The sequence below is a fragment of the Kogia breviceps genome, chromosome 14, assembly GCF_026419965.1.
Source record: "Kogia breviceps isolate mKogBre1 chromosome 14, mKogBre1 haplotype 1, whole genome shotgun sequence".
Taxonomy (NCBI): Eukaryota; Metazoa; Chordata; class Mammalia; order Artiodactyla; family Physeteridae; genus Kogia; species Kogia breviceps.
Window position 1 is genome coordinate 55,269,118 of NC_081323.1, and position 118,978 is coordinate 55,388,095.

The 118,978-nt window shown below is 52.7% G+C and overlaps 4 protein-coding genes and 11 non-coding genes across 29 annotated transcripts; 12 read left to right on the top strand and 3 right to left on the bottom strand.

Moving 5' to 3' along the window:
* The first annotated feature begins 1,942 nt into the window (after positions 1-1,942).
* MMP25 (matrix metallopeptidase 25) lies at positions 1,943-13,023 on the top strand. Its single transcript, XM_059037100.2, has 10 exons — positions 1,943-2,310; positions 2,725-2,857; positions 4,323-4,458; positions 4,565-4,857; positions 9,442-9,618; positions 9,702-9,786; positions 9,953-10,035; positions 10,333-10,485; positions 10,559-10,816; positions 10,969-13,023. Exons 1-10 carry the CDS (start codon positions 2,221-2,223, stop codon positions 11,217-11,219), a joined length of 1,659 nt encoding a protein of 552 aa, XP_058893083.1. The 5' UTR covers positions 1,943-2,220; the 3' UTR covers positions 11,220-13,023.
* Positions 13,024-16,023: 3,000 nt separating this feature from the next.
* IL32 (interleukin 32) lies at positions 16,024-19,975 on the top strand. The gene is made up of 7 exons (XM_067013700.1): positions 16,024-16,034; positions 16,418-16,571; positions 16,696-16,737; positions 18,029-18,067; positions 18,211-18,270; positions 18,847-18,906; positions 19,919-19,975. The coding sequence occupies exons 1-7, from the start codon at positions 16,024-16,026 to the stop codon at positions 19,922-19,924; spliced, it is 372 nt and encodes a 123-aa protein (XP_066869801.1). The 3' UTR covers positions 19,925-19,975.
* A 1,792-nt stretch (positions 19,976-21,767) lies between these two features.
* On the bottom strand, positions 21,768-26,573 carry ZSCAN10 (zinc finger and SCAN domain containing 10). The gene is made up of 5 exons (XM_059037914.2): positions 26,178-26,573; positions 25,550-25,817; positions 25,260-25,324; positions 24,687-24,744; positions 21,768-23,335 (listed from the first exon to the last, which is right to left on the bottom strand). The coding sequence occupies exons 1-5, from the start codon at positions 26,571-26,573 to the stop codon at positions 21,768-21,770; spliced, it is 2,355 nt and encodes a 784-aa protein (XP_058893897.2).
* Positions 26,574-37,741: 11,168 nt separating this feature from the next.
* LOC131741728 (transcriptional repressor RHIT) lies at positions 37,742-59,426 on the top strand. 15 transcript variants are annotated; one of them, XM_067013986.1, is made up of 9 exons: positions 38,021-38,086; positions 38,818-38,909; positions 40,991-41,281; positions 42,515-42,641; positions 45,199-45,412; positions 45,676-45,767; positions 46,126-46,246; positions 47,808-47,912; positions 48,169-49,434. In XM_067013986.1, the coding sequence occupies exons 4-9, from the start codon at positions 42,585-42,587 to the stop codon at positions 49,233-49,235; spliced, it is 1,656 nt and encodes a 551-aa protein (XP_066870087.1). In that variant the 5' UTR covers positions 38,021-38,086; positions 38,818-38,909; positions 40,991-41,281; positions 42,515-42,584; the 3' UTR covers positions 49,236-49,434. The 15 variants fall into 15 exon arrangements, with proteins under 15 accessions (XP_066870092.1, XP_066870089.1, XP_066870087.1 ...); XM_067013994.1 differs by having other exon boundaries at positions 38,023-38,086; positions 47,811-47,912; XM_067013993.1 differs by lacking the exon at positions 38,021-38,086 and adding an exon at positions 38,182-38,356 and having other exon boundaries at positions 47,811-47,912.
* A 7,451-nt stretch (positions 59,427-66,877) lies between these two features.
* Positions 66,878-66,950, top strand: TRNAR-CCG (transfer RNA arginine (anticodon CCG)). The gene has a single exon. It is a non-coding gene; the product is annotated as a tRNA-Arg (tRNA).
* Positions 66,951-69,017: 2,067 nt separating this feature from the next.
* Positions 69,018-69,090, top strand: TRNAR-CCU (transfer RNA arginine (anticodon CCU)). The gene has a single exon. It is a non-coding gene; the product is annotated as a tRNA-Arg (tRNA).
* A 10,529-nt stretch (positions 69,091-79,619) lies between these two features.
* Positions 79,620-79,691, top strand: TRNAP-AGG (transfer RNA proline (anticodon AGG)). Its single transcript has one exon. It is a non-coding gene; the product is annotated as a tRNA-Pro (tRNA).
* Positions 79,692-84,536: 4,845 nt separating this feature from the next.
* On the bottom strand, positions 84,537-84,608 carry TRNAP-AGG (transfer RNA proline (anticodon AGG)). The gene has a single exon. It is a non-coding gene; the product is annotated as a tRNA-Pro (tRNA).
* A 2,348-nt stretch (positions 84,609-86,956) lies between these two features.
* TRNAK-CUU (transfer RNA lysine (anticodon CUU)) lies at positions 86,957-87,029 on the top strand. The gene has a single exon. It is a non-coding gene; the product is annotated as a tRNA-Lys (tRNA).
* A 1,090-nt stretch (positions 87,030-88,119) lies between these two features.
* TRNAP-CGG (transfer RNA proline (anticodon CGG)) lies at positions 88,120-88,192 on the top strand. Its single transcript has one exon. It is a non-coding gene; the product is annotated as a tRNA-Pro (tRNA).
* A 3,280-nt stretch (positions 88,193-91,472) lies between these two features.
* On the bottom strand, positions 91,473-91,545 carry TRNAR-CCU (transfer RNA arginine (anticodon CCU)). Its single transcript has one exon. It is a non-coding gene; the product is annotated as a tRNA-Arg (tRNA).
* A 1,115-nt stretch (positions 91,546-92,660) lies between these two features.
* Positions 92,661-92,733, top strand: TRNAK-UUU (transfer RNA lysine (anticodon UUU)). The gene has a single exon. It is a non-coding gene; the product is annotated as a tRNA-Lys (tRNA).
* Positions 92,734-95,700: 2,967 nt separating this feature from the next.
* TRNAK-CUU (transfer RNA lysine (anticodon CUU)) lies at positions 95,701-95,773 on the top strand. Its single transcript has one exon. It is a non-coding gene; the product is annotated as a tRNA-Lys (tRNA).
* Positions 95,774-101,712: 5,939 nt separating this feature from the next.
* On the top strand, positions 101,713-101,785 carry TRNAK-CUU (transfer RNA lysine (anticodon CUU)). The gene has a single exon. It is a non-coding gene; the product is annotated as a tRNA-Lys (tRNA).
* A 959-nt stretch (positions 101,786-102,744) lies between these two features.
* TRNAP-AGG (transfer RNA proline (anticodon AGG)) lies at positions 102,745-102,816 on the top strand. Its single transcript has one exon. It is a non-coding gene; the product is annotated as a tRNA-Pro (tRNA).
* The last annotated feature ends 16,162 nt before the right edge of the window (positions 102,817-118,978 follow it).

Genomic DNA, 118,978 nt, shown 5'->3' on the forward strand with positions numbered 1-118,978 from the left:
AATATTCCATCAGACTTTCTGTGAAGTGCCTCTTTTACCTGAGTGCAATTCCAAGGATTGACACTGTATCTGACTGGGGAATGTTTCCCTAACTAGTACTGTGAAACAGAAGGTGTGCAAATCCTCCCTTCAAGCAAGGTTACTTGGACCTGCTAAACAGGAACCAGTAAGATTGCCCGAGTCTACACAGCGTTGAATAGAAGACGGGGTGCTGGCAGGGACAGAGTCTCTGTGCGGTAGCCCTATGTGGAGTCTACGTAGACTGGGGTTTAAGGCAAAAGCCTGTGAGCACCCCCCAGCGATGACTACTGGGACTTTCAACTGGAGAGTTTCCAGGGTTATTTACTACCTTGTTTTCAGACATTAATTGAAGCTACCCCATGACTGAAGGACATAAAATTATCTTAAAACCTGAAATACCCATTACATCTAGGATGATGTCAGAGAAATGCTCTAATGGGGATGGCAGAACCCAGAAGAGTTCCATCATAAGATGGAAATAGTTTTTACTAGATGGTGCTGCCTGGGGAGACCGTCACAAGGAGGGAGCCTCTCTTCTCTGAGGACTGAATCCGGATCTGTGTGAGCAGCTCTGGATTCCGCCACTTGGACAGTGGCGGAACGTGGAACGCGGCACGTGGGATCCTCCCAGACCGGGGCACGAACCGGAGTCCCCTGCACTGGCAGGCAGACCCTCAACCACTGCGCCACCAGGGAAAACCGTGACTGGTGTCTTTATGAGAAAAGGGGATATGGACCACAAAAAGACACCAGGGCTGCGTGGGCACAGAGGAAAGACCACGTGAGGACACAGGGACAAAACAGCCACCTGCAAGGTGAGGAGAGAAGCCTGGAAAAATCGACGTTGCCTGCACCTTGATCTTGGACTTCCGGCCTCCAGAACTGTCAGGAAATAAATTTCCCACGTTGTTCAGGCCACCTGGTCTGTGGTAGTTTTTGTTATGGCAGCCCCAGCGGATCAGCACAGGATCTCAGTGTTTTAGTTTGCATCTCTAGCTTGCTAATCCTGCTCACTATTTATTTTGTTTAAAACACACATGGGGTCCTGTGGCTGCCCTGCTTGCGCCACAGACTGAACTCTTTCACTCACCCGCCCTCGCCAGGAAGTCCACCCCCACCTTCCTCTTCATCCTTCTCCAGCTGCTCGGCCTCCTAGCACCCGGCTCCCCGGGGGGCGTGAGGGGCGGCTGTGCCTCCGGGATCTCCTCCTATTCACCCCCTCCTCCGACCTGCGCTCCCGGGCCGGGGCCGGCGCTCCAGCACCTGCGAGGATATTACTGGATTTTTAAATGCTTAGTACCTGCCCCGAAGTAGCCCCCGGGTCTGAGATCTAGAGTTGCTAGGACCACCGCGTAGGAAGCAGAGACCCGCGCAGCCCACGTGTTTGGGGGAATGAATTCGGTGACCACAGGCCGCCGCACGCGCGCACACGGGGGCCGCGGGCGGAGATGGGCTGGGGGCGTGCCAGGGCACCGCGGAGGGGGAAGCGGCCCAGCCTCCCGCCGCCCGGAAATCCCCCCTGCGCTTGGCCGGCGGAGCGTCTTGGGGTCTCCGGGAAGGGCAGCTGGGGGAAGGGGAGGACCCCAAGCCGCCCCTCCCCCGGGCCCGGCTTCGCGGATCTGAGAAAGCAGAAGCGACCGGCGCTCTGGGGAGTCCCACCGGAGCCGGGATCTGGGAAGAGAAACTTGCGGCCGGGGCTGGGGCCGCGCCCCGCGCTCTCTGAAGCGCTCGGAGGAGAGGTCCTGGGTCCGGGAGGGGTCCTGCGACACCACCCGGCCCGCCTCGTCTCGCTGGAAGACTGAAGATCCGGCCCTTTCCCCTGCTGCGCCGTCTTCGCCTAGTGGGCAGCGCCTGACCCTACCCTCCCCGCTCCGCCCGCCGCTCCAGTCCGGAGGAGGGGCCGTCGGCGCGGACAGGACCAGCCCGCATCCCCGAGAGGCGGCCGTCGCGGACCCGGAGCCCGAACTTCCGCCCCCTTCCCACACCCTCTCAACTTTCCCGGCCCTCCGCTGGACGCCCCTGTGCCCCCTCCATCGTGCCTCCCAGGTTGCCGGATCTCCGAGCGGCCCCCCATCCCCTCGCCCACTCCTCGTATCCCGTGCCGGGTCCCCTGAGCCTCTGATCTCCTTCCCCGGATCCCCAGGGCGGCGCGGGTCAGGTCCCCTCGAGCTCCGCCGGCTGTCAGGGCAAGACCGCGCCATGCTGCGGCTCCTGGCGCTGTTGCTCCCGCTGCTGCCGCCGCCCGCGCGCGCCCGGGAGCCCTCCGCGCAGGACGTGAGCCTGGGCGTGGTGAGTGCCGGGGTTCGCGGACTCCTGGACCTGCAGGGAGGCTGGGAGAGGGAAGCCGGGGCCTGGACTCTCGGGTTCAGAGGAAGCTGGGGGCGGTTCAAATGTCCAAAGAGTGACCGGGGATGGAGATAGGGGACCCGAATTATTGGATCCGTCAGGAAGTTCGGGGCCCGAATTTGGAAATCTGGAAAGGGGCTAGGGTGGGGAGGTGGGGACTCTTGGGAACAGATGAACAAGGGCCAACCCAGGGCTGGAGGGCCTGTACCTTGAGATGGGGATCAGGCCAGTACCCGGGGCTGAGGACTCTGGACTATCCATGTCTGGTGAGAGGTGGGGCTTCCAGGATGGTGGAGAGAAGGGAAAGTCCCATTTCTTCGACCTTTCTTGCTTCCCCTGTTCCCTCCTCTGGTCTAGGACTGGCTGACCCGCTATGGCTATCTGCCGCCACCTCACCCTGCCCAGGCCCAGCTGCAGAGCCCTGCAAAGCTGCGGGATGCGATCAAGGTCATGCAGAGGTTTGCGGGTCTGCCGGAGACAGGCGTCCTGGGTATGTGGCCCCCACCCCCTGCCCCAGCCCAGCCTCCGCACCCAGCCTGACCATTGTTGCCCACCCAACCAACCGCAGTTTCTAAACCTCCCGTGTATCTGAATCACAGGCGCTATGGAATGCTGACCTCAGGTCCCAACTCGGAGGTTCTAAGATATTTCTCGTTCAGTAAATATTTATCAGGAATCTCTTCTTGATAAATAACATGTGAGGTCATTTCAGGCTCCGCTGGTATAGTGGTGAACAAGGTAGATGAGGTCCCTGCTCTCACAGACCTAACATTCTAGAGGGAGACACACACAGAGCAAGAACAGAAATATGCAAACTAATTTCAGATAGTGGTGAGCGTTCTGATGAAAATAAAATGCTAATGGTATTCAGGGAGCTGGTCTGGGCAGGGCACGCCCCTCTGAAAGATGTCATATGAGTTGGGAGGAGCTCATATGACTTGAAGAATTCGTAGGACACAAAGAGGAGGAAACAGCCATGGGAAGATGTGGGAAAAGAGTGTCCCAGGCAAGTGCAAAGGCCCTGTGGCAGACACTGGCTTGCATGCCTGTAATGAAAGGAGAACTGATGAACTAAACAAGAGCCTGATCAGGGGCCGTGCAAGGTGTTTCGGTTTGATTTCAAGTGTGATAAGAAACCCTGAGCAGGTTTGAGGGAGAGAGGCAACTTGATGTGATTAGCAATTTTAAGCTTCCTCTGCTTACTGCTGGAGAATGGAGGGTGGGGAGCACCCAGACCAGGAAGGAGGCACGTAGTGTTCAGGCAACGATGTGATGAGATGCAGCTGAATCCACGGTGTATATTTTGGAGGTAGAGCTGAGAGGCTCGTCTGTTGGGTTAAATGAAAGGAAGAGAGAGGTGGAGGGGTCCTGTCCAGCTACGAGGGGAGGTAGGACCCTTTTGGCAACAGGATGTGCTCAATTGCTCTTTTTCACCTCAACCTTCACTTGGAGTGAGGGGATGGTTGGGGATGGAGCCAAGCTGGTAAAGGGGATTTCAGGAGATCTGACCTAGGAGGGGCTTGCCACAGGAGACCAGAGACCCAGCTGGCCTGGGGACTTTCAACTTTATCTGGATGTGATGGGGACTTGGGAGCTAGTGTGTGAGGTATGGGCAACCTCCCAGGGGATTCCAGCCTCCAAGAGAGGAGTTCTCACTGCACCCCCAGGGTTCCTTTCTCTAGAGGCCAGTGGCCAGGGCTCAGGGAAGCAGGATGCCCAGATCCTGGCCTGAGAGTCTGAGTCCATGCAGGACCATGCAGAGGGTGATACTACCCAGAAGGGCAGTGTCATAGTCTGGTATGAGCTGGCTTCCAGAATTAGATGGCCTGGGTTCCAATCGAAGATGTGGGGCCTTCTTGGGCAAGTGTTTTAAGTGCTATGAGACTCAATTTCCCCATGGAGAAAGTGCGCTGGTGCCTACTGGTGACCCCCCTCTGCCACAACCTCTCCCCCAGACCCTGTGACAGTGGCCACCATGCATAAGCCCCGCTGCTCCCTGCCTGATGTGCTGGGGGCGGCGGGGCTGGTCAGGCGGCGCCGCCGGTATGCTCTGAGTGGCGGTGTGTGGAAGAAGCGAACCCTGACGTGGAGGTAGGTCCTGGCGCCCTCTCCCACCCTGGGCCTGCCTGACCCAGCTTCGAGTGAGTGGCTGCCTTCTCTGTCCTTGGCCCCCCTCACTCACCCCTCCTCTTTCCAGGGTAAACTCCTTCCCCCAGGGCTCAGTGCTGAGCCAGGAGACAGTGCGGACCCTCATGCACCATGCCTTGACCACCTGGGGTGTTGAGTCAGGCCTCGAATTCCAGGAAGTGGGTTCTCAGGGCCCGACGGAGCCTGATATCCTCATCGACTTTGCCCGGGCCTATCACCAGGACAGTTACCCCTTCGACGGGCAGGGGGGCACCCTCGCCCATGCCTTCTTCCCTGGGGAGCACTCCATCTCTGGGGACACTCACTTTGATGATGAGGAGACCTGGACTTTTGGGTCAAAAGGTACAATCTCCCCTCTTCTGAGAGATCCTCTTCCCAGATCTGTCTGTCCTTAAGAATTAAGTTTAAATTACCTTTATTTATGGAGGCTGTATCAGTTGTGCTTCTCCAGAGAAATAGAACCAGTCAGATGTGTGTGTGTGTGTGTGTGTGTGTGTAGAAAGTGATTTATTTTAAGGAATTGGCTCACAGGATTGCAGAGGCTGGTAAGCCCAAAATCTGAAGGGCAGGCCTGCAGGCTAGAAATTCAGGTGACTTGATGGTGCACTTTTGAGTCTGGTATTTGCAGAACAAGCCAGCTGGAAACCCAGGCAGGATTTATATGTTGCAGTCTTTGAGGCAGAATTCCTTCTTCTCCAGGAAACCTGAGTTTTCGTTCTTAATACCTTCAACTGATTAGACGAGGCCCACCCACGCTATGGAGGGTGATCTGCTGTACTTACTGTCAATTGAATATAGACGTTATCCATGTCTGTAGAATAACCTCCACAACAATACCTAGACTGGTGTTTGATCAAGCATCGGGGCACTGTAGTCTGGCCAAGTTAACACAGAAAATTGCCCATCACAGAGTCCTGTTAGATGCTCAGCTCCAAGGTGGGGCTGAGGACTTAAAGGGGCAAAAACACAACTCTGCCAGCAGTTAAGTCAGAAGAGTAACTGGCAATTGCTACACATGGTGACACAACCACGGGGAATCACAACAGAGGATGTCCTCAAGCCTGGAGGTGCTCAAAGGAAGGCTGATCCAAAGCTCTTGAGTGCCAGGGACTTCCTGGAAGTGGTGACTTTGTTTGTTCCACACATATATACTGAGTGCCAGCTAGTGCCTGAGGTCCCACTCTCCCGGCGTATGCAGGGCTGGGGGGTGGGGAGAGGGGACACATAAAAAAGCACAAGCCAGTGAGCTCTCTGAGGCCAGGGGAGTCAGGGGTGGGAGCACTAGGGGGAGAAACAGCCTGGGACATTCGGGGCTGGAAGGCAAAAATATGGTGTTGGGAGGGGACTGCAGAGGCTGGAGGGCAGGTCTCACAGCACGAGGGGTCTTGGACAGCACATGGTGGGGTCTGGGTGATAGGATTCTGAAGGCAGTGGGAACTGTGGAAGGTTTTGCATTCTAGAAATACCACTGGCTGCCGTGGGGGGCAAGATAGGGACAGGGAGGCAGAAAGCTATCTTGGGGTCCAGGTGAGAGATGGTGGAGGGGATGGGAGTGGGGGCAGAGGGTAGTGGGCAGCTCTGAGGGGTGTCTAGTCAGGATGGGCAAAGATTGGGATCTGACTGGGTTCTGGGGGCAAAGGGGGGTGAGGATGGTTGGGTACCAGCCAGGTTTCTGGCTCAAGGCCCCTGGAGGATGGTGTCCTGTTAATGCAGGTGGGAAGTGGGGGAGGAGTAGGAGCAGACTCGGGAAGGCAGGGGTGAGTTCAGGTTGGGACGTGTGCCTGCAGTGCTGGTTGGCTGGTCAGTGCAGGTGGTGCGTTAGTGGTTGGGTATCTTGCACTAGAATTTGGATTCCTCCAACTTAGGTCAGGTTCCCTAGAACTGGAGCTTGAGAGGAAAATTCTTGTGCAAGCAGTTTTTAGGGGCATGTTCTCAGGGGAAAGGGAAGCAGGAGAGGACTGGGGAAAGAAGCTAAGCAAGGATGTGGTCTCAGCTGGACAGGAGCCTGACCCCACAGGGAACACTGGAGCATAAATAATGCCACAGGGTTGGTTTTGCCTGGAGGAAGGGGGCCCAGCTCTTCCAGCCTCCCGCCCCCCACATCGATCAGTCACTGGCTGCAGACTGCTCAGGGAAGGGGAGGCTGGGCCAGGAGGGAGAGCCATTTCCTGGGGAAGGGGACAGCCGGAGGATGGGTACACAGGCTTTGTAGAGGATTTGGGTGAGGTGCAGATCGCATAGATAGACAAATCCACCATAGGGAGGCTGTGTGATGCAGCATTTAAGATCTCTGGGTTGAAGTGGAACTCGAGCCAGGGTTCCTTTGCCTGCTGCGTGTATCAGTTACTTGACCTCAATGTGCTCAGTTTCCTCATCTGAGAAATGGGGATAATAATAGTATGTGCTGGTGCCACGGGCTTGCAGATTAGACGAATAATTCACCTACAGCTCTCAGCACAGGGCAGTCTGTTCACTGCCAGCTGCTATGAGCTGGGTCTAGTGGCAGATTTGAGAGTTGGCAATACTTGGGGGTAAGGTTCCAGGAGAATGTAGAAAGTGAATATCAAGTTCAGAGCTGTGGCGTGTCCCACAATTAAGAGGAGGGTGGCAGGGAAGGAGGAATGAAAGGAAATGGAGAAAAACCAGGCTGAAAGGTGACCAAGAACAAAAGCAAAGGAGGAAGTGGACAGGAGTGAGCAGGGCAGCAAATCATCCAGTAAGTTATTTATGCCTGGATCTGGCCCTCTGGGGACAAAGTGACCTTAGTGCCCACAGGCTTGGTGGGTGGCGGGAGAATCTAGACCACAGAGGCGTGAGAGGAGCTGAGGAACTGAAGGCTGAGTTCAGACCACTGACCAGAGAACTTGTTGGGGAGGGAGAAGGGATATGGATGGGGGCAGACAGGTCCAGGGGGTGTCTTAGGATGAGGGAGTCTTGAGCACTCAGGGACAGTGGATGAGCCAATAGAAAGAAAGGGGTGGGGATGGGTGCATGGATCGTGGATTAATGGATGGATAAATGGATGGATGAACGGACACACGGATGGATGGATGGACAGCTGGATGCATGCATGCATGAATGCAGTGATGAATGGATGGGTGAGGCATTGTCCTTGTCCTGGAAGAGGTGAGCGAGGCAAGGACCTCCGCCCAGGGCATGGCAAGAGGTAGGAGGTGAGCTGGGGAGATGAAGCTCGTGCCCGATGCACAGGAAGTTACAGATTACATCAGCGGCCTGTCTTGATGAAAAAGGAAATGCATTTGTCAGCATTTCTCATCTAAGAGTTGGGAGCTGGGGCTGGGGCTGGGTAGCAGCTGAAGGGGCTATGAGTCTGGAATTGAAGCTGAGTGGAGAGAGCAAAGGAGCTGCCTGCTGAGGCTGTGGGCAAGGATGAGAGGAGGTGCTGAGGACCCCCAGAGATGGGCACCGCGAGTCTCATGTGGCTGGATCTGCATGGTTGTGTAATTTCCCCAGCTGAACAGCGTGAGAAGGGTGCAAGAAAGGGGTGTGACCAAAGGAGAGGCAAGGCGGGGTGGGGGGGAGTGGTGAGATATGAAAAAGATCTGTCCAGTTAAGACGCCAAATGTCCTGTCCTCCAATTTCTTAGAAAAAGCACTCAGTGCAATGAGAAAATCCACAGTCAACATGGGAATTCATTACTTATGAGTTTGACCAAGACATCTGAAATCACTGCTGAGCTGCAGGACAGCACAGCCAGGGTACCAGTTCTGTCATTTAACTTGACCTCTCTGTGCCTCAGTTTCCTCACTTGTAAAATGGGGATAGGAGGTAGAGGTTTGTGAAAAGTAAACGCAGACAAGTGTTTGCTACTCTGCTTATGACTCACTCATTTCATCCTTAGATTCTCGCCTAGTGGCCTTGAGGAGTGGAGAGAAATTTGCTTTTCAGTTCACCAGGTTACTTCCAATAAACCCACGTGCAACACTGCTCACTCTAGTTAGAAATTTCCATGAAGTAGATCAACATCTGGGGAAATCCGTACCTCCAGGCGGGGCTGCTTGCCTCTCTTGCTGTCTCTGTCCTTCCTTGGCCTCTCACTGGCTCAGGAATCGATGAGGCGCTGGGGTTTGACCAGCAGCTGGGAGTGTGGAGAGGCTGGGTCCTGGTGTCTGGGCTGTGTCCCCAAGGAAGAGGCTTCTGTGGTCAGAGAGGCTGGGCGCCAGGGCTAGCAGGCTGTGGTTGGAGAGTGCCTACTGGAGCTTCGTGTTCTGAGAGGGATGAAGTCTGCAGTGGTGGGGAGGGAAGGCGAGGACCCCTTCGGGTGGGGGTGGGGGCGGAGGCTGTGGGAGAGGGAGATGGGGGAGGGGAAATAGAGGACTGAGGGGTTGTGGGCACTGGGGGGAGGGATGGACCCGGGGCAGCGGACCATGGGGCGGGAGTGGGGCCATGGAGTCTGACCAACATTCCCCATGGGTGGGAGTGGGAAGGGTGAGGAGGGGTGGGGGGCCTCTGCCAACAGACTGGAGCTGTAAGAAGGGTACTCCAAGGGCTGGGGCTCCCTTAAGAGAACTGCACACACCCTGAGGCTCCTGATTCCCCCAGAATATTTCTGTATGTTGCCTTCTTGGGGAAAAGGGCTTCATCAGTGCAAAGCTGCTCCTTCCTCTATCCACACTGTTTCCTCTTGCTCTTCCCCCAACCTGCTCTGTGGGTCTTTTCAGACCGGCACCCCAGTATCTAGTACTGCCAAACAAGGCTACTCAAGAACATTTACCAAATAAGTGAACGCAGAGAGGAAGGATAAAATGGCTGGGGGTGTGGGGGTGTCTGGGTAGAGGAGGCCATGGCCACCTCTGAGGGTCTCCTGGCTGTTTCTACCCAGCAGAAGGCCCCATTCCCCGGGGCCTGGGGTTGCTAGGGGTGGGGGTGGGGCACAGCTCCAGCCCATTCTCCCTCCCTCCCCAGATGGCGAGGGGACGGACCTGTTTGCTGTGGCTGTTCATGAGTTTGGCCACGCCTTGGGCCTAGGCCACTCCTCAGCGCCCGACTCCATCATGAGGCCCTTTTACCAGGGTCCGGTGGGCAACCCCACCGAGTACCACCTGTCCCAGGACGACCTCGAAGGCCTGCAACAGCTCTACGGTACAAGGAGCGATGGGGCGCTCGCCGGGTAGCCTCTGCAGCAGGGTCAGGGGACTCAGCGCTCTCTAACCGTTTCTCTACAGGGAAAGCACCCCAAACCCCACTTGACAAGCCCACAAGGAAACCCCTGGCTCCTCCTCCCCCGCCCCCTGCCCTGCCTCCAGACAGGTGAGTATCTCTCCTGCTGTGAGGCCTTGGGTGAGCTCCCTAACCTCAGGGTCCTCCTCCACGAGATGGGCAGGTAAGAGTCCCTGCCTTGTAGGATGCCGTCCAGGTTAAGTAAAGGGAAAGGGGCCCCCCAACCCTCTCTGTTCACCTCTCTTTTCCTTCCCAGCCCCTCCAAACCCGTTCCTGATCGGTGTGATGGCCATTTTGACGCCATCGCCAACATCCGAGGCGAAACTTTCTTCTTCAAAGGTAAGTGACTTCGGACCTCCCCGACCCCATATAGTTGGCTTCCTACCCACTTAGAGTGACCCGCCGGGGCTGTGAGGTTCGCAGGGATGCGGGACTTTCAGTGCTAAAAAGGGGAAAGCCCTGGACCAGCCGGTCACCCTAGAGCCACTGCAGCCTTGATTTTCAGATGGACCTGCCCACCCTGCGGTGGGAGGGGAAACCTAGCGCAGTGTTCGAGCCACACACTGGGGGGGTGGGGGAGGAGACCTCCTGCCGTCTCATGTCACGCCCACATGCCCACCCCTTCTTCCCCCGTAGGCCCGTGGTTCTGGCGCCTCCAGCCCTCGGGACAGCTGGTGTCCCCCCGACCCGCCCGGCTCCACCGCTTCTGGGAGGGGCTGCCGGCCCAGATGAAGGTCATCCAGGCCGCCTACGCCCGGCATCCGGACGGCCGGATCCTTCTCTTCAGCGGTGAGTGGGGCTCTAGGCGTGGCTCCGGGCATGCGCAGCGCCGCTCACCTGCCCCTCCCTCCCACCCACTCAGGTCCGCAGTTCTGGGTGTTCCAGGACCGGCAGCTGGAGGGCGCCGCGCGGCCGCTCACGGAGCTGGGGCTGCCCCCGGGGGAGGAGGTGGATGCCGTGTTTTCTTGGCCGCTGAACGGGAAGACCTACCTGATCCGGGACAGGCGGTACTGGCGGTACGACGAGGCGGCAGCGCGCCCGGACCCAGGCTACCCGCGCGACCTGAGCCTCTGGGAGGGGGCACCGCACGCCCCCGACGACGTCACCGTCAGCAACACAGGTGGGAGAGAGAGCCCGCGGGGAGAGGCCGAGGGATGAAGAGCTAGAGGATGTCCCGGGGATTTGGAGAGCCCTGGGGAGAGAAGCCGCACGGGGGGAGGGGGGAGGGGCAGGTCTGGACCAGCCCCTGAAGCATCTGCTCCCTCCCCGCAGGTGACACCTACTTCTTCAAGGGCGCCCACTACTGGCGCTTCCCCAAGGGCAGCGTCAAAGCCGAGCAGGACTCCCCCCAACCAATGGGCCCTAAGTTTCTGGACTGCCCCGCCCCCAGATCCCCCAAAGCGACCCTTAAGCCAGGAGCCTGCGACTGTCAGTGCGAGATCAGTTACGCGGCAGGGCGGCCGTCCTTGCCCCCGCTGCTGTCCCTTCTGCCCCTGCTGGTGGGGGGTTTCGCCTCCCGCTGAGGGGGGACCGCCCGCCACACGGAAGGGATCGGATCTCCCACCGCGGGCCCTCTGTCCCCGGGGGTGGAGCTCAGCGAGGATGCACCTGGACGGATGCAGGTGGAGTTAAGCCCTGGGAAGGCCAAGGGGTGGACTAGCCCTGGCACTGAATGCCCCACGTATTTGGCCTCCTAGTTGTCTCCTCCCCCTCCCCTGGCAACCCGGAATCTGGCCTGGCTTCGACCCCGCAGGACTCTTCTTTTCCCGGAATACCTAGCCTTTCCCTGAGCTCAGCAGGCTGACTCCCTGCAGCCCTGCACCCGCCTGTCAACAGCAGCTGTCCCAAGCTGTTCAGGTCTTTACAGGACAGGCCTGCCTGGGACCCTGAACCCCAGGCCGGCTCTCCACCCGCTGCTCTGACGTTTCTCACCCTGTCCTGCTTCCATGAAGTCCTAGTCAAGCCATATTGGTGGGGACCCCAAACTCAGCCCTGAGACCACCCCTGAGCAGCAGTGTCCCAAGTTCTGGGTGACATCAGTGGCCACATGGATGATACTCCAGAATCCCACCCCAGTGGACCTTCTTTCTGGTCCCCACGCTGGTACCAGAAATGCCTGCATTCAATAGGACACCATCCTGTCCCTAAAACACCTCTCCCCACCTTCCCACCTGAGCCTCTGCCACCTCCTTCTGAACTGCTTGGCTCCATCAGCTCAATGCTGGTGGAAAGACAGTGGACTGGTCCCCTCTCAGTCCAGGGTCACTGGCTCCTCAGCTTTCCTGGGTGATGAGTGGGTAGAACCTGGACCACCTCATTGACCCCACTGCAACCTCCCCCCCTACCCACTCTCCACAGAATTCAGGATCTAAATCAGTGCCTCTGAAACTATGTTTTGGAATATTCCACAACAGAATGACCCACTAAACTTAAAAATGCAGATTCAATGCCCTAGCTCTGAATGCTCACTCTGGGGCTGGGGCCATGAATCTACATTTGAACAAGCTGGGGTGGGGGTGGGGGTGGCCCCTCTGGGCAAGGGAGCTGGGCCAGCAGCTGTCATTTCTGTGTCTCTGCCTTGTGGCTTTTCTGTGTCTCTGCCATGTTCTCTCTCCCAGGGGCCAACCCCTTCCTGTTGTCTACAAAACCCAGCTGATGGCCTTGGTTGAGGGAGGTCCACCCCCCATGTGTGGAGTGACTTAGCGGCCACTTCTTTGGTTGGTACCCAGCTTCAGCTGCCCCACAGTGCTGCCCAGAGCTGAGGCCAGTGAGGATGTTGCCCACCTTGGTCACGAGCAGCAGACCAGTAGGAGGGTGACAGCCAGGTGTCTTCAACCAGCGTGGGACCTGAGAATTCAAGGCCACCAGAAAGCCATCTGGGCCTCTGTTAGGATCCTTGTGAAGTATGAGGAGGAAACTTGTATTTGAAGAGCTTGTCAGCCCCACCAGGAGGACCATAAAAATGATGGGAGAGAAAACCCTTTGTTTCTTCTGAGTACTGATGGAGCTGGGGTGAAATTTGGTGGCAGGAACTTGACAGACCCAAATCACTGTGATTTGCAAAGAGGTTGGAATCCAGCGTTGATGGGAGACAGGATGGATGAGAATGAATGGGAGGAGGAACCCAAAAGTTGGTTGAAGGGAGCCCAGAGGAGGGATGTCCCATGTGAAATTTGAGGCTGCTTTCACTGCTACAATGGAAACTTCTTCTCCAGCCTGTAAGACTTCATTAAGTCTGCTACACAAAAATGCCACATTAAATTGAATTATATTATCTAAAGAACAGTACAGTCCCATAATAAAAATGTAAAACTTTTGTGTTTCAAAGGAGACCATCAGAAAAGTGAAAAGTCACTCCAGACACCCTTGTCTCTTGTACACCCCCTTCTTCATACACTCTCTCCCTAAATGCAGATTCTTTAGGTGCAAACAGGCAGAGCTTCAGACTGCAAGTCAGCTGTTCCAAAATGACCCTGCGGCAAACACTGCAGGATTCCACCCAATGGGGGCTCTGGAGTCAACAACTCAGGGACCGAGGTGGATGTTGGTGCCAGGGGCAGTGGGAGGGGATGGGGAGTGAGAATTTCATGGTTGCGGAATTTTGGTTTTACAAGATGAAAAGTTATTGGGATGGTGGTGATGGCTCCACGAGAAGGTGAATATATCTGATGCCTCAGAAACGTGCACTTAAAATGGTGATGATGGTAAAGGGTATGCGATATGTGTTTTATTTCACGTACAATACATTCTTAAAATAATTTAAAAAAGAAAAGTGAAAAGAATAGGGAAAATTTTTTTGCAAATGATGTATCTGATAAGGGACTTTTATCCAACATATATACACTACCCTGACAACTTAACAATAAAAAGACAACTCAATTTAAAAATGGGCAAAGGGACTTCCCTGGTGGTCCAGTGGCTAAGACTCCACACTCCCAATGCAAGAGGCCCTGGTTCATTCCCTAGTCAGGGAACTAGATCCCACAAGCATGCCTCAACTAGAGATTCCGCATGCTGCAACAAAGATCCCTCATGCCGCAAGACCCACAGCAGCCAAGTAAATAAATATTTAATTTAAAAAACCCTACTATTTAAAAAATCATTAAATAAAATAAATAAAAACGGGCAAAGGATCAGTGTATACATTTCTCCAAGGAAGACGTACAAATGGCCCATAAGCACATGAAAAGATGCTCAACATCCTTAATCATAAGGGAAATGAAAATAAAAATCAGAGTGAGATACCACTTCACACCCACTAGGATGCCTAGAATTAAGAAGACATAATAGTAAGTGTTGATAGGATGTGTGGAAGTTTGATACATTACTGCTGGGAATGTTGAATGATTTGTCATTTTGGAAAATAGTCTGGTGGTACCTCAAAAAGTTAAAAACATAGTTACTGTATGACCCAGCCATTCTACTCCTAGGTGGAATTCATGAGAAAAAGCATGTCCACACAGAAACTTGTACATGAATGTACATAGCAACATTATTCATAATAGCCAGAAGGTGGAAACAACCCAAAAGTCCATCAGTGGATGAATGGAGAAACAAAATGTGGTCCATCCTTACTGTGGAATGTTGTGCAGCCTTAAAAAGGAATGAAGTCCTGGTACATGCTGCCACATGGAGGAACTGAAAACACTATACAAAGTGAAAGAAGCCAGACGCAAATGGTCACATACTGTATGAGTCCGTTTATATGAACTGTCGAGAATAGGCAAATCTATAGAGACAGAAAGTAGATTAGTGGTTGCCTGGTAGCGGGCACTGGAAGATGATGGCTTAGGGGTGCAGAATGGCTTTTTTTTTTTTTTTCTAGCTGAGCAGCGTGGCATGAGGGGATCCGACTAGGGATGGAACCCATGCCCCTGCAGTGGAAGCATGGAGTCCTAACCACTGGACCGCCAGGATAGACCCCCAGAATGGCTTTTTGAGGTGATGAAAATGCTCTGAAATTGATTGTGGTAGTGATGGTTGAACAGTTCTGTGCATTGAATTGGGCACTTTCCTGGGTGAATTGTATGGTATGTGAATTATATCTCACTAAAGGTCTAAAGAAAATGGCTCAGGGGCTTCCCTGGTGGTGCAGTGGTTGAGAGTCCGCCTGCCGATGCAGGGGACATGGGTTTGTGCCCGGGTCCAGGAAGATCCCACATGCCGCAGAGCGGCTGGGCCCGTGAGCCATGGCCTCTGAGCCTGCGCGTCCGGAGCCTGTGCTCCGCAGCGGGAGAGGCCACAACAGTGAGAGGCCCGCATACCGCAAAAAAAAAAAAAGAAAGAAAAAGAAAATGGCTCAGTCCACGATGAAACACAAAATGCCTTCAGATGGTGGCCTTCGTGAGACAGACATGGAGGGGCTGCGTGTCACGTCTCAGGGAGCCAGGTTTCCAGAGATGAAACCAGAAATACAACTTGCAGCTGAAGTGGGAGCTGCTCGCTTCTCTCCCTCCCGCCCTGGAATTCAAAGATGGCTCAGTGAAGATCTGGACTTCCTGGGTGGGGAAAGTGGTTTTCAGACAATTGAATGGGCTCCTAAGGGGCAGGGGATGTTAGCTGGGGTCCAGTGAACCCAAGTGAGGCTTTCACCAAGGAATGGGACTTGTGGGTCTGTCCCTCTTGGGCTCACACAAGTGGCCCCTAAGGAACCCTTTTCTTCTTCAAGGATATTACAGGTTGAAGTGTGTTTCCCCAAATTCATATGGTGAAGTTCTAACCGCCACTACCTCAGAATGCAACCTTATCTGGAGATGGGTCATTACAGAGGGAATTAAGTTAAAATGAAGTCCTTAGTGTATGCCCTAATCCAGTATGACTGGTGACCTTATAAAAATAGGGAATTAGGAGACAGATACATGTCTACGGAGGATGCCATGTAAACATGGAGATGGCCATCTACACGCCTAGGAGAGAGGTCTGGAACACATCCTTCCCTCAGGGCTCTCAGAGGAACCAAGCCTGCAGACACCTTGATTTCAACTTCTAGGCTCCACCAGGAGAGAATAAATTTGTGCTGTTTAGACACTGGTCTGTGGCAGTTTGTTATGGCAGCTCTGGGTCACTAATACAGTCAGCAAGGCCATGGCCGTGCTGGGCTGTAAGAGGCTGTGGCTGCAGCTGGGAGGCAGGCCAGGCTGTGAGAGATAGGGCCAAGGAGAGCCCTGCCGTGGTGGCTCTGGACTGGGGGGCTGCCAGAGGGCTCAGGGGCATCCCCCATATCTTAACCCACAGCTGGGTGACGTCCTTCTCCAGAGCTCCAGAAGATTCCTCAGCCTGCTGTCTCAAGTCTGGACTTTCCCTCTGCCTGTCCCCTCTCTTGAGCTGATGGGTCAGGGGTGAGGCCCGTGCTGGGCTCAGAGAGTCCCATCCCAGCTCAGGGTGGAGGGGCGACAGCCAGGGACCCTGAGTGTAATGGACATGCCCTCCTCAATCCAGGCCCCTCAGATCTCTGTCGCCTCGTCTTTCCTTCCTTCTGTCTCTTCACCTCTCTGTCTCTGTTTCTGTCACACACAAGCAAACACACACAGCTGACCCTGCATCCTGCCCCAGGGTGACTCCACCCTCCTCCGCCCCTCTCTCTCCTGCTCTTTTTTTTTTTTTTTTTTTTAGTAAGTGGGCCTCTCACTGTTGTGGCCTCTCCCGTTGCAGAGCACAGGCTCCGGATACACAGGCTCAGTGGCCATGGCTCATGGGCCCAGCCTCTCCGCGGCATGTGGGATCTTTCCGGACCAGGACACAAACTCGCGTCCCCTGCATCAGCAGGCAGACTCTCAACCACTGCGCCACCAGGGAAGCCCTCTCCTGCTCTTAAATCAGTGGATCTCAGGGGTCAGCAGACAGCTCAGCTGGGGCTCTGGCTGGAGGAGCTCAAGGTCACTGGCTCAGGGGAAGCAAAAGTTGGGGGAGGGGGCTGATCTGCAGCCAGAGGACTTTCCAGGGTGATGGGACAGGCTGCTTCTCTGAAACCCTTTTCCTCACACCTGTTCCTCCCATCAGGTCACAGCAGCAGAACCCGGAGCCACCATGTGCTTCTCCAAAGTGAGAGAGAGGGAGTGATGGGGGGGAGATTGGGCCCTGGAGTCTCATTTCCCCCATGTCCCCCCTCCACCAGCCCAGCCCCCCCACCTGCTTACTGCTCCACATGCACCTGCCTCTGTCCCACCCTCCCTGGGCCCTGGGGGAGCCACTGGGGAAGCAGAGGGTCAAAGGCATGTGACCTGTGCCATCAACAGGGCCCAGTCTCACAATGACCCTGTTCGAATGCTCTGCTGTCACTGTCCTGAAATTCTGCATAATTGTGGACAAAGGACCCTACAGTTTTCTTTTGATCTGAGCCCTTTCCTTTATGGAGCAGGTCTTGCTGTGGGCTGGTATTCCTGTCTGGGAGGTCAGTTATGGGGGACAGCTCTGTGTGCGTGTCTGTGTGTGCAGGAGCACTGAGGAGTTATGGGACAAGGGTGTCACTTTAGGAATTAGACTGGACATGCTCGTGGGGGAGCTGGAAATGGAGGGTCTGCAGTGTAAGAGGAATCAGCCATCCCCTTGGACCCTGTCTACACCCTGGAAACCCGGGGGTAGAGGCTGGGCGGTGCTTTCTGAGAAACTTAAAAATATTCTTCTCAGGTGCCTGAATTAGCAGCTGAAGCCTGCACTGGCCTCACTGTCTATTCTTTCCCTTTGGGGTGCCTTCCCCCCTTCCCCCACCATACCACTCCCCTCACCTCAATTCTGAGGGTCACCAGACCAGGGAGCTCTGGGCCACGCAACACAGGGATCGGGGAGTGGTCTTTGCGGGATGACCCAGGGCTGAGTGGTCAGGCTTAGTTAGAGGGTCAGGAGATTGTTCCCACTGGCCCCCAAGGTGTTTTTCTGCCCCATTGTGTGTGACACTGGGCTGACAGAGTGGTGCCCCTGCTGACACAAAGTGTGCAGACAGGTGCCTTGCACACACTGTGAGTGGCACTGACCACCCAGGGGCCGGAAGGCAGTGTGGACAGCGCCAGATTGGGACCATAATGTGGAGTCTTGTGAGGGGTCTGTGGGTCACCTCCCACCTCCATGGTGGAGCCAAGTGTCTGGTGGGGAGGGGCTGGGGCCCGGGGGCCTGCAGGGTCAGTGGTCAGATAGAGCCGCAGACAGGAGAGGACAGTGCCAACTCCTCCCTGTTCAGCTCTCACCAGGACCATGGAGTGCTAGGGATCTGGGAACCAGGTTGACCCTTCACACTCAGTGACAATGGTCCTACTTGTGTGTGTGTGTGTGTGTGTGTAACAGGTCTCGGGGAGTTGGCAAGGTCACATAAGCCTGAGTGTCACTGTTACCTCCACAGGGAGTCCCAGATAACATTGCTGCTCTGAGGGTCAAAATGGTAAGAACCTCTTCCCCATGTATGGTTGGGGGATGCAGGAGGCCTGGGTTCTGCTGGGTGAAGCTGAGAATGTCCTGGCCCACCTGAGACACAGGAGGGAGAAGGACCAGGCCTCTTTGTCCCAACTCTGTCTCTCTTCACAGCATGAGTGTGTGGACGACTTCTGTGATGACCTCCAAAGTCAACCCCAAGCAGACACACAGGTGGGTCAGTGTGCCCCTACTCCCCTTGCCTCCCCAGTTTAAGTGTGGTGGGTGGTTTCTGATGATGGTGATGATGAAGGTGAAAGCTCAGCACCCAGTCCTTACACTGGACAAAATTCCTACCTGTGTGGCAGGTGAGTGCACGGCATACAGTGCACAGGATACAGAGGCCCAGGGATGCTGAGGGAGGTGTCCAAGTCAGAGGGCAATTGATGGCAGGGCAGGGATGCCAGATGCTTGGTCCCCAGGCATGTGGGCTGAACCCTCACCTTGTGGTGAGGGGGGCACAGATGAGAACCAAGCTGGGGCTTGGGGTTTGAGACTGAAAGTGAGAGAGGGTGGGGGGATTTTAGACGGAGAGTTGTTTTCCCAGCAGGTCGAGTCAGTCCTAGAAAAGCTGAAGGTGAGTTTGGGTCTTGCCCCTCCCCCAAAGAGTAGCACCCAGGGTTGGATCAGCCAGGTTATCTGGGTTGCTGTCTCCCTTTGGACTCACCTGGATGCATGGGAGGCCACAGTGGGGACCACAGACCTCAGCAGCAGGGGCAGGTGTGCAGCCTCCACACTTCCTCTCCCCAGGACCAACTCAGTGAGAACCTGCTTGAAGCTGTGGATTCTGAAGTTCACAACAATGTACTGGTGAGTATGAGCCACTGTCACAGCCCCTTGCTTCCCCTCCACCTTGCTCTCTCTTGCCGTTGGCACTGCCATGTGTGCACATAGCTCCCCTGAGTGGGGGTTGGAGGGATGGCCCCTGAGAGCTCAGGAGGTGCAGCCTTGCTGGCACCAGCCTCCCCACCCAGCACACAGTGGCCAGAGCCCTGCCCTGAATTCACGATGATGAGCCCCGTGGGCCTGGTGCTGGGCTCAGAGGCCAGTACGCCAACAGGCAGGTACACCTCACCATGGTGGTTTACGCCTCGAGAGGAATTGAGGGGCCAGGCCCAGCCTCTGGTAAAAGTCCTGGTGTCTATGGAGCTGTTGGCAGGAAAGCAGGCAGTTTCCATTTGTGGGCTTCTGTGTCCCAGACTCTCATAAAGGCTTGGAGGCCTCAGCCAGGGTCAGGACCTGGGGCTACATTCCCCCTAGGGGGGTCCCTGAACAGCCTCGCATCCCTGCAGGAGTTCACCCCCATGCTTGGTGAAGTGCAGCAGGAATTCCGTTGTAGAATCCAGAGGCCCTCTGGTACTGACAATCCAGGAGACCCTCTGGCTCTGACAATTCAGGGGACCAGAAGCTGGGGAAGAGCTTTTGGGACAGAGCGCTGAGGCAGTTCTGAGAGTGGCTGCAGGAGCTGAAGCGGAAGTTTTTTGTTGTGCTTGCCTGCCTGTGGCAGAAGGTGGCTGCCGGCCTACAGGCCTTGCGCAGTGCGGTTGAGGCCATCTGGGGAGAGTTGAAGCGTTTCTTCTCCTCTGTGGGGCAGGTCTTCAAGAGCCTTATCTAGGTCTAGGGAGCCCCACGGGGTCTGGGAGGAGATTGGCTTCATGTAGAAGCTAATTTGATTTTCCCCTTCTCAGTAAGAATCTTCTGAAGCGACCTTTGCCCTCCTGCTCACCCTTGACCCATCCTTGCAACCTCCCTCACCTCCTGTCCTTCAGGGAGGATACCACCCTGCCCATCAAGCTCTCCCCACACGTGTTTCCTTCTTCAGGTCTGACCTGCCTGTCGCTGTAGTGCTGACATCCCAATAAAAGGTAATTGAACCAAATGAAGTGCCTGTGGGGATGGAGGCTGGGGGCCCAGTGGTAATAGGCAGAGTTCGTGGGTCAGATGGACCCAGGTGGGGGTCCTGGTTCTGGGTGAACAAGGACAAGCCACCCGCCTCTCCAATCTGTAACTAGGGACATTGGTCAAGGACTGACTCATGGTGAGGAAGGGACCGTCTCAGGCCAGTGCATTGCTTATCGCGGTGCCTGAGGCATAGTAGGTGCTCAGTAATTGCACACTCCTGGGGCACAGGGAGCTCTGGGGAGGAGCTTTGACCCCTCTTTTCTTCTCCTGATCTCCTTCTTTGGGCCTTCACTACTCCAGCTGGGGCCTCGCAGCTCCTTGGTCTTTCTCCAAAGATCAGAGCCCCAGGAGCCAGGGAGGGTGCACCCAATCCTGGGCCAGGAGGAAAGGCAGAGTAGGAGGGGTGGGAGTGGGGTCTCTGGGCCTGTGGCCTCCCTCACCTGGTCCTGCAAATGCAGACTGGGCGATGGGAGCAAGGCCTGAGGGCCAGCCATGCTCACCATCTCTGAGGCCAAATTCCCCTCCCCCCAATCTCTCCAACCTCACTCCACCCAGCCCTGACTTCCTGCCTCAGGCTTGCTCACAGAGTAGCTTTGCCTTTGGGGATTCTCTGTAACCAACTCTTCCTCCCAACCCCTGAATGGCTGGACCTTCCCTAGGCTCAGAGCTTTCCCTCCCAACTGTGCCTGAGAACCACCTCTACTTTCCGCAGATTTGGGGCTGGTTCTCCTTCAGTCCCTTGAGCTTTGGTTGATGAGTTCACTTCCTTTCCACAAGCATTTGCTAAGAAGCAGTCTTGTGTCAGGTTGGTGGAGGGGCAGTAATTAAAATACAATATTTTTTTGAGTGAAAAGTGACAGACAAAAGCAGGAGGTGTATGTGTGCTCTGGAGCTGGGGTGGGCAGCTTTTCTCTCCTGTATTTTTACCAGAAGTCACATGATTTAAAATCTGTCCACCAGAGGGAGAGGCAAACCAAGTCAGCCTGATGGGCAGGAAGAAGGTGGGGCAAACCTGCAAGGCAGCTTTGGGTTTAGAGGAGTATGATGGTTAGGGATCCCCAACTGTCAACCTGACTTGGCTGTGGGCAGGTTAGTTTTTCCTTTTAGCATTTTCAGTTAGAATTAGTTACCAATGTTACAGAAGAAGAGGTTTCCCGTATTAACCCAGAATCTGGGATTTTAAGTTTTATTCATTTTAATTAATTTAAACAGCCACATATGGCTGGAGGATACTGTATTGGACACGGAGGGTTAGTGGTAGATTCCAGAGGAGAAAAAATTCCGGGGTGAGATTGGTTGGCCTTACCAAGAGCTGCCTGTGACAGAAACCCTCCCCCCAACTCCCAACGTGCGCGCACGCACACGCGCGCACACACACACACACACACGCACACAAACAGTCTGAGCCTTTTCAGGTGGGAGGAACTCCCCCTGGACCTGCTCCCATCCAGCCTGCTTTTGAAGGGGTTGGGGAAGGAGAAATGCATCACCGTGATACAGTGGGGAGGGTAAAAGGTGGCATTTTGGTGCACTTAAAAAAGACATAAAGAGGAACCACTTTCAAGAAGGCTGTTTTACTTTGGGTATTTTAAAATACATTCCTGAGGCCTGGAAGAGTTCCCTGTGGGGACGGGAAGAACTACTGTGCAGGGTCGGTGGAGCCAGAGAGAGGCGGCTGGGGTGTGAGGGCAGCGCCATCCACTGCAGCCTTGGAGGCCAGGCACACCAGGGAGATGCACGTGGGACAGACCTGACAGAACCAGGCGAAGCTAGTACAGGGTCTCCCGGGCGTGGGTTCTCAGGTGGCGCAGCAGGTGGGAGTTGCGGCTGAAGCTGCGGCCACACTGTGTGCAGGAGTAGGGCCTGGCCCCCGTGTGCACCAGCATGTGCCGCAGTAGGTTGCAGCTGCGACTGAAGATCTTGCCACACTCCAGGCACTCCTGGGGGGGCTCGGCCTGCCCAGATGCGCCCTCATCCCCCGCCCCGGCATGGGTGGCCAGGTGGCGCTGCAGGTGGGCGTTGCGCCGGAAGCTCCGGCCGCACTTCTGGCAGCTGTAGGGCCGCTCGCCTGTGTGGCTGCGGCGGTGGCGGGCCAGGTTGGAGCTGTTGCGGAAGCGGTGGCCACACGTGTCACAGACGTGAGGCTTCTCCCCGGTGTGGATGCGCTGGTGGCGCGCCAGGTGGGCGCTCTGGCTAAAGCCCTCGCCGCACTCGCTGCAGCGGCAGGGCTTCTCCCCTGTGTGGCTGCGCCGGTGGCGGGCGAGGTCCTGCGTCTGGCTGAAGCTCTTGCCGCACTGGGCGCAGTGGTGGGGCCTCGGGCCGCCGTGGGTCAGGAGGTGGCGGGCGAGGCCGGCCCTTCTCATGAAGCGCTTCCCGCAGTGCGGGCAGCTGTAGGGCTTCTCGCCCGTGTGCACCCGCTGGTGGCAGACCAGCTGGGAGCTCTGACTGAAGCTGCGGCCGCAGACCTGGCAGGAGAAGGGCCGCTCGCCTGTGTGCACACGCCGGTGTGCCCCCAGGTGCTCGCTGCGCCGGAAAGCCTTGCCGCAGTCGCCGCACACGTAGGGCCTGAGCTCGGGCCCGGGACGCAGGCTGCCCGCGCACTCGGAGCACTGGTGGCCCTGGTCCTTGGCGTGGATCCGCAGATGGCGCTTGAGGCTGGAGCGGCGCTGGAAGGTTTGGCCGCAGTGGGAGCACAGGACGATGGCCAGCTCGGGTGGCGCTGGGGTCTTGGTCTCCGGGGCGCCTGGGGGCTTTTGGTCCTGGGCGTGAGCCAGCAGGTGCTGCATGAGGCGGGCCCGGCGCTGGAAGCCCTGGCCACACTCGGCGCACAGGAAGGCGGGCTCGGAGGAGTGTGTCTGCAGGTGTTTGCTCAGGTGCGAGCTCTGGCGGAAGCGGTGGCCGCAGAGGTGGCAGGTGTGCGGCCGCTCATCCGTGTGCGTGCGCATGTGCAGCTTGAGGATGGAGCTGCGGCCGAAGCTCTTCCCGCAGCACAAGCACAGGAAGGACCGCGCGCCCGGGTGAGACCGCAGCTGGTGTGTCTCCAGGCGGGCCAGCTGTGGGAAGCTCACCCCGCAGTCCGTGCAGATGAACTTTACCTCAGGCTCCGACTTGGGGGCGCCCCCAGCCACTTTGACCTCGAGAACTTCACTCCTGTCGGGAGGGGACATTTCTCCACCGGGGCCGCCCACCTCAGGGCCCAGGCCCAGCGACTGAGTGTGGGGCTCTTCCGCAACCCTGGGACTCTCTGCCTGAGACTTTGCTGAGGTGGCAGCAGGCCAGGACACCCCTTTCGGTTCCTCTTCTTTAAACGCCTCGTCTGGAGTTCTGCCTCCAAATCCTGGGAAAGAATCAGAAAACAGAATGGGTCAGGCCTTTTCGGAGGCGCTTCTGGGAATCGCTAGAACCTCAGTGCCTGGAAGCAGAAAGAATCCCAGAATCCTGCAAAGCTGGTAGGTGGGCAGAGGATGGGTAAATACCAAATAACAAGGGCTTCCCTGGTGGCGCAGTGGTTGAGAGTCCGCCTGCCGATGCAGGGGACACGGGTTCGTGCCCCAGTCTGGGAAGATCCCACATGCCGCGGAGCGGCTGGGCCCGTGAGCCATAGCCGCTGAGCCTGCGCATCCGGAGCCTGTGCTCCGCAACAGGAGAAGCCACCCAGTGAGAGGCCCGGGTACCGCAAAAAAACAAAAAAACAAAACAAAAAACCCACCAAATAACATAGTTTACCGTTTTAAGGTGTATAATTCTGGTCCATTAAAAATGTGCAACCATCACCACTATATCTATGTCATTCTCCCAAATGGAGACCCATAGGCATTAGCAAGCCCTTCCATGACCACCTATTTTATTTTATTTTATTTTAGCTGTTGTAATTAATTTTACTGAAGTATAGTTGATTTATAATATTGTATTAATTTCTGCTGCACAAAAAATGGATTCGGTTACAGATATATTCTTTTCCATTATGTTTTATTAGAGGATATTGAATATAGTTCCCTGTGCTGTACTGTAGGACCTTGCTGTTTATCCAGTCTATATATAATAGTTTGCATGTGCTAATCCCAAACTCCCAATGCATCCCTCCCTCCCATTCCCTTCCCCTTGGCAACCACAAGTCTGTTCTCTATGGCTGTGAGTCTGTTTCATAGATCAGTTGATTTGTGTCATATTTTAGATTCCACATATAAATGATATCATATGGTATTTACCATGACCACCTTATTTATTTATTTATTGGCCATGCTGCACAGCTTGCGGGATCTTAGTTCCCTGACCAGGAATTGAACCTGGGCCCACGGCAATGAAAGCCCAGAGTCCTAACTGCTGGATGGCCAGGGAATTCCCGACCACCTATTTTATTTTATTTTATTTTATTTTATTTTTTTTTTTTTTTATTTTTTTTTTTTTTCCGACCACCTATTTTAAAAGCTCAAAGTTTTGGGGGTTGATGATTAGACCCAATGAGCCTTAAAATAGCCCTGTATAGATACAGACATAGCAATATATATCTATATCTATATAGATATATATATCAATATATATCTATATAGATGTATATATCAGTATATATTACCTCATCAAAATAGTACATTTTTTGCCAAAGAGGTCAAAAAGTCAGGTAGGGACCACCCCTGACAGGCAAAGAAAAACCCTTCAGTGGTCATAAACCTTGGAAAAAGTCCTCTTACCCAGAGAATGCACAGGCCAAGCCTTCTTTGCTGGGACATCTTCAAAGGTTAGGGACTCCTGTGACCAAAGGAAGGGCAGAGATTGTCATTGAGTGAAGAATGGGGCTCTAGGACCTGAGGGGGATGAAGAACTTTCAAGGTTTAAATTAAGAAAAACATGGGGGCTTCCCTGGTGGCGCAGTGGTTGAGAATCTGCCTGCCAATGCAGGGGACATGGGTTCGTGCCCTGGTCTGGGAAGATGCCGCGGAGCAGCTAGGCCCGTGAGCCACAACTACTGAGCCTGAGCGTCTGGAGCCTGTGCCCCGCAACAAGAGAGGCCGTGATAGTGAAAGGCCCACGCACGGCGATGAAGAGTGGCCCCCGCACTGTGATGAAGAGTGGCTCCTGCTTGCCGCAACTAGACAAAGCCCTCACATGAAACGAAGACCCAACACAGCCAAAAATAAGTAAACAAATAATCCTTTAAAAAAAAGAAAAAAGAAAAGAAAAACAGGGATTTGCTAAAACTTCAGAGGCAGAGAACATTCCAGGGTGTCAGATCGACCTGGAGTGAGGGGACCAGTCCAGCTCACCAGCACAGCTGCTAACTCCTGATCTCCAGAGTTCTCCTCTGGCCACAGCTCAGGGCCCTGGGGGGCTGACAGCACTGGGGGAGAAAGAAAGAGCTATTAGAATCCAGTCTACCACCATGTGGCTCCGAGGACGTACACCCATCGTCAGGGCCCCGTGACAGGGATCTTGGCTCTCCCCCATTCCTGTCAACTAGGGAGGCTGCCCCCTTCCTTCCCCACCCTCACCCACCTGGCCCCTCAGCTCCCACTGCACACCAGGCCTCCACCTTCCTTAGGCCCCAGCTCCTCACCACTCTCTTGTGGGGCCTGAAATGGTCTCTTGGGACCTGGGCTCAGTGGCTGCTTTGAACTTGGGGGACATCTCCAGGCCCCCATCTCAGCAGGCTTGGAGGGCAGTGGCTGGGACGGTGAGAGTTCCTGCGATGGCTCCAGGGCTGGAGGCCCTTCTGAGGGTACTTCCTTCTTGGGGCTGTAGCTGGAGACTTGGGAAGAGCCCCCCTGTTCCTCCAAGGTGACCTCTGCACGGGGACAATTCTTGCCAGCATTAAAACTAAAATCCTGTTCAGAACACATCCATGTTAGGTGACGGACAGGACGGTAATCCAAGTCCTACTAACTCCCTAGGGCCATGGGACTGAGGAAAGGTGAGGGTCAGACAGGGAGGAAGTTAGGAGGTCAAGAAGGAGCCGGCAGAGGAAGGAAAGTGGGGTTTAGTGACTTCTTTTTTTTTGCCTCACTCCGCGGTGTGCAGGACCTTAGTTCCCCGACCAGGGATCAAACCCACACCCCCTGCAGTGGAAGCATGGAGTCTTAATCACTGGACCGCCAGGGAAGTCCCAGCTCAGTGATTTCTTAATGGGGTGATAAAGTCCCTGTCTTTCCACCTGCTGTCCAGCCCACCTGGCTGCCCCCTCTTACCAGCGGCCCCACATTGCTGGACTCCCTCTGGACACCCTCCAGCAGCAACACCACCTCTTCGCCATCCCTGAGCTGCTGGCCCTGGAGCCGGGCCAGGAGGTGTGGGGGCAGCACGCTCAGGAACTGCTCCAGCACCAGCAGCTCCAGGATCTGCTTCTTGGTGTGCAAAGCTGGCCGCAGCCAGTGGCTACAGAGCTCCCGGAGGCGGCTCAGGGATGCCCTCGGCCCCATGTCCTCCTGATACTGGAAGCACCTGAAGAGCTGGTGAGCCACCTCGGGCCGGGGCCTGGCCTCTGGCCGCCTGGGGTCCTCCTGGCCGGCAGCCTCCTCCTCCTCCAGTTTGACTGCTCCAAGCTGCTCTGGCTCCCGTGCAGCCGGGCCTGGTTCTGCAAGCATCCTTCACCTTGGGACGCCTCACAGTGGTTGCTCCAACTCTCGTGTCTCTCTCCCTCTCGGCTCCCACACCTGGGGTGTTAAGGGATGCCTACAGATGTGGCCTCCAGAGGAATCGTTTCTCGAACTGGTCACGAGTAGTGGCTCAGCCTGACCAATGCACCAAAAGGCAGAGAAAACGGATTGTTCAATATTCTCATTCCCTCCTGCAGCATTTAGAAGTTCACCTCACTTTACCCCAGTGATCAAAGTTGGCATTCCTGAGACAGGACAGTCTGGCTTTCCCTGCCTCTTGATATGGTGCCATGGGGAGTACCTGGCACCACCAAAGATGGATCCTTGCCAAAAATGTTCCATCGCGACCCAATCCAGACTTTAGACCCAACTTCCAGGTTAAAGGGCATTGCAGGGAATAAAAACAAGTTGGCAGAGAGGCTAATAGTGATGGTGTTTAAAGGTACAAACTTGTAACAAGTAATAAATAAGCCATAGAGATCTAATGCACAGTATAACAAATGCAGACAATAATATTGTACTATAATATAATTATGTAATATGATACATATTACATTACAATCATATTATAACATATAAATGCTGTATATCTTAAACTTGCTTAAGGTTATATGTCAAATTTATAAAAACAACAACAACAAGCAAACAAGTCAAATATCCCTTGAGGAAAGACCAAACAAATCCCAAAGACAGGACATTACGTGTTACAAGTGGCCCAGGTTCTTCTGAGTCTGTTATGAAAAATAAGTGCCTGTAGGGGACACATTGCTCTAGAGGAGACTAACAGCTGATATAACCAAATGCAGGAACCTTGATTGGATCCTAATTTAAAACAGAAAACAAAAGGCTCTAAAAGCTATTCTGGGGTCAGTTGGGGAAATCTGAATATGGATGGAGCACTGGGTGATAATGGAGATGACTACCAACTTCTGAGATGAGATTCCAGTGTTGTGGTATGTAGGATATTTCTTTATTCTTAGAAAATGTTGAAGGGTTTGGAAGTGATGGGGCATGAGGATTCAGCCACATTTATGGATCGACAAGGCAAATGTGGCAAAATTATAGCAATTGTTGAATCTGGGAGATTGGTGTATGGATTCACCAATTCATTGCATTGCTCTTTCAACTTCTCTGGAAGTTTGAGAATTTTAAAGATAAAAGGTTGGCAGGAGGGGGGAGTAGTTCATGCATGTGATCACTCCTTGACCAGACTTCCTGACCCTCACTTTCTGGCTCAGGAGGTGGTTCTCAGCAGTCAAGGCCAAGGCCACCCAGCTTACCAGTGCAGGGCTGAGCTCCCACCTGGTGTTTCAATCTCCTTCCCTCCCTGGGTTCCATCCCTAGAGACAGGCTGGGATGAGCCAGGGAGCTGGGATGGGTGGGTGGGTCTCCACATGGGACTGAAGCTTACTGCTTGCAGAAGTCTGTGACAGATGTGTTCCCAAGGCAGGCCAAAGCAGTCTCACTCACTTCAGAGGCCTCTAGTGTGTGCACCCTTGGGAGCTGGGTGATGGCAGGAGAGGCAGTCATTTCCCTTTCTTTCCTAATTTTTTTTTTTTTTTTTTTTAGTTCTGGATTCTTCCTTGGTCTACCCCTCTGGGAGGTATCCATACGAACCCTGTGAGTCTGGCTAGCATTAAAAAAAAAGTGCTTCTAACTGACCAACAGGGGGCACTGGTTCTATAGGACTATTCCTTCCTTTTGGGGTAGCCAAGACCTACCTAGGGGCGCTGACCCAAGTTCAGCATGCACAGGGGACTCAGTTCAGTCATTCAGCACAACCCAGAAAGCTTATTCTTCGGATATGGAGGATATGGAAACCCAATTTCCTAGGTGTCTCTGCCCTCCCTGCTCTCCAGCTTCAGGACTGCAAATGAGCTTCTCCCAAACCTGTCCCCCACCCCCATCAGGAACATTCCAGGCAGAGAATGGGAAGAAACCCTCTTGCATCACTTCCTACCACGTAAGGGGAGTGGAGCAGTGCCCGACACCTGCTAGAGAGTTGACGTCGGGTATGCCTAATGAGAACACCTTACTGTTCTCATTACTGAGAGATAACCACAGGTAACAACCACAGGTAACAGCTAGTCCTATCACTGACTCATTTTACAGCCCAGGACACCCAGACTCAGAGGTACAGACATTTCCCCAAGACAGCCCAGCCTTGACAATGGAGCCAGGGAGAAGTCAGCCTGGTCAAGAGCTTTGGATAGTTTAAGTCCCCTTGATTCAGGGCTGGGGGATCTCTGAACCTCCTTTGCAGGTGGGGTGAGTGGGGTATGATGTGGTAAAAGAACAAAGGAAACGCGTGTGTTTTAAGTCTGGGCCTAGCACTTCCTGCACAGGGGAGAGGGTAGTGATGCTAAAACAGACCCAGGCCTACGTGCTGGCCACCTGACCAGCCCCCGACCCCTAGCCTCCCTCCACCTCCCTCCAGCATCTTCCCAGCTTCCCTCCCTCTCCCCCACCTACCCACTCCCTCCGGCCTGTCTGCAGTCTCCCCCCACCACTCCAGAATCTCCCCAGCTTTCCCCTACCTCCATTCTATCCCCCATAGCCTTGTCCAACGTTCGTTCCTTCCTGTACTTTGGTATATGGGGCTCCTTCCACCCACTGATACCTCTCTTCTGGGACTCCACACACACCACCCACCTGGCTACCTTGCAGTTTTAATTATTGAGGAGTGCATGCAAAAATGTCTGGTGCAGAAAAGGTCTTTACTAAATGTTCAGGAAAATGGGTTTTTGTTTTATTGTGTTTTGGTAGCATGAGCAAAATAATTAGAGAACCAATCATGTGTGATCAGGAACCCTGTATTAACAGCTGGCATGTACTGAGTGCTTATCTGTATGGGCTCTGCTTAGGGTCACTTCATCCCACTCCAGCCCACGCAGTAAGTTATAAATTCTCCATTTGATAGGTACAAAGACCAAGCTCTGAGAGGATGGGTGACTTGCTCAAGGTCACACCAGGGAGAGCCAAGATTTTCTTTAAGGGGAGAACGCTGATTTTATGGTGCGAAAGCTCAGAAACAGAAAAGGACCCAATTCCCCTCCCACCCTGTGCAATTTGCCTAGTCTTAACCAGAATATTACAGCATAAATCAGAAAAAACAAGGGCATTCCGATTTCCAGCCCTCAGGCCTAGGCATGTGGGGCGCCGGAACCTTCAGGGGAGGTCTCTCCAAAAGGTTTGAAAGAGGTGGAATTCAAGGGACGAAGGCCCTGGAGAGTCTCTCCCTGCCCCCAAGTCTCCAGGACAAAAGCTTTGTTAATATGCGCATCTGTGGGGGTGGGCTGGGTTGCAGGGGGAGCTCTTCAGCCATCCTCCGATATTTGACCAGCTTAATTTGGAACCTCGAGAGGCGGAGAGGCTTAGGCTAGACCAGCCTGGGGTGGAGGTGCTGCCACCAGACCCACCCAGACAATGGGAGCACCCAGAGCTGGGGTCCTCGGCCAGGAGCTCTCCCTTTCTCCCTGGATCGCTCGTCTTTGTTGCCCGGGCTCCCCTCCAGTGCTGGGTTGAGTCGATGAGTCCGGTCCACCTGGGGGACCGTGGAGCCTGCCTTCCACTCCCCAGTGGGTACAGCAAGCCCACGACACAGGAAGTCCAGCGACCCTCCCGAATGTCCCCATTGCCATAGGTCCGCCAGTACTCCCCGGCCCTGGTCTCCCGGGCATGGACCAACCACATCCACCCAAGGCTTTCTTCCAGCACCCTAATCCCCCATCCCACCACAGAGGCCTGGAGCCCCCATTCTCTCTACAAGCTACAACGAACCCCTTAAGTCTGTCCTGGCAGCCTGCACCCCAAGCCTCCCTGCAACTCACCACTCGGGGTTCCCACTACAGAGGTGGAGGTGCTGAGGGGTTCTCTGAGGGCCCCCAGGGCCAGAGTCAGCCTCGGCCAACCTGGGAAATGACTCCGGGAAAATGGAACAGGAAGTTCCCTTCCCCAATCCCATCCAGGTGGTGAGGGGGGCTTCCTAGAGTTAACCCTTAACCTCCCAGTTTGGGAGTGGGGTGGGGAGAGGGCGGGGCCAGAGAAATAAAGACAAAGCAGTGGATCCAGATTCCAACCCAGGCCTGTATTTGAGAGTCTAACTATCCCTCCAAGTAACAGCTGCCCCCCTCCTAATCAGGACTGGTCCTGTGCCCCTTGGCGGTGTCAGCCTGTACTTTTTGGGGGACAAGTTGCCATTTACAAATGCTTGCTGGGACTTCCCTGGTTGTGCAGTGGTTAAGACTCTGCGCTTCCACTGCAGGGGGCGCGAGTTCATCCCTGGTCAGGGAAGTTCCACATGGCGCTAGATGTGGCAAAAAAAAAAAACAAAAAACAACTTGCTGTGTGCCGGGCACTGAGGATACTGAGGTAAACGTGAGGGACAGTCCCTGACCTCAGGGGGCTTGCACGCCAGGGCAGAGGAGCAAACCACAGGTGCTAATTAGAAAATGGAACAGGACCATGTGATGGGGAAGAGAGGGCACTGGTCGACACTGCCACCTAAAATCCTCCCAAGAATCTTTAGAGGTGGCTTTTGTCCCAGCTTTACCAATGACCAAGCAGGGGCTCCCAGGAGGGGAAGTGACCTCACCAACAGCCTTGAGTCCAACTCTAACTCCAAAGTCAAGCCTTTCCCTTTGCTCTAAAGGGCATCTTTGCGTCATGCCCTTGGCTCCAGCCAGATGGGCACTTCCCTCTGGGGAGTCCGCGGTGCCTCGCTGAGCGTTCAGGGCTTCAGCCTGCTCAGAGGCTGCCCCGACGGGCGGCCAGACCCTGAGCTTGCTCTGGCTCCTCGGCCGGGTCTTGTCTCCTGCACTTAACAGCACCTGGGCTTCTCCTGTTCCATTATTTTAATTGTCTAGCGTGGATCTCATTGGACCAAAGCTCCCTGCGGACAGTGGTCCGTTTCCCTTGTCAGCTCTGCATCCTCTGCGCCTAGCCTAGCGCCTGGCACACGTGAGGACAGACAAAATGGATGAGGAACCGCCGGGCAGAGTCTACCTTCCTCCGAGGTTTACTGGCACCCCGCACCGGGCACTCCACCGCGCGGACTCCCTCCACCTCAGGGCCAGTCGGGGGCTACTGAGCCCCCCTCTCTGGGGCGGGCCAGGAAACCCACCCAGGGCAGGACTATGAAACCCCACCCCGGATGTGGAAAGGAAACCCCGCCGCTGGGCCTGGCCTGGGGGGCGGGGCGGAAGCGTCTCCTGTACCCCTATACCTAGGCTGGACCATCACGCCCACTCCCCCTGGCACCGCCGCCCCTGCCCCGCCTCCAGGACTGACGCGCGCACCTATGGCTGCCGCCTTCGTGGACGAGGCCGTGTCTGACTCCTGGGAGTCGGGGCAACTCGACCGGGAGCTGCGGGGCCTTGTCTAGACATGATGGGGGAGAACAGCAGGAAGGAACGTGGCCTCTTCGGGTAAGGTGGTCTCGGTGCGTCGGGCCTGGAGCGTCCAGGTGAGAGCCTGTGGGAACTGGCTGGGAGCACAGAGGGAAGGCTCGGTGTTTGCTGTTGACTCTGTCTTCCAGGCCTTCGACTCCGGTGCACACCTTTCCTGGAAATCTGTCAGAAAAGCAGAGACCAAGTTGACCTAACCCCCAGAAATAGCATCCAGGGCTTCCCTGGTGGCGCAGTGGTTGAGAATCCGCCTGCCGATGCAGGGGACACGGGTTCGTGCCCCGGTCCGGGAAGATCCCACATGCCGTGGAGCGGCTGGGCCCGTGAGCCATGGCCGCTGAGCCTGCGCGTCCGGAGCCTGTGCTCCGCAACGGGAGAGGCCACAACAGTGAGAGGCCCGCGTACCACAAAAAAAAAAAAAAAAAAAAAAAAAAAAAAAAAAAAAAAAAGCATCCAGGCAGAAAGGCAAGTGCCTGGAGTGACAAGATCAACACTAGCTTTTGGCCTCCTTCAGTCCTCACTCTCGGCCCAGGTATGGGCTTTGGCTAATACCCGCGCTCCTGGCCCACCACGCGCGCGCACCATTCATTCGGGAAATATTTGCTTCCCCGAGTGTGTCCGTGCATTGGCCCCGACCCCGGGTACCAGTGCTGAATAGAAGGGACAAGTGCTGCCCCCTTGAGGCTTACAGACCAGGCAGGACCAGATCACGAGGGCAAGGTTTATTAACTCAAATTACTTTGCAGAAATAAAGGGCTTAAGGGAATTCCCTAGCGGTCCGGTGGTTAGGACTCGGCGCTTTCGATGTCGGGCCCGGGTTCAATCCCTGGTCCGGGAACTAAGATGCTGCAAGCCGCGTGGAGAAGAAGAAGAAAAAAAAAGAACATTTAAGTCCCTTCAGATTCGCCATTATCTTTGAAAATATCAATACACTCCCCTCTCCCAGAGTCTTAGCCACTGAGAGACGAAAATTCTTGTGAAGTTGCTGGATTGTTACTTTACTCCATTTAGTAAAAATGATAAACGCATCTTCAAAGGACTTTTAATATACATCTACCTGTTTAGGATATATATCAATATCTTCTAAAATTATCTTGAAAATGCACACATAAACTATTTTAGTTGTTACCTTAGATTTTGGCGGGAAGTAACTGGTGTCTAAAAAACAAACAAAAGGGCTTCCCTGGTGGCACAGTGGTTGAGAATCTGCCTGCTAATGCTGGGGACACGGGTTCGAGCCATGGTCTGGGAAGATGCCACATGCCGCGGAGCAACTAGGCCCATGAGCCACAACTACTGAGCCTGCGCGACTGGAGCCTGTGCTCCGCAACAAGAGAGGCTACGATAGTGAGAGGCCTGCGCACCGCAATGAAGAGTGGCCCCCGCTCATCACAACTAGAGAAAGGCCTCGCACAGAAACGAAGACCCAACACAGCCAAAAATAAATAAATAAATAAAATTAAAATAAAAAGCAAACAACAAACCTCAACTTACCATTTATTTATTAAATATGAAAAAAAATTAAGTTTAGTATTATCCAGGTCAGCAAAAGCACCTGAAAATACTGAGTGATAGGGTCTTCTTCTTTCCTCTTATCTCTTCAGAGATTGCAAAAGAGAAACAAATTTCCTTGTATTTTCAGTTTCCTTAGGATTCCTCCATTTAGAATTATTCAGGGCAAAGGGAGAAATCCTTCTCCAGCTCTGGGAAGAATTACTATTAAAAGCACTATGATCCCTTGATTGGCCTTTGGTTCATCCAGTGGCTTAAATGCCTGTCTCTTAACTGCATTAGTAACATCTTTTCCTGCAGCCATAACCCCAGCATTTTCCTCTGGGTAGTTGCAGTCTTGATACAGTAATTGCAGTGTTTATGGCACAGCCAGACCCCTCACTAAGGACCAGCCCTGGTACAGAAGCACTGGGGATTTTGATGAGAACAGGAGTGAGCATTGCACCTGTCCTGGTCTTTCTTCAGTGTCTATAAACTAGCTATCTCCCAGGTGTTTCATCTTGTCTCTTTGGTAGGAGCCAACCATTGGCTCTGCAAGCCCGAGCTGCAGTCTCAGCTTTGCCATTTGCTGCTGTGCAACTTGGGTAGATGGTTTAATTGCATCCCTTCACTCTGCTGCTCAAAGCTCTTCTGTGGCTTCCTATGGCACTTAGAACTAAATCCAGACAGCTCAGCCTGGGGCTCATCCCACAGCCCCTTCCTACCATGGATCTCATCTTCTGTCTTCTTTTCCTTTGCCTTTCACTTCCTGAACATGCCAGTCTGATCCTGCCCTGGCCTGGAATGGATGCTTTCACTCACACTCCCACTTTGCCAGTTCCTCTTCATTCTTTTTTTTTTTTTTTTTTTTTTTTTTAATGAATTGGTTTAATTCCAGGTGCTACAGAATTCAGGACAGAACAAAGACTTAAGAACACACTTTGGCAGGATTCTTGGCTAGGTTTACTCTGATCTCACAGCTAAGGTAGAAATGACTGAGAAGCACTGAAGAGAGGGTGAACCACTGTATGACTTTAAAAAAATTATTTATTTGGCCGCGCCGGGTCTTAGTTGCAGCACGCAGGATCTCTGTTACAGCATGCATATGGGTTCTAGTTCCCTGACCAGGGATCAAACACAGATCCCCTGCATTGGGAGCACGGAGTCTTAACCACTGGACCACCAGGGAAGTCCCTCACCCAGCCACTTAAACACAAGCTCCACAAGGCTGGCTTTGCTGCTGTTCACTGCTGTAACTCCAGTGCCCGGCACATCGTAAACACTCACTAAATGTGGATTGAAGGAATATTCCACATCAGACCTTGTCTTTCCTGGTATTCTCTATTTTGGTAAATGTAGAACAATCCATTCAGTTGCTCAAGCCAGGTACTGGGATTTATCCTTGACCCCCTTGCTTTAACTCATTCCCACATCTCATCAGTCTCCAAGTTCTGTAGGTCTGATAGCCTAAATATTTTTCATATCTGTGTTTCTCTACCTCCACTGCTGCTACCAAGTCCAGGTCACCATCATCTATTGCCTGGATCATAGCAATGGTCTTATGGTTTCTCTTCATTCATTTCCTTTTTTTAAAAAAGTAAACTTTTAGGTGTAATGTACAGAACTTGTGCGCAAACCAAAAATGAAGAGCGTGATGAGTCTCCACCAAGCGAAAACAGCCCTTTAGCCAGCATCCCAATCAAATCAGAATTTACTAGCACTCTCAGGCCTTACTCTGGTGCCCCCTTCTGGTCACTTCCCTTCCGCCATAATCTCTATCCTGACTTCCAACCACAGCAGATTTGTTTGGTCTATCTTTGAACTCCGTGTAAGTGGAGTCACACAATAGGAACTCTCATCTGACCTTACTCCACAGTGAGGGAGTCATCCACGCATTGCTTATTCCCTGAATAGTATTCCCCCATTGTGTTATTTGTTCATTCTACTGTGTCTACATGGGGGTGGTTTTCAGTTTGAGGCCACGCTTAGTAGTTCTTGTAGGTCTCTGGTAACCATATAAGTGCATACTGCAGGACTTGTGCCCAGGAGTGAATCGCTGTGTCACAGGGTATGTGGATGGTCAGGTTCAGAAGATTCTGCCACACTTGTCCAGAGAGCTTGTACCATTTCCCCTCCCGCTGTCTGCAGACTCATCTTGTGCATTTCTTGCTCCAGTCCTAGGATCAGCCGTTTCTCCATGGAACCCTGATTTTTTTTCACATTATAAAGCATTCACAAAAATAGGATTTTTAAAAGGAGGAGGGAAAGTAAAACTAATGGAAGTTCTACATTTTTTTCCACACCCAACTGAGTTAAAAAAAAAATAGAAGAGACACTAGTGAAAGACCACATGCCATGTAGAGGAAGGAGTCTGAGAGCTGAGGGTAGGGGGCAGAGAATGCAGCAAGAGGAAGGGCTGAAAAGGACATCAAGGGTTGGTGCCTGAGTGCCATTGTCATCTGCTCCCATGAGGGGCCTCCAGGAGGGGTCCTCTGAGCTGAGCCAGTCAGAATGCCTCCTGAGTACTCCCATCCCCACCTGCTTCAGTGTCTTTAGCTTTCGTGAGTGAACGTACCTTAAACTCTACCCAAGACTGGGGCACCCTTTAGGTATCAGATAGCAGGAGGTGACTGCAGCAACAGCGAAGGGTATTTTAGGATGCTGATAGTGTCCTGGTTTCCTAAAAATGCAGCAACCTCTATAGGGAAAGTAACTTAATTTACTCTAATATCTACCTCCAAAGAGCCAAGTGGAGTGACTTTTGAGCTTGCTCTCAACAGAGAATCCCCTCCCTGCCTGTACTGTAAGCTGGAAGGTGGAAGGTGGGATGTGGGTGTTTGGGGAATATATCCAGTCAACCCTACTAAGTTTGGGGGCTTTTCTGGCCTTGGTGTTCACGGCTTGCCTGGCTGAGGCTGAAGCTGCCAGCCTTGACAATCATGGTAAGAAGAACTTGGAATTGCTGCCTAGGGAGGAGCCTCCTTTCCTCCTGGAGCTTGCCCAGGGCAGGAGAAAGCCATTTCTGCTGACTGTGATGGGCAGGCTTCTGGGCCAGCATCACAGCTGAGATCCAGGAGCCAGGTTTGGGGTTGGCAGCCTCTCTGCCTGCCCTGTTGCAAGATCAGATGTTAGTCTTGTTCACCCACTGGAAAGGAGCAAAGCCTCCACAATAAGAGCTGCTGGGTAGTTCCAGTTGCTGCAAGGCAAGGGCATCAAGAATTGGGTGATGAGTAGGCTCCTGGTTAGAGATTGTGATGTAGCCATACAACAGAATATGCCGCAGATGAAAAACAGCAAGGCACCGCTTGAGAACAGTAGAACTCTTGACTCATAACCATCTGTCCAAACCTGCCCTAAGACTTGAACAAACTCTAGCATAGCTTCTAGCAGCATAAGGCCATGATGACCCCAGCCCCCCATTAAAATGCCTGCCTGAGAAAGCTCAAAGCTGCCAGGAAAATTTACTGTTCATTCTAGCTCATGCCTGATGATGGGCCCCTAGCCTCCCTTTCTTAGAGCACTTACTAAAAAGGGCTTATAGGGCTTCCCTGGTGGTGCAGTGGTTGGGAATCCGCTTGCCAATGCAGGAGCCGTGGGTTCGTGCCCTGGTCTGGGAGGATCCCACGTGCTGCGAAGCGGCTGGGCCCGTGGGCCATGGCCGCTGGACCTGCGTGTCCGGAGCCTGTGCTCTGCAACAGGAGAGGCCACAGTGGTGAGAGGCCCGCGTACCGCAAAAAAAAAAAAGGGGGGGGTCTTATAATTGTGAATATGTGTCTCTTATAACCCAGAAGAAGATTATAACTCTTATAATCTGTCACTGACCTGAGAGCCATTCCCTTGAAATGTACTCATCAGGAGGGACAGGGCCTCTGTCTCCCTTCTCTGTGGGAGGATAGACTCCTCCTGCCTCCCATACCTGCCAGGTAGCAGACACACCTGGCCTAATTGCAGCTTCACTGACTGGCTCTTTGTGACTTTTCACTACCCCCCCCAACCCCCATTCTCCCTTTGAAACACCCAGTCACCTCTGCAGCACATCGGATGGAGCGCAGCTCTTTGCCCTGCTGTCTGTAGTTACCGAATAAAATCTGCTTTCACCACTTCATAATGTATGGCTGTGTATCTTTGACATGCTACATGTTTTGTTTTTTTCTCTACATGTTTTTTATACTGAACATCTCTAAAATATGTGTCACGCACACAGATGGGGCAAGTCAGCAGTATATACTCCCATTTTTGAAACAAAACAAAACAAAACTCAAAACGTGTGAGGGGTGGAAACCCTTGACCTGGGAGGCTGGACGGGGTGCTGGGCCAGAATTCGTGCTCCCGGGTACCCCGGCGCCGGCGCTCTCAGGCTGAGGGCCCTCGCTCCCACCGGAAACTCGAGGGCTCCCGGGTGTCCGCCCCGCGGTCCTCACCGCCCCCGTTGCCCCCGTGCCCCTGGCCCACAGGCGCGCTCCACGAGAGACCCGGGAAAACCGGAAGTTGGAATGGGGCAGCCGGATGGGAAACGCGGGCACACCGGCCAGGGTCCGACAGCATCAGGATGACCCTTCGCCCTCGGCGGGACTGCCCCTCGGGGGTGCGGACGGCAGCGCGCAGGTAAGGGCGGCAGGGCAGTGATGTGGTGGGGTGGGGCCGTGGAGGCGACAGCCAATCACCGGCGTCTCCCGTGAGGGCGGGGCGGGGCAGTTGTTGCTTGGGAGACGCGCTCTCCGCATAGTTGCCCTGCGGGCTGCAAAGCCGGGCAGCGACGACTTGTGCGTGCGGGGCTCCTGGACCTCCTGTGGCTTCGAACATTCCCCGCCCCCCCCGCTGCGTCTGCTTCAAATCAGGAGACGGGGCCGCAGGGTTGCCTCCACGCCTCCGGCGGTGAGCGAGCCACCGGGCACCTGAACTCTCACGACCTGGTCTCCAGCGGCCCTGGGAGTTCTGTTATTTTTCTTCAAATTTTGTTTTATTTCCGGGGTTCTACCTACCTAACACTTGTACTGGCTTCCTTTTCTTCTTTTTCAATGGTTAACATTTGCTCTGCTGTTTACTCGATTATACCTATTTTTCTTGGCTTCTCTTACATTCCTTTATTTGCCCCTATCGTCTCTTCTTCCTAAGGCTAAATCTCTGCATTTCCCTGTCTCCAGCCTGGCTTAACGGTGTTCATTAGCACACGTTTGTTTTTGTTTTTCTTACATCAGATGATTCTTTTTTCTAGTTTTTATTATTCTGGTTGCTTTTTTGTAAGGTCCTCTTTAAGACCTGAATCAGCTCGCAGGCCAGTCTGAGGGTAGATCACGATTTATTTAATAAAGGTGGCGTATTCTTTCTTACTCAAGCTCACTGAAGCCGCAGGATAGTGGAGTTGGCATTTGTTGAGTGTTTCCCGTGCCTGAAGCTCCAATAAACGCCTTGTAAACAGGCTTCTAAGGTAAGTACGTCTCTAACCTGGTGGCCTGTGGGCGGGACAACAGATGTTTTCTGCTGGAATTGTATGGATTTCTTAATTTTGTTTTGTTTTGTTTTTGTTTTTAGTCATCAACATTGAAAAGTCAGGATATTTCACATAGTAATTGAATTCTGTTTTGGCTTCTCTTGAAAAAGCCTCATGCTTGGGCAATACTGAGCCCCCAACCAACCCCTTTAAACAAAATATGGTTTCTTGAGGCCCCTGAAGTCCCTCCCACTCCGGTCTTAACCCAAGGCACTGGTGGTTTATGGTACTACTTGGTTGCTGAAGGCATTTAGGTTTTTGATCTCTACTTATTGACTCACCCTGCCCTGGTCTGAAGTCTTTCGGGGACTGCAATTCCCACAAAGCAAATATCAATAATCCTTCCTCCTAGACCTGCTCAGGCCTAGAGCCAGCCTTAGAAGGGTTTCCTCTCATTTCCAAGAAGGAGCTAATATCTATGACATAGCGGATGCTCAATAGATATTTTCTGAACAGTTAAATAAATGTTGAGACTTCTTTTGGTCTAACTTAGGTGATCCCATGGTGGGATCCAAACCTTTGGGCTTCCTCAGTATCCCTAAACTGTAGCCCCTTTTGTCTGGTAGAGAAACGTTTGCCCAGGAATCAGGACACACCCATTCTTTCTGGACTTGGTACACTCCTGGGACTGCCATGTGTGAGATGGTCCACCTCAGGTTGAGTTCCTTTACTCTGGACACTGGCTTGACACAGTCTGGCTCCCAGACTGCACATTTCATCTTTTCCAGGGCCCCCTGTGGCTTTTTCTCATTTTATAATTCTCTGTTTTGAAAACAGTGTTGACTTTTGATAAACTTTGTTCATCTCTCTTTACCTTGAGGATTAAAACACCTGGAAATACTGCCCAGAGCCAAACCCTGGGGGTAATTTTTCTTTCATCAAAGTGATAGTAGAATCCATAAGAATTCTAGGACTCCTAAAACAAGTTGAACACCAAAAGCAGAGTTGCAAACTCAAAATGCTGCAAGGGCCAAGTGGAGAACCAAAGCTAGCACCCTGAGATTAGGCCCGGATTGGGAGGAATATGGGTCCAGGGTTGTTCTGGTTTCTCAAGAAAATCAATTTTATGGGAACTCTACTCATTTTTCTTTTTTTATAAACTTATTTATTTATGGCTGTGTTGGGTCTTTGTTGCTGTGTGCAGGCTTTCCCTAGTTGTGGTGAGTGGGGGCTACCCTTCATTGTGGTGCTCTGGCTTCTCACTGCAGTGGCTCCTCTGTTGTGGAGCACAGGCTGTAGGCGGGCGGCCTGCAGTAGTTGTGGTACACTGGCTCAGTAGTTGTGGCTCACGGGCTCTAAAGCGCAGGCTCAGTAGTTGTGGTGCACGGGCTTAGTTGCTCCACGGCATATGGGATCTTCCCGGGCCAGGGCTCTGAACCCGTGTCCCCTGCATTGGCAGGCGAATTCTTAACCACTGCACCACCAGGGAAGTCCTGGAACCCTCCTAATTTTTTAAGCGTTGGGAACTAAGTTTAAAAAAAATTGAACCCTTGTGAGTGCACACAGCACACTGATGGGGTGGTACAAGGGCCAGTGATGCCTGTCTTCCTGGGTGAAGTGGATGCATTTCAGAGGACTCTGATGGGCCGAAGGCAGGGAGCCTGGGAACGTTTGCAGCAGGAATCTTCCTGGAATCTGACTACAGGGCTGGCCCTCACCCCTTTCCTGACACTCATCTCCTGTGCCCTGTTAAGGAGAGATGGGTACCTTGCCCCAGGGAGTGAAGCACAGTCTCTGTTCTCCCGTTTTGGAAGCCTTAGTTTTCAGGGTCTGAAGGGAAGACAGAAGCTGAGAGGTGGACTATGAAGCCACCAGGGATGTCTGAGGGTTTGGGACCCCATGCATGGCCGGGTCAGACCCCTTTGTCACCTCTATCCCTAGCCTTGAGAGGGAGCTGGTCAGGGGCGGGGGGAGGGCAGCGTCTGGAAAAATCAGATTGATGCCACATCTTTACAAAGTGTGAGACACGCGTGTAGGGGTGGGTACTGGGGAGTTCCCAGGTCTCTTCGTTTCCTAAGTTTGCTCTTAGGGAGAGAGAACTCCATGCCAGTCTTGGCGGGAACCCAGAGGAGCTGCTGACTGGTCTGGGAGCCTTAAATGAAATCCAGGGACGTCTCCACGGAGACACCCATAAGACTTTCAGAAGCTCTGTGTACTGAAAAGGACCACCATGTCTCTCCACTCGGCAAAGTGTCCTTCGTCCTGTAACGGCAGCTGCAATTTGAAACGTCAAATATCAAAATCCTTACACAAAATATATTTTCCCACTTTGGCGCTCCTGCTTGGCTGGTGTCACGAGTACGTGCCAGGTAAAGCGATCGTGAGCCGGAAACGCGGATCTGGGAGTCACCTCCCGGCCGAGAGCAGGTGCAGCCGGCCTCGGGACCCCAGACCCGGAACCCTCCAAGCAGGGAACGCTGTAGGGCTGCAGCTGCGCGGGGAACGGGATCTGGGAGGGACTTCCTGTTGTCCCTAATCCCAGTCTCCACCCGGCTCCCCGCGCCCGGTGCAGGCTGCGGAGACTCCCTTCCCCGGGGGAGGGGCTCCACCGCCCGATGTGACCCCTCCGCCTCCACCTCGGTGAGAGGGGGTCTGGGAGGGCGCCTGGATCCCGAGACCCGCGCGGGTGGCCAGCTGGCAGGAGGGGACGGGGTCAAAGGTGGAAGGCTAGGGGCTGGGAGGGAGAGGAGGCCTGACCCGGGTTCGGAAAGAGGAAGGACATCATCTGTGCGGGACCGTGAGCAGGATGGACACCCGGCCCGGGCGGGTGGTTGCAGCCGCAGGGAGGGCTGCTGAGAGCGGGCAGCTCAGTTTCTGGATCCCAGGCGGGACCGAGTCAGGTCGAGCGCGCGCGCGTGTGTGTGTGTGTGTGTGTGTGTGTGTGTTCGAGCTCAGGGTGTGTGTGTGTGTGTGTGTTCGAGCGCAGGGTGTGTGTGTGTGTGTGTGTGTGTGTGCGTGCGTGTGTGTCCGTCCTGGGTCCGGGAGACGGCGGGGCGTGTGTGTGTGTGTGTGTGTGTGTGTGTGTCTGTCTGTCTGTCCGTCCTGGGTCCGGGTGTGTGTGTGTGTGTGTGTGTGTGTGTGTGTCCGTGTGTGTGTGTCCGTCCTGGGTCCGGGTGTGTGTGTGTGTGTGTGTGTGTGTGTGTCCGTCCGTGTGTGTCCGTCCTGGGTCCGGGAGACGGCGGGGCCTGTATTCCTCCGCGGAGCTGTCTGTGGTGGGCGGGGCCCCACTCAGCACCTGTTTCGTAGGATCTCTGCAGACCTTTCGGCTCCTGATGACAGGAGATTCAGATTTCAAGTCACCCCGGTTTTCCTTAACCCAGTTGCTCTGAGATTCTTGCTTCAATGATAAACGGGATAATACAAAATAGCATTCTGTCAAAGAGAGGGACCAAAAAACAGCATAGAGAGTGAGACCGTTGGAGGGCGTCTCGGAGGCTTTATTTCTGATTGGGACCAGGGATGGATCTGGTCCGGCGTGGGAATTTGGGGGGCTTCAGGGATGTCCAGGAGACACTGGCTGATTTCCTTCTGCTCCTGGCCAGAAGCTGGAGGGGACTTGGCTAACAAGACCAAGAAACGACTCAGTTGAGCTTTGTAGCTCTGAGTCAGAAAATGTCTGCAGATGGCGGAGGCATCCGTGCTACCCAGGACAAGGAGAGAGCCCAAGAGGTATGGATGGGGTGCTTGGTGAGGGAGGCATGCACTGGAAGGAACTGGAGTGGAAGGGGATTTTCAAGGCAGGGCATTTGGACCAATGGAGGAGTTAGACTCACCGTGGTAGCAGGGCTGGTAGATGCGGAGGGGGGATGTTGAAGAGAAGATGGTATGAAGGGAAATACCTTCCACCTGGGAATCGACTTCTATGGGACTGCTTTGCTTTGCCTGGTGAATTCGGTAGTCAGCAGACCAAAGGCTACACGAGATAGTAAGGGGGCTGCACAGGGGTCCTGTGGGTGGGGTTTGCTCTCTGAACAGTGCTCAGAGCATATGGACAAGCCTCAGTCTACCCTCTACTCCCCTCTGCCTGGGCCCGCACCTCCTCTCTCTCTGGGTCTGAGCACATAGCCCTTCCTGTACCTCTTGCCTGTGTGTGTGTAGTTACGACTTGTGGGGAGACCAGGGTCACCAAGCTTGGGACTGGGGGAACATGAGTCAGCTGCAGCGGGATGTGCGACCTTGGGCAGGTCCCTTGGCCTCTGGGAACCAGGTGTGTCATCTATAAAATGCGGATCATGTGCCTGCCATTCCCACCTGTCTTGCCAGGTGGTTGGGAGGCTCGGAGAAGATAACAGGCACGAGAGGCCTCCGTGAGCAGCTCATCATCCTGTAGGTGCTCATTATTGTAACATATAAAGCAACACCACCCACAGCAACTAGAACCTAGGTCAGAGAAACCTGGAAATCCTCAGCTAGGGTTTCCAGTGGCTGTAAGTTCAAGTACAAATCAAATGTCAGTTCTGTTTTCATACCATAGAAGCACAAAGAATTTTTACCACAGTTCAGTTTCCCTTCCATAATGCCTTTGTAACACCCAGTGGGCCTCACATGTCCACAACATTCTCTGCTGATGTTGGATTCTGTCAGCTCACACAGTAGAGTAATAATAATAATTACCAGCACTGCTCTTTGTTTATCCAGAACTTTCTGGAGTGGAGAGCTCTTTCTCACGTGTTATCTGTGTGGAGGTAGAGCAGCTGAGTCTCGGAGGCTGCCTGGCCTGTGTGACTCCCAGGAACTTTGACTCCTGGCCTGAGGGTCTTGTATCCTGAGGTGGGTGGGGAGGTGGAGGGATAGGCTTGAGTTCCCAGCAGAAGGCTGGCCGGTGCCCAGTGCTATGGGTGGTGATGATGAGGCCTCACCAGGGCCTCCCAGTGCAAGGGAAGTGACTTTCCCAGTGCTCTGCTCTGCTTAGGACTGAAAGGCTGGTAAGCAGTGGTTCGGGATTCCAGCCCCGGTAGCCTGACTCAAAAGCTTGCTCCTCACCTCCCAGAGGGCTGGGGCAGAGGCTGCTATGAAGAGGGGAAGGAGGACCCTGGCAGTCCCATTGTGGGGGACAGTGCTAAAGGGGGTGAGCCTGAGAGGAGTTTCCCTTCCATCAGACCTAGGTGGGTGCAAGCCCTCAGTATGGTCAGAGGTATACTTGGACTTATTTTTTCCAAATCAGAAATTGCCAACAGCTCTGACCAATTGAGTTAGGACTGAAATGGCCCAAGGCCACATGTCTTCCTGTCACTTTCAAGAAGTTATGGCCCTGGGGGTGACTTGTGAGTCTGATACACTTGAGTTCAAGTCCTGGCCGAGTCACTCCAAGCTCTGTGACCTTGGGCCATTGTCTGATCTCAGAGCCTGGGTGTGTGAGTTTCCTGTGTCTGCTGTAACAAAGGACCACAAACTGGGTGGCTTAAAACAACCAACATTTATTCTCTCACACTTTGGAGGCCAGAACCCCCAAATCAAGGGGTAGGCAGGGCCCCCTCCGAAGGCTCTAGGGGAGGATCCTTCCCGCCTCTCAGCTTCTGGTGGCCCAGGTGTCCCTTGGCTTGTGACAGCATCACTCCAGCCTCTGCTTCCATCTTCACATGGCTTCTCCTCTGTTTCTGTGTCCTCTCCTCTCTTTTTTTGGCTGCTGCGTGGCTTGTGGGATCCTAGTTCCCCGACCAGGGATAGAACCTGGGCCTTCAGCAGTGAAAGTGGGAGTCCTAACCACTGGACTGCCAGGGAAGCCCCTGTGTCCTCTCCTCTTATATGGACACCAGTCATTGGATTCAGGGCCCAACCTGAATCCAGGATTATTTCATCTCAAGATCCATAACTACATCTGCAAAGACCTTTTTTCCAAATAAGGTCACATTCTGAGGTTCCGAGTAGACATGGATTTTGAGGGTACACTATTCAACCCAGCTAACTACACTTGGTTTCCTCCTATGTTAAAGAATAACAATCCACACTCCTGTGGGAGGTGTGAGGCTCGAATTGGGAAGAGGCATCTGCCCTGTGGGCACCCAGCAGGGCCTCGATGAGCCTCCCCTCCTTCCCTCACTGTCCTGCCTCACAGGGGTGAACCACGGATGTGCAGGTCTTAGGGACAGAGACGGTAGCAGGGCCAGCCTTGCATCTGGGTGTGCGTTCTGTCACCCTCGGTGTCTGCCTCTGCAGGTCCCCGAGCGTGGAGTTCTGCTGTGTTTCCCATTCTCTGTCCCAGTGCTGATGGGGCTGTTATTTCTAGACTCCAGGTCATGGGCATTCTTGTCAAGAAATGCTTTCCGAGTTGGAGGGGACAGTGCTGTTGGGAGCTGCTCAGGAGTCACCCCACATCAAGATGGAGCCGGAAGAGCCGCACCCTGAGGGGGCATCACAGGAGGCCAGAGCTCAAGGAGTACAGGGCTGGGTGCCCCTAAGCCAGGGCTCTAAGGAGAAAACGCATTTCCTGCCTGGCGGAGGTGAGGATGGGGATGTGGAGAGAGGCACTTTCCCAGGTGGATGCTCAGCCCGGGTGGGGAGATCCTGATGTCTGCCCCACCTGCCCCTTGGAGGCCGCCTCCGCTCACCCTCAGAGCCCACTGACCCTCTTCTTGGATCAGGTCGGGGGTGGAGTTGGAGGCACCGTGGGTGTCCCTGGTGGGCCTGGCATGAGCTCACTGTGGGGAGTGGGAGGGCCAAGCGGGACGAGGTGGCCGCCCTGAGGACCTCTCTCCTCTCTCAGCCCTCCCCTCCCCCCAGATCCCTGTGCTGTCTCATGAGGGGAGGACCAGAGACCGGCGGATGGCCGCGGCACTCCTCACTGCCTGGTCCCAGGTGAGTGTCCGCATCCAGAGCTGGAGCTGAAGGACGTGGAGGGACAGCGTCTCTAAATCGTCCTCCGGCTCTGAGTGCTGGACCTGAGGGTGGGGACTGGAGATCCTGAGCTTTGGCAGTGGTGCTGAAAAGAAGGATCCTTGTTTTTGTCTCTTGTCTTCTGCTGTACACAAGCGCTTTGTTCTTGCCCCCAAAAGCCTTCTTTGGGCAACTGTCCTGCTTTACCATCACACCCGAGGGCCAGCCTCACCTGAGTCAGCAGGATGGGAGTCGGGGTCTTGCCCTTGTCCTGGCACCACTGTGTCCCTCCACCACGTCCTGGCGTGTCCTGGAGAGTGGGCATTTCATGTTGTTTCAGATGCCAGTGACCTTTGAGGATGTGGCTGTGTACCTCTCCCGGGAGGAGTGGGGGCGGCTGGACCACACACAACAGAGCTTCTACAGGGATGTCCTGCAGAAGAGGAATGGGCTGTCCTTGGGTAAGGGCTCACTTGTGCTGAGGTGCTGCTTCCTGAGGCCCTGGGAAGTCAGCAGTGGCGCCCATCTGCCATCACCTCCTCCTCCCTTTCCAGGGCTTGAACCCCCTCTTGTGGTTCAACCAGACCTCGCTGTACTATAGAAGCTTCCTAGTGATGGATGTGTTCTGGTCAGTGCTGATATGGTAGCCATGAGCCATATGTGGCTATTGACCCCTAGAAATGCAGCTAGGGCAACCGAGTTTTTTGTTTTATCTCATTTTAAGCAGCTCAGATTTGAATTGAAATAGCCACATGTGGCTAGCAGCTGCTCTGCTGGACGGTGCTGACCTAGAGACTGTGCTTCTCTCCAGTTCTTCCCTAGCTTATTCCAGTAGTTCCCCCACTTCCAAGCCCAGCTTCAGAGGTATCTGACCAGAAAGCCTGGCTCTGGGCTGGGCTGCTAGCCCAGGGGATGGGGAACAGTGCCAGCTAATCCCTCCAGGCCTTTGACTCTGAGCTATCACATCCACCCCAGGGCCGTGTCCTCTTCTCCGAGGGGCCTTGGCTCCCTTGGTTTTTCTCATGGTAAGCAGTAAAGTCCCAGGGCTTTGATTCCTCAGTTTCAGGCTCTAGTTTTCATGGCAGACTTTTATGAGGGCTTATGGAAAGATCAGCATTCATTCATTCATTGTCATTCATTCGGTCATTCAGTCTGTTTGTCAGTGCACGTCTGTTGCACACCTGCTAGTCCAGGTGGATCCAGGGTCCTGGTAATTCCACCCTCTGATTTTGATGGCAGTCTAAGACACCTGCTGTCCCTGATGGGCCCCAGGATCACAGCAGCTGCTGTGCACTCACCTTTAATTATCTCTGGTTTGCTCACCACTCATTGTTAACACTCTCCGGGGCCCAGGCCAGCAGGTCCAGGCAAGTCCTGGGAGATCAGAGGGAACCAGCATCCACTCCACAGCCCCATGGCAGGCCTCACAAATGCCCTAAACCACCCAGTTGGTCCAAACATTCCTTCCCTCCCATGGGGCTTGGATCAGGGCATGGAGGCCAGGGCCCCTCTGCTCTCTTCCTGACTTGACTAGAATTCCCAGGCCCTCACCCTGGGGTACTTGGCAAGTGGGCCTTTGGTCCTTGACTTCTGGGTGGTCAGTGTCCCTGGCCCTCTTATTGCAGGCCCTCCCACTTGGCCTCTCTTTGCCCACTGCCCCTCCCCCAGGAGCCCTTTTTGCCCTTGATCCTGGGAAGGTGCAGGTGCAGGATAGGAAGACTGCATCTGGTTTCTGACATTGCTGGACTCACTGCTGGGGACAGTGTGACACAGAGGTGGCCAGCAGCTGACCTGGCCCAGCCCTGAGAAGAGTGTGCCTGGAGGTTGCCCCAGAGTGTACATCCTGAGGGGGCATGGCCATCTGCCCCTAGTGACTGTTGAGCTCACTTTGTTTTGCCCCGTGTTTGCAGAGCTGCATCCCCTCTTCTTGTGCTCCATCACGTCTCTGGGGAGGTAGGGGGGTGGTTTCTCCTTGCTGTGCAGCCTGAAAGGCCCTGACTGAGCACAGCATCTCTTCCCAAGCAGGGTTTCCCTTCAGCAGGCCTTTCTGGGCCTCTCAAGTGCAGGGCAAGGGCGAGGCCTCGGGATCCTGCCAGCAGATGGGAGATGAGGAGGAGGAGAAGAGAGGTGCGTGCAGAGGTGACAGGTGGGCGGGGCAGTAGGGTCATGGCTGTCACTCCCAGGTGCCCCATGTCAGTGCGGGCTGTTTCCTGTGGGGTGCAGACACAGCCCCTCCTGGGGCAGGGCTGCCAGCCCTCCCTCCTGTGTGGAGGGTGGTTCTTGCTTCCAGGGTTCCCAGCAGGTCCTTGCCCTAATTTCTAGCTCCACAATTCCCCCGGGGCCCTCATGAAAGCCTCTGCCTTGCTGGAATCCCTCTATCCAGGAGCCGTGGAGGTGGGCAAGGAGGAGCTAGCCCCGTCCCTGGGAGCCCTTGGGGATATGAAGTCCTTCAAAAGCAGGGTGGGGAGAGCCCAGGGGGATGCCCCACGGTGTGGGCAGCGAACAGCCGGCGGCCAGAGCTCAGGGTCAGCCAAGGACGATGTGCAGCCGGGTCCTGTGGAGGAGGCACAGTCGGAACCAACCCCGCCTGACATCGGCATCCCGAAAGCCCAGGAGGGCCGCTTCCCAGAGCAACCCAGAGATGGGGAGACGACCGCCTCTGAGAGCAGCGAGGAGGGCCTGGCCCCTAACGGCGACACCGGCAAGAAGAACTACAAGTGCGAGCAGTGCGGCAAGGCCTTCAGCTGGCACTCGCACTTGGTGACGCACCGGCGCACGCACACGGGCGAGAAGCCCTATGCCTGCACGGACTGCGGCAAGCGCTTCGGCCGCAGCTCGCACCTCATCCAGCACCAGATCATCCACACCGGAGAGAAGCCCTACACCTGCCCGTCCTGCTGGAAGAGCTTTAGCCACCACTCGACGCTGATCCAGCACCAGCGCATCCACACGGGTGAGAAGCCCTACGTGTGCGACCGCTGCGCCAAGCGCTTTACCCGCCGCTCAGACTTGGTCACCCACCAGGGCACCCACACGGGCGCCAAGCCGCACAAATGCCCCATCTGCGGCAAGTGCTTCACGCAGAGCTCAGCCCTGGTCACCCACCAGCGCACCCACACCGGGGTCAAGCCCTACCCGTGCCCCGAGTGCGGCAAGTGCTTCAGCCAGCGCTCCAACCTCATTGCCCACAACCGCACGCACACCGGCGAGAAGCCCTACCACTGCCTCGACTGCGGCAAGAGCTTCAGCCACAGCTCGCACCTCACCGCCCACCAGCGCACCCACCGCGGTGTCCGGCCCTACTCCTGCCCCCTATGCGGCAAAAGCTTCAGCCGGCGCTCCAACCTGCACCGGCATGAGAAGATCCACACGGCGGGGCCCAAGGCCCTGGCCATGCTGATGCTGGGGGCAGCCGGGGCTCTGGCGGTGCCCCCTCCGGCACCCACCTAGGAGGCTGAGAGACAGGGGCCGACCTGGAGACAGGGAAGGAGGGGGATTGGAGCGGGGGCGGCTGCTGCAGGGGTGTGACCTGGGAGGCCCAGGAAGGGAGTTGGGGAGGTGCTGGTATGGGGGTGGGGCGCGGCAACACCGGAGGAGCTCGGGTGAGGAGCAGCCATGCTCACTGCAAATTAAAGGCCTTGGAATTCGAGCGACAGCCTATAGCTCTGTCTCGTGGGGCCCTGGAGGCTGACCCCGGACTTGGCGGGGGGAAGTGGGGGCTCTGGGGTCAACCCAGTGTCTCCTCACTCCGCCATCCCTATGTCATCCCTCTGGGGGCTTGGGCACCTTCCTCCCCAGACTTCACCTAGCTTGGACCCATTCCAGAGTCTATAGCAAAGGCTTCTGAGCACAGGTTTACAAACCTGAAGTCAGCTGACCACTTCTGAAATTGTGGACCCGGTGGGGTGGTCTGCTGCTGTGGTCACTTGTCCCAGGCATTGCCCACTGAGCTCTGGACCCTCCCTGGGCTCTTCTCTTTGGGACCCGGGAGGAGGGCCGAGCCAGCATGGGAATTCATGCTCAGTGTCTCCTGCCTTCCCTGTCTCCTGTCTCAGGCACTGGAGCCTGCATTTTGTGACTGGACATTTTCACCTGCATCCCTGGGGACCCAGCTGTAATCCAGTGAGGATTTCTCACTTACCAGGGACTCTGCCCCTCCTGGTCCTTTCTGAGGCTGCTGCCAGCTCCCTCTCCTACTTCTCACCTACTTGGTCTCTTTGCACATGTCCTTTATAATTTGCCCTATCCGCCCCTGCCTGGCTGTTTTACTCCTGGCCTTCTGGTTTTTTAGCTCTGAAGCTTCCCATTCTCTATGTCCCCCCCCCCCCCGCCCAGGGAGGGGTGGGCTCAGCTTGCTTATTGTCCTAGGTTTGCAGCTCAGCTCTCACAATTACATTCAGTCTGACACCAGTCTGCATCAGGGAGGCTGTTGGGACCCCACCTGTCTCTGCAGATCACAGGGCCAGCAGGGCAGTCACAGCCGCGGTTAGCTCCCAGCCAATAAGGGATGAAATGTCTTGAACAGGACAGCAGACTGAGAATAGTAATAATAGCTGCCAGTGGCAGCTGCCCTGTCAGGCGTGGGGCCAAGTACCATATATAGTTTCCTCAGTGCTCTACAAGTCTGAAAGTGGGTTTCATCTCAGTTTTATAGAGCAGGAAACAGGCCAAGAAGTCCAATAACTTGTCCAAAGTCATTCAACCAGAGAGCTGGAAGCTGGGGCTCAGGTCCAGCGTTGTGTTGTGTTTTGTTTTGTTTGTTTATTTATTTATTTATTTACTTGGTTGCACCGGGTCTTAGTTGTGGCTCACTGGCTCCTTAGTTGTGGCATGCAAACTCCCAGTTGCAGCATGCATGTGGGATCTAGTTCCCTGACCAGGGATTGATCCCGGGGCCCCTGCATTGGGAGCACAGAGTCCTATCCACTGTGCCACCAGGGAAGTCCCAAGATATTTAGGGAGTTCTAGACAATGCTATAAGACTAAGAAAATAATGAGCATAAATTCTGGTAATTAATATAAATTTTCTGGAAAAAAAATTTTCCCTTTTTACATTATAGAAAAATAAACTAAAACTATCAGAAGGAAAGGAAAGTACAATAAGGTGGTCAATTTCAATATAATTATATACAAATTATTTATCATCCATCAGCAATGCCCAATAGAATATATGGTAGGTGTGCTAGTTATTTATTTATTGTCTCTCAAACCCCCAATACACCCTTTTTATCCTGCTTTGTGGTAATGGAGCCGGATCCCATGGACGTTTCTCCTTTGCAAGCCAACTTGATGTTAATCTTTGTCAGTACAGGGTGAAGAACAATGTAAGGGCACACTGGAAGAAGGGACTTTCAAGTTCCTTCTTCCTTGTGTAGTTTTCCACTGGGGCCAATAAGGGAAGGAGAGGGAGTCCAGTAGCATCCACTTCAGCGGTCTTCTTAGAACAGCCTGGGCTCATCCGTTCCAGCCAGTAGTTCAAGCAAATGCAGGAAGGTGTACGTAGTAAACATCTGCAAATGGAAAAATGGAAACAATCTAAATATCCAAGAATAAGGGACTTTAAATGGAATATGGAACTTCCATGCTTTGGAATACTATGCAGCTTGCACAACAGATGGATTTTGATAGACTTAAAAAAAAAATATTTTGTGTCTCCACAAGGCATTACGGTTATCTGAGATGAATTTTTATTTATTTATTTTTGGCTGCATTGGATCTTCGTTGCTGGGCGCAGGCTGCTCTTCGTTGCGGTGCCGTGGGCTTCTCACTGAGGTGGCTTCTCTTGTTGCAGAGCATGGGCTCTAGGTGCGCGGGCTTCAGTAGTTGTGGCTCGTGGGCTCAGTAGTTGTGGGGCACCGCCTTAGTTCCTCTTCAGCATGTGGGATCTTCCCGGACCAGGGCTCGAACCCGTGTCCCCTGCATTGGTAGGCGGATTCTTAACCACTGCGCCACCAGAGAAGTCCTCTTTGATAGACTTCTGAGCCAACAAAAATTCATTAAATAGAATGATTCCAGATTTACCTTAAAAATAATCATAGATGTAGAACTTAAGACTAAAATATTAATAGTGCTTATTTCTGAATGGCCTTATTAGGGATATTTTTAACTTTCAGTTATTTTAACCATCAGTTTTTCAACAAATATTGTGCCAGGCACAGTATTTAAGTTCTGGAAGTAGGGCAGTGAAAACAGTCTCATATGAAAATTATAGTCGAGTACTGGGCGGCAAATATACAAATATGTCAGGTAGTGATAAAAGTTAGGAAGAAAAATAAGGCAGGGCAGAGGCATGGCAGCGGGGGCCGGGTGCTGTTTACATAGGGTTAGGGAAAAAACACTTTGAGGGAGTGCCATGTGAGCTGAGTGAGGAAGCTAGCTTTTTGGATATGGATGCCTTTTAAATTTTCCGTACTTTACTTTCTTTCCTACACTAAGGATGCAATACTTGTATAATCAAACAACAACAACCACAAGAAAGGATTTTCTATTTCAGAAAAAGATCTGGAGCCTCATATCTCCAGATATGAGGGGAGTAAGAAGAGGGTGGGAGCAGGTCCAAATGCATAGAGCTTCCCCGACGCGGCCCGCCCGCTTTAGATTCTCCCAGCCCGGAGAGATCCGCTGTCCTTCAGTCAAATCTGCTGGTCGGGGTCAGCGTCCCCAACGGCCGCGTCCTGCTGAGAGACCCTAGCCGACCCTCGGGAACAGAGGATCGGCGCAGGAGGTTCCCCGCCCCTCATTGGACTGCATTTCCCAGCAAGCTCCGCGCCCTGCTAGAAGCGGCTAAAGACTATTTGGGTGGGTGCGGGACCCCAAAAGCTATAAACGAGTCTCCCAAGGCTGAGTTCCAGTTCCTGGACCACGGCCCCCTCAGCTCTCGACCCACTGTGTAGCGGAAAGAGCAGGGGACGGAAGGAAGAGTCCACGCCCGAGCATCCCTTGCCGCGGAGCAGGCGATCCACTCGTAGCTGGTCCCAGCGACGTCTCTGCCCAGCAGGCCAGCCTTGGCTTTTCCTTTTCACCCTTCACGGGCCAGAGGAACACAGAAAACGGAAAGACAAGGCGAGAAGGAGAAAGCGCGAATCTAAGGGTAGACCTCAGCATGGGGGCACGGGTGTTGACGCGCATGACGTCACTGCCTTCTGATTGGCCATCCTTGGAAATTCTCACCGTTCATTGGTCATCCGTCAGGGAGAAGGCCGGTATAGTAGGCGAACGGCCTCCTGGGGAGAGTAGTTGGGCATGCTTGTCTCGGCGCATGCGCCATGTCGTTTCCCGGCGAGCCCCGCGCGAATTTCCGGCGCCGAAACCTGGAGGCGGAAACTGGGAACGCCTGGGCGGCTGTGGGCGGTGTGAGTCCCGGGGGGCGGGACGGGCGACGCGGCTCACCTGGCACCGAGGTCGAGCGCAGGGCTCCGGGCGGGCGGGACCGGCTCCCGCAGGCAGAGGCCGAAGGGGGCGCGCACTTCAGGGAGTTGCAGGGAAGAAGCCTGGGGCGCCGCACTCGCTGCCCGCCCCTCCGCCTCTCATCTCCGCTCCGCTCAGGCAAGGCTGGGGACCTAGCGCGGGGCTCTGGCCGGGTCCGCGTTCCCGACTGCCGAGTCTTACTGAGCGACCCTGGTGAGTCCCTGGCTCTGTCCGAGCGGAGCCTTCTCCTCGGTCACTGGAGGATGAGCATGGAGAGCGTACCTTTCAGAATAAAGTAAATAAAGTGCTTAGTGTGTAGTAGAAAAGAATTGGAAACAACCTGAGTGCCTCACTCGGGTGGGTATTCATTAAGAAACGAGTACATCCATACCGCGGAATCTCCTAGAGCTGCTGAAGCAGCATTGTTGGGTAGAAAAGCAAATGACAAAATAGTATTGCGGTAAGACCTGATTTATGTAAAAACACGCACAAAGCACTTTTCTTCCGGTTTCTATGGATATATTTCCAGTAAATGAACAGGGAAAGATTTGGGAGGTCATATGTCAGACTGTTAATGGGGGTGCAGCTGCAGTGTGGAAGGGAGAGTTTCTCCTTTATGTATTTCTGTATTGTTTAAACCCCTCTTTTGTTACAGTGGTTTGTATCACTTTTTTGTTGAAACAAAAAGCAATTAAAAATACTCCAGGGCTTCCCTGGTGGCGCAGTGGTTGAGAGTCCGCCTGCCGATGCAGGGGACACGGGTTCGTGACCCGGTCCGGGAAGATCCCACATGCCGCGGAGTGGTTGGGCCCGTGAGCCATGGCCGCTGGGCCTGCGCGTCTGGAGCCTGTGCTCCGCAACGGGAGAGGCCACAATGGTTAGAGGCCCGCGTACCTCAAAAAAAAAAAAAAAAAAACCCTCCAAAATACACACCTTTTAGGACTGTTGTGAAGAGAAGCACTAAGTAACTGTGTCTCACGTTCATGTGTATCTGGATAAATGGCTCAGGATGGTGTCTGTGGGCCCTCTGCTGACACACTAGGGGCCAAAATTTGAGAAAAATACAGTACATATATTGTATATTAAGTAACACTGCCAGCGCAATCTGATACAACACTCAGTAATCAAAACATTAGTTTAAAAAAAACCTTTTTTTTGGCCACACTGCACGGCTTGCGAGATCTTAGTTCCCCACCCAGGGATCGAACGTGGGGCCCCTAGCAGTGAAAGCAGGGAGTCCTAACCTCTGGACCGCCAGGAATTCCCAGTTAAAAAGGATTTTTTTAAATTGAAGAATAATATACAGAAATATACATCAGAAGTACAACTTGATAGATTTTTACAAACTGAACAAATACATTAATATTTCTCCCATAGAACATATGAACGTTTACATTAAGTGAGATAAATGGAGGTTATAAATATGCTTATCTCATGTCAGTAGACCAGGCGGTGAAAACCTGGGAGTTTTGGATTTTGGAGCTGAGGATAAGGAGCCGTGGATCTGTATTGGTAGGAGAGAGTCATGTGAGCAAGGCTTTATAGGAGAGCCTAAAATAGCCTCAAGGCCAGGAAGAAGGGGAGCTGGAGTCCCTGGATGTCCCTCAAGGCTGGTGATTGCTCATGTACCGCCCCCCTCCTGCTATTCTGCTCTTTCCCCAGGAGTGCCTGTCCAGATGCCAACCCAGCTGCCACTGGGGATCCCTCTGGGAGATTGAAGGCCCAGGTTGAGGCTGACCAGCCCTGAGCCTTAGGCCAGGGGAATGGCAGCCCCCCCAGAGCCTCAGGACCAGGCCCCTGGGGAGGGAGAAGGGCTTCTGATCGTGAAGGTAGAAGATTCCTCCTGGGAGCAGGATGCTGCCCAGCAAGAGGACAGCAGGGATTCAGAGGCTTGCCGCCAGCGCTTTCGGCAGTTCTGCTACGGGGATGCGGGCGGGCCCCACGAGGCCTTCAGCCAGCTCTGGGAGCTCTGCTGCCGCTGGCTGCGGCCCGAGCTGCACACCAAGGAGCAGATCCTGGAGCTGCTGGTGCTGGAGCAGTTCCTGAGTGTGCTGCCCATGGGCGTCCAGGGCTGGGTATGCGAACGATGCCCGGGGAGTGGCGAGGAAGCTGTTGCCTTGGTGGAGGACCTGCAAAAGCAGCCAGTGAAAGCTTGGCCACAGGTGAGGGGCCCCTCCCGCATCCAGGGGCACCTGGATGGCACCTGGACTGAGGAGAGGTGGCCATCTCTATAGAGATGAGTCCTCCGGGGGGGTGGGGGTGGGGGTGGGGGAGGACATGGAGAGCCAGAGGGAGCGTCTACAGGAGCTTGTCATAATGTGTGGCCTTTCTGAAAGACACTGTCCAAGTGAATCTGGTTTCTTTTTGGTGGCTTTGGAGGGCAGCAGCAGGACCAAAGTGGGCATACTCCAGGAAGGCAGGTTTTAGCTCCACAGGTTCTGCAAACGTTTATTTGTGTTCTGCTCTAGGCCAGGCCCTGGGGATACAGTGATGTGCATAGTGAGAGCACCAAAGGGGGTGTGAGAAGGTAGAGCTGTCCCTGTGAACCCTGCTGTCTTGTGGGGTGTTGGGTCCTTGATGCTGGAAGCGTCTGGGGAGATGCTAATGTGTGGCGGGGGTGTGGGGTTCTGCCGTTGACAGAAAGGTCTCCCCCCACTGCCCCTTGCTAAGTGGCTCTTTGATTCTGGCCTTTGGGGGCTGGTTCTTGCCTCACGCTTGGTCGGGGAACGTCCCTGGGCACATAGCACTGCCTGGTGTCACATTCTTATCTGCTCTTTCCTGGGGCCCCGTGTTGACCTTCTTCCCCACACCCAGCCTCCTGAGGGATGTGTCCTGTGTCTCCTTCCCAGGGATTAAACTCTGTCTCCCCTGTCTGGTTTTGGTGCTGATGAGCATGTTGTGGTTCCTGCACAGGATGTGCCCTCAGAGGGGGCGGAACCTGAGGCTGCAGTCCAGGGATCTCAGACCCAGGGGCCTCCCCGGAAGGCAGGGACACGAAGCCAGCCACCTTTACCCTGGGAGCAGCACAGCCATGGTGGTGAGTAAACTTGAAGGTGGCAGAGTGGCTGGACAGGGGCCTGGGTCTTTCCTGGGCGTTGCCCTAAAGGGAGCAAGTAGGGTATTTCTGTTCTGAGAAGGCAAGGTGTACATGTGTGTGTGAAGGAGAGTGTGTGAGATCTCACTCCCAGCCTGGGCTGGCCTCTTTGAGGCTCCATTCTTTCCCTGCAGCCCAGCTTCCAGCTCTTCTTAAAGAGGGGAGCACCAGAGAGACGACAGATACCTGCTTTGCCTCTGGGGTGAGTTACCAGTCCCTTTGTCCCCTCTGATGCTGATGAGTCCCTGTAATGGGTCTTGCCTTCTCACCAAGGTCTCTTCCATCTATCCTTTTCTGGCCTGGACCTGTCCTGTTTCCCATCCCCCTTCCTGTCTTTGCCCATGACTGCCTGGGGAGTCCTGAGCAGGGCAGCCCTGAGCTGGGTTTTCTCACCTCATTCCAGGGACCTGTGACATTTGGAGACATTCCCTTCTATTTCTCCCGGGAAGAATGGGGGTCCCTGGACCCTGCTCAGAGGGATCTCTTCTGGGACATAAAAAGGGAGAACTCCCAGAACGTTGCCCTGGGTAAGCAGTGGGCACAGCGAGGGGCCTAGGGGTCCTTGGCTCTTTTGAGCTGGAGACTCTCGCCTCCTTGGACTCCCAGCAGCAATGGGTGGGCCCAGGCAGGCCCCACCCCTGCACACCCTGCTGGAATCCTCATTCTTCCTCCTAAGTCCTTGGTTAGCTGGTTCCAAAGAGGGCTTTCCCTGTGTCTCTTTAAGAGCCCCTGGAGGTTTCGTTTGTGCTGGTGTTCACTTTTCTCTGCCTGTGATGGCATGGGCAACATGCCAGGACTGTGCTGAGCACGGGTACAGGCATTTTCTCATGGGATCCTCACAACCCACTGCATGAAAGCGTGTGCACGTCTATAGACGAGGGACCTGAGACTCAGAGAGGTTGAAGGACACTGAAGGGACGGAGCTGGGACTTCGTGCAAACGTGGTTGTGAGGCCCCCTCAGCCTGCCCGGTGAAGAGGCGCGGACAGACACCTGCTCACTAGAGGCTGCGCTGCTGGGTTTCTCTCCAGGTCAGGCCCTTCCTAAGCAATGTTTGGGGATCATCTCATTTAATCCACGCAACCCAGTGGGACCAACTAAGATCCCTCCTGATCCACTTCTGTTTGTTCTTGAGCTGAGAGGACAAGAGCTCGTGTAGCGAGAGGAACCATGTTAGCTGAGCTCTGTGGTTCCTCTGTTGCTGATAACAAATGGTGAGGGTTGGGATCATTTACAGATGACCTCAATCTATGCAATTTTGGAGTTTGAATAGCCAGGGCTTGGGGTGGGACATTGGATCGCAGTGTGGGAAGGGGGCGTAGATTGGTTAGGCCTGTAGTTAGTGAGTGCCTCTGCTGGAGATGCCCAGCAAGCCCCTTGCCGCTTACTCTGAACGGTTTCTGTGTCGTCGTTTTCTTGTGTCCCCATTCCATGGAGGAGGAAGCTGAGGCTGGAGTTTGCTGGAGCCCAAGGCTGTCTGAACCTGAGCCCCAGGCACTGGCCGGGAGCCTCATTTCTGCCTCCCCTCAGCTCTGTCCCTGGAACTGCATGGCACTGAAGAGGCCGCCTCCTCCCCGCTTGCAGGTTTGGGACTCACGAGCCACAGCGAGAGATCCCAGCTGGAGGAGGTGGTGACGGCACTCCCGGGCCAGGCTGCTGGCGACGTGACCGTGTCCTGGAGGCTGGAGGAGGCCGAGTCCCAGCCGGGGGCGACCCGGGGGCGGGTGGCGGGGTCGCGGCGGGGGCGGCCGCCCATGCGCCGGCGGCAGTTCCGGGACCTGGTGGCCGAGAAGCCGCACAGCTGTGGCCAGTGCGGCAAGCGCTTCCGCTGGGGCTCCGACCTGGCGCGTCACCAGCGCACGCACACGGGCGAGAAGCCACACAAGTGCCAGGAGTGCGACAAGAGCTTCCGCAGCTCCTCAGACCTGGTGCGCCACCAGGGTGTGCACACGGGCCAGAAGCCCTTTTCCTGCTCCGAGTGCGGCAAGAGCTTCAGCCGCAGTGCCTACCTGGCCGACCACCAGCGCATCCACACGGGCGAGAAGCCTTTCGGCTGCAGTGACTGCGGCAAGAGCTTCTCACTGCGCTCCTACCTGCTGGACCACCGGCGTGTGCACACGGGTGAGCGGCCCTTCGGCTGCGGCGAGTGCGACAAGAGCTTCAAGCAGCGCGCCCACCTCATCGCCCACCAGAGCCTGCACGCCAAGATGGCCCAGCCTGTGGGGTGAGGGCCGGAACGGCAGCCCAGGCGGGGTCCCCACCCAGCCCAATCCACCATCTCTGCTGCCGGCAGGACTGCAGGGTCCCCCACGCGCAGAACCCATCAGCCCTGCCCTCCTGGGGACCTGGCCAACGCCCCCAGGCATGGAATCCCATGTGACCTCGTGGCCATGCCCCTAACTGCTCTGGGTTTTTTCTTGCCCCCTGGTTTCCTGGAGCCCCGGCACATTCCAGGCTGGTGGCGTGAGCACAGGGGAGCAGCTGGGGCACAGGGATGTATGAGGACTCGGGCAGGCCTGGGGTCTCCATCCCAGAACCCCCTCAGCCTTGCTTGGCCCCGTCGTTCTCTGTTCCCGGCCTTCTCGGCTGGGTCCATGGGCTGGGCCTTCTGTCCTGCCATCCTGTGCCTTCCCACGGGGGTGAAGGCTAAGCCTTAGGGTGCTGCTGGGCTCTGGGAGGGTCAGTCAGCCCACACCCATGAGGACCTGGGTCCTGGGTGCGGCCACAGGGGCTTTCTGGCCTCCACCCCTTCCCATTTCCAGACATTGACCGCTCTGCCCTGTCCCAGCAGCATGCAAGCTGCCTGCCTCTGCCCTCAGCCAGCTCGCCCCAGCTGAGTTCCCAAGAGTCACCCTCCACCAGTCTGGGGAGGGTGGTGTTGGCTCTGGGGACAGAGGCCAACTGTGCACACCAAGAACAGGGCCAGTGGAGGCCCGCTGCCCCCGCTGCTCCCCAGTCTCCTGGAGTCTCGGGGTTTATGGTACTTAACACTAGCACTCCATCAGCACCTTGTCCCTAATTCCTGAGGCGCTGTATTCCCTGCAGAAGGGCATTCACAGGGACATACCACAGGCCCTCCCAAGGAGCTGGCCCAGCTGGCCTCAAAGGGCAGCAGAAAGGTTGAATAAACATTAAAACTTCTCCAGGCTGTTCTTGTTCTTTAGGTGGCTGCTGGGGGTTGGGGGGGACCTGGAATTTGTACCCCTGGGCCTCCTGGCCTGGTGGTCCTAGTGGCACGTGATGCTGGATGGTTATCAGGTGGAGCCACATTCTTGGCTTCCAGGTCACCTGGGCTCCAAGGGCTGCCATGAGCCTTGGGTCCTTCATCCTGTCAGGTAGTGCCTGCCCTAGTCTGAGGACAGCTCAGGATGGGACAGCTGGTGGCAACCCTCCCTACTCAGCAGGAGAGTGAGGGAGCTGACTGGGAGTGGGGTCTTTATGAGGCCGCTCCCTCTCTCCCTTTGATGAAATGAGGAACCAGGCTCAGAGTCCGTGACTGGTCAGGGTGGTGGCTCGTGCTACCCGTAGAGGATCTGGAGCACCAAGCTGGACCCTGTGATCAAATCCCTTAGGGAGAGAGTGCTGCTGAGTCACAAAGGGGCATGCCCCATCCCCACCCAGCCCTTCACATCTGACCTTCCTCCCCTGTCCCCAGGCTGGGCCCCGTGGAGCTAATGGGTATGTGCTGAGATCACCTTCTACCCCACCGAGTCCTTTCTGATTCACCAGGTGGTGGCCTCAGGCCACCTGAGAGGTAGTGGGGGCGGACTGAGACAAGATGTTTTGTCCCGCAGTGTGTGTGTGCCAGCCTCTCTGCCCCCCATTTAACCCGGGCTTCATCCTGAGGTCACTGGACAGACCCCGTTTCCCAGATGAAGCTGCTGGGGTCTCACTGGACAGCTGAGTCCAGCCCGGGGTTTCTACCTCTGGGATGACGCCCTTCACTGCTCCCCATCGCCCTGAATGAGTGAGTAGGGGTGATGGGTGGTGGGAGCTTTTGGTGCTGGTGGCTGGCTCAGAAGGGAGACACTGGGGTGTAACAAGATCAGATAGCAGGTGTGCCAGGAGCTAAGAATAGGATTGGACACAGGCTGTTAGTGCAGGTGGGGGCATGTTAGTGCCAGCCAGGAAGAAGCCCACTGGAGCCAGGGAACAGAGCAGGGCCTGGGGCTGTAGGGTCCAGAACGCAGGGTTCCAGGGCAGGGGACAGGGTCCAGCTCAGCTCATAAACAGAGCTGATAGGACGGGACTCGCAGAGGCCAAGAGTTGGGACCAAGAGCATTGGCACTGGGCCCAGGAGGTGAACTCTGTGCTCGGAGGAAACCCCCACATAGCCCCATGGCTTTCCTGGTGTCTGGGACCCTGCAGGTGGCCTCGCAGATGGCAGATGCTCGGGATAGCCTGGGAAGAAAGGTAGTCGGAGGCACTCCCTGACCCAGCCCAGCTGGCTCCCAGCTAAGCCCCACCCTGGCCCGACTCTGGCCTTGCCTCCCCAAGGTAAGTACAGTGGGCAGTGTCCAAGGGTGGCCCTGACACTCAGCAGTCCTGAGGTGTCAGCCTCTACACTCGCTGTCCTGGAGGGTGTGTTCCGGACGCTGGGCTTTGAGAGCTGCAGAGGCGGGAGGCCTTGGTCCAGGTGAGCCCTTGCCTGCCTCTTCCCACCTCCGCCCCCAGTCCCACCTGGGGCCTCCCTGGACTTAGGCCCAGCACTCGCTCTTGCCCTAGGGTTTCCGTGGGGAGCTGGTTAGGTTCCGGGAGCAGCTGGATGCCCATGGGGGCCCTGTGGGCTGTGCTCTAGTGGCCTTGGTGGCCCCCAGTGAGCAGCTGAGGCAGCCCCAGCAGCTGGTCCAGGAGCTGAGCCGCTGTGAGGCCCTGTGGGGCTGCCCCAAGTCTTCCTGCTGCTCTCCACTTCCCCCCAGGGGTGAGTGGGCTGGCTAGGGACTCCCCAGTTGCGGGGCAGGGCAAAGCAGGTCTGGAGGGTGGGCAGTAGGGCTGAGACCCTCCCTCCAGGCCTGTGTGCCGCTTCCCCACCCAGCTACCCCCAAGCCTGGAGCCTTCCTCACTGGCCTGGGAGAGCTCTGTGGCCACCGTCCTCACTGGTCGCTGCTGCAGCTGCTGACCAGGTGAAGGCCCAGAAGGGGCGTCCAGGAGGGGGACAGTGGCTCTGCTGTGTTGTCCTGAACCCATTACCCCCACCCATTCATTCCATAACATAAGGCCGTGTTGTCTGCAATGGGTGTCAGCTTCAAAGCCTCGCCTCCCACCCCTACCCACGCCCGTCCTCACAACCCACTCAGGGTCCCCCACACGTTGCAGTATCTTCTCAGCTCTGTGCCTTTGCCCAGGCTGCTTCCTCTGCTTGGCATCCCTCCCTCTCGACCTACCTCACACAGACCCTTCCAGGCGTCAGCCATGTCCCTCACCATCCCTGGGTTGACACTTGTATTCATATCCACCCCTGTTCACACTTACCTGGCAGTGACTGTCTCGTCAGACTGTGGGTCCCTGGGGTCCAGGGTTGGGGATGATTCACGTCTGGTCCTGAGGCCCAAAGGTCTCAGTGGGCAGTTGGGTGGTCACTGCAGGTGAGAATGGGCCCCAGCTCTGCTCCATAGTTCTTCCCGGCCTCCCCAGGTGGTGCCCACCCTGCAAGCCTTCCCAGACAGGCCCTGACCCGCTCTGGGAGCACCCCATCTCTGTGCACGCCGATCCCTGGGCCCCGGGGAGCAGCATGGCTAATGGTGCAGCCACTGTCTACCTGAGGCCATCCACGTCCTGGGAATCCTGTGACGTTCAGCCTGAAGTAGGACCCCCCTCGGGCCCTCCCTTTCTTTTGTCTGTCTCCTCCTCCCTCCATTCTGGCAGGGTTAGTGTCTGGCAGGGTTAGGGTCTGGTTAGGGTCTTTAACACACCCCCACCTGCATCAAACTAGTCCTTACCAAAGAGACTGTGGTAGCCAGGAGCCTGGCCAAGCTGTTCCCTGGAGCCAGGGTCCTGCTCCCCCATAACTGCACCCACATGGAGCAGCTGCCTGAGGAGTCCTTGGTCCCTAACCCCCACCAGGTCTTCTGCTGGACAGCTGAAGAGTCCTCAGGGGCTACCTACTGCCCAGTCTTTGGGAGGTCCTTGAGGGGGGAACTGTGCCTAGGGGACGTGGAGCTCTGGGGGCTTGAGATGAGGGGGACAGGGCTGGGGTCCAACCACGTGGCAGCAGTTTCTTTCTTTTTTTTTTTTTGACATTTATCATGGTTTATTTTATTTTTTAATACATGTTTGCTTTTTTGTGGCAACAGTTTTGACTGAGAGAGAGGCTCGGGAGACCTGAGGCAGGGAGGTGAGGAGCTGGGAGGTCCTCAGACTACTTTGAATCCACCTTAATCCTGTCTGTAGCCAAAACCCAGCCCCAGCGCTCAGTATGACCTGTCTGGGGCCAGGGCTGCCCTCTTCCTGGCCGTGATCCAGGACTGGCCTGGGGCCCAGCATGATGTGGAGGCGCTGGCGGCCTGTGCCAGGCCCTGGGCTTCGAGACCACCCTGAAGACAGACCCTACAGCCCAGGTGAGGGGAAGCCCAGAACTTTTGGTGGTGCTCTGAGGAAGGGCACCCCCCACCAGGACCCTGGGCACTCTCTCCTTAGCCTCTTACCAATTGTGGGCAGGAAGTGCACCCCCAAGTCTAGCCTCCATCCTCCCTGCTGCATGCATCCAGAACCCACTTCCCTGCCTCTGGAAGCACAGTCTCCAGGGACCCTGAAGCCCCCCACACTGGCCATTTCTCCTCTCCCCTGCTCAAGGCCCTGGCTGGACCCTTAGGCTTTTCCTGGATGGTTCTCAGGTTCCTTCCCAGACACCTCTCAGCTCACTGCCCTCCCCTCACAGCTCTTAACTTTTTTGTGCAGCTTCTCCAGGGGGGCCAGAGAACCAGCTGCAGGAGGCTGGACCCACATCACCTCCAATGAGGCCATGCAGCAGGGGGGTTAGAAAAAGAACTTGCGGGACTTCCCTGGTGGTCCAGTGGTTAAGAATCCACCTGCTAATACAGGTGGCACGGGTTTGATACCTGGTTGGGGAACTAGGATCCCACATGCCACGTGGCACCGCCAAAAAAATTTTTTTTTAATTTAAAAAATAGGAAAGAAAGAAAGTAAAAGGACTTGCTCCCTGGGCCTGAGGCTGGAAGGAGGTGGGAGGTAGTGTGGCAGGGAGTTAGAGAAACTATCCAGAGAGAGGGCCACCAGATGCTAAGGAGGCTGTGACTGTGGCCCAGGCCTGATCTCATCCCCACCCCCAGGCTTCCCAGGAGGAGATGGCCCATTTCTGGGAGTGGCTGGATGCCTGCAGGGGCTCTGTGAGCTGTGCCCTTGTGGCCCTGATGGCCCATGGGGGGCTTCAGGGGCAGCTACTGGGGGCTGATAGGTAAGAGGTACAGCCAGAGGTGCAGGTGCAGGAGCTGAGCTGCCGTAGGGCCCTGTGGGGCTGCCCTAAGATCTTCCTGCTTCAGGCTTGCTGTGGGGTGAGCAGGGCCTGGGGCCCGCCCTGGAGGCTTGGCCGGGTCCTGCCCTCCAGCCCGCTTCCTGCAGACCTGGCTCTCCTCACCCAGCCCTCAGCCTCCCAGGACTTGCTGTCCACCTCCTCCAAGAAGCCTGAGTGAGCCCTGCCCTTTCCCCACCTGCTCTCCCAGCCTCTCTTAGGGGTCATGTCCATGAACTTGAGCACTTCACCCTCAGCACCTGTCATTCGGTGCTCTGAATGTTTCCAGCCTGGCAGCCTGCCCAGGAGCTCTGGGGGCTAGAGCCCAGGAAGCACCCCCAGGTGTCTCCTGAATGAAAGGACCTGACTGTTCCCTCCTTCCCCAGGGCACAGGGATGCTGGCATGGGACGCACACTCTCCCCTCGTTGTGGCACTGGCTGCGGGCACCACCAGCCACCTCCTTCCCGGTCGTTGTCCTCCACATCTATGCTGATGTGCAAGGTGGGTCTACCTACCTCAGGGAGCCTGGGCTTGGGCAGGGCTGGTGGGGGGAGCTGTCTGGAGAGCACTTCCAGGGCTCTGAGCTGGGATCCTGCTGCCACCTCCTTCCTCTCTTCGCCAAGAAGATGAGAAGGAAAACCTTAAATGGCAAAGGCCTTTGAAAATCGAGTTTCTTCCCCTACTTGAGCCTGAAACAACCCTGGAGACAGGAAGGTGAAATAGCTTTTCAGAGGTCACACAGCTGATAAGAAGCAGCAGGGCTGAGATTTGAAACTTGATCTATCTTTCCTGCTCTGTACTCTTTCTACTGCCCTATGTGCCCTTGAGCAAGACTGGAGGAGACCCTTGGGGCTGGTGGAGTCCCAGGACGCTGGGTAAAAGGCATTGGTCCCTCTTGCAGGCAGCTTCTCCAGGGACCCCATTCCAGGGAGCCCTAACCAAGCAGACATATTGATGGTCTATGCAGCCACTGAAGGTAAGGGGATGGGTCTTCACAAAGCCCATTACACAGGGCTTAGCCTCCTGGCCAGAGATCTGAAGTGGCTTTAGGGGCATCTGGGGCTTGGCTGTTGGGGTGCAGGGGTACCAGCCTCGTTGCAGTTAAGCCGTCTTCCTTCCATGTATATTATTTATGATAATAGTAACGATGGTGAGCACATATTGAAGGCTGGCTCTGCTAAGCACTGTACCTGCATCCTTTCCTCTAGGCTGTAAGTTCCATGAGGGCAGGACAGTTCTGTCTGCCTCTGGGCTCTGGCCAGTGCCTGGCATGTAGTAGGTTCACAGTAAATGTTTCTTCGATATTGAATCCATTGTATATTCACTACACAAACATTGAGCAACAACTTGATCCAGAAGCGAGAAGTTCCTGCTCCCTGCCCCATTCTCTTGCCTGACTGCTGGGGTCCTGTGTGCTTGCCCCCACTTCCACCAACAATAGGCCCCTGGGGATTGGAAGGCAGCTGGCAGGGGCCTGAGTCTGACACTCTGGCCCTGGTCCCCTGGCCTGGGCTGTGTAGCCTTTCGGGATGAGAAGGACTCAGACTTTATGCAGACTCTGGTGGAGGTCCTCAGAGCTGACCCCAGGGGAGACCTCTTCGAGCTGATGACCGAGGTGAGTTGGGGGTGGGGGGTCGCCTGGGGAGAGGAGCTGAATTCATGCTTCTTCTCAGCCCTGGTGTTCTGGTCTCCTCCTCCTATTCACCCCATTGCAGAGGGAGGGATACCCCACCCTCAATAGTATGAGGTGGTTGAACACACAACACCCGGCCCTGGACAGTGAGATGGACAGCAGTTATTAACCACATATACTCACAGCTGGGGGAGGAGGACACCTCAGGCCATTCAGGCCACTCAGTGTTTCCCTGGGGAGCAGAGGGAACCAGCAGGGGCTGTAGATGCAGACTTTGTAGTAACGGGGTGGGGTACTAGTTTGAATAATTTCACAGGCTGTCAGGGAACTGAAGCCCCTCAGGATGAGAACTGGGGTGGAGTGTGGCTGGTCTGACTGGTGGGGGAACCAGCGGGATGGGGGGGGCCTTCCCTGCTGGGTGGGTGGGGTACAGCTGACAAGAGCAGGGGAAACCAATGAGGCCTGTGAGACCCAAAGATGTGAAGGCAACACTTGAAACTTTAGGACTTACAATACACTGGGTGCCAGGCTGGGTGCTGGGGGACCTGGCAGTCCTGGGCACAGGCTGGGTATGGTCGGCACAGGTCAATCGGCAGGTGTGCAAGCTAGACGTGCTGGGTAGACGTGCTGGGTCCCGAGTGTGATGAGCGCTGCAAGGCCTGTCTGGAGATCCGCAGATTGTTGAGGCGCTGGCTCTGCCTGCAGGCCTGAGCCCGCGGCTGCCAAGGGGGTGCTGACCGTGGGTGGCCACACACCAACGCCACCCCTGACCCCATCCGCTCCTCGGTTTCCTCATCTAAAAACGGCACGATAGCACGGGAGGCTCAGCGCCATGGAATAAACATGATGACCATTGTACACGTGAAAAAGGCCTGCACGCAGGGAGCTGTGACACTAAGTGGGATAATGTATGCGGAGTGACTGGCACTTCAGAGGCTGGGCCCACCGGGTGATGAGGTGGAGCAGGGGAGGCGCCAGGGCAGCCTCCGGCTCTAAGAAACCCAACATGGGCTAGGCTGAGCTGGATGTCCTGGGAAAGGGCAGCGCGGGGTCCACACCATCCTCCCAGCACGCGCAACCCACCTGCACACCACGCTGGGGCCACGGACAGGGCCTCTGCCTATACAGCAGTCAGAGTCCATTCTGGGGCCACAAGACTGGAACAGAGCATGGCAGGTTTAGCGGTGCTGTGATAGGGGAAGCAAAGGGGCTGGGGGAGCAGAGGGCAACTCCTGACCCACCGCGGGCCGGCGGCAGGTGGGAGAAGAGATCAGGAGCCTCTCGGGACAGGAGGGGCTTGGGCAGCCTCACCCAGGCTCGAACCCTCACTTGGGCTGTGCTCGGTAGCGCTCAGTCGCACAGCTTGGAGCCCCGCTCACACCGAGCCCGAGGGGCGGGGCTCCTTGCCAGTGTGAGCATGCGCATTAGGGTATCCTGAGCAGGCGCCCGAGAACGCTTTATGAGAAAAGCTGCAACGCGATTAATGGCAAGGCCGCGTGGCCTAATGGATAAGGCGTCTGATTCCGGATCAGAAGATTGAGGGTTCGAGTCCCTTCGTGGTCGTTGCGTAAGTTGCTTTTTCTCTACTCTTTTTAAATTTTCCCTCTCTCCAGACTGCTCCCTACGCGGGCCTACGATCCTCCGGCTGTGTCAGCCGGTCGACCTCCATCCCCCCGGAAATAACCCTGCACCTGCAGCTTCGTACCTCGGGACGCCTGGGAGACCCCGAGGGCACTGTGAGGACCTATAGTGCTCGGATCCAGGCGGAATGCTGACGCTGAAGTCCACCGGCCATGAGTGCCGGGAGCCCACACGGTACTGGCTGCATGAATATAGTTCAGAAGACGAGAACTGCGACACATGAGGGGTTGAACTTTTGCACGGGTAGGTCACCCCCAAGGGGTCAGTGGACAGGGGCATTTAAAAATATAATAGATTATTGTGGTGAAGAAGTTTTGGAAATAGATAGTAAGGATGCTTGCACAATATTGTAAATGTAACTGATGCCAGTAAATTGTACAGTTAAAAATGGTTAAAACGGGGCTTCCCTGGTGGCGCAGTGGTTGAGAATCCGCCTGCCGATACAGGGTACATGGGTTCGTGCCCCAGTCCGGGAAAATCGTGTATGCCGCAAAGCGGCTGGGCCATGAGCCATGGCCGCTGAGCCTGTGCTCCGCAACTGGAGAGGCCACAGCGGCGAGAAGTCCGCATACCAAAAAAAAAAAAAAAAAAAAAGGTTAAAATGGCAAATTTAACCTTACGCGTACATTTTACCTCAATACAAAATGTAAAAAGAAATTAATAGATTATTTCGATTTCTTGCAATGAGAGTATACCCTTAAATGATTAGTGTGAATGTATTTTAAAAAATTTAAATGTAAAGAATATGCCCAGGATTGAGTCATCATTTTACCTGGAAAAAAATACCCTACCTGCGGAACTGAGTTCTTACCAAGGGATTCTGGCTAAGCGGAATGACCAAAGTGATGGGACCTCCTCCCCCCAGGGAAAACGCTGGGGGAATGGCAGCTGAGCGTGTACCCCTACAGTGGGCGCAGGTGACCTTGGGGTCATGAGGAGTGTCACCACTTTATCGTTTCTGTGATGTCTCAGTGGTTTACTAAGGACTTATAAATAAAAAGAGAAACTTCATTAAGATAAACATTTTTATTATTTTCCCTACTTTTATTGAGATATAATTGACATACAGCACTGTATAAGTTTAAGGTGTACAGCATAATGATTCGACTTACATACATCATGAAATGGTTATCACAGGTTTAGTGACCATCCATCAACCTATGATGAGAACTCATAGGATTTACTGTCTTAACTCTTAGAATTAACTCTTCTTATAACGTACCGCAATGTTAATTCTCTTTATCACGTTGAACACTACACCTCTAGTACTTACTTACAACTGGAAGTTTGTACCTTTTGACTACCCTCAACTCATTCCCCCCACGCCTCCCTCCACCCCGCCTCTGGTAGCCACAGTAAGACAAATACTTTAGAGATGGCAAAGAATACCCATCTTCTCGTGGGAAAGTAAACGCTGGGTCCTCTGATACTACAGTTTCACGCTCTACCAACTGAGCTGGCCGGGCAGATACAGAGCCATTACGGAGCATCCTTAGGACAAAGACCTAAGGACATTGGGCTCTGCTAAAAACTGCACAGACTTGGGACCAGGAAACACTTTTGGTCTAAGGGTCAACGTAGGGAGGAAGATGAAGATAGGGACCGACACTTTTCCCAAGCGCCCGGCTGTTCCCTCTCTCTCTTCCGCTCCCACATTTTGCATAGCGAAAGCCTTTTTCATGTTAATTATCCCAGGACTCGGATTCTCCTAAAAAGACGGGGAAAGGGCTCATCCGGGACTTGATCCGCAGACTTCCTACATCCTAAGTGAGGATCGTACCTCCGCTCCATCCGCGCGTGCGCGATCTCTCCCGAGCCCCAGGATGCTCGGGAACCGGCGGGATCTAAGAGGATGCACCCGCCGAACACGGACGTCAAGGGGACCAAGAACCCGCCGAGCTGGAGCCGGGAGGCTGTGTGTAATGCGTAGGAACCGCGTGGAGGTGACAGAAAGACTGGTTTAAGACTGTTGTAAAGTGCCTCTCATCAGCCCCGGTGGCCTAATGGATAAGGCATTGGCCTCCTAAGCCAGGGATTGTGGGTTCGAGTCCCACCCGGGGTACAGGGGGCAGTATTTTAAACTTGCTGCTGGAGGAAAGCCAGGGTTCCAAAGCAAAGTTGGGCAAGGCTTACTTTTCTGATAAAGATGTGCACGTTTTCAGATTTCGTCCATAATAAAGTTTTCTCTTTTTAATCCATGCCTTCATCCTCAAGGTAAAAATCTCCCAAACTGCAGGACATGGTGGAGTAAAATCAGAAGCCTCCTTTACCACATGCCCAAAGAGGAGGTGGCCGCTGAGGCTTTGTCATATATACACGTAGTTCTCTTTTACTTTTAAAAACCATGGATGGGACTCTTCTGTTCCTCCAGCTCTGGGCTTACTTCTGCTTTCCCAAGCACCTGAGGTCCCATCATCCCTACTCAAACCAGGGACCTCACCTCAGTACAGCATCTCCCACCATCATATGTGGCCTGCAGAGAACAGCGACCACAGAGTTTTCCAAGGCTGCTGGTGCTTCCCTCACCAATGTTTCTCAATGCCTTATTGAAGGGAATGTCCCTGGGGCCCTCTCAGTGGGGTGGTGGGTGTGCTTTTCATATATGATAGACCCATTCCAGCATTTCTGTCTCACAGAGTCTTTGGATTCCTTTCTCTACATGATGCCAGGAACATTCTTGAATCTTAATCTTCTTAAACATAGGCCACCATTGAGTTCCATGCTTAGCCAACCAACTAAGAAAAGTGGCAGAGCCACATTCAGCTGCACAAGATAACACGTTAGATACAGACTTGCTGGAAAGTGCACCCAGAGCAGTAATGTCACCAGTTGCAAAAATCATATCCCATCCTCCTTATTCTAACATCCTTGGGTCCATTCCCACACACATTCCCTAGTTCTCTGCTGGCATAAATGAGCAAAATTTGCAATTCTTTTGGCATATGAATGATTTCCTCTCAGGCCAGCCTTTGTCCTTCTCCTACAGCATGCTGATCTGATTGTAGTTATAGGGCAACCAGTGTTAGGGGGTAAGAAGGCTGGCTGGTGTGGGCTTTGAGGAGGACTGTCATCCCCTGTCTCACCTGTCATGCTCCAGGTGAGATTATTATAGGATATTCAAACACAGGAAGGCTACTCTTCTCAGATATCAGAGGACAGGCTGCTTTCACTGGCAAGGGAGGCTCCAAATGACTCAGGGGTTCAACATTCTCAACTAGGTCTGAGCCTACCTAGATGTTGCCAGGCTTCGGCTCCACTCCTCCATAATCAATGCTGTTTCTTCCACATGAAAGATCTCCCAAGGCTATGAACTCAACTTACATTGTCATTCCGCAACATACTTCATTCGATTATGTGTTTGATTTTCAGCAATGTCAGCTCTGCAGCTATACGATTATTTTATGGCTGCCAGAAAACATCCCTGGATCTCTGAACATGACTTAGGCTGAAAATTTAAAGGCCAGATCTTGTCATTTTCTTTCTTTAAGCAAACGGATGCACCCAGGAGAATCCTTTCCATGCCACAGTCCTTGTAGTCACCCATACTGCCATAAGAGTCAAGTGCAGCAGCCAAGTGGTCCCCCAGGGCACTTGCTTCAGTCGGCACTTCATCATAATCAACCAGGTGATAGGCGGCTTGATAACGATGCCCTTGCATGCCACGAGTCACCAGCATCCCATTTCCCATTGGCAAGGAGCTCAAGCCCAAATTCATTACCAAACCAGAGACCACACAGCAGTCAAAAAACCCATCGGTTGCGGGGTGGGAGTAATGGGGAGAGGTTGGTACAAGGATACAAGCTTTTAATTATAAGACGAATAAGTTATGGGGATCTAATGTACAGCATGGTGATTATAGTTAATAATACCATATTGTAAACTTCAGATTGCTAAGAGTAGATCTTAAGTATTCTCTGCACACACAGAAGGTAACTTTGTGAAGTGATGGGTGTGTTAATTAGCTTGATTGTGGTAATCATTTCACAAGGTATAGATATATCAAATCCTCACGTTATACACCTTCAATATATATGATTTTTATTTGTCAATTATACCTCAATAAAGCTGGGGGAGGGTAAGAAAACCTATTATTGTAAGACTAATGAAAATTGGTAACTATGTAAAAAGCATTGTTAAGGAGGCAGTTGAGAAGGCAGAAGGGGAACCGTCAGAAGGCAGCTACCACCCATGGGGCTGGAGGACCACGGGAAGAGGTTGGGATTATTAAAAGTTAGAAGCTTGGAGAGAAATTGTGGAGCTTAAAAACCAACCTCTGGAAAAGAGGAGAAGCTCAGCTGAGCTCAGAGGAGGGTCCCTTGGGACTAGCATACCCAGACGCCTGAGGAGGGGAATCTCAGTCAGCTTACGCAGGTGTCTCTCATGAGCCATGATGAGGGTGGTACTACTGTAATTTTCAAGGTACTGTACTGTAAGATTAAAAATGTTTTCTTTATTTTGTGTTTTTTATGTATTATTTGTGCGAAAAGTATTATAAACCTATTACAGTACAGTACTATATAGCCGTTTGTATTAGTTGGGTACCTAGGTTAACTTTGTTGGACTTAGGAACAAATTGGACTTATGAACGTGCTCTCAGAATGGAACTTGTTTGTATGTAGAGGACTTACTGTGTCACTAAGTGGGGTCTAGAGGGTGAGTTTGAAGCTGAGGTATAAAAGTTTAAATACTGGCCCACGGGTCTATCCTGCTTCCCCCGCTTCCTTACAGATGCCTCCTCAGAGTGTTCCCTTCATGAACTGATTACACAAAAATCCCTGGAAACTTGTCCTAAAGTAGTTGGAAACAGACTCTAAGAATGAGACTGTTACCGAACCAAACTTGGGTCTGCTCAGCTTTGTGCAATAAAGCCAATCTACTGACACCGGGTGGTGGTGAAGGAAAGTGCAGCGTTTATTGAAGGCACTGCGCAAGGAGACCAGCAAGGTAGCGCTCAAAAGGCCCGAACTCCTCAGATGGCTTTCAGGGAAAGGTTTTTAAAGACAAGGTGAGGGATGGGGGTTGTGGGGTGTGTGATCAGCTCATGGACATTCTTCTGATTGGTTGGTGGTGAGGTAATCAGGAGTCAACATCATCAACCTTCTGGTTGCAACCGGTCTGGGGTCTACGACGTGCTTTTGGGCAATCTACAGTTAACTTCTTCCACCTGGTGAGGGTTTCAGGCTCTGCAAAACAGCTCAGAATATTATCTACAGCCCTTGAGGAGGAGCTAAAGGTGCTTGACTTTAATGGCTAAACTACTGTCTTGCTTGACTGTTTTCCTTTCTTTCTGCATTTTCTCACTTCTCTGATTAAATTTATTCTTTGGAACTTGGGGAAGGCCTAGGAGGCTAAAGTTTTCTACAGATGAGAGGCAGGCGGAGGACATGGGGGGATCTGTCCGTGGAAGGCCCCTCGGTTACAAGATTCCAACGTTGAATCACCTTCTGGCTGCCTGGCACCAAGGTGAACATCACTGGTGGTAGGTAGACTTCTGAGAGACCCGGGTATGCTGGAGCCATGCAATTATTAAGCCTTTTGTCCCTGTTGAACTGGGATGGCTGTATGGGAGGGAGCTCACCCCATGTCTCTGGCATTTTGGAGATACAGTGGAAATATGATCATTGTAAGCATTGTGGAATTGTGTGGACGCATTGAAACAAAAATGTTTCAATGTCTTTAATGCATTGAAACCTGAGAATGACAGGCTCCGGTGGACTAATCACCAATTCAAAGCAGTGTGAACATCCGAGGCTGCTCCGGCAGCATTGAAAGCAACCTACGTCGCCTACAGCTGAAGGCCGATAAAGCTGAAGGCCAGGCTCAGGAGCAGGCCTTGAGGCAGACTTGAATTCTCAGTCTCAGCAAATTTCCTGGACCAATGTCAGGGTGCTGATAGGGAAGAAATGGGACCCTCAAACTTGCAATGGGGATATCTGGGTAGCTGCATTGAGAACCTTGAATGCTCAGGGCCATCAAACTTGGAATGGATATATCTGGGTAGCTGCAGTGAGAGCCTTGAGCTCTCAGGGCCTGCTGTGGGGGCCCAGGCCTCCACCCGCTTGCCTGGAGACTAGGAGGAACCTCGAATGAGGCAGGTATTTTACAAAACATTTGGTCACTTCAGACCTGCTCCAACTTCCCCTCCAGGCCACCATACCAAATACTAGGGTCACATCCCAGCATGACTCCACTGGGAAAGTACTGGGACTGCTTCTGTAGGATGTGGATGACGTGTCAGCAGTGACCTGGAGAGTCTGCCCGGAGTGGATCCTGACGGTCCTGGATCTGGGTGAGGAGAATAAAAAGCTGGAAAAAGGAGAGATTATCATATGGGACACTCTTCCATGACACAGAACTTAACGCCTAGCATGGTCCCTCAAACTGGTTGTGAGACTCAGCTGGCATGGCTCTTGGAAGGATGGAAAAGCAATGGCCTACATTAAATGAAGTAGAATTGCCAGAAATGCCATGGCAAACTGTGAAGGAAGGAATCAGAAGGGACAGAGATACTGGTGCGCCAGCATGGCTCTAGGGCATGCTGCAATGGAACAAGACCCACCAGCTGACTATGGATCTTGGCAGTGCCTGCAGGAAATACTATTCACCGAGGCAATAAGACTTGCATGGTTGAGAGGACGCACCAGCATCTCTGAGAAGCTTGGGAGGTACTCTTTTCTGGTCTGGTGCCTACTGGGACATATCCAAAGTAGAAGGTAAGCTTTTGTACCTTCTCTCTCCTATTATTAAGAAGGAAGCCCAGCACTTTTTAAAAAATTGAAGTATAGTTGATTTACAATGTTGTGTTTCTGCTGTACAGCAAAGCGATTCAGTTATACATATATATATATATATATATATATATATATATACACACATTCTTTTAAAAATTCTTTTCCATTATGGTTTATCACAGACTATTGAATATAGTTCCCTGTGCTATATAGTAGGACCTTGTTGTTTATCCAGTCTATATATAATAGTTTGCATTGGCTAACCTCAAACTCCCAATCGATCCCTTCCCTACCCTCCTCCCCCTTGGCAACCATAAGTCTGGAAGGAAGCCCAGCACTTTTAAAAAGAATTTACTTATTTATTTAGGGTGTGTTGGCTCTTTGATGCTGTGCACGGGTTTCTCTAGTTGTGGCGAGCGGGGGCTACTCTTCCTTGTGGTGAGCAGGCTTCTCATTTCGGTGGCTTCTCTTGTTGCAGAGCACGGGCTCGAGGGGTTTCGGTAGCTGTCACACGCAGGCTCAGTAGTTGTCGCACGTGGGCTCAGTAGTTGTGGCTCACAGGCTCTAGAGCGCAGGCTCAGTAGTTGTGGCAAACGGGCTTAGTTGCTCCGCGGCATGTGAGATCTTCCCGGACCAGGGCTCGAACCCGTGTCCCCTGGATTGGCAGGCAGATTCTTAACCACTGTGCTACCAGGGAAGTCCCAGCCCAGCACTTTGACAGGACCCTGTGATGGGTAATTTTTTGTGTGAATTTGGCCAGGCTATGGTGCCCAGATGTTTGGTCAAACACCAGTCTACATGTTGCTGTGAAGTTATTTTTTAGATGTGACTAACATTTAAATCAGTAGAGTTGAGTAAATAAAATTATCTTCCCATAATGTGGGTGGGCTTCTCCTAATCAGTTGAAGGTCTTAAGAGAGAAGACTAAGATTACCCCCAAGAGGAAAGAATTTTGCCTTGGACTGCCTTCTGATTCCAGTCTGCAACATGGACTCTTGATGGAATTCCCACCCCGCACATTTCACTTTGGGATCCCCACAATCGTGTGTGTGAGCCAATTTTTACAATCAATCACAATCTCTCCCTCACTTTCCCCTTCCTCTCGCTCTCTTTCTCTCTCTCTGAGTTCTCCAGAAAAACAGACTACAACAGAACTCTGAAGAATATAGTCTCTCTCTCTTTTGGACGAGTAGGGTGCCCAATCCAGGCACCAAGAGGGACACAACCTGGCAGGCACCTCCCCACTGCCAAGCCCTCTCTTGCCCCCCGCTGGCCCCCACCTTGGAAACCTGGATACACAGATGACCCAAAATCATGAGAGCCTCAGGCCGGTGTTGCTAACCCTTCTGGCTCCCCTACCCCACCCCAAGAAAGGAACTCACATTTCCCTCACTGCTGCCTCTCGAGGAGAGGGACACCCAACCTCTACTTGGAGTAGCCCACGATTTCCAACTTTCTTTCTACTTTAGAAAGGGGAGAGGGGCTGGGGACGGGAATAACGGCCAGATGAGGGGCTCCCTTCCCTGCTGCATATCTGTCTCAGGAGGGAGGAAAGCTGCAGCAAATGCAGGTGGGGACACACAGGGTTGGGGGAGGCGAGGGTCCTAGGTGGGGAACACCCCCGGATACACATGGAGCATCACATAGGTCCCTGCTTAGGGCCAGAGTTAGCTGAAAATCCATTTCCAAGTCTCCTATTGTCGCTCTCATTCCGCGTGTAGAACTGAGACTGAATGGGTTCGAGTCCTACTTTGGGCGATAATTCTTAGCCTGATAAGCGCTTGCCCCAATCGCGGGAATTTCAAGAAAGTTCTTAGAAAAGGAACCTCTCAGAGGGGCTTCCTGACCCACTCTCTGTGTGCTGTATCTGGAACTGTGGAGTAAGTTTCAACTTTTAAATTCCAAAACGTATATAATAAAATATTAATGAGACAAAAGCAAGTTGCTCCAGTGGGATTCGAGGTTGGCGGCCACATGCCAGCCTCCCTGGACCAGCAACAGATCCTCCTTTGGAAGAGGCTTAGTTTATATGGATCTGGTCACTTCTGTAATATTATCTCTGCTTACCTGTGAAGCAAAGCCCTGAGAGCAAAACTTACTCCTAAGGTGGGGCTCAAACCCACAACCCTGAGATTAAGAGTCTCATGCTCTACTGACTGAGCTAGCCAGGCAAGGGCAGGAAATAATACTCCTCACAAACTAGTTGGATTCCTTCAGAACTTTACTGTCCTAAAAATGGTAGGGACAAACCCTGGATCCTGTGCACACTGCATCCCGGGCACTGGAGTGCTGAATTCTCGGGTCCTTTCAGCAGAGGACAAGAGCCCCAACAAGTTCCTGTCTGCTGTCCGGCCGTGGGTCTGTGTAGTCCCAGCAGTTCCGGGGAGCTGGAAAGTCGGGGGCAAGGGAACGAGGTTGGGTATCACTAGAGACTAGTAAGGATCGCAGTGTGATCCTCGCTTAGGGTGTGGGAGGTGTTGGGTTCCAATCAGGGACGATTTCTCATCATCAAACTCTCAGCCCTCCTTTGGACGAGAAGCCTGAAGCAAATCAGGAAGGCTCCATGACCTCCCCTCGAGGACAAGCCAGGGAGGCCTTCCTTTCCAGGTGGATGCTGGACTCCTTGCTAGCGGGGCAGCGCTGTTCAGGAAGAAACGAGCACCAACCCCAGTTTTGACCCCTACATCAGGGTTCCAGAACTGTGAGGGTTTTCTGGGGCCGAGCTCAGGCCAAGAGGGACCCCGAGATGCTCGAGGCTCACCCGGGCTGGCCGGTTGGGAGGTGGCAGAGTCTCATTCTCAAGGTCCTGGATTTGTGTCCCATATTGGGTGAAATTTCTGGCCTGGGAGGCTTTCACACTCGCCCGGGCCACAGGGACTCCCTCTTCCTCCTGGTCACCTGTCCCCTCCTCTAGCTGTTGGAGACTGGGTGGCCCTCGTGGCCTGGGGGAGACTGGCTCTGCGGCTCCGGGGCCCTAGCGTGCGGGAGCCCCCTCTCCGTGAGGTTCCGGCAGCGCAGCAACTCTTCTTCTGCAATCGAAACCGAAACTTCCTCCGGCTCAAGTCCCTGCGGGGCCCGGCTGCCGGAACTCGGCCCAGGAGCGGAGGGCGGAGCGGCGGTCTCAGGTCTCCAAAGATTGACGTCAGAAGCTATTCAGGTTCCGGCTCGTTGGTCTAGGGGTGTGATTCTCGCTTTGGATGTGAGAAGTCACGGGTTCAAATCCTGGATGAGCCCCACTTTCTTTTTTTCAGACATCCCCAGTTTTCGGGCTGAAGACTCTGGAGCTCTACGGAGTCCTAGAGAGGATCTTGGTCCCCGCCTGCCGCGATCCGATCGGGCTGCGCCCAGTTCCGTGCTGCTAAGTGGCCATCGCTCCGCTTGGGGCAGGTGTTTCCAGGCCGGATGCTTCGTCCTCGGGCCTCCGGGAGTGGCCTGGAGGCCTGGCGCTGGGGGAAGGAGCCCGAAGGGTGGGGGTGGGGAGGCAAACACTTATGTCTCCGCTCGCGGGAGACCAGGTCTGTGTGCCAAACGGTCACTGGACCTGGGGTGACGATGTAACTTGGTCTGGGCGTGTATTTTTGCTTTGGGTCATAAATTCAAATTCCGGACAAGCCCACGTTTCAACGTCTTTTTCCTACTTGAGGGGCTGCCAAAAGGGCCTTCCACGACCAAGGGAAGGAAGGAAACCGCATCGGAGACTGAGCATGGGGACCGCGAAGGACCTGAGGTCTCCGCAGGTGTCCAGAGGGCGGTGCTCTAGACAAGGGGTCTCTTCTCCAAGTTGGAAGAACCGCAATGTTTACATAGGTTTTATTATTATTCTCTGAGGCCAACAGATCCAGCCATTGAGAAGATGGCTTGTTATTCACAGTTTCCAAGAGGAGGGGGCACACCTCCACGTGGCGGGAGGGGGGCACAGGGGAAGCACCAGAGTCAGTCAGGAGGTGGAAGGAATGAGAAGAAAATGTGGGCAAAAGAGGCTTTCTTGTGGTTTCACGAAAGGTGAAACAGGTGAGGCAGGGAAAACAGGTTTAAATGGGTTAGTTTGAATAATTTCAGTGGGCTCTGGGGCATAGGTGCTGTCCCTAGTTGTCTGTTTCCCAGCCTTGAGGTGATTCTGGCATATGGGTTGTGGCCCAGAGAGTAAGTCTGATAAAACAGGTGGTGTGGACTCTGGATTGGTTGGTTTGTATCCGAAATGCCTGCTGGCAGAGGAATTGTTTACTATCTCCTAGAATTGGCCAACCTTGGGAGGGGCATTCCCTCCAGAGTCCTCAAGGATCCAGACATCAAAGAATCAGAATACAGAAAAGAAAAGACATGTGTGACACGGGCAGGGACTGAGGCTTTGGTTGAAATTTCAGGTCCCCCAGTCTGGGAAGAGCTTCCTGATCCCAGGCCCAGGGGATTATGGCACAGAACCCCTGCCAGGTGAGCTGCTGAAGAGCCAGATCTTCCCAGAACATGCAGAGGGGGCAGGGGGCTGGTGGGCCTCTTCTCTGACCTAAACGCTTGGGTTTCTCCAGTTAAGCCCAGGGTCGTGCATGCTGGGTGCCCCTTTCATGCCTCCTCACTCTCAAGTCCCCGAGTGAGTGGGTTTCCTGCACAGAACCCCCGGCCCCACTTGGATTTCTAGGGAGGCCTCTCCCACCCCTGAGGCCTGGTGGGGGTCAACCAGGGTTACCAGGCTCCCTGGCCAGCACTTTCTTCTCCTATAGCTAGAGCCTTTTAAGACTCCCCTTTCCTTGAGGGGAAAGCACTACTGCCCCCGCCAGCAGGTTAGCTCCTCTGCAAAGTCCTCTTCTGTGTCAGTGGTGTCCCTCCCTCAGGCCTGCCTTAACCCCCTTTGGCACCCGGTGGCGTCTGCTCCCCTCTACCCATGCCCTCAGTCTAGGGCCTGCCTCCAGCTGGGGATTTGTCCAGTGAACAGGAAGTGCGAACTGCAGAGGAAGGTCCCTGTGGAGCAGTTCTTACCCTCACTTTGGCTTCAAATCCCCAAGGAGCCCAGTTTGCTTTTTCTGGTCATTTTATGGCAGAAACGGAATCCCTGGCAGAGCTGGTGTGGGGTCGGGGCCTGTGAGGATGGATCATGTAGCAGGCCCAGGGGGTGGTGGACCCAGATCCCAGTTGGACTTGAGTGGCCAGATCGGGCCTGGACACTTAAGTCTGGTGTCTGGGTGTGCTCAGCGGACAGGGAGGGGCTGTGACCCAGGTCACAGCAATGACAACGTCAACTCAGGGTGGGGAGTGTCCCCTGAGGGCTCCCTGAGTTTCCTCAACTTCCTCCTTCATCTTTTTGCTCCCTACCTAAACCCCCTCGCCGGGGCCCCTTCCCAGCTGCTGTCTGCACTGGGACGCGAGTCTGGGGCTCCGGGAGGCAGTTCTCTGGGCTGGACGGGGTGTGAGACTCGGGACCCCGCGGCGGGTCTTTCCAGTGAGTGGTGTGGGGGTGGGGGTGGCGGTCCCGGGGGCGTCCTGGGAGCCCGCCACGCCGGGGGCAGGGGGCCAAACCCGGCTCTCAGCTTCACTCTGCTGCCCAGCCCTTAGCCCGGTGACGGAAGAGGGAGCTGGGGACGTTCTCCTGAGCTGATCGTCTCAGTTTTCCATGAGCAGAGAGGAGAGCAGAGGAGCGGGACCCTCCAAAACCTGCATCGGGAATTGCCGACTTGGGAGTCTCAGAGTGTGGCAATGCTGAGCCTTCCCATCCCCCTCCTATCCATGGAATCAAATCCTTCCCTGGGGATTTGACATTCGTGGGGAAAAGGGAAACGATCTATGGACGAGAAAACCGAGACAGTCCAGACCAGCGAGGACAGAGCCACGTTGAACTCAAGAGGAGAGCAGAAAGCCCCCAAAAGGTGGCTCGTTGGTCTAGTGGTATGATTCTCGCTTAGGGTGTGAGAGGTCCCGGGTTCAAATCCCGGACGAGCCCCTGTTTTAAAAAGCAGTTGGGATGTGTCCCGGGGAAACACCGCTGTCGCGTTTACCAGATATGGACATGCCCACGCTGGTTTTCACCCTCATCCTTCCTCACGGTGGTCTGGGCTCCTCTGCCCTGTAGCGTCACTCCTGTTTGAGAGACGATTGTGACTTGGAATCCAGTACATCTCTCACTCCCAAAGGAACATCCTAGTATAAGTTGAGCTTTTTACACCACGCTCTCTTGCAGATGCAGAGATAATAGTAGCAGCTCGCTTCGTCGACTAAATAAACCGAAGGAGAAACTGGTGGGTGGCTTTTCTCTGGTAGCCAGGTTCAAATCTTTGATGGACCCATTTCTAAGGTTCCTTTGGTTAAAGAAGTTGAGGAATCAAGTGGGTTCGCGGACCCACTGTAAGGAGGAGACACCAGGCCTGTGAGAGCTTGGGCGGGGTGACTCATTGTGAAGTGACAGGCTGCGGATGTGGCAGCATCTGGACCCGGTTCGTCGGACTAGCCTTTGGTGCATTTTGTACCTAAACCGAATGCGAGGAATTGCTTAGAGGTTCTGTCAAAAGAACACCCAACGTGGGGCTCGAAACAAGGACCCTGAGATTAAGAGTCTCACACTTTACCGATGAAGCTAGCCGGGCACCCATGCTTGATAGACTGCGGCCACGTTTGGAAACTTGATTGGCTGTGGATAACTCAAAATGACTGGGCTGGGTAGGCCCCGGGGTCAGCGGGGACGTGGAGCACCCTTGGGCGACCTGAGTGTTGAGAATGCCCGGAATTCGCCGTGTCCCCAGCCGGAGAGCAGCTGGGGGGGGGGGCGGTAAGGCTCCACACTGACCGACGGACTGAAGGACAGACAGCGGCTCTGCCACCCCCCGGGAGCCCTGAGGCACGGATAGAACTCGGGGCGGGCCAGCCCGAGATGATCCCGCGACGCGCAGACACGCGGCCCGAAATGGGGCAATGATAAGGGACCCACCACCGTATATGCGCAAACAAGCCCGTGAACCCAAAATAATTGTTAGACTTAACTGGATTCCACTTGTTCGCATAACTCCATCCATACTTCCTTTGAATTATCTAAAAGAAATTTATTTTTATTTAAAAACTTATTTTGCCCCAACATTTCTTGGTCTGTCCTTTGGACGATCTTGAGTTGATGGAACCAGCGACCTGGTGGTGGATTGCTGGAGGGGATTGGATACCCCGTGGTGCCTGCCGCCCCGACACCTACCCTGCTCATGCCCTCTGCTTTAGGATCCAATCTCCCCCGATTCAAGGTCAGAAATGAGACGTCACTGGAGGGAGCAAGCGGATCCTTGCATGCCAGGAGTGAGACCCAGGAAGGTCGGGGCTGGGGCACCCCCCGCCCCAGCCTCCTCCCGGCTTGGCTCTCCAGAGCAGAAAGGAACTTCAGATACATAATGGATTGGGAGTGGACCTAGGGGTTGTCTGCTCCTTCCCTACCCCAAATTCTGGAGACAGGGCGCCTCGGAGAATCTGCTGAGGACTCAGTGAGATTTCAGACTCCACCAACCTCGATGTGCGGACCTGGCCTGCATCCTGAATCTAGCCAGCCAAATAAGGAGTGGAGGTTAGGAGGCAGCAGGAACCTGCATGCGCACTGAGCACGAGAGGACACTGCAGCATCACCGTTAATGTTGTTGGATGTGCACATGGCATTGCGAGTATTTTATATAATTTTTAAAAATTTATTTATTTATTTTTGGCTGTGTTGGGTCTTCGTTTCTGTGCGAGGGGCGTTCTCTAGTTGCGGAGAGCGGGGACCACTCTTCATTGCGGAGTGCGGGCCTCTCACTATCGCGGCCTCTTTTGTTGAGGAGCACAGGCTCCATTCGCGCAGGCTCAGTAGTTGTGGCTCATGGGCCTACTTGCTCCGTGGCATGTGGGATCCTCCCAGGCCAGGGCACGAACCCGTGTCCCCTACATCGGCAGGCAGACTCTCAACCACTGCGCCACCAGGAAAGCCCTGCGAGTATTTTAGAACAAAGGACTTTATTTGTAGAGATATTGGGGGGGGGGAGGCAAAAAGCTTTTACGGGTTAAGCAATGCTATATGTGCTTTAAAATACGTCAGAAAAAAAAGTAGAGGGAGATAGATTTCAAAAATACACGGGAAGGGGCCGTGTCCCGCGCGGGCCGCCGTCATGGGCGCGGGCGGCGGGAGCGCGGAGCGGCCGTAGGTCCCTGCTCCTAAGGCGCGGGGCTGCGGCCTCGGGGCCCACACGCCGCCTACTCCCCGACGGCGGGGACCTTGAGGCCGCGCCCCCAGGCGCCGGGAAGCGCTCAGTCACGTTGGCCGCTGTTGTCTTACGGGCGGTTCCACGTGAGACCGCGTCCGCCGCCTTCTTGTCGGGGGTCCCGCCCTCTGGGCCTCATAGCCCCGTAGGCCTGTCCCGAAATACCGTCACGGTGGGGTCAGACCTCAACCTAGGGGTTTGGGGCGGACACCAGCGTTCGGCCCGTAACAAGATGGGAGCCGCATTTCCCAGAAATTCCTCTGGAAGTTCGAGTTTGCCGAGGAGAAATCTGGAGGCAGCCAGAAGTGTGGCCTTGAACTTCAGGGCTGCTCTCCAGGGAGCCTTCGTGAAGCACCTGCTTCCCTGCTGCAGACGAGAGACGGGCGAGGGCTCTCCACGGCTGGGGACGGCAGTGGACCCCCGTGAGCTTCAGACCGTCCACCTCGGTGCTTGGGCTGAGGTCGTGGCAACAGTTTCCCTGACTTTCCTCCCCCACCTCATTCGGTGCAAGCCCCTGATTTCCCGTGACCCCAGACACCTATGGTCGCTTTACGTTTTCCTGATGGACCGTTGCTTGATTTGGTTGTGGGTTCTGGAAGGTGTGGTAGATTCTATTTTTCCCAATTATTGGCTTTCTTCCTTGATGTTGAACTTGGCCATGTGACTTCAAAGGCATCTGTACAGTAACCAGAGCTGACTTTCAGGAAGAAACTTTAAAAGCTGTTGTGAGGGTCACCCCTCCCCTTCCTGCCCACAGTGTGAAAACAGCATCTGCACAGTTAGGGCTGCTTTTTCACCCTGGACCCTGGAATGAACACACAGCCACAGCCAAGCTACAGCCACTGCAGCTGCTAGGTAGCACCAGCACGAAATAAACAGTTGTGATACTGAGAAAAACAACAACAACATGGGAATGGAGGAGGCTGTGGTGTTTGGGGGCAGGGGGTTATGTAATTCTGCCAGATTTTGTTGTTGTTTTTTGAGAACTCTAACACTAAGGATTATTTTGAAAACTTTCTTCTTTGATCAAAGAATGGAGAGGTGCGAGTACACCCTCTCCTAAAGTTTATTTTTTAAAAAAAACCCACTGGAAATTTTCAGCTACTATGTCTTCTAAAACTAGCCCCATTTTTCTCCTCTCTTGGGTCTTCAATGACTCCAATATTATATATTTTGTTAAAGCCCCATAGATCCTTGAGTCTCTGTTATTTGGTTTATTTTATTTTTTAAGTTTATTTTCTCTGTTCTTCAGATTGGGCAACTTCTATTGTTCTGTCTTCAAGTTTACTGATTCTTCTGTCTTGTTCATTCTTCTGTGGCCCATCAATTAAGCTTTTTATTTTGGTTATTGTATTTTTCAGTTCTAAGTTTTCCATTTGGCTATTCTTTATATCTTCCATTTATTTGAGACTTTCACTGTTTAAATTTGTTTCAAGTAGCTTGTAATTGCTACTTGAAGCATTTTTACCACGGCTGCTTCACCCACCTTTACCCTCCTTGGCAGATGGTTCCAACATTTGAGTCGGCGTCTCTTGTCATTTCTCCTTCAAGTTGAAATTTTCCTGGTTCTTAGTTTGACCAGTGATTTTCAATTGCATCTTGGGCATTTTCGGTATTACGTTATGAGACTCTAGATCTCATTTAAATCTTCTGGTTTGCAGCCTTCTCTGACTAGATGCCCCCCTGGTAGGGAAAGAGGGGGCTGCCCTGTTGCTGTCTGGTGGGGGCAATTCACACAGGGTGGGACCTCCTTACTGCTGGGCTGGAGTAGATGTTAGTGCTCTCCAGTAGGCCTCGGCTGATGCCCCTTGTCTGGGGGTAGGAGGGGTGCCTCTTACTGCTACCCATGTGGACAAAGAGAAGGTTGGGGCAACATGGATGTCCATCATTAGAGGCTGGATTAATGCAGTGCGAAGGTGCTGTTACTAGGTCCTGGGCCACCGGCTGAGGTGGCTCTGAGGTTTCTGTTCAGATCCCAGGAAGGGAAAGAGGAAGTGAGAAGAAACTGAGGCCGAAGTTAAGGGGTCCTCTTCGTGAAGTGCACGCTCAGGGCAGTCCTACCCAGCCGCCCAACTCTCCCCTTTCTCCCCGTGGGAGGGGGGGGGTTGTCTCTGGAGACTCCCCGATCCTCCACTGGTCATTAACAACAGAAGCAGCGCAGCCCGGCGGCCAGAGCCTAGCTCACCCGGAACACAGTTGGGGGCTTTCCCGGACCGGGGCCGGGATGGAAGTTCCCCAATTCCCAGCCCAGCAGCGTCGGCTCGGCGCTCCCTCTGGCGGCCAGAGGGGAAAACCACCTGGGAGTGTTGAGCCTCAGAGGGATGGGCGGAGGGCGAGGTGTCCCAAGCTGAGGCTGTGGCCTCCGGCTGTGCGTGGAGATCTTTCTCCTTACCTCCCACTCCCTAAACTAATATGGAGCCCAAATTCAGGACTCAGATTCAGGACTTCTGGCCCTTCCGATCAGGCTGGCGGGCTGGATGTGGGCGGTGGAGGTCGATGTGCCCTCAGAGCCATTTTTCGTTCCCGCAGGAGTCCCTGGGCTGGGTACCCTGGGAGTTCTTGGGATAAAAAGAAAGGGGAACAGGCTCGTCCAGGACTTGAAACCGGGACCTCTCGCACCCTAAGCGAGAATCATACCCCTAGACCAACGAGCCACAATAGACCTGAGCTTCTGGCTGCCTATTCCAGGTTATCTTCACACCATTTCCCTGTGCAGCCTCAGGTCCCCGTTTTCCCCATTCTGAGCGGCCCCTGCATTGAGCTCGGATAAGTTCAGCTCTCAGCCCTCGAGAAGAGGATAGCGCAGTGTCCCCGCCCCTGTGAGCACCAGGTCTCGGAGGCTGACGCTCTGCGGATCCGGGAATCCCTTGTGCCTCTCCTAGTCCTGGTCTTGGCTGGCGTCGCCACGCCCAGAAGACTGACGCCTCCACAGCAGGGAAACTTGAGGGTCCTTTCTTCTCTCTACAGCCCAAGGCTCAGGACAGAACTAGAGTCACGGTGCCTGGATTCCTCCGTCCCGACGAGCCCACGCGCGACGCAGCTGTCGCTCTCCTCCATTGGAAGCGAATTGGGATTCAGAGAAATGTGCGTCTCGTGAGGCTTAGGGACCAGGCGCACCGGTCACCCCAGAGGACCAGTTAGTGTGGCCGGGGCCTTTCCCGGGGCCCTCCCGTAGGAGCCTCCGTCCCTGAGCTGGTGGCCTTGTCCACAGCCCTCACCTCTCCCAGCCCCGGAGGCTCTGTCCTCTCCAGAGCTCTGCAGAGGGTCCCCAGCCCGCTCTTCCCTGTGCATCCCAGCACCAGCACTAAAATGTTCAGAAGAGCTCATGCCTAGATTCCGATGGGCTTTCTCAACCTCAGATACTACCCTCGCGTGTCCCTCTTGCTCCTGCGACCTCAGTGACCCTCCTCTCCACCGAGCATTCTGGCTCCATTCTGCATTCATCCCACAAACTCCCTGCGCCGGATCCTTAGCCAGGCCCCGCGCTGAGAACTCTGCAGGGACAAGATTTGTGGGGACCAGCCCCACCCAGAGAGGCCGTGGTCTTTGAGCACGGAGAGGCACACACCTGGAAGGGAGGGGTCACAGGCTGGGGCAGGGAGGCTGGTTCAAGTCCTGACACAGGGGCAGAGTGAGGAGGGGGAGACGGGGGAAGGGCAGAGTGGGTGGGCTTGACTGGAGTGCACGTTGGAAGAGGGGCTGTTGCAGGGTCCGAGGGTGGAAGGAGGGGAACCACATAGCCTTGGTGTGGGGGGAAGGCCCATGGCCTAATGGGGTCTCGCAGGCCTTTAAAGCCAGAGATTGTGAGCCCCAACTCCACCGGGAGCAGGGACTGCGTGTTGGGTCTTGGAGAAGGTTTCTGTTGCCCGGGTTTGGGGCAAATGGAGCTCCAGCTTTGGACATCGGCATAACTTAGCTCCTCCTACAGACCCCCGAGGCTGGGATGAGGGTGTTCTGGTTACTTTGCTAAGGCTGGGCTGGGAGGCGGTAAGAGGCTACTCATTCAGTCTAGCTCTTCTGACTTTTCAATAACGGCAGCTTTTCTAGAGTCTGGGACTTTGTGGAGAAGTAGAGGGAGGTCAGGAACAGAATCCCACCCAGGATCGGTTTTCCTAGCTGAGCAGGAATGGTAAACGATGTGCCCCTCCCCCAGGGAACTTCTGGACAGATGAACCATTGTGGGTGGGTCCCAGGACCAGGTTCGGATTTTTCCATTATATTCCCAAGACATTGGTAGTCTTGGGCAGGCTGTGGCTCCGTGGAGTCACAGAGGTAAGGACTCTACAATGGGACAAACAGAACTGGCCAACGAGCCCTCCCCTCTGGGACTTCGTGGGCCTCTCTGTGGCCCTGCACATAGATCCACAGAGGAATGGGAGGGGGCTGATTCTTTGGGTCATTTTAAAAGAATTGGAGCCATAAATAGGCAGGGGCTCGGTACTGAGTTAGGGTTTGGGTTTATGTAAGCAGAGGGAGTGTCAACCCAGGCTCCCCTGATCCTCGAGAGAGGCTGTTCCTTGCCCCCATCCTCAAACCCCAAGGACCACCCTGAATGACCCCGACCCAGGGCTGTGACTGATGGCCAGGCGAAAAAAGTCTAAAAACCAGAAAGGCAGGACAGGCCACGGAGTCAAGGGAGCCTTGTTAAGCTGATGGGCGGGATGTCAATGGCCAACAGCCAATCTTCACAAGTGTATCCTCTTTCCCAAAACATGTAAAACACAGAACCACAGAGCATAGGGCACTTCCACACATGGGCGGGCCCCACGCCAAAAATTCCACTTTAACACCAGGTGAAAGATTCCCTGTCCGCTGACAGCTGGCTGAGAATGGGGGGCAGGGTGGGGTAGTGGTGCCGGGTTTGGATGTCCAGAATCCCAGGCAAGGACTGTGTCCAGCCGCCAGAAGGCTGACTCCGGGGGCGGCTGCACCTTTGCCATTTTTTGCAGGACCTGCCTTTGGGACTCTGAAGAGCAGGGCGTCAAAGATTGCTCTTGTCTTTGCCCGGCTAGCTCAGTTGGTAGAGCATGACACTCTTAATCTTAGGGTTGTGGGTTCGAGCCCCACGCTGGGCGCAGCTTTTGCCAAGCTGGGGTGAGGGAGTTCAGATTCTCTCCTGTGGACAAGTTCCAGGACCTCAACACACCATTGCCTGAGCTAGGGTTACAGACCATCGTGGAGCTCCGGAGAAGGCATGGGACCTTTGCTTGGTAAAGGAAGGATAGACAGGGTGAAGTGGGTGAAGACACCTGTATGGTCTTTTATTTTATTTATTTTAAAATTTTTTTTTAATGATTGTTTGACCTCTTGGAGGGGCCCGCTGGCTAGGAAGAGACTGCCAACCCCAGGATCAGCTAATTCTAGAGAAAGTAAACTGTTTGCAAACCAACCAATTTCCAGTCCACACCCTTACCCAACTCCTTATCTAACTTTCACACACCAGGCCAATATTTCCCCTGCCTCAAATCACCCAGGGCTAGATATTAGACCCCTAGGGACAGCCTCTACACCCTAAAACCCACTGAATTATTCAAACGAGCCAGCCACTGTTTACCACACTCTTCCTTACTTTTCCCGCGGAAAGAATTTGCCCGAACTGCAGGAGGCTCGCAAGGGGGTCGTGGCCCACCCTGCGGCTCTTTGGGGATCAACAGGAAGAGCCAGAATCCTCTATCGGAGCTCTCTTCTCCCCGCCGCAGGCTGGCAGCCGTGGAGCCCGGCGCAAAAAGCGGAACCTTCACCTCCTTCCCCCCTGGAGATTCCAGGGCAGGGGCCCCACCGTAGGACCAGGGCCTACTTGATGCCCGTCCCCTGCCTCCTGCCTGCTCCCCAGCCACAATTCACAGCCTCACGGCTGTCAGCCTGAGGCTCGGGTTCCCCTGGAGAGTAAGGTGCTCTCCGGGTCACCCAAGTCTCTCGTCCCCGCCCCCACATTTCTGCTCTTCCCTCCCCTGGGGCAAGAGTCAATCCCCTGTGGTCCAGGAATCAATCCCCTCCGCCCTGTCCGGGCTTAGCGGACCCCTCTTTCTGCCCCTCCCGGCCTGGGTTTCCTGGGTCTCCCCGCTGTGATTCCAGTGCTCCTCCCAGTCCACTTCGGAATAAACCCTCGTCACGGGGCGATGGGAATAGTTGTGAAGAAAGCACAGTGAGCTGGCTTACTAGGGAGGCTCGTTGGTCTAGGGGTATGATTCTCGCTTCGGGTGCGAGAGGTCCCGGGTTCAAGTCCCGGACGAGCTCAAGTTATCTGTTCCGGTTTTTCACTGTTTTAAAGCTCGGGGATGAGAGACTGAGCCTAGAGACTCATCCGGCCATGCGTGTTGCGCTCTGCTCCAGGCCCACCGGTACTGACCCGGGCCCCCAGCCCGGGGAACCTAACCGCAGAGGTCCAGGCAGCCCTTGAACTCCCCAGTCAGCAAAAGCAGCTACGTTGAGTTCTTCGATCAGGGCAGCTCTTCCACGGCTGGACACTGGTTTCCTCCGGCTGGTCTGACTGAGATTGCTGCTTTAAGTGTAAAAATATGCATTGGCTTTTGAAGGCTTTGTTCAAAAAAAGTAAGAAGTCTGAGTATGTGCTGAAATGATACTTTGGATATGTTGTGTTAATTAAAATACATTACACTTAATTTTACCTTTTTACTCATATTTTTTAAATCTGTGGGAATTCCCTGGCGGTCCAGTGATTAGGACCCCGCGCTCTCAATGGCGGAGCCCCGGGTTGGATCCCTGATCTGAGAATTAAGATCCTGCAAGCTGCGTGGCGAGGCCAAAAAAATTTAATTTAATTTAATTTAAAGACTTAAAAAAAGATCTGCTGCTAGATGAGTTTAAATGACAGATGTGGCTCGTTTTTGTGGCCTTCAACAATGGACTGCGCTGGGCTATAGACATGACTTTTGTTGTTGGGGACAGAGGTCCCAGATCCAAGTGCTGACCGAACCCGTAGTTGTAAAAACATTCCCTTCTGTTATAGACCCTGCAGCGGGGGGAGTGGGGGGTCGCATTCCTCCCAACACAGGCTCTGGACTCAAGACGTTTAGCCCTGTAGGCCTTAATTTCACCATCTGTTAAAGGGGGACAGTTTTGGTTCAAAACAATTTATTTAAAAGACCGTCCTTTCCGCCACTGCTTTGTAGTGCAGACCTTCACAAATCAAGAATCTGAGTACGTGTGATTCTAATACTGCGCTGCTTTGTTCCATGATCTGTTTACCCTTGTGACCAAAATAATTTCGGCTCATAATAAATCTTGGTATTCAGGAGTGTAAATCTCCAAAATTTGTTTTTCAAATTTGTTTTTGTTATTGTTGGCCATTTGCACTTTCATATAAGTGTTAGAATCAGCTTGTCAATTTATACAAAAATAGTGATTGGGATTTTGATTGGTCTAACATTGATTCTGTAGGTCAGTTGGGGGTGATTTGATATCATTACGATAATGTCTTTCAACTCATGAACGTGATGTATCTCTTCATTTATCAAGGTCTTCTTTAATTTATCATAATAGTGTTTTATATTTTTCTGAGAGAGGTCTGGCACATCTTTCATTAGAATTTTTGCTAGGTATTTGATTTTGTGGATGCTATTATAAATTATATCACTGAATATAATTTTCTATGTTTTGCAGTTACATAAAAATACATTTTTGTATATTAATTTTAGATTCAGTTACATTATGAAACTAATTATTTTTAATCTGTAGGATTTTCTACCTATTCAGGCATGTCCTTTATGAATCATGGCAGTATTGTTTAATTATTTCCAATCCTTACTTATACCTTTTAACTACTTTTCTTGACTGGTTGCACTAAGACCTCGAATAAGATGTTAAATTGAAATGTGATAGGAGACATTCTTGTTTTGTTTCAGAATTCATGGAGAGAAGCTTTCAAAATTCTTCCATTAAATATGTTTGCCATCTTTTAGTTTAATAGTTATTATTTGTCAGTTATTATTGCTATGTAACACTCTCAAATGTAGTGGCATAAAGCAATATTTTATTATGCTCATTGATTCTGTGGGTCAGGAATTCAACAGGGAAGAGCAGGTATAACTTGTGTCTGTTAAATTTGGGGCCTGGCTGCAAAGACTTGAAGTCTAGAAACATCTGGAAGGTCCTTTAACAACACATCTGTCATATGAACTGAGATGAATCAAATACTGAGCTCAGCTGGTGCTGTGGAATGGAGCATCTGTACATGACCTCTCCATGTGGCTTGAGCTTCCTCACAGCATGGAAGATTCAGCCTAATTGAATTTCTTACCTGGCAACTTGGAACCCCATGTGTTCTACTGAACAAGATGGAAGTTGCATCCCCCTTCATGATTCAACCTTGGAGGTTCTACAGTGCCACTTCTGCCATACATTATTGTATGAAGAAGTCACAGCCCACTGAGGCTCAGGGAGAAGAGACACAGATGCCACTTCTCAGTGGAAAGAGTGTCAAATAATTTTGTGGTCATTGAAAAAGTTCTATTCAGACTTACAGATATGGAGAACAAACTAGTGGTTACCTGTGGGGAGAGGGCAAGGGGGAGGGGTATCACAAGTGCAAGGAGTTAGTAGGTAGAAACTATTATGTACAAAATAAGCTACAAGGCTATATTGTACATCACAGAGAATATAGCCAGTTTTTATAGTAACTATGAATGGAGTATAACCTTTAAAAAAATTTTAAATTTATTTTTGGGTCTTCGTTGCTGCATGTGGGCTTTCTCTAGTTGCAGCTAGTGGGGGGCTACTCTGTTGTAGTGCGCAGGCTTCTCATTGCGGTGGCTTCTCTTGTTGTGGAGCATGGGCTCTAGGTGTGCTGGCTCAGTAGTTGCGGTTCGCGGGCTCTAGAGCACAGGCTCAGTAGTTGTGGCCCACGGGCTTAGTCGCTCTGCGGCATTAAAATTGTGAATCACTATATGGTACACCTGTAACATATAATATTGTACATCAATTATACTTCAATTTTTAAAAGTTTTGATATATAATAAACTGTATACATTTAAAGTGCACAATTTAATGTGTTTTGACATTTGTGTACACCCAAACCATCACCACAGTCAAGATAATGAACATATTCATCATCCTCAAAAGTTTTCTCATAGCTCCTTGCTCTCTCTCCTACCCCTCAACACCAGTTTGCTGAGAGTTTTTTTAAAATCAAGAATGGAGGTTGGAGTTATCAAATGCCTTTACTGCATGTATTGAGGTGATCATATGGTCGTTTTTTAGTCTATAAGATGTACATTGATTTTTAAATGTAAACATTCTAGATAGATAGTTTAAAAATACATATCAGAACTTTAAAGATATTGCACCTCTGTGAGATGCCCCTCACCCCCCAGCTAGCCTCAGTGGGTTCAGCCCCAGGTGGCCCCAGCTCCCTTCTTTCCTCACCTTCAAGGGTGTAAAGAAACACCCGTCCCCTAACCTCGGGGGTCCTAGAAGGTGCAGCTTTCAGAGACGCGGCTGACAACAGTTTTTGCCGACAGAAGCCACCCCAGCATAGCGATGCCAAAATTGTGAGTGATTACCCCGGGTGGGACTCGAACCCACAATCCCTGGCTTAGGAGGCCAGTGCCTTCTCCATTAGGCCACCGGGGCGCACTACCTGGTAGTTGGCTTCCCGTCCAGGACCCGCCCCCTTCCACGCTTCCGGCGCCCTATGTCTGTTCCAGCATTTTGCTGTGCTGGTTGCTTTGTTTAGGACCCATCTCGGCCACCCCCGTGCCTGGTCCCGTTGGGTCCTGGGGCCTCCCCAGCTCATCGGCCGCCCAAAGTCCCCGCCGCCGCGCCTGGTGGGGACGGAGGAGGGAGCCGGGCCGTTGGTGGAAGCCGCCCTGCGTGTGCATCTCCGGGACTGGACCCCAGACCCCAGAACACCGAGCCTAACTTCACCCTCCCCTTGGAGGTATCGGGACCGAAACTTCTCCCAGGTTCCCTCCCCCGGAGCGGAGAATCCCGCCTCTGCCCCCGATGAGGGAGTCAGGGTGACCGAGTACCGGGAGCCTTATCTTCGTTCTGGCTTTTTGGTTTAAGGGTATGGTGCTAACCTTGGGGGCGACAGACCCCTCGCCCGAGTCTTGGGCATCCCGGAGTTTTCAGACCCTGTCTGTTTCAGGTGGGGCAAGCCGGGAAGGCTCCGAAGCCCCCTCCAGAAGGAGGAGCTCCACCAGGTCTCCCCTTTTTAGTGCCCAGCACAGGGGAGGCAGTCGCTTCGGATTTTTCCAGCTGGAGTAAGTGTCCTTCCCTGTTGGGAAGGACACTGGGACCTGTGGACAAGGACCGAGGTAGGGGTGCGGGGAGAGCTCGGAAGCTCTGCACTCGTCCTCGGACCGGCGCGGCACCTTGTCCCACGACGACGCCCTTGAGGGTCGGACCCAGGACCTGGCCCCGGGATCATTCTCAGGAAGAGAGAGGAGGTCGCAGCTCCTCGGATTCCGGGCCTCCAGACTGCGGACTCAGTGACCTCAGACCTCAAACCACCCCACCGGAGCACACGACAAAGGGGACCCGGTTTGTCTGCGGCGGAGGCTCCAGTGAGTGGGCCACTGTCCAGGAATCGGGACCCTGACATTCTTCTGCGGCGCTGGAACTTGCGCCACGAGTGGGAGTCTGAGCTCCAGGATTCGGTGCCTGTACTGGCCTGCGGGATTTAAAGGATGAGAAGAAAAGGGGTAGGAGTAGCCAGTCACCTGGGCCCCATCTGCACTTGTGCCGCCCGTCTAGCTCAGTCGGTAAAACCTGAGACTTTTAATCTCAGGGTCGTGGGTTTGAGCCCCACGTTGGGAGAATCTCCTATTTTAGGGACCCTTGTCTCCCGCCCAGGCTTTCAACATCTCCGAAGGCTGTTTGGAGAGATCTTCCCGAGAAAACACAAAATCCTAGTCTCCTCATTCTATGAGGAGGAAGAAGGAACCCCGTTTTGGGGTGTGATTTTCCCACAGAGGAGACATTTGAGGTGGGGGAGGGGAAGGGGTGTGGCTTAAACATGGAAAGGCAGAGCCAGGCCTGGAGGGGTCCCCACCCTATGGGGTGGTCTAGCATCTGCTCCCCTACTGACTGGGGTCTCCCTGCCTCACTCATACCCTTGAGTTGGCTTTGTGTGGGTCGATAGGGCCCCCTACATCCTCACACTAAAGGAGATTCACATTCTACCCCTCTCTATGGGTGGGTGGTAGGGTTGTCTTACCGCAGGGAATGCTCCAAGTGAGGGTGCTGGAGGAGAAAGCAACCAAACCTGGGGATCGAGAGGAAAAGAGGCCAGGTTGGACAGGGACACCCACGCAGGAGGCAGGGTCCTAACATCCCATTGCCCTTTGACTGAGGATCTGTGGTCACACTCCTGCTCCTAGCAGAGGAACAGGTTTGGATTTCAAACCACCCTCAGCCTCCTCCACTGCTGCCTCTGTCTCTGCAAGCAAAGGGCCTCAGAGCAGCCCTGACCCCAGAGCCCAAGGAACTCAACCAGTCTGCTCCTCCCGACAGCCCTGGGCCAGAGCCTGAAGCCTGGTAGGGACCCACACCTGTATCCTGGTCTCTGGAGGCCCCCAAGGCATGGGAATTAGGTGGAAGGAGCTGAGGACCCTCCCTGGTCTACCTGCCTCCAGGGCACCAGGCTCTGCCTTCCTCTTAAAACACCCCCTTACTCCCTTAGGCAGTGCCTAAGGCTGCTGCCGCTGTGGATGCAGGGGGGGTTGCTGAACTGAGGCTCTTATCTCAGGGACGTGGTCTGTACCGCACCTTGGACCTGCCTTTTATGGCTCTGGACCTTAGGGTTTAACTGAGGCCTCCACCCAGATACTCTTGGGCTCCCAGCATGAGTAAATATTACTATCTCATTGTGGAGCCCAGAACAACCTGGAATCCACAAAATAAAATAACGCATAGGACACCCCAAGATGTGGCCTCCTGGCCTTTTCCAGACATGTTGTGTTCAGACCCACAGGAGAGAGCTGGGCCCGCCTGGGGAGCCCTTTGCAACACCCTGGCCCCTGCACGGGTGGACAGAGGAGGCTGGGAGCCCAGGTGACAGAGAGAATAGTATAGGAATAAGGAATATACATGTTTAAAATTAAACCTGACCCCAGCATCAGGGGCCAGATGCTATCTTATTTTAGGGGCCAATTTCTATCCTCCCCTCTCAAATGCAGGCAGCCCCACACCGGCTGCACCCACCTTCCCTGCCCCAGCCCTAAGATGCTTCTCTCCAGGGACTCCTCCCAGCATCCAGGAGACCCTGTTGCCATTCACCATCCTGCTGTCACTGTGGTTCTGTGGGCAAGTTGGTACTCAGTGTATCCCCAGCCTCAGCTCAAGGCCTGGCTCAGCCAATGGTTGTCAGAAGAATGGACAATACAGTCCCCACCTAACAAGGAGCAACACCACTTCCAAGGAAGGAAGAGAGGCAGGGGAATTAACTGACCTTGATGGATTTCTAGGGGTATATGTCTAGCTTTAGGAGTGAGAAGCCCTGGATTCAAATCCTGGACAAGACCTTCCCTTGCACTCATGACACTTTTGTGGTGTGGGTGGAATGGTGGGCCCTGATTCTAGGTGCCTTACATTATGATGGAGAGCAAAGGGGTTGAGACAGGAGAAAGTGAAGAGAGAGGGCCCTGGAGCCGGAGCCCTGCCCTCCCCCCTCGTTGTCCAGGTCTCATTTGGGGACACTGTGGGCTGACCCATGTCCCTGACCCGTGCATCCATACTTCCATGCACAGACTCCATCCCTGAGCCTCAGTTTCAGGAGAATTCTGTGCTTCCTGGAGAGATCCTGAACTGGGAAATCTCCACGGTCAAGTGGCTTGTGGTCTGGGGTCTTGAGCCTCCCCGTAAGTGTGGAAGGTCAAGGACACAAATCCTGGGCAGTTCTTTTAGGCTTGAGGGAGGGTTGCAGGACCAGGCTCCTCTATTCCTCATCTGGACTTCACAGATCTGGACCCACAAAGCCTGGGCTCTCAAGGACCTCAGTTTACCCATCTGTAAAGTGGGGATAATAGCAGCTCATGTCTCAAAGATTTGGTTGGGATCTTAAGTTACTTAATGTTTTGGTAAAACATTTAGAACAGTGCCTCAAGACTCCTGCCTGAGTTTCCGGCCTGTCTGCCCACCCCAGGCCACCCCAGGCCACCTCAGCCACCTCCCTGAGCAGGGCAACTCTGGGCTGGTGGAAGCCCAGGTTTTCTCCCTGAGGCCCCCTCCCAGTTCCCGGGGCCCCTCTTGCCTCCCCACCTCACACTCCTCCCTACCCCTTTGGGCAGGAACCTGAACAGTCTTGTCCTAGATTGGCAGCCCCTAGCTCTGGATCCTAAGGGCTTGCTCCCACCAGGTGATCCAGCTGGACTCAGAGTCAGGGTTCAGCAAAATATTTCAAGGGCAGGAGGAATCCACGGGTCAGGCCTGCTTTTCATCGCTCTGAGGAAGAGGCTGGGTTCCCACATCCCTGGCGCCAACTCAAGCTGGCGCACCCAACTCCCCTGGCCTCAGGTTCTGTCCATGCCGCAGGGCTTCCGGCGGCTGCTGAGCCGCCGGCCGTTCGTCTGTCCGTCCGTTGGTCAGTGAGGTGCCTCACCCCCAACCCGGCACAGCTGCTCCCTGGCCTGTAGACGCCGAAGATTCCAGGCAGTCTAGACCCACAGAATGCCCTGAGGGGACTCCATGTCCGCGCTGACCCCGGGACCTGCCTCATCCAGTCATTTGGGAATGGTCCACAGCCAGTCAAATTTGAAAACTTGGCCACAGTTAGCAGTTACATTTGCCCTGCTAGCTCAGTCAGTAGAGCATGAGACCCTTAATCTCAGGGTCGTGGGCTCAAGTCCCACGTTGGGCGGACTTTTTGGCGCCTATTGTGGTTTCCTGTCCCACGTGAGTTGGTTTTCTGCTCCCAGCTGTCCACTCCCAACTAAAATGTGCCCTGTTGGAGGCACGGTGAGCTGAAACACACAAATTCCTGCTCACCGGAGGAATCCCGGCTGGGTCCTGCCCTCGGAGTTGTCTGCTCCTTGTAGCAGGTGGGGCCTCTCATGGCACCTTCTAGACTCCCAGGACAGGGCAAGAACCAATGCCCTTTAAGGCCGACAAGGGTTTTCCTCCTCGGGGAAAACTGTCCCCATTTAAAATACAAGAAAGTGTGAAAACCTGGGCTCCTCCAGGAATTTGACCCTCTTGCACCTAATCGAGAATCATACCCCTGGACCAATGAACCATTCCACCAAACCTCCTCCTCCTCTCGCTCAGAGACACTGCTCCGTTGAGGGAGAATTTGATCCAGGTGTCGATCAAGTAGAGGAATATAGGGCTGTTCAGTAGTTCCAGTGTCTGTTTTGCCTCCCTCTCTCACGAGGCCCAGGAGTAGATACCCCCGATTGGTCCCATGTGGGTGGTCCCGTGTGGGTCCACTTGCGGGCGAGCTGTTCACCCTGGAACAGGGCTGTGAGTCTCCTGCTTCCATGTGTAACAGGAAAGCCGTGGTTTCAGGGGCCTCCTGAGAACGGAGGGCTGCAGCAGCGCGGTCTTCCTCTGGCTCCCGCCGCACGTGGAGCAGATAATCTAACCCTCGATCTGAAATCTGACAGCGGCTGCGAACCCACGAACCCACAGAGTCGGATTTACAGGTGCGCACGCTAACAACTGAGCTATCGGGGCGAGCTTCACATAAATCACCTATAGAAGGGCTGAGAGAGAAAAGAAAAGGACTGATGTGGTGGCTCGTTGATTGAGGGGTATGATTCTCGCTTTAGGTGTGAGAAGTCCCGGGTTCAAATCCCAGCCGCGCCCTCTATTTTTCTTTCAGCAGAGGACGGAAGATGGACCAGTGGAGGCATCGGGGAGATGCAGCCGGCTTCCTCTGAGAGTGGGATCGGCGCGCAAAGGAGATGACTCTGGCAAACAGCGAAGGAAAGTGCATTATTGGTTGCTTTAGGGGTATAGGTCTTATGGCTCGGGATGGTCACTGCTCAAGTCGCAGGTGAGCCCTACTCTTACTTAAAGTTGCGTTTTAGTGGTGGGGAGAGGGAGGGAGAGAGAGAGAGACAGACTCCCGGGCTTCCCTGGGCAGAACTTCAGTGTTGGGTCCTGCGCTTGGCCCCGGGGCTTCCCAGATGAGAGAGCGAAGAAATGGCGCCATGGATCCAGAGGGCTGGGGGAATGGTTGAACATCTGGAAAGGACACACCGACTGCAGAGTGTACCCCAGAACCCGATCCCCGACTCCTGGACGTGGCTCTCGCTGTTCTGAGGGCAGCGTCCTCTTACTGCCCAACAGGACCGGAGGAACCTCCTCCTCCTCCCCCTGGTGAGCTGCGAGGGGCATCGTGACCCGCCCAGGAGTGGGGTCTGGTTGGTGGGCTAACCCGCCTCCCTCTAGGGACCGCGCCCCTTCCGCCCCGTCCCCCCCCCACACCCGCCAGGCCATCCTAGGACATCCGAGGCCAGGACCGTAGCTGGCCGGCTGATTCAGTCGGTAGAACAAAACGAATCTCAAAGTCAGCCTCGCAGGTTGGAGGCCCCACGTGCTCGCTTTCTTGGTTTTGATCTCACCGAAGCGCGGGGAGGCAGAGGCGGTGGTGGCCGTTTCCTCCGTGCACTCCGCAGGGGTTTGGTGAGCAATTACTGGGGGCCAATACTTGGGGGTTCGACTTTTTCCAAAGCGAGCGTCCCGGCGATCGCGGCCCAAGGACCCTTCGCGCGCCCCCTCCGGCTCTTGAGCAGTCCTCCTGCCCCGCGCGGCCAGGAGCTCCTCGCCGGCTTTGGCCTCGCGGATCCCCAGCGCGCTCGCGGCTGCGAGGAGGCCTGCAAAGTGACCGAAGAGCGGCGCGGGGACTTAAGGCCGGCCGCCCTTCCTGGCCAGGGGCTCTTTGTCGTCCAAGAGCGGAGGAGAGGCGGCGGGGACCACCGCATTGGGGGCAGCGCAAGGGCTGCTGCCTACTTTGTCGGCACAGGGAGCGCTGGGTTTTCTCCCTGCCCATGGGTCCTGGAACTCTACACTTCCCGGTGGGTCTGAAATTGGAGTCTCTTCTTCGAGCCACTTCATTGGCCTTGTCGGTCCCACCCCCGGGGTGTCACAGCGTCATAGGGGAGAGCCAAAGGCTGCAGGTCGGGTGGCTCGTTGGCCTAGGGGTATGATTCTTGCTTACCGTGGCCCTGGACCCCAGCGCCCGCCAGGAGCCGTGTCCCCTCCGCCCTGTTCTGCAGCTCAGGGGGCCACCTTCGCGAGGCGCAAGAGGTGGACACCAGGAGCCCAGACACCAAGCACCAGGACCTGCTATCACGGGAAAATTCAAAATCCAAGCATCTGAAGAACAATAATGGGTGTGTTATTGGTCTGAGGTTATTATCACACGTGTTTACACCCCCTCCCCATGTCCTGCCAGCTCAATAACGTCAAGCAACGGATTCGGGACAACACACACCTTACCACTATCAGAGAGTATCTTGGACCTGTGAGTAAGCCTAACAAAACATGTTCAAGAACATGTCCACCAGGGGTAGACATCTGTTGTGCAGAACCCTGAGGTGGGGATGGCTCCAGGCTCCAAATTCCTACAAAACAGTGCTCAGTGGGAAGGCACCTTTCCTCAAAGTACTCGGGAGTGAGAGGAAATCTGGAGGGAGGTTAACTCCTCCAGCCTTTCCCACTTCCCCGGGCAAACTGGCCCAGGAAAAGTCTCCCCCACCACCCCCGTGGGGTCTCAAGTGCTTGCTGGCCGACGCCTTCAGCTTGTGCTGGGAAGAAGAGTGCCATGGGGTGCCAAGAGCATTTGCCTCTCATAGGATCTTAAGGATGGTTACGCTGGAGAGGAGGAAGCAGAGAAATGGGTGGCAGAGGGTCTTCCTTTTTGTTTGGGATGGTGAGTTTGTGTGCCATAAACCAAGGATCATGAATAATCCAATGCTGGGAACTTGAGGACCAACTGGGGTGGGGGGAAATCAAGTAGAAAATTTAGTTTAAAGTGACCCATAAAAAAAAATAAAAAAAATAAAGTGACCCATGACTGGTAAGTCCTTGAGCCCCGAGCAGAAGTAAACAATTTTCCGTAGAGAAATACACTTTTATTCTACATCCCACAGGATTCCCCACACAAGGAAAATGGGCTACTCACAATGAAAAATAACAAGGTAACGAGGCACCATGAGCAACAACCAATGAACAATAGACAATGGAAATAAAACTGGAAAGATTTCAGATGCTAAGATTATCAGACACAGACTATAACACAACTACCTCTACCATGTATAAAGACATGAAAGACAATAATGAAAATATATTTGAGAACAGGAGCTCTGTAAAATGCTTTAGAAGAATGAAACAGAACTAAATTTTTCTAAAAATAAAAGTATGCAAAAAATGAAACAAAACTCAATAGATGTATTAACAGTTGGTTTAAAAAGATGAGAGAAATGGTAAACTAAAATTAGGTCAAAATAAATAATACAAGAAACAAAAAAACCCTAAAATATCCCAATATGATTACAAATTAAGCAATACTCTTCTAAAAATTCCATAGGTTAAGGGGGAAATTACAATGGGATTTAGAAAATACTTAGAAATAAATGATGATGAAAATACTACATACCAAAACTTTTAAGACATGGCTAAAGCAGTAGAGGGAAAATTTTTTAATTAATTAATTAATTTATTTTTGGCTGTGTCTTCGTTTCTGTGCGGGGGCTTTCTCTAGTTGCACAACTTCATCACGGTGCGCGGGCCTCTCACTATTGCAGCCTCTCACTATTGCAGCCTCTCTTGTTGCGGAGCACAGGCTCCAGATACTCAGGCTCAGTAGTTGTGACTCATGGGCCTAGTTGCTCCGGGGCATGTGGGATCTTCTCAGACCAGGGCACGAACCTGTGTCCCCTGCATTGGCAGGCAGACTCTCAACCACTGCACCACCAGGAAAGCCCCTAGAGGGAAGTTGATAGCCTTAGATGTGTATAATAGAGAAGACAGGTTGAAAGCTAATGACAAGAAGTTAGAAAAAGTACAGCAAAAATAAACCCAGATAAATTAGAACAAGGGAAGAAATGATGAAGAGATGACCATAATGAAGTTGAAAACAGGCATACAATAGAGATTAATGACAAATCTTGGAAGGCAGGTCTTGGAAAAAGCTAATGTTATTGATAAAACTCTGCAAAAACTGGTTAAGAAATAATGACAGAAGACACACATAACCTATATCAAGGAATGACTTTACAGTTATTGCATAATTTAAGAAGATAATAAAAGCATATTCTAAACAACTTTGTAAAAATTTAGAAAAAATATATAATTTTTTGAAATATAAAACATGCCTTAATGGAATCAAACTGGAATAAAAAGGTAAATGATCTTAAAACTAATAAAGTGAATTAGTAGTCAAATATTACCCTCCAATGAAAATTCTTGACCCAGATGGCATCAGTGGAGCACGCTAACAAACATTCAAGAAATAAAATTTTAGTCTCACACAAAATCTTGCATAGAAGAGGGAACCTCTGAACACATTTTATGAGGCTAGCGCTATTCTGATAACAAACTAACCATGGACAGCAAGAAAAAGACATTTAAAAGCACATAATCTTGCTCATGAAAATAAATATAAAATCTTAAAATATTAGCCAACCAAATCTTATGAGATGTAAAAAGAATAATATGCCACGGCCGAGTTGAATTTATCCTAGGGAATGCAAGGTTGATTTGACATGAGAAAATTGGTAAATGTATTCAATAAATTCAGAGGAAAGTATCTGATACAATCCAACTTTCATTCATGATTTTTAAAATTCTTAGTAAATTAGCCAAAGAAAGTAATACCCATAACTTCTCGAATTATCTACAAAATACTGCAGCAAATTTCATATTTGTGGTGAAACCTTGAAAACATTCTCTTTGAGGGTTAGAAATGCAACAAGGATGCTGACACTCTCTACTTCTACTGAACATTTTATTGGAGACAGTGGGTCACCACACATGTGGGGCTTCCCTGGTGGCGCAGTGGTTAAGAATCAGCCTGCCAATGCAAGGGACATGGGTGTGAACCCTGGTCCGGAAAGATCCCACATGTCGCGGAGCAGCTAAGCCCGTGCGCCACAACTACTGAGCCCATGTGCCACAACTACTGAAGTCTGCGTGCCTAGAGCCTGTGCTCCGCAACAAGAGAAGCCACTGCAATAAGCCACCCACTGCAAAGAAGAGTAGCCCCCGCTCTCTGCAACTAGAGAAAGCCCGTGCGCAGTAACGAATACCCAATGCAGCCCAAAGAATCCTAAACATGTAACTACCACATGACCCAGCAATTTGGGTATTTACCTCAGAAAAATGAAGACTATGTTCACACAAAAACCTGTACACGAGTGTTTATAGCTGTTTTACTTGTAACAGCCAAAAAAACTGGAAATAATCCAGAGGTCCCTCAAGGGGTCAATCTTCAAACTAACTGTGGTACATCTCGCCCTAGGTTTTCACCCTTGGCGCCGTTCCCTCCGTCCCCCTACGCCCAGCTACTTCTCCCTACACCCGACGTCAGGTGGGCCGGGCGGGCACAGGGGCCAGACCGGTTTCCCTCGCTGCTGGGTGGTGAGGGAAGTCCTGGACTAGAAGCACCCTTGTTGCAGCAGGGAGCGTCGGTGGCGAGTGGAACCTGTGGCGGGGAACCCCCTGTGAGGCCCAGGAAGCTTTGGCCGCTGACCCGCCCCTGGTGCCCTCGTCTAAGTCATTAACTATTCTAGGTCCCATCACCTTCACGTTACCCCCCATGAATATGTACAACGATAGAATTGGCTTTCAAGTGCCCGGCTAGCTCAGTCGGTAGAGCATGAGACTCTTAATCTCAGGGTCGTGGGTTCGAGCCCCACGTTGGGCGAACTGTTTTTCTGGTTTGGACCTTTTTGTTTGGAGTCCTGAGAAACTCAGCAGGTAGCGACTAGTAACCAGGATACCACACCTGGAGGAGCGGCTTTTCCAAGCAAGGCTTTCCTGTGACCTGCCATCAAAAGGCACTCAATGCAGGGCAGAAATAGAGACACAGATGTAGAGAACAAACGTATGAACACCAAGGGGGGAAAGTGGCAGAGGGGTGGGGTGGTGGTGGTGGTGGGATGAATTGGGAGATTGGGATTGACATATATACACTAATATGTATAAAATAGATAACTAATAAGAACGTGCTGGGCTTTCCGGGTGGCGCAGTGGTTGCGAGTCCGCCTGCCGATTCAGAGAACAAGGGTTCGTGCCCCGGTCCGGGAAAATCCCACATGCCGCGGAGCGGCTGGGCCTATGAGCCATGGCCGCTGAGCCTACGCGTCCGGAACCTGTGCTCCGCAACGGGAGAAGCCACAACAGTGAGAGGCCCGCGTAGCGCAAAAAAAAAGGAAAAAAAAAAAAAAAAGAACCTGCTGTATATAAATTTTTTTTTTTAAAAAAGGCACTCAACGCTGCCCCGCCGGACCCGGAATTCCCTGTTGGCTTTTACCCCAGCGCGGCCGCAAGCGTGCTCCCGGCTGCGAGGAGTGTTTGCTAAGTGACCTGAGGGCCGGGCGGTGACGCACGATCGCCGCCGGCCCTTCCTGGCCTGTGGGCTCATTGTTGTCTGAGCTCTGCATCCACCAGATTTGGGCCGGGGGGTAGGGTGCAGGGGCCGCTCCCCTCTTTGTGGGCATGGGGATCTCTGGGGTCCTTGCCTCACTCACTGGTCTTTGAGTTCATCACTTCCCGGCGGGTCTGAAATTGGAACCTCCTCCCAACACCACTTCACTGCCCTCCTTGTTCCACATCCGGGACGCCAAGAAGTCTTAGAAGAGAGCCAAAGAGTATGGTTTGTGTGGCTCGTTGGTCTAGGGGTATGATTCTCGCTTAGGGTGCGAGAGGTCCCGGGTTCAAATCCCGGACGAGCCCAATTTTTTTTTTTTTTTTTTTTTTACACAAAAACAGTTGCTCTGTAGAGATTTGGGAACTACCTCAGGCTCCAGACCTTGGGCGTCGAACCCAACACTGCAAGAGAGAATTAGAGAAAATATTTCAAAACCTCAATGTGTCTCCAGGTGCTTTAAAAATTTTAGTAGGAGTCTTGGCGGGGGGGGGGGGGTGTCCAGTGGTGCGGACATCCCGGTTCAGGGCGCTGCGCCTGGGGCTTCGATTAGGTTAAGGCCGGTAGGGGAGAAAATCCATGAGAGGCAAGAGTCTCCCAAAGTCACATAGCTTTCAGGGTTCAAGTCCAGCAATTACTCCAGTGAGACTCAAACATCCCTGCTAAGTGTCCAGTAACATACCCTCCCTGACTACCCAGCTGGGAGGATGGATCAGGCACTTAGAGACGGTGCCCCAGGCCTTCCTCCCCGTTCTTTATTCCCTTTTCTTCCTCCTCCTCTTCTCTCCATTTCCTGGTTACCTCTCACCTAGGCGCTTCCAGGTCTGCCCTGGTCCCGCTGCCCCAGATCGGGAAAGGGTTCCTGGAGCCCGAGCGGGGTAGTCCTGGGGTCCACGCCATCAAAACACGTATCCTGTGCCCCACTCTGGACGTCAGGCTGTGATAGTCCCCTTTTTTGGCGGCTGGGGCCCCCGGTGGGGTTTGACTTTGACCCTTAAGGAGTTCCAATCCCAGAGAGCTGCTTTCCGTAAAGGGCGAAGGTTCCCCGCTTTTGGGGCAACCGTGGGCTGGGGTCACCCCTCAGGCCAAATCTCCTCTTTCTTCCAGAGTCTACCAAAGAACTCCAAGGCTGACTCTTGAATTAGATTTCCTGGGTGGGGGTGGGGCGGGGGGAGGAACTGGACTTCCCTGGTAGCGCAGCGGTTAACAATCCGCCTGCCGGTCTTCCCTGGTGGCGCAGTGGTTGAGAGTCCGCCTGCCGATGCAGGGGACACGGGTTCGTGCCCCGGTCCGGGAAGATCCCACATGCCGCTGAGCGGCCGGGCCCGTGAGCCATGGCCGCTGAGCCTACGCGTCCGGAGCCTCTGCTCGGCAATGGGAGAGGCCACAACAGTGAGAGGCCCGCAGGAAAAAAAAAAAAAAGAAAAGAAAAAGAAAAAACAAAGTATCCGCCTGCCAATTCAGTGAACATGGGTTCGATCCCTGGTCCGGGAAGATCCCACATGCCGGGGAGCAACTAAGCTGTGTGCCACAACTACTGAAGCCCGCGCGCCTAGAGCCCGTGTTCCGCAAAAAGAGAAGCCGCCGCCGCAATGAGAAGCCCGAGCACCGCAAAGAAGAGTAACCCCTGCCCGAGGCAACTAGAGTAAGCCCGCGCGCAGCAACGAAGACCCGACGCGACCAAAAATAAATAAAATAAAAACATTTTTTAAACTTTAAACTTTAATTTATTGGTTAAAAAATTATTAACAGCTTGAAAGAAGTTACAAAGAAAAATACTCCAGCAGAGTCGAGGTTTCCAGTAACACCAATCATCTCTCTAAAAACAACTGAAAATGTTGCATATTAAAAACAAACAAACCTCAAATCAGTGAAGAGCTTGTTTTGGGGAAAGTAAAGAAATTCTGGGCCCTGTTTAAACGGATGTGGAAAACCAGAGGGATGCTGGAACCCCAAAGCTGCGTTCGAACCAAGGACACTTGCCAATCCCGGCAAACGCGACCGCTTCTAGACCAAGGCAAAGCCTAGGACCTGCGCCTGCATTCCTCCTTGAATCTGTCACACCCAAAGATGAGTATGTACAGAAATACACCTGTCCCATCCAAACGGGCCGCCAACTGCTTCTGGAAAGCGTGTTGCCTGGGGTCTGCTCTTCCTCCCGCCTTCTGCTAAAATGCAATCGATTTAAGAGGAGAGCCTGTGCCGAGACCTCGCGCATCCAGAAGACGAAGCACACCCCCGGAGCAAGGGGGCCACGTCTACAGCGTTCTAGTTCCTCTCAGTGAAGGCCGCGTTCCTCCAAATTGGTTCCTGTGCATTGGGGGTGGCGGTTCCAGCCGCCCTCCTGCCGCTTCATCCGGACCTGTGGCCAGACTTCCAGGACCAGCCGGACAAAGGAGATTAGAAGACTGAATCAAAGTGTGTTCTCTGATTCTGTCCTGGATTTCTTTTTTTTTTTTAAAGCCATAAAGGATGTTATTGGAGGAAATTCGAAAATGGACTGTGCGTTAGATAATCTTGTTGCTCCAATGATAAAAGATACATTTGGGGTGGGGAGGTGGCAAGAGGAGTGACTGAGGTACCGGGAGCTCTCCTGGGAGGAGGGGGGCGGGAAATCTTGAGCGGCTCTTGATTCTCCTGAATTTTTACATTTGGATAAATTACAAGCCTTAGTGAATAAAGAAGGGTGGGTTGCGAGGAAAATTTCAGGGGTGTGTCCAGATACCCGGGACTTCGGCTTTGTATAGCTCCATGGGGAGGGGTTTGTTCTGGCTCTGGGCCTGGAAAAGCGAGGTCCGGTGTAGAACATTCCGCGCGCCCCCAGTCTCCTGTACGTAGGCCAAGCCCTGAGTGACAGCGCCCTGTGCAGGAGGCTGCGGAGGAGGCTCTGACTTCCGCCTGCGGGTGAGCCTCGGAGGGTGTGGAGGGGTCTCCTCCTCTTGCACACGGTGTTGGTCCCGCACCATCTTCCTCCAGTCCTGCGCTCTCCTGGGTCTTCTGTCCAGCCGGGGCCCCGGGAGGACCGAACATTTATCACACACACTGCAGTCGATTGTCCGGCCCAGCACACCACTGATCCAGCCAGGGTCCCTCACTGCTCGCTGAATCTGTCATCCGGAGGAGAATCCAGGGCGTTCCGGAGCTTCGGACTCCTTCTGGAGGAACCCGACAAGCCAGACTCGTCGGTGCCCGCGTTGGAAGAGCCACAGGAAGGCAGGAGAGCGCGGCGGGCGGTGAGTGCGCGGTCTGCACAGGAGCTCCGCCAGGAGCGGCAGTTTCTGTTTTGTTCACGACTGCGTTCCTGGAGACTTGGACAGAGGTTGGGACGTTGCAGGGATTCAGCCAAATTTTGAGTAGATACTCAAGACAATTCCTGGAGCATTTTCTAGCCAGTGCTGACGAGTTATTCCTTCTTCTCTTATTCTCAGGAAAATTTTTGGCAGCTGCCCCAGTGGCCTAATGGATAAGGCACTGGCCTCCTAAGCCAAGGATGTGTGTTCGAGTCCCCCCTGGGGTAGTATAAGGGAGCACTCTACCTTTAGATGGAGGGGCGATTTTTAAGTTACACACACGGAGGGGAAAAATGTGTCTTTATAAAATTCGAAGATACGCCACTTCCCTTAAGGGAATGCGAGTTAAATTTACAGACGTTTACTTCGAAAAGAAGGGAAGGAGAAAGACTGCGTACCCATACATCTTAATGGAAAAAATGTGTGCTTTCACTCTGTGTTTTGGAAAGCAGTCTGGTATACACACCTCTTTGATCCTTTAATTCCACTTCTGTGAATCTGTAACAGACAAAACTACCGATGTAGGAAGTTTTATTGCAGCAATTTGGTAAACAATAAATAAAAGGCAGAGGGGAATGAGATGGAATACATTTTGCTTCATTAATAGTGTTCAACCTCAGAAAAGAACGTTCAGTCTATACCGGTTGACTTGGAAAATTATGAAAGCCGTATATGAGCCAATTCTTATAAAACAAACGGTAACTCCCAGACCGCAGCTGTCCCTGCATGACTGCCCAAGAAAGAATCGGGTGTGGAAGGGCCGAGGAGGGAAAGGGAGAAAAAAAAGAGACTAGCAAAATGCAAATATGCAGGTCAAAAGGTAAACAGAATATGTGGAGAGCAGACGTTGCACCTTTGATATGTGAATGTAAGAATTGAATGGGCGCTTACGGAAGAGTTGGAAGTAACGTGGGCCAAAGATAACGTTGACTTTATCTAGGTTAGGATTGGGGGTGATTTTCTGCCTGGATTTCTGTTATTTCAGTAGAGCTACTTTTGTGACTTTTTATAGTTCCTCCGGGGTGAGAAAGGGCCCTGTGTCCTCGGAAACATCACAATTCTTTTCTTTACTTTTCTTTTCCCTTCCTTCCTTCCTTCCTTCCTTCCTTCCTTCCTTCCTTCCTTCCTTCCTTCCTTCCTTCCTTCCTTCCTTCCTTCCTTCCTTCCTTCATTCCTTCCTTCCTTCCATCTAAAGAGGGCAGGGCAAGTATCTGTAGAAGGGAGAGAGAATCGCCCCTAAAAAGACACCTACCGCGGTTCGTACTTGCCTGCTCCGTTAAACTGCAGGCGTCGAGCCTGGTGAGGAAGGAAACAAAAATGAAAAGCAGCAACTTCATCTGATCTGGAATCCGGTCCCCTTTCTTCCTCTTTCTTTTCTTTTTTTCTTTTTTGCGGTACTCGGGCCTCTCACTGCAGTGGCCTCTCTCGCCGCGGAGCACAGGCTCCGGACACGCAGGCTCGGCGGCCATGGCTCACGGGCCCAGCCGCTCCGCGGCATGTGGGAGCACGAACCCGTGTCCCCTGCATCGGCAGGCGGGCTCTCAACCATTGCGCCATCAGGGAGGCCCCTTCCTCTTTCTTAAAAATCCAATTTGTTAACTGCTATACCCTTAGCGCCTGGTATACATTAGGCGCTCAATAAACACTTGAGTGAATGGATGAGTCTATTAAGCGAGTGGTCTCTGGTATGCTGGGGCGCCCTTGGGGCCCAGAGTTTACAGGAAGACGAGAAGACGCACGCTCCCAGCTGGAAGGAGCAGCCCGGCCCGGTGGGTTTCGTCGGCTCCAGGCCCGCGGAGTCCTGGCTCCACCCGCTGACCAGGAGACCTGGGTAAATCCCACTGGGCTGCCATGAGCTTCTCCTCCCACAGGAGCTGTCAGTGGTGCTCCCGCTTCATCCTCAGGGTCATGCCAAGTAGTATGTACATACTCCTCTCTGAAAATGTCCATTGCCCTAGTGTATCCGGGTAGCTCAGTTGGTAGAGCATGAGACTCTTAATCTAAGGGTCGTGGGTTTGAGCTCTACGTTGGGTGTGTGCCTTTTTTCCTTTGCACCATAGGCGGCAGGGAAGGGTGACAAAGCCAGGATTCCTCTTAAATACATGCCCAGTAGGTGTCTTTGAATGAAAGGTTTTAAGTTTAGCAAGACTTAGAAAGATGATATCTATAATACTATATCAATAAAAAGTACAACCAAGAAAACAATAATAACAGAAAAAAGAATACAAAAGGACAGCCAGATAGAATGTGCCTCCTGAGGGGATCCTAGAGGCAGCAAATATCACATTTGTAATTTAAAAATTTCTAGTAGCCCCATTAAATTTTAAAAATGAAATTAATTTTAATAATATATTTTATTTTAACCAGTTTATTATGATTTCCCATGTAACAATATACAAATTATCAATGAGGTGTATTATAGTCTCAACCTTAGTACTTTTTTGTGTGTGTGTGTGGTACGCGGGCCTCTCACTGTTGTGGCCTCTCCCATTGCGGAGCGCAGGCTCAGTGGCCATGGCTCACGGGCCCAGCCGCTCCACGGCACGTGGGATCTTCCCAGACCGGGGCACGAACCCGTGTCTCCTGTATTGGCAGGCGGACTCTCAACCACTGCGCCACCAGGGAAGCCCTCAACCTTAGTACTTTTGAAATCTTGATTCAGATGGTTCTCTTTGGTGGGGGGCTGTCTGCACTGCAGGGTATTTAGCAGCATCCTTGGCCTCTATCCGCTAGATGTCAGTAGCCTCCCCATAGTTGTGACAACCAAAAATGTCTCCATACACCGTCCAAAGCCCTCTGGGAGGCAAATTTGTTTCTGGTTGTGAGCCACTTGTCTAGAGAATTGAGGGCATAAATATTGGTGCAAACAGTTCACATGTGGGATCCGACAGGAGGGCTCGCTTGGCACAGGGCCAGGCAACAGGGCCAGCTGGGAACTCATCCTGAGATGGCCAACCCAGAAGGCAGCCTGGTGGGGTCAGGAAATAGGCTATGTACAGAGGACTGCACAAATAAGTTAATATATTGAGACTACTGTGAGCCAGATTTCTCACCGGTGGAGCTGGAAAGAGAGAGGGCTTCAATAAATCCTATGGTGTTGCATGGAATTGGAGGTATTAGTGATGTTATTTGATAACTTTGTAAATGCTGTGCTGCTGGTAAAGAATGTTGGTGGTAGTGACTTTATAAAAGCAGTTCTTATATTGGTATATTTTCCTGCCTGCAATTAGTATTTCCTAGTTGTATAATTTTTCTATATTTCTTAACTGGCATTATTCTGTAAAGAAGAGATTTTCTCCATGAACACATGAGGTTCTTACAGGTTGTAATATGTATCATGACTTCATTCCTTTTTATGGCCAAATAATATCCCACTGTATAAATAAAATTTATTTATTTATACAATTTAAAATTTTTAAATTTTATATTGGAGTGTAGTTGATCAACAGTGATGTGTTAGTTGCAGGTATACAGAAAAGTGATTGCATTATACCCATACAAGTATCCATTCTTTTCAAATTCTTTTCCCATTTAGGTTATTACAGAATATTTAGCTGAGTTCCCTGTGCTATACCATAGGTCCTTGTTGGTTATCTATTTTAAATATAGTAGTGTGTACATGTCAATCCCAAACTCCCAATCTATTCCTCCACCCAGCTACAATTTACTTATCCATTCATCCTTTGATGGACTCAATATTTTTTAAAAAGTTTTTTTTTATTTTTTAAAATTTCTGCTCAAATTAGCCATATTGGTCTTTATTATTTGTGACTAAGAACCCTGAGTGAAACATTCTGGAATATAGCCAGTCATCAGGTAAAGACTCGAACCCAGACTTAGAAAACCATGAGGGTTTTCTCCAACTAATATCTTCTCCTCTCTCTGTGTTTGTTCCTTCAGCACTTCTCTGCTCCTAAGTCCATAGGATAGCAATGGGCAGGCAGAAGAGGGTTGGATTTACACATTCCAGCCAAGCCACATAATGATATGGACTGGCCCTCCCTCAGCCTAGTTCTAAATACCCTGGTCTAACCAGCTATGATGAAGAGAGAGATGTGGTATAAATATGGTTGCTGGGGCCCCAGGGTCACTACTATGTGAATTAGGGGTTCCATTCAGAAAAAAGGTAAACAATGTAAGCTGGACAGACATCCCAAAAGGTATCTGCCTTGGGGCTTGGAGTTTGTAAATCACAGTATACTGGGTTCTCCTGGAGACAACTTCCCTTAGAACCAGGTTGTCCTTTAACCCACATGTGATCATGAATTAAGCTCAGCTCCGTAATGGGTTCTCAATATTCCCACCTGCACAATGGAGACGATTAGGCATCACCAATCTTCTCTGGATATAACCAGACATAAGAAAGCAAGAATTACACAGGAAACTCAGGAATAGCCCCAGATCTGAACGAAGGAAGTGAGGAGAACTAGGATTTAATAACTGAATTTCCCCATCTATGGGCACAGGCCCAGATCAGCCAGGTCACAGATTTGAGGTCCCAGGGAATTTTGTCTGGGATTTATCTCCATAGCACTGGCTTCATTTGTAATATCTTCAAGTTTTGACCCAAGAGTTACATCTAAACCTTAAACAATATTCTTTATCATCATTGTTTGGTACAAAGGGACCAAGAAGTAGGCAAGAAAATTATCCTTTTCTCTAATGAGCCTCTCAGGGAATCTGGTCCCAGTGGTTGTGAAGTTCTTGTAAACACAGAGATTGGAGTGATGCATGCATTTACAAGCATCACCTGGATTGCTGGCACTAAGCAACCTTAAATGATCCCAGGTGTTGCTGCAGCCACAGGAGGTAGAAAAGGTTCTCCCTAAGAACCTCCAGAAGGAATCAACCCTGCCAACACCTTGATTTTGGACTTCTAGCCTCCCGAACTGTGAGATAAATTTCTGTTGTTTATAGCCATCTAGTTTGTGGTACTTTGTAGCATTTTAAAATTTTATTTATTTATTTATTTTTGGCTGTGTTGGGTCTTCGTTGGCGTACGCGGGCTTTCTCTACTTTCAGTGAGCAGGGACTACTCTTCGTTGCAGTGAACAGGCTTCTTCTTGCGGTGGCTTCTCTTTGTTGCGGAGCACGGGCTCTAGGCGTGCAGGGTTCAGTAGTTGTGGCTTGCAGGCTCCAGAGTGCAGGCTCAGTAGTTGTGGCGCATGGGCTTAGTTGCTCTCCGGCATGTGGGTTCTTCCCGGACCCGGCCTTGAACCCATGTCACCTGCACTGGCAGGCAGATTCTTAACCACAGCGCCACCAGGGAAGCCCCTAGTTTGTGCTACTTTGTTATGGTAGCCCTTGGAAATTAAATGTCACCCCAGTAGGATTGCTTGCCTTTTCCTGTACAATCTTCTCCTGCAGTTGTTTGCATTCATTCTTGGGTCTTCCATCCTTGCGATAAGAAATGGGTCATTATTCACGTTTGTACACTCAGCGTTGGGCGCTGGGTCTGGTTCACGTGAAGTGCATAATGTTTCATGAAGAATGAGTAAATAGCAGAAATCAATACCCTGAAGGAATTATTTTGTTTTTTGTTTTTCTCCTCATGCCCCCTACCCCGACTAGGCTGTATCTCCATGACTGCAGGGACCCAGTTTTTTCAACAGTACCTGGGATGTAGTGGTTGCTCAACAATTATTATTTGCCTGAGTAAATGATTATATGACTGAATCAGTATGGGGAGAAGAAGACGAGAAAGTTTCCTGAAGGGGTTGATGGGTTTGTCTCAGCTCTCTGCCACCTTTCAAGCCATATTGAAGCCTATGTGCGTGTTTTAATGTATTTTATTTTATTTTATTTTATTTTAAATTTTTGTGGTACGTGGGCCTCTCACTGTTGTGGCCTCTCCCATTGCAGAGCACAGGCTCCGGATGCGCAGGCTCAGCGGCCATGGCTCACGGGCCCAGCCGCTCCACGGCACGTGGGATCTTCCCGGACCGGGGCACGAACCCGTGTCTCCTGCATCGGCAGGCGGACTCTCAACCACTGCGCCACCAGGGAAGCCCAATGTATTTTATTTTTAATAAATTCATTCATTCATTCACTTTCATTTCTGGCTGTTTGGGGTCTTCGCCACTGCGCGCAGGCCATCTCCAGCTGCCGCGAGCGGGGGCCACTCCTCCCCGCGGTGCACGGGCCTCCCACTAGTTTTGCTGTTGCACCCCAAACTGCAAAAGTTACAGCCACGGAACTTTCCTGGTGGCTCCGTGGTTAAGAATCCGCCTGCCAATACAGGGGACTAGGGTTCGAGCCCTGGTCCGGGAAGATCCCACATGCCGTGCAGCCCGTGCACCACAGCTACTGAGCTTGCACTCTAGAGCCCGCGAGCCACAACTACTGAGCCCATGTGCCGCAACTACTGAAACCTGCACGCCTAGAGCCCTTGCTCTGCAAGAAGAGAAGCCACCACAGTGAGAAGCCCGCACAACCGCAATGAAGAGCAGCCCCCACTCACTGCAACTAGAGGAAGCCTGCATCCACCAACAAAGACCCAACGCAGCCAAAAATAAATGAATAAATAAGTTTATATACATACATATTAGAAAAGAATATGCCATTTATAAAAAATATGCCACAGTTGTGTAATGAGTGCTTAGTTAAGATGGACGGGCATTACACTTGTACAATAAGTTATTTTGAGAGAGAACCATATCCGATAACATTTATTACAGTATATTGTTATAATTGTTCTATTTTATTATTATTATTGTTAATCTCTTATTATGCCTAATTAATAAATTAAACTTTATCGTAGGTATGTATGTGTATGAAAAAACAGTATACATAGGGCTCAGTAGATCCATAGTTTCAGGCAGCCACTGGGGGTCTTGGACCCTACCCCCAGCAAGGATAAATGGGAGAACTACTGTAATTACTGAATAAAATCGGTTTCACCGCTTTAACTAATGTCTGGCTGGTGTGTATATTTGACACTAGTTTTAGTGGAATCAAACATCAGTAATATTTTTAAAATCTACTTCTTTGTCCAACTCGGTCTCAACAAAGAGAACTACCATTTTTGACAATTTCTCTCAATCAACCGAAGCTCTTAAATACTATTAAATTAACTTCCATCTTACTGATCTTGTCTTTAAAATTTTGATATTTTGTTCGAAGATTTCTTACACTAATTTTGCTTTTAAAATCACTGCATTGAAATATGATTTGTCTTGAATATTAAGCTTTTGGGGACTTCCGGAGCTTTGCACCTCCATTGCCATCCCCTCAGTGTCAGGAGTCTTCCGCACGCAAGAGGACCTCCCTATTCTGGCCCCTCACGCGCAGGCGCAGCGCGGGAGGCGCAGACTCGGCCGGACCTCTTTCCCGAAGCGCTGCACACGCCCTCGACCGGGACCAATCAGAGGCTGCGTTGTTTGGCTCTCCTTGCCCCGCCCCTTGCAGACCTTTCTTTAATTATCCAATAATAGCGGACCAGCGTGCCCCGCCCCCCGCAGCCCACGTGCTCCTGCCCAATTAGAAAGGAGGGAGTGGGGCCTCATCTCTGCGCAGTCTCTTTGGAAAAGTGCAACTGCGTCTTTCACCGGAAGTACCTCGTACTGGCTGGGAGCTCCAGTAAGGAGCGGGTGTTCTGCGTTGCAGTAAGTGGCTCTGACTCTTTACGCCGAAATAGTATAAGGAGAAACTCAGGGGTTGGTGCCCGCCAAACCTGGGCAACTGGCGGGTCCCATGAGCCTTCCACACTTCACCTGATCCCGGTCCTTTTGGTCTCTGCCCCTTCTGTCTGCCCTTCCCAGTTAGGATGGGTCACGAGGTGTTCAAGGTTCCTGTCTCTTGTTTCCACAGGCTGGGACTGTCGGAAGTCAAGGTCTGACTTCCAATCCGGAAATCCTTTCAAAAAGCGAGGTTGGCTGGGAAGCCAGTATCGCAAAAACCGGTGTACCCTTCTTAGATTAAGGGCTCCTTTTACTCCAGTGCTGAGCCCTTGCTACTACTCAGTGTGATCCGAGGACCAGGAATCATTGCCTGGCTGATAGAAATGCATAATCTCAGGCTCCATACCAGACTTCCTGAGTCAGAATCTTCACTTTAGCAACATTCCAGGTGATTTCTGTGCACGTTAATGTTTGAGAATCGTTGTTTTAAGCTTCCCAAGATTTCTAGTCTAGGAGGCAATGTTGTTGTATGTAATTGGTTCTGCAGACCTAAAGGAGATGTTAAGATTTGAGCCTTGTGAGTCAGACTCGGGATATTTATGACATCCCAGACATCACTTATTACTTAAGATGATATAGGTAGAAAACCTATGGTGAGCATGGGTATCTGGGAATGTGCAGAAGTATTCAGGAAAGGAAAACCAACCAATGTACACAAGGAAGTGCTTAATCAGCCTGAGGTTGAAAGACTAATAGGTTGAAAGACTAATAGGGAAGAGATATGGGAACATATGTATATGTATAGCTGATTCACTTTGTTATAAAACAGAAACTAACACACCATTGTAAAGCAATTATACTACAATAAAGATGTTTTAAAAAAGACTAATAGGATATGTGTTAGGGATGAATGGATCTATTCATCAACTTGGCATCCCACCAACATCGTTTCTAACCAAGGAACTCACTTTATAATAAAAGGAATGTGGTAGCCAGTTGTCAGGATGGTCCCCAGCGATCCTAGTCTTGTGTAATCCCTTCAGACCCTGAATTGGGCTGACTCTGTGTCTTAATCCATTCGGGCTTCTGTAGAAAAATACCATGGACTGGGGGCTTCCCTGGTGGCACAGTGGTTAAGAATCTGCCTGCCAATGCAAGGGACATGGGTTCGAGCCCTGGCCTGGGAAGATCTCACATGCCGCAGAGCAACTAAGCCCATGTGCCACAACTACTGAGCCTGAGCTCTAGGGCTTGCAAGACACAACTACTGAGCCCACATGCCACAACTACTGAAGCCTGCGGTCCTAGAGCCCATGCTCCACAACAAGAGAAGCAACGACAATGAAAAGCCCACGCACCTCAACGAAGAGTAGCCCCCCACTCAGCGCAACTAGAGAAAATCCCTGCACAGCAACGAAGACCCAGCACAGCCAAAACCATGGACTAGGTAGCTTATAAATAACAGAAATTTATTTTTCACAGTTCTGGAGGCTGGAAAGTCCAAAATCAAGATGCTGGCACATTTGTTGTCTGGTGAGAGCCCACTTCCTGGTTCATAGATAGTGGTTCCATCTCACATGGTGGAAGGGACAAGGGAGATTTCTCAGGCCTCTTTTATAAGGGTACTAATACTGTTGGTGAGGGCTCTCCCCTCATGACCTAATCACTTTCCAAAGGCTTCAACTCCTAATACCATCACCCTGGGGGTTGGGATTTCAACATATGAATTTTGTGGGGACACATTCAATCCATAGCACTGTGTGAACTATAGGATGTTGTGGAAATGTTGTTTAACTTCTGGAGCTCCCTCATAAAAGATATTGTGGCTTGTATCTTGCTGTCTTGAATCACTTGCTCAGGGGGAAACCAGCTACTCTGTTTCAAGGACCTATAAAGTTAGCTTTATGGAGAAGTCCACAAGAGGAACTGAGGCTTCCTGCCAATAGCAATGTGAAGGAGCCATCTTGGACACTCATCCTCCACCCACGGTCAAGCTTTCAGATGACTGAGCCCCTGCAGATAACTTAACTGCGATCTCATGAGAAGCCCTGATCCAGAACCATTCAGCTAAACCATTACCAGATTCCCAACCCATAGGAACTGTGTGAGATAAATGTTTACTGTTTTAAGTTGCAAAGTTTTGGTGTAACTTGTTACTTGACAATAGATAACTAATACAAGGGATAAGGCTAGTGTCCATAGGATTCTTTGGCATTGACTTTCTTTTTTTTAAAGGACTTTGGTGGGAAATTAAAAAAATATATTTATTTTATTTATTTGGCTGCATGGGGTCTTAATTGTGGCAGGTGGTGTCTTCGTTGCGGTGTGCAAGATCTTTAGTTGGGGCATGCTGGATCTTTAGTTGCAGCATGTGGGATCTAGTTCCCTGACCAGGGATCAAACCTGGGGCCCCTGCATTGGGAGCACGGAGTCTTAACTGCTGGACCACCAGGAAAGTCCGAGCATTTACTTTTACACCATCACCAGAAGCAGTTGACCTTATGGAACAGAGAAATGGTCTTTTAAAGACTCAATTTTGGTACCTCAATTTTTGAGGTTACCCTGTAAGGTTAGGGTGCTGTTTTATAGGATACAGTATAAGTTTCGTACCAGTGGACAATATATGCTGAACTTTCTCCCAACCAGGAATTTATGGGGCAAGGAAACAAGAGGTAAAAGTGGGCACCTCTTTTTGTAATACCTAATGATCTACTTGCAAAATTTTGCTTTTTATGCCAGCAACACTGGGCTCTGAAGAGACTTCTTGCTGGCCAATTTGGGCTCCTTTTGCTACTTGGATAAATTGACCAAAAGGAGATTCTAATATTGTTATAACTTTGACTATCAGTAGAAAATAGTTTTTCTGCTACACAGTGGTAGCAGAGAGGATAATGGATGGAAAGATCTCTTTGGGAGGATTCTGGAATTGCCATGTCCAGTGATGGCAGTTAATGAAAGACTAGGACAATCTTATATGGGCAAGATCATAAGGATGTCAGATCTCTCAGACATGAGAATTAAAGTCACTATTCAGATTTTTAAAACCTTGAGTAGCTGAGATGCTGGCTAAAGATAAAGGGAACATGAATTAGATTGTAGTAAGGAACATTATTAATATCAATTAATTGTTCATGACTACCTGTGGAAATGAAGATTACATCATCAATCATATTTTCCTCCTTCCTTTGTTACCTGTATATTTATATATTTTAGCTAGCTAGCTTTCTTCTTTTCTCTCCCTTCCTCCCTCTGTTTCACATATACATAGGATATGTAGTTATTGGTTAGCTTTCAGGTTTGATTTTGAAGTTATAGAATGTTAGGATGGGATCATGATTGGATCAGGGAAGATCTTGGTTTGGGACCTGGATACAGTAACTGATGGGATTTTGAGTTGTTCCCCTGTTGTGAGAAGGGTAGTTGTATTATGTTAGACCAGAGCATTGCTATTCTACTGAAGGGTAAGTTGGTAAGAGGGATGTGTATTAATGTTATACAACTGGAGGGGTGGATTCTAGTGGGCATTTATCTTGTTTTTTGGCTTCCCAACTTCTGTGACCCCTTCCAAAGCTCAGGTAATACCCTACCTCATCATTCTCATTGGGAAGAAAAGCCTACTTCTTCCTGTATCACAGGAAACCCTGAATAACTTATGTCACAGCCCCTGTAGCAGCTAAGCTGTGGGCATGTGCCTACCCATTAGATATCTTCACTCAGCCTTTGACACAAAGAAAGGGAAACAAGGAGGAAATTTTTCTAGCAGTGGCAGCCATTGCAGCAAAATGATTCCCCGGGTAACAGTGCTACTGGTGGCACCCTATGTCCAGTGGCTAGCTGTGTCAGAGCCATGAACTGTAAGATTTATGCTTGGAGGCAGCAGGAACATGCTAATTAAGGCTGTGCTGTGGTATGATTTGGGCCATTATAGCTCCGAGTGACCTCCTGAGCCTGCTTCTCCAGTTGTTCCGTGGTTTTGAAGTATGAGCTATCATTTTCAAGAAATCCTTTTCTGCTAATCAGCATGACTTCGGTTTTATTATTTTCGTCTAAGAACTGCCACAATGTAACCAATCATCAGAAAAGGACTTGAACCCTGAACTGGGCCACCACTAGTACTCTTTCCATCTCATCATTCTTTGTCTCTCTGTGTGTGCATTTTTGGCTTTTCTGCATAGACTTTTGCTTCTCTATCTATGGGGCAGTCAGGAGAGAGTTTCAAGCTTCTGGATTTCCACATCCAGGCCAAGTCAACTGAGAATGACCCGCAGGTCCACAGCCTCAGTGCCAGGTTCCCAAATCCAATCGTGAATCCTCACTGGGCAGGAAGTGGTGGACTATAAATTGGGCTGCTGGAGCCCACACCCCTGTGACTCTGTGGATTGGGGACCATCCTCAGAAAAGGGTGATCCATTGTGAGCTGGGAAGACATCTCCAAAGAAGTCTACTCTGGGAGCCTGGAGTTTCTCAATCCTGGTATGCTGTGTTCTCTGATACATCTCTCCCAGCGAGGCTAATCCTTTACATCAAATGCTTTATAGGATTAAGCACAACTCTGTATTGCTACCCCCACCCCACCCCAGCATCCCTGTCTGCAAATGTGTCATTAGCTCTAATCAGTAAATGACTGGATAGATATTAGAGAAAAAGGGGTTGACTCAGATAACACTGCAATAACCCCAGTTTCTGAGCTAAGAAAATGAGAAGAAAAATCTTTTAATAACTGAACTTTCAAATACATAAACGTAAGCCCAGATCAGCAAGGTGATGAATTTGGAAATCTCAGGGAGTTTTCTCTGGGACTTCTGTCCACCCAGATTGCTTTATCTCCAGGTTCTGACCCAGGAGTTAGATCATATGCTTTGTCATTCATCATGGTTGGGCTCATGGGGACCAGGAAATAGGTGGGACAATTACTTTCTGCTTGTCTCTAATAAGGCTCTCAGGGAATCTGGTCCCAGTGGCCATGGAGGCTACTGTAAATACCCATCTCTGATACCCCCAAACATCCTGCACAGAGAGCTAAGGCCATGAATCTCCGCTCCTTATTTGCTCAGGACCTACCTATATTTCCAAGACTTTCCAAACCTTATAATAAAGAGGAGCACTGGCCAGTTCCTCAAAGGTGAAGAACACTTGATAGCAACAGCATGAACTTCTCCCAGGTAAGACTGTAACAGGGGGGATGTCAGTATTTCTTTACTAATGGGTGAAGTTCTTTAAAAACAATCAATTAATTAATTTTAGGCTGCGTTGGGTCTTCTTTTTTGTGCGTGGGCTTTCTCTAGTTGCGGCGAGCAGGGGCTACTCTTCATTGTGGTGCGTGGGCTTATCATTGCAGTGGCTTCCCTTGTGGAGCGCAGGCTCTAGGCACACGGGCTTCAGTAGTTGTGGCTTGCGGGCTCTAGAGTGCAGGCTCAGTAGTTGTGGTGCATGGGCTTAGCTGCTCTAAGGCATGTGGGATCTTCCCGGACCAGGGCTCGAACCCGTGTCCCCTGCATTGGCAGGTGGATTCTTAACCACTGTGCCACTAGGGAAGTCCCTGATGAAATTCTCTGAAGAAC

Coding starts and splice junctions, on each gene's coding strand:
- MMP25 (XM_059037100.2), top strand. CDS start 2,221: ATGCTGCGGCTCCTGGCGCTGTTGCTCCCGCTGCTGCCGCCGCCCGCG. Junction 4,459..4,564: donor AAGCGAACCCTGACGTGGAG/GTAGGTCCTGGC, acceptor TCCTCTTTCCAG/GGTAAACTCCTTCCCCCAGG. Junction 10,486..10,558: donor CCGGATCCTTCTCTTCAGCG/GTGAGTGGGGCT, acceptor CCACCCACTCAG/GTCCGCAGTTCTGGGTGTTC.
- IL32 (XM_067013700.1), top strand. Junction 16,738..18,028: donor CCACCATGTGCTTCTCCAAA/GTGAGAGAGAGG, acceptor TTACCTCCACAG/GGAGTCCCAGATAACATTGC. Junction 18,271..18,846: donor AACCCCAAGCAGACACACAG/GTGGGTCAGTGT, acceptor TCCTCTCCCCAG/GACCAACTCAGTGAGAACCT.
- ZSCAN10 (XM_059037914.2), bottom strand. CDS start 26,573: ATGCTTGCAGAACCAGGCCCGGCTGCACGGGAGCCAGAGCAGCTTGGA. Junction 25,325..25,549: donor TCAGGCCCCACAAGAGAGTG/GTGAGGAGCTGG, acceptor CAGTGCTGTCAG/CCCCCCAGGGCCCTGAGCTG. Junction 24,745..25,259: donor AGGAGTTAGCAGCTGTGCTG/GTGAGCTGGACT, acceptor CTTTGGTCACAG/GAGTCCCTAACCTTTGAAGA.
- LOC131741728 (XM_059038868.2), top strand. CDS start 42,585: ATGTCTGCAGATGGCGGAGGCATCCGTGCTACCCAGGACAAGGAGAGA. Junction 45,413..45,675: donor GCATTTCCTGCCTGGCGGAG/GTGAGGATGGGG, acceptor CTCCTCTCTCAG/CCCTCCCCTCCCCCCAGATC. Junction 49,170..58,078: donor TCCACACGGCGGGGCCCAAG/GCCCTGGCCATG, acceptor GTGGCCGAGAAG/CCGCACAGCTGTGGCCAGTG.